This window comes from Saimiri boliviensis, chromosome 12, assembly GCF_048565385.1.
Source record: "Saimiri boliviensis isolate mSaiBol1 chromosome 12, mSaiBol1.pri, whole genome shotgun sequence".
Lineage (NCBI taxonomy): Eukaryota > Metazoa > Chordata > Mammalia > Primates > Cebidae > Saimiri > Saimiri boliviensis.
Genome location: NC_133460.1, coordinates 22,714,876 through 22,859,054, shown reverse-complemented (window position 1 = coordinate 22,859,054; position 144,179 = coordinate 22,714,876). Strand labels below are relative to the sequence as shown.

Sequence of the window (144,179 nt, the reverse complement as noted above, 5' to 3'; positions counted from 1 at the left end):
GGCCAGTCCTTCCCGGCCCCACGGAAGCCAGCTCAGCAGGACCCCACATGGAGGGGCTCCTGTGACCACGAGCAAAGGGGGCCCATCAGGCCATGCCCAGCCCCCAGGACACACACGAGAAGGGTTTCTTTCCAATACCTGCGGCCGGGCTCCTCTGCTCAGCCATACTGTTCACCCTGCTGCAGGGAGCAGGCACCCTGTGGCCTGTCTCCCGCTTCTTGTCCTCACTCTGAGGCCACAGAAACCTGCCCTGTAGCGTCCTCACACTCAACCCTGCCCTGCTGGGAAAACTTAGACCCTCAGCTCAACTCAGGCCCCTGGACACACTCCCCCGGCCACAGCTCCCAATCCTTGCTGCCTGGAAGGCCCTGTCCCATGTTTCACATTTGCTAAGCAGAGTCCCCTCTGAGCTCTGCCCTGTGGGGGGAGCTGGGGGAGGGAGCAGGAAAGTTGAGGAGCAGCATTGCCCCCAGCCCTCCTGGATCCACTTCCCAGAGCGCTCCCTGACCCCACCAGCCGCTTCCACCGACTCCAGTGCAGGCCAGTGACAGCGACTGTGACAGCTCTGGTAATCCTGGGAGAACTCCCAGAAGCAAACACAGCGCTCGGGTTCTGATTGCAGCTGATTACCACATTAGAGAGAATATCTGGATTCTCCCCTAATTTCCTCTCTGAAAATTTTCGGTTAAGAGCCTAACCTTCATGGAAAATGGCTGCTTTCTGGAGTATTCTCAGCAGTGCTGTTTCCTCATTGCTAAGTGCTTTTTCTAGACAGATACAGGCGCTCCATGATTCCAAATAAAATCAGAGCTGAGGAGCTTACCCCAAGAAGGGAGGAGGGCAGAGCAGCAATGGGCTGCGCCCCAGAGCCCTCCCTGCTGCTGGAGACACCCGGTGGGTGGAGGGTCTCTTGGGCCCTTCCAGCCTGCAGAGCTGCTGAGAGCCAGGCCCGGCCGCCAACAAAGCAGCTGAAGTCTTGAGAAAACTTCCTGATTGCATTAGCGAGGTCGCACCACCAGGACATAATCAAATCTCCCAGGAGGACGTGGCTTCCGGAAGGGCTGCCGCGCCGGGTGGCAGAACCAGGGCAACCAGGGTCAGACGCGGCGGAAGGAGGGAAGTCCCAGGGCTGAGCACGGGCAGGCGTCAGAGGGGTGTAGGCCACGCCATCTGGGTGCAGGGGCTGGCGGACAGTGTGGGACCACCCAGCCCAGGGCCAAACTTTCCCAGTGGTCACGTACAGACACCTGGCACATGTCATGGGGCAGCGGTCCCACATCATAGGCTCTCCTGGTGTTAGCAGTCAGGAGGGTGCCTAGAAAAGCCCCACGGCCACAGGGACAGCAGCATCTGAGCCCGCCCTCCACACCGGGAGGCTGCCCAGGGACAGCAGCATCTGAGCCCGCCCTCCACGCCAGGAGGCTGCCCAGCACCTTAGGCAGGGCCCAGGCACCCTGCTCAGGAAGGAGCTCTGGTTCCAGCTTGGCCTTCCTACTTCTACCCCATCTGTGCCTCCGTCGACCAGGAAGATGGTTGTGAGGACCACAGAAAACCCCCACACAGAGCTGGCACAAAGGAGTTAAGCCCGTGGGAGCTTCGGCATCCTCAGGCCAGGCGGGCCTTGGCTCTTTCACCTTCTGGCTGGAGGACCTTGAGGCACCTACTTGAGCCTCTCAGGGGCTCAGCATCCTCATCTGTGGGATGGGGATAATAATAGGGTTGTTTTGAGAGTCAAAGCACAAAACACAGAGCCTGGCTGGAGGAAGCGCAGGTAGCCTGGTCAGCCGAGGCTGAGTTAAGTGTTGTTCTTAAAAAAGCCACCAGACCATTCCCCGAAGGCGTCAGTGCTGGCAGGAGGGAACCTGCACTCTGCAGTCTCAACACCTCCTGCACTCTGCAGTCTCAACACCGAAGAACACAATTCCTGCTAACCTGACCCGCAAAAGGCAAAGAGATGCACCCAAGACCCGGGACCAGCGTCCCACAACAATGCCTCCTGGTTTCTTCTCTAAGAATACTTCTTAAAAGTTCCGGAGAAAACTCACTCATATTCCCAATGAATGGCCCACGGAAGGAAGGTGTGCTCAACAAATGTGTAAATGCAGGGATGAATGAAGACACCCAAAGTCACAAAACAGCTCAGTCACCTCCGACATGCTCGGGGGCTACATCCACCTCCAACCTCTGCCCAGTTCACTCTCCTCCACCAGGATTCCCCTCTTGCCCTGGCGCTCTAGAAATTGTTTGCTGTCCAGGAGGCTTCCTCTCTCTGCTCCACAGCCCCCGAGCCTGGTGCCTCTCTGCATGTGTGTCCACCTTGGCCGCTAAGTTCCAGGAGCAAGCATCTGTCCTGCTCATCCTGACTCAGCAGAGAGGGCCGAGCTCTGGAGCCTGAGAGGACCCAGTCCTGCCCCATGGCCTCCGTGTCCTCCTCACCCTCGACTCACCGAGGAGCCCTGCGGACATGAGAACTGGAACATGCCTGGGACTCACGTCAGGACCTGGCACACACCAAGCACCCAGTGAATGCTCAATGACTGAGGACAGTATCGTTTCTTCAAAAAGGAGCGTCGCCGGGCGCGGTGGCTCAAGCCTGTAATCCCAGCACTTTGGGAGGCCGAGGCGGGTGGATCACGAGGTCGAGAGATCGAGACCATCCTGGTCAACATGGTGAAACCCCGTCTCTACTAAAAATACAAAAAATTAGCTGGGCATGGTGGCGCGTGCCTGTAATCCCAGCTACTCAGGAGGCTGAGGCAGGAGAATTGCCTGAACCCAGGAGGCAGAGGTTGCGGTGAGCCGAGATCGAGCCATTGCACTCCAGCCTGGGTAACAAGAGCGAAACTCCGTCTCAAAAAAAAAAAAAAAAAAAGGAGCGTCAACCAGAGACGATTTTTAAAAGATGGGTTTTGATGGAGGCCTGAAGGATGAGCCAGGATGGGCAAGGTGAGGGCAGACTCAAACTGCAGCGCTGAGAAGGCTCTAGGTGCATGTGTGCCTGTGCACGTGGATGTGCCTGTGCATGTGTGTGTGTGCATGCGCCTTGCAGCCTTACATGTGTGTGTGCATATGTCTGTTTGTGTTCATATGAGCATGCGTTTGTGTGGGGGCAGATAATTTCAGACTCTGCCCTGAATCTGAAATCAGTGGGACAGATGACCTTGAACAAGCCCTTGTGGTTCATTTAGTGTGAGCCAGACTCTATAGAGACAGTGACGGCAGGACCCTTGTGGGGGTCCACCTTCCCAGAGCTGGAGCCCGAATAGCTCCAGGACTTCAAGGGAAGCCCAGGGGCTCAGAGTCCCAAGTGGACCATCCATATGATAGACCCAAAGAGACTTCAGTGGCTTCTCTGTTAAGATTTGAAGGGAAGTGGGCCCAGGGGCAGGGCTGGCTGGGTGCAGGATGGAGACAGTGACATCCTTGGTCTTGGGTAGCCCCTGCTGGCCCCAGTGAATCCTCAGCAGATGGGGTGACAATGGTGACACTACCTCTGGTGCGAGGCCCAAGGGAAATTCACATAACACACTTGACTGGGATTGGTGTGTGGAAAGCTCCCCACTGACGTGAGCAGTGGTGGTGAGGATAGAGGGAAGGTGAAGATGAAGGCGACAGCGTGGGCAGAGCAAGAGCATGGCTGTGGCAGGGAGGCCCGTGGCCAGCCTCAGCGCAGGACCGAATGTGGACCAATTAACTACCTGTTCACAAGCCTTTTCTTTATTTTATTTTTGCCTTTTTTCCTTAAATTTAAAGTGTGAGTCCATCTGGACCTTATTTTAAAGCATAATATGAGGACTGACATTGACCTGTTTTTTACATGGAATAACTAGTCCCAATGCTGCTTGTGGGTAACCCCGCTCTGTTTCAAGAGCACCCCCACTGTCATGCACCCACGGGCCCATACCCCTGGGCTCTCCATCTCAACACTCTCCTGTCTGTGGCACCTCGTTCCCAAGGGCCAGCTTCACCCAGGGCCCAGCTGCCCCCTCAGTGGCCAGTGCGTTCCTTTCGTGATGTCTCAGATTTCCCTCATTCTCCAGCACTCTCTTCAAATTCCTGACCTCGCTCGGCTCCTCCCCTGAGGCGCAGCCCCCAGCTTCCTCACTCCAAGAGCCTCGGGCCCCAGAAACAGGAACCCCAAGGTGCATCTGGATGGTGGCTTCTCTCCTGGCCAACAAATGCCTGTCACTGGCTGCCCTGCCAGCATCTCCCCTCAACTCCTCGGCTCCACCCTGGGCCTTAACACACACGTGCACAGTACACACACGTACACACACATGTACACACAGACATGCACACAAATGCACATATAGACCTACACAGACACATACATGTGCATTCACAGATGTGTACACACACACATGTGCACACTCATGTGTTATGCTAAAAAAATCTATTTTGTGTAGAAGACCTCAGGCTCAATATGTGTCCAAAGTCACACAGCTACGGAGCAGCAGAACTCAGGTCTGTGTGCACACGGCCCCTGACTTACTGCAGTTTCACGTAATAGTTTCCAACTTCATGACAGTGCAAAAGCCATCTACAGTCAGCAGAAACCCGTGTTTGAGTCCCACACGGCCACTCGGTTTTTTCCTTTCAGTACAGTAGTCAATGATTACACGAAGTGTCCAACACTTGACTACAAAACAGGCTTCGTGTTGATGTTTCTGCCCACCGGAGGCTCAGGGCAGCGTTCCCAGAGGGCCAAGGTCGGGCCTGCACCGTGCTGTTCGGTATTCAGGTGGACTCAGTCATTTTCCACTCGCAGTGGCCTCATCGGGCGGCAGCCAGGGGTAAGTTGAGCAGCGTCTGTACTTTTAGCCACTCTGGGTATTTTTAAGTAGCAGATTAAAAAAAAAAAAAATACAAGGTTCCAAATAGCAGGGAAATAAAAGGAGAGAATCCATGTTGCGGTGACCATGCCTGGGAGCATAAGCACTACGGGGGCACCAGCAGGCACGATTGGCAGTCGTTCCTGCTCTCCCTGCCAGCAGCGGCCTGGGCCTGAGACCGGCCGCCCTGGCCACAGCCCGAGGGGAGGCTGCGGGGACCCCGGAGTGGCTCCGCGTTCGCGTGTCTGCGGCGCCACCTCGTGGCCGCTGCAGGGAACGCCGCGTGCTGCGGGCGGGGAAGGCCGCGGGTCTCCAAGAGCGGGAGCAGGCGCATGAGCACAGCGGCGCTCGCCCCAGGGGGCTGGCCCTCCAAACTCCCAGGGCCGTGCGAGGAAGGCGGTCCCCAGCCTCCTGAGAGCTGCGCTGTCCTCTCAGCACACACACGCGCACTCACACCTGCATATGTGCATCCTCGGGCACGCTGACGCGTTCACTTATGCACACACGTGTGCACACGCACCGTCTTTCACGCTCGTGTGCACACGCACACAGTCCCTCCTCTTGGAGCCTGGAAGCCTCGCTGGGCTCATAGCAGGTGGAAACCGCTACCGTGGCAGAGACCAAGGGCCGGGCCAGGATGCACGCGTTTATTTCAGACGCGAAAACCCGAGGCCGGAAAGAGATAGTTGGTGTCCAAATCACGCATCTGCTGACCGCATCTCCTGTGTGCAGCCGGGCCGGGTGTGAGAGCAGCGGGCCACCATGTGCCTGGCCCGCCCCTGGGCCTTGAGCCGCTGCCTCAGGAGCCCCTGGCAGCCGCAGCGAGGGCGCACCCAGCGCCCCAGGGTCCCGTGGAGCCAGGCGTCCGGCACACAGGCGCGGTGGAGTCTCGGAGTGGGCATACGCCCCGCGAGCTCGCGGGGGCCGGGCACTGCGGGTCCTCGGGTGGGGACTCTGGAGTTGAGTCTTGAAGGGGGAAGTCACTGAGGATCAGGGAACCAGGAGGACAGGGAGGGTGAGGAGGAGTGCCTAGACCTGGAGAGAGAAGCGTGTGAAAGGCCCCTAAGAGGGCTGGGGGTGAACAAGCGCTTGGCTGGCCTCTCCTAGCAGACTGCGCTGGCGTCCCGGAGCCTCCCTTCTCCAAGACCCCACCGACACCCTCAGAAAGGTGACGCCCTCACCATGCTGAGCTCTGAGAACTTCCAGAGCCATGTGCCAAGGCACACACGCTCCACGTGTTACACGCAGGGCTGAGGCACCCCCTCAAGCTCACAGGACTTCATGGCAGGTTCTGAAAAGATTTTTTTCAAAATGTTTAATTGTGAAAATATACCTAACGTAAAATGGACCATTGTAAGCATTTTTGAGTGTAGGGTTAGCTGGCATTAAGTACACTCACATTGTCACACATCCCTTACCACCGTCAGTCTCCAGAACCTTTTCATCTTCCCATGAACACCACTGACCACTGACCATCAACTCCCTCCTTCTGGTAACTACTGCCCTTTCTGTCTCTGTGAATTTGCCCATTCTGGGTCCCTCATTTAAGTAAAACCACAACCTATTTGTCCTTTTGTGGCTGCTTATTCCACCTAGCACAATGTCCTCGAGGCTCATGCGTGCTGGCACACATCTCAGACTTTCCTTCCTGGCTGGGCACAGTGGCTCACACCTATAATCCCGACTCTTAGGGAGGCAGAGGTAAGAGGATAGCTTGAACCTAGGAGTTCAAGACCTGCCTGGGCAATATAGTGAGACCCTGTTCTCCACAAAAAAGAAGAAAAAAATTCCTTCCTGGTAGCGATCAGTAACAGTGTACTGTACGCATAACCACATTTTGCTTACCCATGCACCCACACGTAGACCCCTAGAATGCTTCTGCCTTTTGACTCTTGTGAATCATGCTGCATTCAACGTGGGTGTGCACATCTTTGTGAGAGTTCCTGCTCTCAAAAATATCCACATTCTTGGCACCGTGAAGAATAACCTTGCACAGACACCAGGGAAGGGCAGGTCTGTCTGAGAGCAGAGGGTGAGGAGGGGAATGTGGGGCTGCAGGCCACAGTGGGAGGAGGAAAGCCCACTGAGGTGTTCCCATGTGTGGGAGAAGAGAGATGCCCTCTAGTGAAGGAACTCTTACAGCAGCCAGCTCCATTCCTGCTTGGCCCACAGAGAGCTCAGGAGCCCAGGCCAGGCAGAAGCCAGATGACCAGCAAGATCTAACAGGGAGCAGAAGTGGGTGGTGTCTCAGCTGCAACCACGAACAGAGGTAGGACCAGTCACCACCCACCACACAACTATCACCACTGTGCTCGTAACACTCTCACAGACAGGCACGGGAGGTCCTGGCAAGGCACAACGAGGTCAGGTGACAGTTTGCCAGTCCTGGGCAAGCAGACACCTGTCTTCTCTCCAGTACCCCCTCCCACCAGCCTGCAAGGGCAGAGAAACATCCTGCATAAATTAAAAGATTAACCGGATCATCAAAAGATCTGAGCAAACAAAACAAATGAGACAAAGCAAAATACAAAAACCACCACCAACCGAAGAACACTCATTTTCACAGACAGATTGGAGCTCATCCCAACAGAGTGCATGTGCTTTCCAAGCTCATGGACAGCATTTGAGAAAATTAACTGTGCTAGGGGAGCAGGAAGCTTCAGCCCTTTTCCCAGAATTGCTGTTACACAAATCGCATTCTCTCACCAGGGTGCAACAAAATGAGAAACATGCAATAACAAAGACCACGTGAAAAGTGAATCCTTGGGCCGGGCATGGTGGCTCATACCTGTAATCCTAGCACTTTGACAGCCAGAGGCACGTAGATCACCTGAGGTCAGGAGATCAAGACCAGCCTGGACAACATGGCGAAACCCTGTCTTTACTAAAAATGCAAAAAATTAGCAGGGTATAGTGGCACACGGCTACTGGGGAGGCTAAGGCAACAGAATCACTTAAACTTGGGAGGCGGAGGCTGCAGTGAGCTGAGATCGCATCACCGCACTCCAGCCTGGGTAACAGAACGAGACTCTCTCTCATAAAAAAAGAAAAAGTGACTTTTGGAAACAAAGTTTTCACAGTAAAAATTATAAAATGAGACTGGGCACGGTGGCTTATGCCTGTAATCCTAGCACTTTGGGAGGCTGAGGTGGGCAGATCACAAGGTTAGGGGTTTGAGAACAGTCTGGTCAACGTGGCAAAACCCTGTCTCTACTGAAAATACAAAAATTAGCCAGGCATGGTGGTGGGGGCCTGTAATCCTGGCTACTTGAGAGGCTGAAGCAGGAGAATTGCTTGAACCCTGGAGGCGGAGGTTGCAGTGTGCCGAGACAGTGCCATTTCACTCTAGCCCACGTGACAGTGTGAGACTCCATCTCAAAAAATAAAAAGCCTGGAACTCAATAGCAATAGGGTATAATATATTAAAATTCTGAAATTCAACAAAATTGACATTGAGGGAGAGATTTGTATCCTCAAATTAATTTGTCATAAACAGGATAAAAGGAGAAAGCGAAAGATAATTTGAATAAAAAGGAAAATAAAAACTAAAATGAAAAACTTTTCAGAAACAAAATACAATTAGAGTATGACTCATCAAAATCGTTGGATATGTCCAAAACAGTTCTCAGGGGAAATTTTACAGCTGCAAGGGTTTGAACAAACACTTGAACAAAAGACATATAAAGTTATACAAACTAAGTAAACACACAAGAAGCTTTTTAAAGAGAAACAAGAAATAAATGTATTTAATTTAAAAACAGACATAATAAAAGTAGACTTGATAAATAAAACCCAGAACAACTTCTTTGAAAAGACTGTTAAAATGAAAAAACCTCTGGGAAGTCAAGCAAAAGAGAAAGAAAAGGAACAAATTTCAAAACGTCAGATTTAGAAAAAAGGCGTAATATCCAATGTGGAGAAGCTGATTCAGATCAGATCAAGGAGATGGGAGGCCAGCTTCATTCCAGTAGGTTCTGTTTTACCCGGATGACATGGAAGATTTTCTTGGAATATATACATTGGCTTAGCAAGAGGCAGGAAACCTGAATAAACAGAACAATGAACAGAACAAACAGAAATGGTAAGCAGAGGTGCTCGGGGCCTCCATCAGCCTCCAGGGACGGGCTGCTGTGTTAGGGAGGGCCAGAGCACAGGGGAAGCGGAGCACAATTCTGTAAGACTAGCCAGCTGAACTTGAATCTCACACGCGCACACACACTACAGTGACATGGAAAGAACCCCCAGGACATTTCTGAGAGGTAAAAATAGAAAGTTTCTGCACAAAACAACTGTGTGTTTTTTAAAAGATACCACATGGCAGAAAATAGTGGTCTATGAATGCCAGTGTCAGAAAGAGACCCGGAAGGCGCACACCAGACCGCTGGGTTGGCTAGGGAGGATACGAGGGGGTGGGAGGAGCTAAGGAGGGCACGGACCCTTTTAACCCCGTTCCCGTGTTGCCGGGACATTTACAAACTGAAGATATATATTTTTCATTAATTTATTTTTTAAATTTCACTTTAAGTTCCGGGATACATGCGCAGAACCTGCAGGTTTATTACATAGATATACATGTGCCATTGTGGTTTGCTGCACCTAGCAAACTTTCATCTAGGCTTTAAGCCCTGCACGCATTAGTTCTTTGTCCTCTCCTTCCCCTTGCCCTCCACCCCCTGATAGACCCTGTTGTGTGATGTTCCCCTCCCTGTGTCCATGCGTTCTCATTGATCAGCTACCACTTATGAGTGAGAACTGAAGATATTTATACAACACTTTAAAGTAATTAAATTAAACTCAACTAAATGTGAGCCCATCGCTACATGTAAATAAATAAAACCAATAATAAGAGAAAAGTAATTAATACTTTAATAATTAATAATTTATTTCTCAGCTAAAAATTGAAAATTTAGAAAATGTGGAAATACGTTTTAAAATAGGGGGATATTTTAAATGGAAGGGCACTTCTGTAATCAAAGAGGTAGGAAAGACTCACCCAAATAAGGCACAACCTCAAAACCAAAAGGAAAACTGCCAGATTTCATTATATGGATATTTAAAACCTTCAAATAAAGAAAAGCCTCATGGACACAGCAAAAGGCAAGCATCATACCAGGGAAAAGTCTGTATAACATTTATAAGCAGCTACAGGATTTATATGCAGAATATATAAAGAGCTTTTACAAAATCAATATGTGAAAGGCAACCATCCTAACAGAAAAATGGGCAGAGAATTAGCACAAATCACAGGAGATATGAGAATGGCCAATAAACACTTGAAGAGATGCTGAAACCCTCCTGGTGTCTAATAAAAATGCAAATGTAACGATAATGAAATGTGCCCTGTGCTCACCAGACTGGCAAGATGAAAAGCCCTGCACCCTTTCACCAGCAGTGGAGTCGGGAAATGGGCACTTCCTGCCCTGCGGGAGGAAATGGGATCTCGTACAACAGTTTAGGAGCACAAAATGACTCGAAAATGCAGAGGAGAAAGCCGGGCGCGGTGGCTCAAGCCTGTAATCCCAGCACTTTGGGAGGCTGAGGCGGGTGAATCACGAGGTCAAGAGATCAAGACCAACCTGGTCAACATGGTGAAACCCCGTCTCTACTAAAAATACAAAAAATTAGCTGGGCATGGTGGCACGTGCCTGTAATCCCAGCTACTCAGGAGGCTGAGGCAGGAGAATTGCCTGAACCCAGGAGGCGGAGATTGTGGTGAGCCGAGATCGCGCCATTGCACTCCAGCCTGGGTAACAAGAGCGAAACTCCGTCTAAAAAAAAAAAAAAAAAAAAAATGCAGAGGAGAAATGTACCTACTCCCTGACCATCAATTTCAATTCTACTTCAAATAATCTACTCCAGAAAAGTGGTCACCAGTGTGTGCTGGGATGTGCCCCCTGAAACAGTGAAGGGTTTTAGGTTCATCAGCACTGTGAAGATTAGCAAGGCTGGGAAACTTTAAATACCTGGCCCAAGTCACAGGACTGGCAAATACAGTCGCCCCTTGGATTCTGTAGGGTATTGGTTCCAGGACTCCTGAAGATATGCAAATCCGCAGATGCTCAAGTCCCTGTGCATGACATGGTATCTGTATGTAACCTGCGCACATCCTCCCCTGTCGTTGAAACCATCTCTAGATTACCTGTAATACCTAGTATACTGTAAACACTATGGAAACAGGTGTTATATTGTTTAGGGAATAACAGCAAGGAAAAGAGTCTGTACATGTTCAGTACAGACACAACCATTTACTTCATTTTCTGAATATTTTCAACCACAGTTGGTTGAATCCATGGATTGGAACCCATAGGTAGGGAGGGCCCCCGGTAATACGAACACATTTTGAGTTTAAGCAGTTGGACTCCCTTGCTCAACCTCTACATTGCACAAATGCCATTGCCACTGGGAATGGGGTAAAAGTGAAAACAACCAAAACACACCCCTTAAATAAATTATGGTCTAAGCACTCCGTGGAATTTTTGCAGCTATTAAAACTGATAACACAGTGACATGCAGGGGTCTCTGAAGCATATTTTTACCAAAGGACATTAAAGAAAAAAGTTAGAATTAAGTTTATCTGAAAGAATAAGCACAAAAGAGCAGGCAGAAGAAAAGATGAATAGAAATTTGCCCAGTCAACATTAAAATGCCACATACACCAAATCATGCAAACACAACATCAAAATACAGCTTGGTGGAGGTGGAGGAACAGATGGGAAGGAGTGGAGTGTGAAAAGGCTGAAAAACAGTCCCAAAAAGACACAAGGCTTCATGTGGCACTTTTTTTTTTTCCTGAGACAGGGTCTTGCTCTGTCACCCATGCTGGAGTGCAGTGGCGTGATCTCAGCTCACTACAACCTCCATCTCCCCGGCACAAGAGATTCTCTTGCCTCAGCACCCCCAGTAGCTGAGACTATAGCCATATGCCACCATGCTTGGTTAATTTTTGTATTTTTAGTAGAGGCAGGGTTTCACCATGCTGGTCAGGCTTGTCTCAAACTCCTGAGCTCAAGTGATCTGCCCACTTTGGTCTCCCAAAATGCTGGGATTATAGACACCTTCCACCATGCCCAGATAATTTTTGTATTTTTAGTAGAGACAGGGTTTCACCAGGTTGGCCAGGCTGGTCTCGATCTCCTGTCCTCAGGTGATCCACCTGCCTCTGCTTCCCAAAGTGCTGGGTTTACAGTGTGAGCCACAGAGCCAGGCCAGAACACATTTCCTTTTAATGGAAAAAATAATTCTCTGTAGCCACCTAGCCAGCCCACATTCCCTGGCCAGGTCACCATCACTTCCAATGGAGCTGGACTGTGCAGCACACACATAGGCATTGCTTACTTAGATGGCGGTGAACCATCCACGCTGGGGAAGCACTCTTCTCCCCAGACCTGGAAGCTCCTCCTGGGTTCCTTTTCCTTGCTGAAATATTTCTCTAAGAGTGTTTTTGGGGTTGACTCTCAGGGGGCTGACAGGTCTGAAGATGGTTCCTGAGCACCCGTATTTCATGGCGTTGAGCAGAATACAGCCCTGCCTGGGCTCCAGGGTCCTTCCCTCTGGTGTCTGAAGCTGTCGCTCCCTTGCTTCTTGCATCCATTGTCTGTGCCACAATTCTAATGTCAGCACCCCTCCCATTCCCGTGCGGGTTGCCGACTTTTCCTCTTTGGAAGTTTTTAGAAATTTTGACTCAAAATGTAGATGTTTTTCTTTGAAATTATACATAACATTTTAACTTTCAAATGTACGTGTTTCTTTCTGTTTTCTCCTGTTTAACACTCTACAGGCCCTTTTGGTTTGAGGATGCATGCTTTTTCTTATTTGGGGGAAAGTTCCTAGTCATTTTTCAAAAACTCCTCTTATCTATTCATTTTTCCTCTTCTAAGCACTTCTCCTCCCTCAACCTCTGTCTACTCAACCCCTTCAGGTTCTTCTAGAAGAGCTAGAGCCTGACCTACCTTACTCATTCATTTTCTGCTCTCCAACCTTCCCATCAAGTTCATCACTTCAGCTCCCATGTGTTCCAGGCCAGTATCCCCGGCTGCTGCTTCTGCGTAACTGCTGATTCCAGCCACTCACACTCCCTGCGTCCTGAGGGTATGTGATGAATTTGCTAATCTGCTCCCTCCGGTACAAGACCTTGGCGGTTTTCCCTCCTGCAGTTCACTCTCCTCACTGTCTTGTTTCCTCAGGCCACTTTCTTTCCCTGATGATGATCAGCTGCCTTGGTCTTAGGCCCCAGTTGACACCTTCCTGGTGGGTTTCAGGGTGGTGGGCAGGGGCTCCTCAGGGCAGAGTCTCTGGCGGCATAACTGGGGGCCTCTTTGCTCACCCCTAGGGGCTGTCCTGGTCTGCAGGGAATGCCCCCGTCCTTCTAGCCGGTGTTGTCTGTCCAGGGCTGCCCTCCTGTGCTATAATTGACTGTCCTTAGGCTGGGGAGGAGGGTTTCCCAGGGACCACCAGCCAGCCTGCCCAGGCATCATGGCCCTTATTCCAGGAGGCTCTTGAGGTGCTCTAGCCGTGCCTGGATGCCTGGGGCTGGTAGGGGTGGGATCTTCTACAGGAAAGCAGGTCTGGGCAGATGGCAGCCCCAGGTGGGCCCCAGAGCAGAGAGCTGCAGCCTGGCCAGGGCTGTGCCATGGGGCCACCTCCATTGAGAGTGTGCTCCCCGTCCCGCCCCAGACTCCACGCACCCCTGCCCGGCCTCAGGGTTTCCTCTTAAGTTCTGGGCTCCATCAACTGTCATTCCTTCGGTGGCATCTCCAAGGTTTGGACTCATAGGATGGAGCTAGCAGCTTGTATTAATTAATCACCTTAAAGGAACCAAAAGGCAAATTTACAAACAAAAATTATGACATCGGATGTTGTCGGGGTAGAAGAAATGGAGATGTAAAAATGCTGCTGGGAGTCGCCTGAGGACCCGTGGTCACACGTCCACATGCTTGGAGAGTGGACGCTGGCATTCTGTGACAAGGTGGCATCTGCCCTCTAAATACAACTAGACACGCTGGAAATAATCCAACAGACATAAGAGGACTCTGGGAGGTGGAGAGGACCGAAGGCTGTCCAGGAACCTCAGGGCTTTGGGGGTGACTCTGTACCAGACCCTGAGTTTTCTTTTTCTCTCACATATCCTGGATGGGCCCAGAGAAATCTGCAACCTGCAACTGCCAAAACATGTATGGGGAAAAAAGAAAAGAAAAAGAAGAGCCTGTTCTCTCTGGTGAAAGGACTGAGAAGGGCATCCCACTGGAGACCCAGCAAGGAGAGTCCCACCGATCCACGTCCCAGCAGGTCTGGCTGGGCCTGGCCCTCAGCATCACACCCCGCTCAAAGCAGCTTCTGCTGACTGAGGCTCAGAGACCACACCCAGCACCCAGTACTTCCTTTAGCTACCCCCGCTGCACAGGGCAGCCCCAGCAACACTCAACAGGGATTGAACCGGAGCCCCAGCAGATCCAGAAGAACAAACCAGACCAGAAGAGCACTGAGAGGGCTTTGAAAACTAAATTGTCATTGACTCTACATTTCCCCAAAGAAGGCTGGGCTTATATGGTAGACCAGATAAGGGTACCACAGGTGAACTGGAATGTTCATGTAGTCTCAAAAGTTTCCTTACATAATGAGCAAAATTTCCAGAGTATATTTGAAATTACTTGTCATATCAGGAAACATATAAAACAACTTGAAGCTGGGTGCAGGGGCTCACACCTATAATCCCAGCACTTTGGAAGGTCAATCAGGAGGATGGCTTGAGCTCAGGAGTTTGAGATCAGCCTGAGCAACACAACATAACCCTGTCTCTACAAAAAATTTCAAAATTAGCCAGCTGTGGTGGCACACACCTGTGGTGCCAGCTACTTGGGAGGCTGAATCAGGAGATCACTTGAGCCTGGCAGTTTGAGGCTGCAATGAGCTGAGATTGTGCCACTGAACTCCAGTCTGAGTGACAGAGTAAGACTCTGTCTCAAAAACAGAAACAAAACAAAAGACAACTTGAATAACAAAATAAGATTAACCAAGATAAATCAGATGTGGGAAATTTAAAGCAGCCATCATAAAAACGATTCAAAAAACAATGGTGAATTTTCTTGGAATAAGAACAAAATGAAAATCACACAACTGAAAAATACAATAACTGAACTAAAAAAATGTGCAGTTGGGTTCAATAGCAGAGTGGAGACGACGGAGAACGGAGTCTGTTGATTCAGTGACAATTAATAGAGCTGACCCGTAGGAATGATGGAGACACAGGAGACTGAGCAAACGAACGTCTCGGGGAAAGGCCAGGGCAGTGACAAAAGGCCCAGCATTCCTGTCACCAGAGTCCCACGAGCAAAGGAAGGAACATCTGGTGAAAACATATTCAAAGGCACAATGGTTGAAAACTTCCAAAATTTGGTTAAAGAAATAAACCTGCAGACTCAAGAATCTGAGCAAACCCCACATCATAATGGAACTTCAGGAAAGGAAAGACAAAGAAAAACATCTTTAAGACCACCAGGAAAAAACGATGCATTAAGGGACACTGGTTCTGAGGATGGTGGGCTTCTCTCAACCACGAGGCAGAGGGGGCAGCACCCCATCGCCAGGTGCTGAGAAAAACTGCCCAAAACCCTGTTCGGTGATGAGGAGGAAATAAAGACATTCTAAGAGGAGGGACAACTAAGACAATTTGTTACCAGAAAATCTACCCTTAATAAATGGCTAAAGGAAGCTCTCCTAACAAAAAGGAAATAAGGAAATCAGAAATAGCAACAACAGAAGGGGTAATCATACAGTAAATATAATAGACTACCATGAGTTTCTTAAATTATATTTTATGGTTGAAGTGAAACATAATAACATCATCTGCTGTGGTGCTCTACATCTGAAGAGGAAATATTTATGATAATTACATGTTTAAGTGGGGGAGAAAAAGGGGAAGTAAACAAAAGTAAGGTTTTGATATTTCTCATGAAGTGGTGAAACATCGATGCCAGCAGGTTGTGATAAGTTACTTGTGTATATTATAATGCCTAGAGCAGCCACTTACAAAATGATACAAAGCAATGCAACCAAAAGTATAAATAATTCAAAATCAAATGCTAAAAACTGTTCAACTAAATCCACAACAAGTTAAACAAAACAGGATAAAGGAAACATAAGAAACATGCAGAAAGCAAATAAAAATGGCACATTTGAGTCCTAAATATAATTTTTGTGTGGTAAAGAATTTGGCCTAGCCCAAAGAGGGCTAGTCTCTGTCCTGGCTCCTGGTAAGTGGTCCTGAAGCCCATGTGACAGGAGGGGCTTTGTTACTCATGGTGGGCCCCTCAGACCATACCTGAAGTTTATGCTACCAGCTGGCTCACGGTGGGCCCTCCCTGGAATGTGCTGTCAGCCCTAGCTTCCAGGAAAGGAAGGGATGTATGCAGAGTTCTAACCAACACACCAGTCTCCAACAGACCAGTCAGTCATGGCTGCACAATGCAGCTCCAGGAAACACTCTGGACACCAAGGCTTGGGTGAGGTTCCTAGGTTGGCATTGCTTCATGGTATTGTCACATGTGGATGCTGGCAAGCTAATGCACCTGAGGACAACAGAGCCTTCACGGACCCTCCTATGCCTGCCTTCTGTGCAGGTTCTGATTTTGTATCCTTTCCTGCAGTAAACAGTAACCATGTCTATAGCAGTTTTTAGTGAGTTCTTCCAGCAAATGACTGAAACTTAGGGTGCTTTAGAAACCTCTAAAACTTGCCATTGGTGTCAGGAATGAGGAAAATTTTAGGAACTGTGCCCTCAGATTTTGCAATTTGGTTAAATCTGGGAAAAACACAGAAATAGACAGAGTAAATGCAAAAATATGACCCATTACATGATGTCCATAAGAAATTCAGTTCTAATATCATGGCATAGGTATTTAATAGATTGAAAGTGAAAGAACAGAAAAAGATATTTCATGCAAACAAACCGGAATTTTTTGTTAAAAGCAGGAGTTGCTATAATAATATCAGATAAAGCAGAGTTCACAGAAAAAATAATTTCTAGGACAAAAGAGGAATATTACATAATAACAAAAGAGCAAGAATATTTCTTGATCCTAAATGTATATGCACCAAACAACACAGCTTCAAAACACAAGAAGCAAAACCTGATAGAGCTTTAAAAAGAAACAGAAAAATCCATGATTATAATTGGGATATGTCAACATCTCACTTTCAGACTTTGTAGAATTACTAAACCAAAAAAATCAGCAAGACTATGGGATAACTCAACACCATTATTAGCCAATAGGGAATAATTTAACATTTATGGAAAACTTTATTCATCAACAGCAATATCCATGTTATTTTCAAGCTCTTATAGAACATATCCTAGATCTTAAAACAAACCTTAACAAATATTTAAAAACTGAAATCACACAAAGTATGTCCTCTAATAACAATAGAATCAAACTAGAAATACATTGCAGAAAGACAACAGGAAACTTTGCAAACACTTGGAAATTCAGTGGTAAACATTTATATAAAACGTGGACATGAGGAAGGTCTTAAAGGAAATTTTTAAAAAGCAAATAACAAAATGAAAATATGGCATATAAAAATTTGTAGATGTGGCTGGGTACACTGGCTTACACCTGTAATTTCAGCACTGTGGGAGGCTGAGGTGGGTGGATTGCTTGGGTTTAGGAGTTCAAGTCTGGCCTGGACGACATGGTGAAACCCCTATCTCTACAAAAACTTAGCCAGGTGTGGTGGCATGAACCTATAGCCTCAGCTACTTGGGAGGCTGAGATGGGAGGCTTTCTTGAGCCCAGGAGGTTGAGGTTGCAGTGAGTGGAGGCTGTGCCACTGCGCTCCAGCCTTGGTGATCAGAATGAGACTCTGTCTTAAAAAAAAAAAAAAAAAAAAAAAAAAATGTGTGATTCAACTATGGCAGAGCTGAGAGAGAAATTTATAGCACCAAATCCCTATATTAGTAATAGGGAAAGTTCTCAAATGAATAGTCAAAGAAACTAAAAGAGGAATAGTAAAACAAAGTTAAGGCAAATAGGACAGAAATAATAAAGTTAAGAGCAGAAATTGATGAAATTAAAGACAGGAAAGCAATACAGAACATGAAAGAAACAGAAAACACGTTCTTCAAAAAAGGAGGAAATATCACAAAAGATGCTGCATCCAAGAAAAATGCTATAAAAATTTTATGCTCATAAATTTGACAACCTAGGAAAAAATGGATAAATTCCTTGAAAATCACAAATTACCACAATGCAGAAAAGATGAACTATATAACCTGAATAGTCATATACCTATTGTATAAATTGGATTTGTAACTAAAAACTCCTGAACACAACATATCCAGATGCAAATGGTTTCACTGGAGAATTTACCAAATATTTAAAAGAATCAACACCAGTTTTACAGAATCTCTTCCAGAAAATAGAAGAGAAAGGAACATGATACCATTATCCTGATATCAAAACAAAACAAAGACAGCACAAAGGAAAGAAGGAAGGGAGGGAGGAGGTAGGGACAGAGAGAGAACACTGCAGCCTGATTTTGCTCATAAGTTTTGATGCAGAAATCCTCAAGACAATCAAATTTAGCAATGCATAAAAGGAATAACAGATCACAATCAAGAGAAATTTTGCTTAAATTATCCAAGACTGTTTTAATATTTGAAAAACCGATCAACATATTCCACCTTGTTAACTGAAGAAGAAAAATCATATGATCTTATCAATTGACTTAGGAAAAGGTTTTGACAAAGTTCAAAACCGATTTATGATATAAACTCTTAGCAAACTTGGAATAGAGGGTAATTTCCTCTATCTTAATAAAGAGCAGTTACAAAAACCTACAGTTAGCATCATACTTAATGGTGAAAGAATGAATGCTTTCCCCTTAAGAGCAGGAACAAGGCAAGAATGTTCCCTTTCACCATTTTAATTCAAGATAGTACTAGTTCTAGCCAGTGTAATATGACAAGAAAAGGAAATAAAAAGTACCTAGATTGAAAAGAAAGAAAGAAAACTATCACTACTTGCACGTGGCATAATCATCTACATAAACAGTCCCATGGAATAAACAAAACATCCTTGATACAAAGAGCAAGAGTATCAAGGCTGCAATAAAGAAGATAACACACACACACAAATCGCATCTCTCTATGGTAACAATAAACAATAGAAACCAAAACACAGATTGCAATACCATTTACAACTGCTCCAAATACATGAAGCATTAACATATAGATATAAATCTAACACAACATATACGGGAGAGTATAGTGTGAATTATAAAATTCTGCTGAAAAAAAATGAAAGATCCAGATAAATGGAGAGACATGCCATACTCAGGGATGGGAAGTCTCAACATAAATGCCAGCTTTCCCCAAATTGCAGGTTTAACACAATTCTAAATCTTGGCATTGTGTGTTTTGTACAATATGCCAACTTATTATAAACTTTATATTAAAAGGGAATGGCCCTAGGTTAGCTAAAACAATTTTGAAAAAGAACAATTAAATGGAAGAAATCACAGTACCAAATATTAAAGCTCACTCTACGAATACAGTAATCAACTCAGTATGGTGCTGGTGGAGGGATAGACACTTTAATAACTGATGCAGAACAGAGAACCCCCAAATACCCACAGAAGTATGCTTAATTAATTTTTGGGAAAGATGCAATGGCAGTTTAGTAGAGGAATGGCAGCCCTTTCAACAAGTGCTGCAAGAACAAGCAGACATCCATAGGCAAAAGAGATGAGCCTTGGCCCAACCTTCACGTTTTTTACAAAACATAACTCAAGGATCAGAGGCTTAAATGTAAAACAGTAATACTTTTAGGAAAACAAAAACATAGAAGAAAATCTTCAGGACCAGGGACTAGGCAGAGCTCTTAGACTTTACATCAAAATACAATTCAGAAAAGAAAAAATTGGGAAATTAGATCTCATCAAAATTAAAATTTTTTTGCTCTGCCAAAGACTCATTAGGATGATGGAAAGACAAATTACAGAATGAGAGAAAATATTTGCAAATCACATATCTGAAAAAGAACTTGTGTCAAGAATAAAGAACTCTCAGAAATCAACATTAAATAAGTAATCAAATTTAAAATGTGCAAATGACATGAACAGATATTGACCAAATAAAATATTCTTTGTACCTAAAAGGATGGTCAGCAACATTAGCCATTAGGAAAGTTCAAATTAAAACCACAATGAGATTTCACTACCATTAGAATGGCTTTTTAAAAAGTTATTAATGCTAGGCTAATTACAGGCAGTGACTCATTCCTATAATTCCAGAATTTTGGGAGGCTGAGGCAAGTAGATCATTTGAGTTCAGGAGTTCGAGACCAGCATGCCAACAGGGTGAAAATCCATCTCTATTAAAAATACAAAAATTAGGCCGGGCGCGGTGGCTCAAGCCTGTAATCCCAGCACTTTGGGAGGCGGAGGCGGGTGGATCACAAGGTCGAGAGATCGAGACCAACCTGGTCAACATGGTGAAACCCCGTCTCTACTAAAAATACAAAAAATTAGCTGGGCATGGTGGCGTGTGCCTATAATCCCACCTACTTGGGAGGCTGAGGCAGGAGAATTGCCTGAACCCAGGAGGCGGAGGTTGCGGTGAGCCGAGATCGCGCCATTGCACTCCAGCCTGGGTAACAAGAGCGAAACTCCGTCTCAAAAAAAAAAAAAAAAAAAAAAATACAAAAATTGGACCGGGTGCGGTGGCTCACGCCTGTAATCGCAGCACTTTGGGAGGCCGAGGCGGGTGGATCACGAGGTCAAGAGATCGAGACTATCCTGGTCAACATGGTGAAACCCCGTCTCTACTAAAAATACAAAAAAACTTAGCTGGGCATGGTGGCGTGTGCCTGTAATCCCAGCTACTCAGGAGGCTGAGGCAGGAGAATTGCCTGAGCCCAGGAGGCGGAGGTTGCAGTGAGCCGAGATCGCACCATTGCACTCCAGCCTGGGTAACAAGAGCGAAACTCCGTCTCAAAAAAAAAAAAAAAAATACAAAAATTAGTCAGGCATGGACACAGGGAGGCTGAGACAGGTGAATTGCTTGAACCAGGAGGCAAAGGTTGCTGTGAGCCGAGATCACACCACAGCACTCCAGCCTGGGTGATGAAGACTCCAACTCGAAAAAAAAAGAAGTGAATAATAGCAAATCCTGGCAAAGAAACCAGAGCAGCCACACTTGCTGGTGAAATGTAAAATGGTACAGCCACTCTGGAAAAAGTGGCAGTTCTTATAAAACCGAAAATGGACTTACCATAGGACCAAGGAAATGCAACCATGGGCATTAATAATGCAGAAATAAAAACTTGTTTTTAGACAGAATTTTATAAACAAATGTCAATAGCAGCTTTATTTGTAATAACCCCAAACTGAAAACTACCCAGATGTTCTTTAATGGTGATAGTTAGATACATTGTGGCACATTCCTATTATGGAATACTACCCAGCATCACAAAGAACAAACTACTAATACATGTAACAACTTGTATGAACCTCAAATAAATTATCAATCTTGAAAAGTGAATCAATCTTAAAAAGATACACACTATAAGATTCCACGTACATAACATTTGTGAAATAACATAATGAAGAGAAACGAAGAGAAGATTGATAGTTGCCAGAGGTTAGGGATGGGGTGAAGAACACGTGGTGGACGTGTGAGTCTAAAGTGGTATCACAAGGAAGCCTGTGGTGCAGAGGTATGCGTCCTGATTGTGGTGCTAGGCACAAGTACATGCTTGATAATATAGAGTGAGGACTGTTAAATATGGGAAAGCCAAATGGACCCTCTATAACAGCCTCTACCTAGGAAAATAGCAAACCAAAAGCAAAACCGCATTCCCGGAGGGATCTGAGAGATGACACCATCAGTGACTCGAAAGACACAGGGGTGGTGATTCCCACATCTAAATCTTCCACATCCTCCTTCAACTCGCCTGTTTGGCCCATGCAGACAGATGGATCTTGGAGAATGACAATGGACACTCATAAGTTTAACCCAAGAATAACTTCAATGGCAGCTGCTGCACCAAATGTGGTAATTGTTTGAGCAAATTAACATATCCCCTGGTACTAGGATGCAGCTATTGGGCTGTGAATAAGAAGCAGTTTGCTTTCAGCTGGCAAAGCCAGCAGCTCCACCCTCAGTGCCCAACCTCTGCCTCTGGTGCCCTCCCTCAGGGGTCTACTGATGCTCCAGCCCGTCATCATGTCGTTCTCACAGATCTTGATTGCCTTTCCCTTCCACGGGACAGCACGGGGGTCCGTTGCGTTGATGACATCATTCTGACTAGACCCAGCGAGCAAGAAGTAGAAACTCTAAAATTACTGGTAAGACATATGTGCATCAGAGGATGGAAAATAAATTTGGCAAAAGTAGGTCAGGCACAGTGGCTCACATCTATAATCCCAGCATTTCAGGAGACTGAGGCAGGAGTATTATTTGAGGCCGGGAGTTCAAGACCAGCCTGGGCAACGTAGAAAGACCCCATCATTTCTTTGTTGTTGTTGTTGTTGTTGTTTTGTTTGAGACAGAGTCTTGCTCTGTAGCCCAGGCTGGAGTGCAGTGGTGCGATCTCAGCTCACTGCAACCTCTGCCTCCTGGGTCCTGGTTCAAGCAATTCTTCTGCCTCAGCCTCCTGAGTAGCCAGGATTACAGGAATGCAAAGACCCCATTTCTACAAAACAAAACAAAATAAAATAGTTGGGCACAGTGGTGTGCACCTGTGGTCCCAGCTGCTTGGGAGGCAGAGGCAGAATTCCTTGAGCCCAGGAGTTCGAGGCTGTAGTAAGCTACGATTGTACCACTGCACTCTAGCCTGGGCAACAGAGTGAGACCCTGTCTCTCAAAAAGAAGAAATTGGCAAAAACTCAGGGACCTTGCCTCAGTGAAGTTCCTAGGAGTCCAGCAGTGTGGGCCTGCTGAAACATACCTTTGAAGAGGAAAGGGTGAGTTGTTGCATCTGGCTCCTCCTACAACCAAGAAAGAGACACAGCGCCTAGTGAGCCTATTGGAAGTTTTGAGGAAGCACATTCCTCATTTGTGTGTGTTGCTCCAGCTCATGTAACAAGTAACCTGAAAGGCTGCTGGTGTTGAGTGGGGCCCAGAGCAAGAGAAGGCCGTGCGGCAGGTCCAGGTGGCCGTGCATGCTGCTCTGCCACAGGGGCCATGTGACCCAGAAGATCCAATGGTGCGCAGAGCATCAGTGGCAGATTAAATTTGGAGCCTTTGGCAGGCCCCTATAGGTGAGTCGCAGCACAGGCCCTTAAGATTTTGGTGCACAGCCCTGCCATCCTCTGTAGATGACTATTTTCCTTTTGAGAAACATCTCTGCATCTGCACCTGGGCTGAACACTTAACTGGGGATCCTGAAGTTCCCGTGTGACCTGAGCTGCCCAGCGTGAACTGAGTTTTGTCTGACCCACCAAGCATAAGCCGGACATCCATGGCAGGACTCCATCATCAGAAGAAAGAGGCCTGCATAAGCAGACCCCAGCAGGCCCTGAAGGCACAAGTCACTTACATGAAGAAGTGGCCCAAATGCCCATGGTCCCCACTCCTAGTACACTGCCTTCTGTCTCCCAGCCTGCACTGACGGCCTCATGGGGAGTTCCCTAGGATCAGATGACAGAGGAAGAGAAGGTTCAGGCCTGGATTACAGATGGTTCTGTGTGATACCCAGGTACCACCTGAAAGCAAACAGCTGCAGTGTAACGGCTTCCTTCTAGGACATCCTAAAAGGACAAAGGTGAAGGGTAACCCTCCCTGTGGGCAGAGCTCAGGGCAGTGCACGTGATTGTGCACTTTGCTTGGAAGGAGAAATGGCCAGACGTGAGACTAATTCATGGACTGTGGCCAATAATTTGGCCGGCTGGTTAGGGACTTGCTGGGAACATGATAGGCCATGGGTGACAGGGAAGCCTGGGGAAGAGGTATGTGGGTAGACCTCACTGAAGGGCAGAAAATGTATGTCCTGTGTGAATGGTCACTGAAGGGTGACCTCAGCAGATCAGGACATTAGTAACAGGGAGATAAGACGACCCATTCTGTAGATGTCGGTCTCTCCCCAGCCACCCCTGTCATCACCTCAGGGTCTCAGAAACAAAGTGGCCATAATCATATGGATGAGGTTATGCATGGGCTCAGGATCGTGGACTCACACTCACCGAGGCCAACCTCTCTGCGGCCACCACTGTGTCCAGTCTACCAACATCAGGGACCAACACTGAGTCCCCAGTATGACACCATCCCCCAGAGTGACCAGCCAGCCACCCAGTGTCAGGTTGATCACCTAGGACCTTTTCCATCATGGAAGGGGCAGTATTTGTTCTAAGTGGAATACACACTTTGCGTATGGATTTGCCCTCCCTGAGTGCAGTGCTTCTGCTGACACTACCACCTGTGGGTTTATGGAATGTCTTCTCCACTGTCATGGAATCCACGCAGCATTTCTTCCGGCTAAATAACTCACATCACAGCAAAAGAAACGCCGCGATGGCCCAATGCTCATGGAATTCGCTGGCCTTCTAGGCGCCCACTGTCCTGAGGCAGCTGGCTTGAGAGATGGTGGAATAATGGCCTTTGGAGGAGTCAGTGACAGTGCAGCTCTGTGGCAGTGCCTTTCAGGGCTGGGACAAGGCTCTCAGAAGGCTGGATGTGCTCAGAACCAGTGTCCAATACATGGTGCTATTTCTCCCATAGCCAAGACTCACAGGTCCAGGAATGATGGAGTGGAAACCAGCGTAGCAGTACTCACCATCACCCCTAGTGGCCCACTAGCAAAAGTTTTGCTCCTTGTCCCCACAACCTTATGCTCTGCTGGCCTAGAGGTCTTAGTTCCGGAAGCAGGAATGCTGCCTCCAGGAGACACAGCGATGATGCATGGCACTGGAAGTTTAGGCTGCCACCTGGTGGCGCCAAGCTCCTCATTCCTCTGGATCAACAGGTAAAGAAGGAGTCATTACGCTGGTGGGAGTGGCTGACCCAGACCGCCAAACAGAAACAGCACTGCTGCTTCACAGTAGGCTGGGGAAGAGCAAGTCTGGGATACAGGAGGGCCCTTGGGGCATGCGCTGTGATTAAGATCAATGGAAAAGCACAGCAACCCAACCGAGGTAGGATTAGTAATGGTCCAGAGCCTTCAGGAATGAAGGTTCCCCACCAGGTGAAAAACCACAACCAGCAGAGGCTTCCTGAAGGCAAAGGGAATACAGACTGCAGAGTGGAAGAAGGTAGTTATAGGACTACGTGACCACTTACAGAAACCGGGACTGGAATTGTCATCAATGTTTCCTCCTTATTTGGTACGTGTGTGTGTGTGTGTGTGTGTGTGTGTGTGTGTGTGAAGTTTTGGAAGAAAACATAGGAAGAAATCTTCATAACTTAAGATTAGGGAAAGAGTTCTCAGACATGACGCCAAATGCATGTAAAAGCAAAAATCCATTAATTAGACTTGATCAAAATAAAAAATATAGCAAAAGACACTGAAACGACAACTATAGACTGGGAGAGAATATCTGCAAACTACATATTCAACAAAGAAAGTATTCGACATATATAAAGAACTCTGGAAATCAAGAGTTAGAGAACTATCCAAATAAAAGTGGGTAAAAGACTTGGACCCTCACCAAAGAGGACGCTCTGTGTGGAAGACAGTAAGCCTATGAGAGACGGTCAGCACTAGTCATTAGGGAAATGCAAATCAAAACCATAGTGTGGTGCCCCTGGAAAGCAGTTTGACAGCTCTGTTAAATCACATGGCCCAGCAGTCCCACAGCTATTTTCCCTGGAGTAAGAAAAAATTGTGTTCACACAAAACCTCTACACAAATGTTTATAGCGACTTGATCCATAATCACCCAAATTTGGACACAACCACACAACCTCCCATGGATGAAGGAGTAAACCACTTGTGTCTCCTTGTGCAGGTAACACCATTCCACAATCAAAAGGAACACACCACTGACACATAGAGCAATGGGGATGGGTCTCAAACACATGATTCTTAGTGAAAGCAGCCAGTTAGTTATAAAGATGCCATGTTGCGTGTCTCCAGTCAAGATAACAGTGTGACAGGGATGAAAGGCTCATCACCAGTCAGCAGGGTTGGGTGGGGAGGGCTGGACTCCAGCAAGAGGAGTGCTGCTCCTCTACAACCTGACTGTGGAAACTCACACTTGTGAGAATTCTCAGACGTAAACACCTCTTTAAAATGGGACCAGATGGAGAAATAAAATTTACATTTTTTGTCATCTGTTTCATATCAGTCACCACATGTACAGTTGTGACCTTTGAACAACACAACTCTGAACTACATGGGTCAGCCTATATACAGATTTTTTTTCTTTTTCTTTTTCCTTATTTATTTATTTATTTATTTATTTGAGTCAAAGTCTTACTCTGCTGCCCAGGCTGCAGTGTGATGGTGTGATCTCTCTGCCTCCCGAGTTGAAGCAATTCTCCTGCCTCAGCCTCCAGAGTAGCTGAGATTACAGGTGCTTGCCACCACTCCCTGCTATTTTTTTTTTTTTTTTTGTATGTTTAGTAGAGACGGGGTTTTGCCATGTTAACCAGGCTGGTCTCAAACTCCTGACCTTAGGTGACCCACCTTGGCCTCCCAAAGTGCTGGGATTACAGGAATGAGCCACCATGCCCAGCTGATTTTTTTCTTAAAAATATTTTTAATGAAATCTTCTTAGATAGACACAGGGTCTCACTATGTTATTCAAGCTGGTCTCGAGCTCCGGGACTGAAGTAATCCTCCCACCTTGGTCTCCCAAATTGCTGGGATCACAGGCATGAACCACCACACCTGGCCCAGGTTGTTTTCAATAAATAGAACATTTTTTGGAGATTTGCAACCATTTGAAGAAACTTGCAGGTGAACCTTGTAGCCTAGAAATATTGAAAACATTAAGAAAAAGATATGTCATGAATGCATAAAATATATGTAGATACTAGCCTATTTTTATCATTTACTACCATAAAATATACATAAATCTATTATAAACAGTTAAAATTTATCAAAAGCTATGCACACCAACATAGTATATGGTGCCATCAGTCAAAAGAAACATCAATGTAAAGATGCAGTATTGGCCGGGTGCGGTGGCTCAAGCCTGTAATCCCAGCACTTTGGGAGGCCGACGCGGGTGGATCACGAGGTCAGGAGATCGAGACCATCCTGGTCAACATGGTGAAACCCTGTCTCTACTAAAAATACAAAAAATTAGCTGGACATGGTGGCGTGTGCCTGTAATCCCAGCTACTCAGGAGGCTGAGGCAGGAGAATTGCCTGAACCCAGGAGGCGGAGGTTGCGGTGAGCCGAGATCGCGCCATTGCACTCCAGCCTGGGTAACAAGAGTGAAACTCCGCCTCAAAAAAAAAAAGATGCAGTATTAAGTCATAACTGCACAGATTAATGGGAGCACACTGTACTACTGGAGTAATTCTGCCGCCACTCCTGCTACGATTGCAGTGAGCTCGTGTCGAGAGTGTCCACTTCAAATGCCATGTGACACTAGCCATCTCTGCGTGAGCACCTGTCTCTCCTGTAGAGTGTGTATCACAGTGAAAAGTGATCTCTCATGGTTCTCATGTATTGTTCATGTTTAGTGCAATACCGTAAACCTGAGGAACACAATGGGATGCACACGAAGTGCCACTGGTGATGCCGGAAGTGCTCCCAAGAAGCGCAGAAAAGTCTTGGCAGTACAAGCAAACGGCAGATTGACTGACATGTGCTGTAGACGGAGGCCTGCAGCTGCAGTTGCCCACCATTTCAAGATAAATGATCCAGCCTAAGGACCATTGTAAAAAAAAGAAAAGGAAATTCTCAATGTCATCACTGCAGCCAGGCCAGCAGACGTGAAACCTTGCTCTTTTTGCCAAATACCTTTTCATCTTGCTTTGAAAATGCAGCTTTTGTTTGGATGTAGTAGCTCATACCTGTAATCCCAGCACTTTGGGAGGCCAAGGCAGGAGGATCACTTGAGCTCAGGAGGCAAAGGTTGCAATAAGCTAAGATTGCACCACTGCACTCTAGCTGGGAATGAGGCCTTGTCTGAAAAAAAAGAAAGGCAAAAAAGAAGAAGAAAGAAGGAAGAAAAGAGACAGAGAAAATGCAGCTTTTATGTGGGTGCAGGATATCTATAAGGAAAACGTATCTATTGACACTAATATGATTCAAGAAAAACTGATGTCATTATATGACAACTTAAAGCGAAAGGATGGTGGAGGATGATGACTTAAAATTATGAGATTTACAATTTTGGAGAGGCTACAGTACAGTGGCACAATCAGGACTTGCTGCAGCCTCGACCTCCAGGGCTCAAGCGATCCCCAACCTCAGCTTCCCAAGTAGCTGGAACTGCAGGTGTGTGCCACTGTGCCTGGGTAATTTTCAAACTTGTTTTGTAGAGACAGGGGTCCCACTATGTCGCCCAGCTGGCCTCAAACTCTTGAGCTCAAGCAGTTCTTCCACCTCGACAATCTAAGGTGCTGAGATTACAAGAATGAGCCACTGTGCCAGGCCAGGAGTCTTATTTTATTTTATTTGTATTCAGTTATTTATTTAGGCAGAGGCTAGCTCTGTCATCCAGGCTGCAGTGCGGTGGTGCAATCTCAGTTCACTGAAACCTCTGCCCCCCAGATTTAAGTGATTTTTCTGCCTCAGACACCTGATTAGCTGGGACCACAGGCACATGCCAGTGCAGCTGGCTAATTTTTGTATTTTTAGTAGAGATTGGGTTTTGCCTTAGTGGCCAGGCTGGGCTCAAATTCCTGGTCCCAATTGATCCACCTGCCTCAGCCTCCCAAAAAATCACCGATCTTTTGTAAAGCGCGCGGTTTTGTGCGCACCGGCTCCCGCCCGTCAGCTTGCGGTGCAGGGTCACGCCCAGCCCGGGACGCTGCCTGGGCTTCTCTCTGGGTCCCGCCTCCTGTGCGTCTCCGGGCGCGGCGCGACAGTCCGGGGTCCTGCATGGCGTGGGGAGCCAAGCTGGGGGCGCCTCCGGAGGACGCGGATCTCCAGCCCTTCCCGTGCCTAAGCAGGACCGAGGCTGAGTTTCTTCCCGTGGGTGGAAACTAAAGTTGGGCGGGGACTGGCGCCAGCCGTGGGTGCGGGTCCCGGGGCGCAGGCACAGCGCGGGGTTGTGGGGCGCAGGGCCGGGAGCGCGGATCCCAGGCGCCCTCACAGCACTGGGTGATGGAGGTGCGTAGCAGAGGCAGGAAGCGTTCCAGAGGGCACACATAGAGCAAAACAGCACGCCGTGAATAGTAAAGATAGCGTATTTGTCAATTACACCTTCATAAACCTGAGGCAAAGAGAAGAAAATGAACCATAACAACAAAAAATAAAGCCGAGAAACATTTAAGAGATTTATTACTTTGTTTTAAAATAACAGAAGCAAGCCTATTACATGATAATATAAGCCGCATGTTTTTGTGAGAAATATTTTACAAAGCAAAAAACAAAAACAAAAACAAAAACAGAAACAAAAAACCGTGGGAAAGTGGCGGTGCTTCAGTGGTGTAAGCTGTCAAGTCTGACACAGCCGCATCCTCCCCTGCAAGGCACTCCCGCTTCCAGCGAAAAGAGGTCAATAGGGTCTCCCTATTGTGAGGAAACACACTTGACTCAACCTCACTCAGCCGCTGACAGGGTCGTGAAAATCCCAAGGGGGCACAATTGAGTTTACTGGAGAAGAGGGTGGAGGCGTACAGGGGAGTTAGGAACGGGTCCAGGGCAGGCCACACTGACCAGTGGTCTCGGGGGCCACCGTCAGAAGAAGCAGGGGCACCAGGTGGAGGCCAGGAGGGGAACATGGGAGCTGCCACATTCCAGGCAGAGGGAACTGCAAGTGCTGAGGCCCCAGGCAAGTACACTGAGGGCTTAAGGGCCACTGTGGTCAGAGCCGGAGGCAGCAGAAGGGAGGCCCTAGAGGAAGGTAGAGGCCAGAGCAGCAGCGAGGCCAGACAAGTGCTGCGGCCCAGAAGCAAAGGGCAGCTACGGAAGAGCTTGGGAGAGTGACATCAAATTTGCACGTTAAAACACCACCCTCGAGAAGTTCAGTCAATCATTAGAGACAAGTGTCAGCCAAAAGATCACATAAATAACATATTTTTAAAAAACTAAACAGTAATTTGGTGACTTCTTGACTATGACACCAAAACCACAGGCAACAAAAGAAAAAATAAATCGGACTTCATCAAAATTTAAAAACCTTCGTGCATCAAAGGACAGTCAGAGTGAAAAAATAACCCAAAGAATGAGAGAAAATATTTGTGAATGGTTTATGTGATAAGGTTTTAACATCCAGAATATAAAAAGAACTCCTACAATTTGACAACAACAACAAACCCGATTCAAAGGACTTGAATAGACATTTCTCCAAACGATGTCTATGGATGGCCACTAAGCACAGAGGAGGATGCTCAGCGTCGGTAGTCATCACTGACAGGCAGATCACAACGAGATGTAACTTCACACGCACTAGGGTGCCTGTTTTTTAAAAAAAACAACCAACCAACAACAACAACAACAACAACAACAGAATAACGAGAGTAGTCCAGGCTGTGGAGAAATTGGAAACCTGGTACATATTGCTAGAAGGAATGTTAAGATGCGCAGCAGCTGTGGAAACAGTATGGCAGTTCCTCCGCAAACACAGAATGACATTTGACCCAGCAATTCCACTTTTAGGTATACACACAGAACTGAAAGCAGGGACTCACAGAGGTATTTACACACCAGTGTCCACAGCAGCATTATTCCCAACAGCCCAAACGTCCATAGCAGATGTATAGATAAGCAACATGTGGTAAAGACATTCACTGGGAAGATTATTCAGTCTTAAAAGGGAAGTTCTGACCCATGCTGCACTGGATGCACCTTGAAGGCAATAGGCTAAGTGAAATAAACAAGACACAAAAAGGCAAATGTACCATTCCATTTACAAAAGTGTCTAGAGTAGTGAAATTCAGACAGAAAATAAAAGAGTGGGTGAACGGGCTGGAGGAAGGAAGGAATGAGGAGATGTTGTCTAATGGTTACAAAGTTTCAGTTTGGGATGATGGAAAGGCTCTAAAAATGGCCGCAGAGCACTGTGAAGGCAATTAATGCCACTGAACCATACCATTAAAAATTGTTAAAATGAGGCCAGGTGCAGTGGCTCACGCCTGTAATCCCAGCACTGTGGGAGGCTGAGGTGGGCGGATCACCTGAGGTCAGGAGTTTGAGACCAGCCTAACCAACATGGTGAAACCCCATCTCTACTAAAAACACGAAATTAGCGGGGAGAGGTGGCACATGCCTGTAATCTCAGCTACTTGGGAGGATGAGGCAGGAGAATTGCTTGAACCCAGAAGGGAGAGGTTGCAGTGAGCCAAGAGTGTGTCATTGCACTGCAGCCTGGGCAACAAGAGCAAAACTCTGTCTCAAAAAATAAAAACGGTTAAAATGATGTTTTATTATGTATATTTTCTCACACAAAAAATGGGAAAAAACCAACACACAACAAAACTAGATCTTCCACCCCCCTCACAAAAAAGTTACAGACCATTTGGTGTAAATGTATGAAATATCCTTCCCTCTACCTGCCAGTTGACAACCTTATTTTAGAATGTCCATACTTTGCTTAAGGCAAGATTTAAAAGATTTCTTCAAATACCCACCCAATCAACCTGATATTCAATAATAAGGTACCATCCCCATATATGAAATGCTAAGTCTCATAATAAAACACCTTTGGCATTTAAATGTCCAACATCTTAATCTTTTGTCTTATTAAATGATTACAAAAATGTACCATGAAATAAACTAGGTACAATTAAGGAGACACAATAAAAATACAATGTCCTTGCTGAAGACTCTGAATAATGACCTTAAGAAATATCTGAGTCTGGCAAAATACTAGATACGAGGAGTCAGTGCCAAGGGCAACTAAGCTGATGCACTTTCCCATTAGTGGGGTAAGCTCTGAAGCCTCCAGAGAGCTGAATCAGGCCCCATGTCTTTCTTCTTTGCTCAAACGTTAATTTCTGACATGGCGGCCGTGTCACCAAATGATACTTAAATAACGCAAGTTCACGTGTTTTGTTAAAAAAAAAAAAATCCAGTACATCCACAAATAGGAAACCACACACACCTGAACACATCAATGATGAAATAAGAATATTTAAAAAAAAAAAAAAGAAATAAGAATATTTAATGGCACGGAATGATATGTACACTCGAGGTTCAATGTTTTCAAAACATATCCAGCACTTACGGCTGCCTGTGTAGAGTAAAAAGATAGAAAGGTGTAACAGAGAATAATTTTTACAATTTAGAAAGTTTAATGCAATTGAGAAAGGTTTTTATAAAAATTGTTAAAATATTTTAGAGGGCAAACACTTACTTTGCATAGCAATGCCTCAGTTACCTCGAATGCCCTCTCTACTTTCTTCCAAGCACATTTTACGAAGCTCAGTGGCTCTGCTCCACGTGCCAACAAGGTGAACAACTCAGTTTTTCCTCTTATGGAACCACATTCTGGTGGAATTTATTTTTGCCACATACTTGCTGACAATATCAAATGAATAATCCATTAGTATTGAAAAGTAATTTCACACTCTCCAGTCTGGTCCTCATTTTGATATATGTCTTCCTATGAGATGGATGCAAACTCACAGCAAAAACTATGCCTGTACATGCAGCCACACGCTGCAAGATGTTCAGTCAATGATGGACCACATATATGGCGGTGGTTCCACAATATCGTGTTTTTGCTACGCCTTTTCCATGTTTAGATACATAAATGTTTACCACTGTGTTACAAATGCCTACAGTAGTCAGTAAAGTCACATGTTGGGGGAAGCAGCAATGGAGGAAGGGTTTAACAGTGTGCCTACATAAACTGGTTATAAGTAATGTATAAAAGAAATCAGGAACAGTGAACTGTGGAAAACCGCAGGAGGCCTAGGGGAGGCAGGCCTCTCTATTGCCAGCATGTTTCCAAGTACAGAGTGACCTAAGCTCTGATATTTTAAACATAGTGCCCAAGGACGTAACACCCCCTTGAAGCACTGGAATGTAACCAGACACGTAGGCTCCTTGCTAAGCCTGTTCCCACCAGATGCATTATCTATGGATAAGCATATGCTTTTAGTTCTTGAGAAACTCACATAAACTGCCACTGCTATCCATCTTACATTTGGCGCACAGCCTCCCTTTCACTGATTCACCCCACCATCTGCTCTATAGATAAAAGTGACTGTATTCAATATCGTGGAAACCAGAGCTTGGGGCCTTTGCAGCCTCCTGTTCGCTCTGGCCCCCTGGTCCCACTTTATGCATTCTTAACCTTTTTCTCATTCCTTTTTTGCCACCGAAATAGGGGTATCCACGGGTGCCGTGTGGGGGCTGGTACCCTACAGTTACATGCTGTCCAGGTTTGTAGCCTAGGAGCAATAGGCCATACCATAGAGCCCAGGTGTACAGTAGGCTGAACCGTCTAGGTTTGTGTGTCACTCTATAATGTTTACACAGTGACAAATTTGCCTGTTGATACATTTCTCAGAATGTATCCCCATCCTTAACTGATGCATGACTGTATTTTACTAACCTGGCCATCTGGGACTTTCACCAATAAAAATTGTACATGGAAAATGCTATTTATTGTTTCTTTCAGACATTAGAGATTCCTTAACTTTACTTTTAAATAATCTTGATATACAAACTTTTTTCTCTTGTTCTCCAAATATGATAAACCAAGATTTTTAATATTAGCAGGTAGACTTCCACCTACATATTGTCTTCCACCTACGTATATCTGCAACTGTGCTTAAACATTCTTTTATTTCCCCATTGCTAAAGGATTTCACTCTTCCGGCTAAAATATAAAACTATACAATTATAAATACTTATATGCAATGCCTCTCTTTGAACAAATTTGCTTGTTGTATAAGATACTTGCTGATCACCTTGTAAACTACTTAACTGTAAAACATGGTATGACTTGTCAATTTTAGTTGTAATTTTACATTTTAAAATGTATCAATTATGCTATGTAACAAATTAGTTTTAAATTATTTTATAATTTTGATGGGCTATGTGTCAGTCCCCAGGCCTATCAGCATACGAGATGATGAAATTCGTAATAGCTCTTGAGGAATAGAGAAACATTTACACCTAGAGTTGCTCAGAAAGTTCCAGGCACGTTCCAGTTGTCACTTCCCAGGTGGAATCAGCCCTGACGGGATCCTCACATCCCTTTCCCTTCTTATGAGACACGACGCTGAGCACCTGCCCACTGACAGGTTTAGGCTTTTAGAAAGCCTCTCAGACTAGGCCAGCTTCTCACAATCCTGCCAACCCTCTTTGGCCCCTGTGATACTGCAAAGGCAATGTGGTACTCATCTCAGCAGCACACATACTAAAACTGGAACAACACAGAGGTCAGCATAGACCCGCGCACAGATGGCACACAAATTCATGAAGTGTTCCACATATGTGTATGTATATTTTTTGAAACAGGGTCTTGCCCTGCCACCCAGGCTGGAGTGCGGCATGCTATCATGGCTCGTTACAGCCTCAACCTCCCAAGCTCAAATGATTCTCCTACCTCAGCCTCCCAAGTAGCTGGAAATTCAGGTGCACAGCACCACACCTGTCGAATTTTTGCATTTTTTGTAGAGATGAAGTTTCGCCACATTGCCTAAGCTGGTCTCAAATTCCTGGGTTCAAGTGATTCCTCCTGCCTCGGTGTCCCAAAGTGCTGGGAATACAGGCGTGAGTCACTGTACCCAGCCGTGTTCCATATTTCTACACACACCTGCACACATGGAGGAGTATATGTTGGGGAAAGTTAAGCTGGGGAAATGTGAATAAAATCAGTGGGCTGTATTGATGTAATATCCTGAGTGTGGTATGTGTGAAATGTTACCACTGAGAGAAACTGGGCAAAGTATACAATGTATGTGACTCTATGACTACATCATATAGAATTTGATTGCATATAACTATATCAACATATAATCATGAAATATATACATAACCTATATAATAGTATGATTACATCAATATAATGTTTAATTTTAAAAAGAGTAATGTAGCTAGGCAGGTATAATGCATGAGCATAATACAGGAAGCCTCCCTCACTGATACATACAATTTCCTTGGTCTCTGCACCTGAGACAACAATCTCCTGGTCTAAAGCTTCAAAAGAGTACTTATTGTTACCTCATCACTATACTAATGTGCAAAATATATGAAATAAGATAGGAAATGTCCACGACGGCCAGTGATCAAAGGAAATAACAGACAAACAAAACCCAAAAAACAAAAACACTACACACCCGTCTCTAAAATTTTACATGAGAGCTGAGGGTTCAAGTGAGTATTTCTTTCCCTTCTGGAAGACGCCTGATGAAGGTGGTAGAATAAATAATTATCCACAAAGAATTGTCAGGCATTCATCCCTAGTGAAAACTACTAAGTCACAACTAACAAAAAAAATATTTTAATGATATTTTTATAGTACAAATAATTAAACTGAGGCAGGCAGAGGGAAGTAGGAGAATCCACATAACCACAGCGATACCACTTTACATCTTGACAGCCCCAAGTGCTGAGAATGAACCCGATCCCAGCAGCCCAGGCTTCTCTATTCCTCCTCTCACAGGCACAGCCTGGGTAAAGACATCTCTTGGGCTCTTGCCCGGACTTGTCATTCACAAGCATTCCACCAGTGATGTTTGAAACTGTCTACCTTCACAGATCCAGGGACAGTCCCTCCAGTCCAAAGGCTCACTGCAATTGCCCCTCAGCCCCCTTCAAACTGGACTTCTGGTTTCTTCTTTCCTTCTGCCCCTGAATTCGGAAAAGCTTCTTCCTGAGGTCCTTCTGCCGCTTCAGCTTCTCCTCTTCCTCCTTCTGCTTGGCTCTGAAGTGCTCTTTATTGTGCAGGTGCCGCTGCTCCTTAGCCTTCTTCATCTTCTGACTATGCACGGTACTCAGAGCATCCAGCAGCGCGAGGATCTAACAAGGACAAAAGCCAGTGAGCATCAAAATGCTCTCTCAGCCACCACACACTCACATCCTAAGCTCTAAGACTAGGGGCAACCCACGATCCAAATGAATATTAACTGCATGAAAATGCATCCTGCGCTAGGAAGTCATTGTTGGCATGGAGACACAGGTGTGATTGCATTTTACCTTTAACACCACTGTTCATCATTCTGTGGACACTGTACAGCTAACCAAGACAGAAGGGTCCCCCAGCCGTGTGTCTGTTATCCCCCATTCAAAAGCACAGGCAGGGCAGGACCAGGCAAAGGAAGGGAAATGGACTCCTGTTCTTCCTCTGACTTTAGTTTCGATGCCCTGAATAACTGAGACTGCAGTAGAAACATGAAGTGTGCTGCTAAGAGTGTTCTCTTCCAATCTAAATGCAGCATGCAGTATGGCATGGGTGACGGTACCTTTCTTTCATGAGGCTCGCGTATGACGGCTGGTCTCCGCCTGTCCTTCGGCACCTTGCCTGCCTTTGCTTGAGTCTTGGGCTTGTTCTTAAATGGCAGGGCCTTCTGCAAGGCTTTTGGAATGTGCAGTGAATTAAAATGTTTCTTTTGCCTCAGGATTGGCTGAAAAGAAAAATAAAGACTGTGACATATTCAAATTATGTTCAATGTGCACTTAAAACTTCTGCATAAAATCTCATTGGGTTGACTTTTCCACAAGATCAGTAAATAGAATCCACTGGCCCTGAGAAATCAGGACTCAACTATCCGCCCAACACGGACTGTCTCAGTGGACACCCACAATTCTCAGTAAACAGAGGAACAGAGAGCTTATACTTACAACTCTCCCCCAAAACCCACTGTGTCCATTTCTATGGTATGTAGGGAACTATGGGGTTTTAACAGAGCAGATGAATAGGCCCAAGGTTTCTTTTAATGAAAATTTCAGGCCTTGTCTTTTGGCCACTCCAGGTAACGGAGTCTCACCCTGTTACCCAGGCTGGAGTGCAGTGGCATGATCTCAACTCACTGCAACCTTCACCTCCCGAGTTCAAGTGAGTCTCCTGTCTCAGCCTCCCGAGTAGCTGGGACTACAGGCACACCCCACCACGCCCGGCTAATTTTTGTATTTGCAGTAGAGATATGGTTTCACTGTGTTGGTCAGGCTGGTCTCGAACTGCTAACCTCAGGTGATTCACCCACCTTGGCCTCCCAAAGTGCTGGGATTACAGGCATGAGCCACCATGCCCCGCCTACTCTGGATTTAAGGACAGTTCTTCCTCAATCAGCAGCCAAAGTGTCCTGATGCCTGATTCTAATTAAGAAGTTTAACTTTATTTTATTTCTGATGGAAGGCTGGCTGAAAGAAGGGAGACTCAAATGACAGATGAAGGCAAAATACTCTACTGAATTTTCAAGGTAATCTTAACTTCTGTTTAATCGAGCTGACCCAAATTCTTAACTGCCTCATAAACACTGTTAATAAATTGAAAGTTTTGCCCTAGGCTTTCATTAAAGTCAACTATATAGAAAAAGTTTCTCCTATGTCTTGAAATTTATTATTAAAGACATCATCTTAATAATCTTCCATATTCTCTGCTTAGGAACCCAAATTGTTTTCAAATTCAAGAATTCAGGGAAATCCTACTTCTTACAAAAGAGTAGAATGAACAAGGAGCACCAAAGTGTATTTTAATAAAAATTCATGTAAGATAGTTCAAAATTTCATTAACTATTTTACATAAAATAAAAGCCTAGGAGAGACTTCTTTTTCTAGCAGAGTAGCAGACTGATGCCTTGAACAACTCTCTTATTACAAAACTAAATACTCCACAAAAAAGAACAAATCTTTTTAAATGCATTGTTAAGCTTTGAGAAGAATAATGAAAGTTCTAAGAAACCAACATTTAAATAAAAACAGAAGTCCAGACAGGCAATGAAAACCTAAAATAAAATTTAAAAAACCTGAACAAGCCAGCTGTCAGCAAGCATGCGCAACAGCAGGAACTCTTTAAGCTGCTGGTGGTGGTGGAGGTCAAGCCATTGCGCCCCCAGAACACGACACAAAAACCTCAGCACTGAAGCAGAGCACAGGTGCCCTGGAGCCTCCACCCCACCCAGGAAGCCTCCAGCAGAAGTGTGTGTGCCCCTGAACACCTGCAAGTCCCATATCCAGACCTTAGTGTTCAGGGCCATGGGACGACGACCAAAAATGGGAAACCATTTTACCCACCAATGAATAAATGGTGACACAATCATATAATGGAACTCAACAATGACAATAAATGAATGTTTGCCATAGACAAGAACATGGATGTGGCTTATAATATTGAATCAAAGAAGCTAGGCTCAATATAATGTGCTGTGTTTTATAAAAGTCAAAACCAGGCAGAACAAATCCATGTCAGGAACTGGGAAAGTGGCTATTTTGGGGGGGCAGGACGACACTGCTTGGGAGAGGCCACAGGGCGAGGCTACTGCTTGGTCCAGGGTGTGGCAGCTTGGTGTGCCACACAGTTCATCTAGCTGCACACTTAGGATTTGGGCACTCTTCTGTATGTACATTAACATTTCAATAAAAAGCTTATTGAAACATTCAAACTTCCATAAAAACCCACATTGCTTCAACAGAAACCTAGCTGACAAAGAAATCAAGAAAACAACCTAGCCGGGCGCGGTGGCTCAAGCCTGTAATCCCAGCACTTTGGGAGGCTGAGGCAGGTGGATCACAAGGTCAAGAGATCGAGACCATCCTGGTCAACATGGTGAAACCCCGTCTCTACTAAAAAAAATACAAAAAATTAGCTGGGCATGGTGGCATGTGCCTGTAATCCCAGCTACTCAGGAGGTTGAGGCAAGAGAATTGCCTGAACCCAGGAGGCGGAGGATGCGGTGAGCCGAGATCGTGCCATTGCACTCCAGCCTGGGTAACAAGAGCGAAACTCCGTCTCACAAAAAAAAAAAAAAAAAAAAAAAAAAAAGAAAACAACCTTATTTATAATAGCATCAAAGAAAAACAAAAACTTAGGAATAAATTTAACCAAGAAGGTGAAATTTAACCAAGAAGGCCAGCCTGGACAACATAGAGAAACCCCGTGTCTACTAAAAATACAAAACTTGGCCAGGCATGGTGGTGGCATGTGCCTGTATTCCCAGCTACTTAGGAGACTGAGACTGCAGTGAGTCAAGATGATGCCACTGTACTCCAGCTTGGGTGACAAAGAGACTTCATCTCAAAAAAACAAAAACAACACACACAGACAAACCCCAAAACAAACAATCCTGAAACTCACATGGAACCACAGAAAACCCCAAACAGCCAACAGATTACTGTGAAAGAAAAAGTTGGATCCATCACACCTCCTGATTTAAAACTGTATTACAAAGCTATAGTTAACAAAACAGTATGGTACTGGCATAAAAACAAACAAACAAACAAACAAAACCGGACCAATGGAACGGAACAGAGACCTTTGAAATAAATCCAAACATATACTGTCAACTAATTTTTGACAAGGGCAAACAAGACAACACAATGGAAAAAAAGAGAGTCTCTTCAATAATAGTGCTGGGAAAACTGGATTTTCACAAGCAAAAGAATAAAATTAGATCCTGATCATACACCATACACAAAAATCATCTCAAAACAGATAAAAGACCCAAACAAGACCCCAAACCATAAAACTCCTAGAAGAGAACAAAAGGGGAAAGCCTCTTGACAGTGGACTTAGTCATAATTTTTTGGATTTCCCACCACAAGCAAAGCTACAAATGCAAACATTTGAAACAAGGAGGACTGCACCAAACTAAAAAGCTTCCGCACAGCAAAGGAAACAACCAACAAAATGAAAAGGGAATCTACAGACTGGAAGAAATATTTGCAAACCACATATCTGATAAAGTATTAATATCCAAAAACTGGTAAAGAACTCTTATAACTTAATAGCAGACAAATGAGCCAGTTGAAAAAATGGGCCAAATAAGAAATGACCAGTAGAAACTGGGAGATGTACAATAAAAGGTACAAAGCAGCAGACATGTAGGATGAACAAGTTAGAGATCTAATGTACATCATGAGGGCTATAGTTAATAAAAATGCAGTCTTTGGGATTTTTGTTAAATAAGTAGATTTTAGCTGTTCCTGTCACACAACAAAATGTAACTATGTGAGATGGCAGACACATTAATTTGCTTCACTACAGTAACCAGTTTACTATCTATATGTATCTTTTAAGATCATGTGGTCAACCTCAAATATACAAAATAATTTTTTTTTTTAAGATGGTGTTTTGCTCTTGTTGCCCAGGCTGGAGTGCAATGGCGCGATCTCAGCTCACTGCAACCACCGCCTCCCAGGTTCAAGCAATTCTCCTGCCTCAGCCTCCCAAGCAGCTGGGACTACAGGCACGTGCCACCACGCCCAGCTAATTTTTTTGTATTTTTAGTAGTGACGAGGTTTCACTGTGTTAGCCAGGATGGTCTAGATCTCCTGGCCTCATGATCTACCTTGGCCTCCCAAAGTGCTGGGATTACAGGCATGAGCCACCGTGCTGGGCTATAAAATTTATTTTAAAAAAGAAAAGTTTGTCTTCGATCCAGAAAGAAACACTATTACCACTTTTTTGGTGTTCTGTTCCAAAATATTCCATGAATATACAACTGTTCAATCAAATTCAATGTTAGACTTTAAACTAGGACATTCAACGCATGTAAGACATTATAGAAAAGTGTCTATGTGACTCCCTGTCTACAGAGCACAGGTTGCATCTGCACTAACACACACGCGACTGCTACCTTATATAGAGAGTCCTTGTTCGCCTTTAGTCTGATGCCGTGGGCGAGCCTAAGTTGACCTGTGGTCCGCATTCCTGACCAGGTGTCCTTTTCACCCACTGGTTTCAACAAAGATGTTACTGGGTTATAGAAGGCTGGGATTGAAACCGGATACCAAGTTCGCATGAAGACAATATCTGAAAAGAGAGGTACTATACTTTAACATTTTCAAAAGAAGAATCACATCCATATTGGAAAGAAACAAAGAACAAAACCTGCACTCTGAACTTCTTTACCCGGTGGCAAAGTATGTGAAGAGAAAGCTCGTTAAGAAAACTACTCTCATAGATCACAGAACTGTTACTGGGTATGACCAGCGGGGTTGCAGACACAAGGTGCATGGGCACACCGCATACAACTGGGAGATCGGATACTGGAGCTGCTCAAATCTCTAGAGACCTGACCCTAGCCTCTGGTCACACTGGCTAGAAGTCAGGCATGAATGGTAACACCCTTCCCTGAACACCACACTAGACACTCACCGCTCATCAGCAGCTTATCCTCAAAGCTGGCCCGGAAAGCTCCTTCTGGAGCCCGGAGCGCTTTCTTGATCTGCCCCCTTATTCCACTGACAGTTCGAATCATAGCACCTTCAAATTTGGCCACTTCCAAGGCAGAGTTAAACATTCCCTACAGGTATAGCAAGATAAAAACATACACACACACTTATACTTTATGCTTTATATGTTTATATGCTCATATACTTTATGCTTTACTTCTTATCTGAAACATACATCACTGGTTAAAGAACAAAAACGATGCACTGACAGGTGATAAAATAATCAAACTGTACTTGCCCCTGAAAGTTGAATTACTACCTCAAACATAATACAACTCTTTCATTTTTCCCAGAATAATCATGTGGGTTTATGGGCATGCTCATCACTGCTGTCTGTGTGGAAGAGAAGATCAAAGAGGGATTTACTGAACTGAACTGGCCTAGGCAGCCTTTGCTGACATCTCTCAGACGGGACCGCAGCCCAGATCCCTTTACTCAGGTGCATGCACTTAGAACATGAAAACAGTAAGATAAATGCCAGTGGTATTATTACTTTATGTTGCAAGAACATTTTATGATCTTCCTAACTCTGTGTTTTTAATGAAAACATCCCCACTAAGGAAATTGTCAATAAATGCTGCTCAAACTACCCTCCCCAGATACTGGAAACAGTACATCCATTTCTCTGTACCCTTGCCAAGTTGTCTGCAAATGCTTTGTCTATTTTTCTACTGAATGGTTAGACAAACTTGTGATTTTTTTCCCCCTTTCTTAACACAAATCCAAAAAGTAGGAAATAAAACCCAGTGGTTAAAATGACGTATTTTCAATATGAGTTCTGTAGCAGTCTCACAGGGAAGTCATGAGTAACAGCCTCAATTCCTAAACAGCTGTTACTACTGCTTTTTTGAGCATAAGTAACACAGAATATAGAGAGCAAACAAAGAAGATATGAGGCTGATAAAAAATTTCAAACACTTTTCTAACAACATGAGGCCCATATTTTAGTATTTCATTCCTTTTCTCAAACAATGTGAACATTTATAAATATGAGAATATTTAGATATACAGACCTTAATAAATGAAGTGTTCTTGAAAATTTTATATGGAAAACCAGTTAGCTTTAATTTCTTCACAATTTTTATGGATTTATCCAGATCAAGGACAACTCCTGTGGCAGCTATCCGGAAATCAGGCTAACAGGAACCCCAAAATTTGAAAATAGGAATAATATCAGCAAGAGAAAGCTTCAATTCTATGTGACACAATAAATTACCAAAGTGAATTTTACTTACAATAGCTAAGAAAAACAAGAAAGACTATCTGAACTTACAACCCAGTGGTTTGACAAAAGTAATGCAAAACTTTAAAATTGGTAGGCCAAACTAACAGGGACGACTTAAGACTGGGTGTGATGGCTCACGCCTATAATCCCAACACTTTTTGGGAGGCTGAGGTGGGTGGATCACCAGAGGTCAGGAGTTCAAGACCAGCCTGGCCAAAATATGGCAAAACCGCATTTCTACTAAAATACAAAAATTAGCTGGGCATGGTAGCGTGCAACTGTAATCCCAGCTACTTGGAAGGAAGGCTGAGTCAGAAGAATTGCTTGAACCCAGGAGATGGAGGTTGTGGTCAGCCGAGATCGCACCACTGTACTCCAGCTGAGACAACAGAGTGAGACTCTGTCTCAAAAAAAACAAAACAACAACAACAAAAAAAGTGTTACTTGAGTACTTTCCTGAGACTGATTTCAGAGGAACATAATTTCACTATAATAATCTATTTGGAATGAAATGGCAAAGAAAAACGCAGTTGCAATGTTTAGGAAATTAAACTTTGGATCTTCAGGGCAGATTCCATCTGCTCATTATTCTGCTTTCTTCTCTATTAAATAGGACCAATAAACCTTGCCTTGCCTGACTGTTCAAATGAAAATGGAATGAACAGACTGCTATTCCAGCGTGGCTGCAGGGAGCCTCATGTCTGGCTGGTCTCTGATGGCTCTTCACAACCTCATAGAGTGCTCAGCACATGGCGAGCACTGCTTAAGTGCTTGCTTAGATAAATACATCCAAAAAATGCACATAAATGGAAAATGTCTTCAGTACCATAATCCTTCCACCTCCCCTCCTATACTCCCACAGCCTACTGAAAAGGATGTAGGAAGATTAAAAGAAAGGGAAATTTACTTTATATTACAAACAATGAGTAATTTAATTTTCAACTTAAAGTCTCATGTACCTAATAACCCACAATCACGATATATTTCTCAAACCAATCTGTAAAAGAAATTATCCAAAATAGTTACCATTATGCCACTGACAGACTGTATTGCCAAGAAACCAGTTCCCTGTGGAGTGATAGGGCCTTAAAGGAAAAGGAAAAAAAGAAATACAGCAAACCATTAATTTTAGATTCTAGGCTTACATATTGGATATGAACATTTACATCTGGATACAAATTTACCTATATACTCCAAACTACCTTCCCTCTCCCAGAAAAGAGAAAAATCTTAGGAGTGGAATTTTATGAAAGGAAAAGCACAAAGCTGTAATGATGCAGCCTGTGGAATAATCTCGGCAACAAGCAACTTATTGTAATCATATTTTACCCCAAAAGGTTGCTCCGCAATGCATGTGCTGTGGCGTGTACTTTAGAAGCCTTTGTCTTCCATTGTGGTCTTCGATATAATAGAGTGGGATGGTCTGAAACCTCCTCCACCCTACAGAAAATATGATTGGATCTCGGGACTTGAGGATTTTCTTATACCAGCGATGTTTCTTCAGACGCATCTGAGGGGACAAAAGGGTAAGATGACTGACGGAGGGGAAATCCACAGAGCCTCAGGCACCAAATACGCAGCAAAGGGACCCACCTGCACGTATCCAACATTGCCCTCACTGTTGCCCAAGCCACCCAAAATAATGGGGTAATGGGGGTCAAAGTTCTGCACAAATTCACAGGGAACATTTTCAATCTCAACGCGGACGTACATCCCAGGTCGAAAACCCTCATACTGAACTCTGGCTTCATCATCTTGATCCTCAAATTCTGCACGGTTCAGCTATACATGACAGGAAAAAGAAAAAAAAAACCCATATGCCATTATCTGTAATAAACATAAGATTAACATGAACAAATTAGCAACTTCTAAGTAAAGAACTGTGGACAGAATTATGTAGGCTTTATCCTATTAAAAATACTACACATTTGGCTGGGCACAGTGGCTGACGCCTATAATCTCGGCACTTTGGGAGGCAGAGGTGGGTGGATCACTTGAGGTCAGGAGTTTGAGACCAGACTGGCTACCATAGTGAAACCCTATCGTTACTAAAAATACGAAAATTAGCTGGGCGTGGTGGTATGTGCTTGTATTCCCAGCTACTCAGGAGGCAGAAGTGAGAGAATCACTTGAACCCAGGAGACAGAAGTTGCAGTGAGATGAGATCATGCCATTGCACCCCAGCCTGGGCAACAAAGCAAGAGTCCATCTAAAAAACAAACAAACAAATAAACAAACAACTACTACACATTTTACCTCTACAGTCTGCTCAGAATGAGTCAACTGTTTCCTTCCCTGCTGCTCCAAGGGACAGCAAATGCAGACAACTCTGTGGAGTCCTGCATGCCCAAACCCTGGAAACGTCCCCAGTCCACACCTTCATTCCTTCTCTACAAGCGATTCTTTCACACCTTTCCCCGTCTTCAAACACCCAACACCTTCCTCACCTTCACTTCTCTGATGGCTGTTTGCTGATTCATCCAAACCCAAAAGAACCTCCACAGTCAACCCTCTACCAGCATTTCCTCCTGTATCCAGCCTTATCAGAGCTCTGACTTAGCCCATAGGAGAGCTTGTGTGGCTATTTAAATTAAAATTAATTACAATTACATAATATTTAAAATACAGTTCCTCAGTCACACTAGTCACACTGCAAGTGGTCCTTATCAACCTGTGGCTAGGGTTACAATATTGGGAAGCAGAAACGTGCGTCTCCATGATAACGGAGTTCTACGGGCAGCTCAGGCACAGATGATCTGTCCATGCCTCCACTCAGGGCCGCACATCACTTGCTCACTAGTTACCATCCACTCTTCCTGGACTTTATTCCAACGGCTCTTCTCTGTTATTTCTCTTATCGCAAAACCTTTTGATTCCACTTCTTCCACCAACAACTGCTCCATTTCTCTGCTTCTCTCCACAGCAAAAGCCCACAAAAGTTTTCTGCAGTTACAGCCTCCAGTTCCTCTGCTCCATTCTCCTACATCCATGAAGAGCGGTGCTTGCCAAGATTCCTGAAGGCCTCCACGCCTCTCCTCCAGTGGCCAACTCTGCCTTGACCACAGTTACCATGGCAGTGGGATCTGAACAATATGTCACCTCAGTGTACAGCTGGCCTCCTGTGTGCCTGCATGCTCACACTGCTTCTCCCTCCTGGGCACTGCTCAAGCCTCACTGCCGCAGTCACCCCCTCTCACCCAGGCTAGTCCTGCTCCTCCCACTCACTCTGCACTAACTCCCTGGTCACCTCACAGCTTTATGTGGCATCTACATGCTGAGAGCTGTTCATCTAAGACCCTAGCCAGTCCTCTCTTTCTAGACCTGACACTCCGTTTGTCTGAATGACACCCAGCTGACCCAAACATCATCCTCCCAAAGCTGCATCCATAGAGCGTTTCCTATCTTACAACAATCCACCCTTCCGGGAACTTCCAGTGTCAACCTTATTTCTTCTCACACACCCCACATTCAGTCCACCAGGAAATCCTACTGACTCAGCTTCCAAATAAAGTATATTTGGTTTGATTCTTTGTCTCATCTCCACTGCCAGCCCTCTGGTTTGTGCCACTTGAATGATCTCTTGGCAGAGTGATCCGACTATCTGAATGTCTCTCCTCTGCTCAAAACCCTCCAAAGACTCCCATTTCAGAGTGAAAAATTCAGTCTTTTACAACGGCCCACAGGCTCTAGGTCATTTTAAATTGTAAATGGTGTGAAGCAAAGACTTCAGAGTTAGCTTATTCATGTCTGTCAAAGGTCAACACAGACTTGTAACCACTAAGCTAATACCTAATCAGGAGACAGTTCTTTGATTAGATGAAGCCCTAGGCTGAGCAAGCCTTTCAACTCCCTTTCACAAATTGTGTACTTAATCTGTTCCAGCTTACAGACGTACTCCTGGCCCCACTAACAAGGCACAACTCAGATGCTCGCCATCAAGTGTACACACATTTGTGTCTGTCTCCTTCAGAATGAGATCACCACCTCCAACAGCCTGCTCAGTACCCCCAGGCAGGAACGCCACACCACCTCCCTTTATCTCCACATCTGACCTTACACTCCACATGTCCTTCTGAACTCTGACCAGGGTGAGTTTTCAGAGCACTCCTCCTGGGAACTCTGGTATGTCCATAAGCCACAAGGGCCACTGATTGCCTGCCATTAAAATCAGGGAGCAAGTGATCGGAATAGGCAGCCAATGCTTGCACTAAAGCAAACACTGTCTCAGATCACTACACTGTGAAAGTCTCAAAAGCAGAGACCATGTCTCAGTCATTTCTGTTTCCTAATTCTTGGTACAAAATAGGTATGGATATTTTTCCGGTGATCTACTTACTGCAAAACCAATGAGCTCACTGTATGAATAAACACACTCACATCACCTCTACCCAGAGTCCAAATGAAAGGCAGAGAAGCAAGATAGGAAGCAGAGACCCAAACGAAGTCAGATTCCTGTGCTATGACAGTCTTGATGGCTGAGAGGAACTGAGGTTTCTCACCTGTGCTTGTTTCTGCATTTCTCCTTTAAGATCATCAAAATATGTGCTTTCTCCTTCATCGTACTCTGCATCAAACATCTCCTTCAATTTTCTCTTCTTATCCAAATGCTTTTTCTTGGCACTTTCCTCTTCATTGGGGTCAATTTCTTCCTTAACTTCTTTCTCTACATCTTCATTCTTAAATTCCCAGAAGAAAAAATTTTGTATACATTTATGAAGGTCTTTTCTTTAAACATTAGATTTTTTAAAGTTTTATTTGAACAAAAATTTTAGCAAAAATCTGTTATCATTATCAATAAAACAAAACAAAACACAACCTTTGTCTCTGAATAACATGGTACTGCTACAGGAAATGGTTACATCTGCATTACAATTAGCTTCCATTCCTTAAGCTGGCTGGGAACATAAACTGGAATAAAAATAACAAGACATGTCCCTCACCCAGATGCCCCCAGACCCTGTTTTAAAGAAATATTAGGGAGAACAGGGACTTTGTTCTTTTAAATTTAAATTTAAAGAAGAGGACAATTAAATTTAAGAAGAGGACAATGATGGCAATGGTGGAATGTAACTCCAAGGAGCTAAGACTTCCATGAATGAAAAATCACAGCAGACTTGGCAAATGACTGACAAGAAGCAGTAGTATGTGTCATCCAAAACTTAATAAGTAAACAAGAAAGCTTCTCTCTGGTCCCCACATCCTGACCTTTTAGGAAGGAATCCATTCATCCAATCTGCAATCATCACACATCACAAGTCAGATATGCATTTCTCAATGTGGGCCTCTCTCAGAACACAATGACCAAGAACAGCCAGCCACAGCAAAATCATACCTGAGTAATGGGGCCTGATTTTCCCTTGTGCACGTCCCCAGTTTCCAAGTCTTCAAAGTCACCATAGAGCTCCTCTGGAAAAGAACACCCAAAGGCTGCTCTGTGAGCCCAGCATGCATGTGCCTCTGGTCCCACCTGCCACAGGCCCACAGTGTGCTCCATGTTCCAAGCCTCATTTTCACTGTTCCCATCATTACACACACAGGCAGAACTCTGCACTTGGAAATGCTTGGTAAAAGTTAGTATTTCATCATCTGTTTATGTAAACTAAATGGACCTGAGCCACAGTTCCACACTTCACATCAAAATGCCAATCTCAGTTTTTCCAGTATAAATAATGGACATTCTTTTTTTGTTTTTGTTTGTTTTGATGTGGAGTCTTGATCTGTCACCCAAGATGGAGTGCAGTGGTACAGTCTCAGCTTATTGCAATCTCCACCCCTCGGGTTCAAGCAATTCTCCTGCCTCAGCCTCCAAGTAGCTGGGATTACAGATGCCCACCACTGGGACTGGCTAATGTTTGTATTTTTAGTAGAGATGGGATTTCACCATATTGGCGAGGCTGGTCTCGAACTCCTGACCTCAAACCACCCACCTTGGCCTCCCAAAGTACTGGGATTACAGGCGTGAGCAACTGGGCCTGGCCAATGGATACTCTTGATGAGAGATACAGGTCTGTGTCTCCTCAAATGAATAGTTCAAAGAGTGAATAGAAAAGCCCCTGCTGATACCAGCATATGTGAAAAAGAGTCTCAGTGTAAGTTCAACACGACACAATCGTGTAACGCACCTAGGGGAAATCTTAGATTATATAAAACATAGCATTTAGATCAAGAGTACAGCCCCAAACTACACCAAATCCATGGGAAGAGCTCATTCACTCATTCATTTCTTCATTTGTTTTTGGAGCTCTGAGCTCAATTATAGGTTCCACTCTTAAAAGAAATTGACAAGCAAGGCTGGGTGCAGTGGCTCATGCCTATAAACTCAGCACTTTGGGAGCCCAGGAGGTGGAGTTTGCAGTGAGCCATAATTGCATCACTGAACTTCAGCCTGGGTGACAGAGTGAGACCCTGTCTCAAAAAAAGAAAAGAAAAGAAATAAAATAAATACACAAGTTAAAACTCATTTAGGAGGCAACATTTTAAAGGCTACTAAAACATTTTCACATAAGAGCCAAAGAACCAGGTAGAAGATATAACAGATAGGAAGCTCCTATTTGTAACAAAAGCAAAAAAGGATAAAATAGGAATAAACCTAACAAGAAATATGCCAGAACTTTAGTTTTTTAAAAAAGAAGAAAAGCTTTAATAAGCTACCAAAGGACAAAAGGAATAGCATCACCACCAACACTTGTTAAGTGCTCTCCACACCAGGTACTGAGTTAAGTACTCTCCTTGTCTTAACCACACTCTTCAACCCAAGGAAGTAGGTGTTATAAATATTATCTACGGAATAATGATATGCCCTTATTTGAAAATAAAGACACGATATCACCAATATGCCAATTCTTCCTTTAGCAGTTACAACCCAGAACCACCTCTAAGGACTTCTGGTCTAGAGAAGACAACACATTATTCCTTCCTGACTAAGAAGTGTAACCTCAACTCTAGAAACAGTAGACGAGAGATGATCAATGGAGAATTCTGAAAGGTGGACAGAAAAAGGCTGCCGAGGGACTCTAGCACTGGGGAATGTATAGCGGCCAGGTGTCTCCCTGGACCCCATCCAACAAGAGGGTGACCCAGGCCCAGTGTTTCCCAACTCGCAACCTAGCAACAGAAGGCAACGCAGGCAGGCTCAATCCTTCCCAGGACAAAGGCGATCTTCCCCACAAGAAAACCAGCTCCACACACCAAGACAACCACCATCCCCCAACCACCTAGCTGCAGCAGGTGGCCCAGCCTGGGGCAGCTCCCCTGTTCCCTCAGGTGGGCACCAGCAGGGACCAGTGGGAGAGTCCCAGTGATACCAGATAAGCCAAACAGACCAAAATGGCACCATGAAGGCTCTGAAATTGTCAGAATCACAGCCCACAAAGTAGATCAGGACCTACATACTAAACCTAAACAGGAGAACTGCCTGCAAAAATAAAAAAATTACATACGTCTTCCAGCAGAATAACCAAAATGTGCAGGAATCAAGAGAACATCACCTGTCATACCACTGAGAAAATAGTAATTTTAATGTGAAAGGACAACTGAAGACACCAACACTGAAATGAGTCTGATGCTGGAACCATCTGACTCATCGCTTTTAACAGCCAGTATAAAAATGCTTCAACAAGCAACAACAAATCCCATGGCAACAAACAAAAAACTGAAAACTTCAGCAAAGAGAATGAAGAAGCAAATGGAAATTAGAAATATAAAATACAGTAACATAAATTATAAAATAAATCTCTCAGGATGGGCTCTATTGAGTAAAAGTGGAGATGACACAGGAGAGAATCAGAGAACATAAAGCCTGATTGGCAGAATTCACCCAGTCTAAACAATAGAGAGAAAATAACCTGAAAACAAATGAACAAAAGTTGCACAGACCTCTGGGACGATAACAAAAAACCCCGCATTTATGTTATCTGAGTCTCACAGGAGACCAGAGCTGCGAGAGCACGTAAAGAACTAATGCCAGAAACTTACAGATTCAAGAAGCTGAGCAAATCTCAAAGTATACCAAAGAAAGCAACACCAATTAAACTTTCAAAACTAAAAACAAAGACCAAAAATGGCAGAATGCCTGTAGAGACATGCCAACTCAAATGTCAGTGTATCTCTCCTCTAAAATCATGGAGGCAAGAGGGAAATGCCGTATTTTCAGCTATACCACCACTTAATATTCAAGCCAGCAATTTACAAAAGCAGAAAAGGTAACCTGGAGAATTACAGCAAATATTTAAAGAATTCATTCCAATTCTATGCAAACTCTTCCAGAAAACAGAATGGGGAACACTTTGCAACTCATTTTGAGGCTACTATTATCCTGATGCCAAAACTAGATGAAGACGGTACCCCCACAAAAAAGAAACAGAAACCAAAAACAAAAGAAAACAAAACCAAAAAACAACCACACAGATCACTCTCTCTCATGAATGCAAAAAGTCCTTGACAAAATCTATCAAATGGAATCCAACAACACATTGTTGCTATTCACTAGGGGTGGTTGGCAAAATATTACAGAAAATATTTAGGGAAAGCTATAGATTATAGTCTCAAACCTTTGAAAGACCAAAAGGTTTTATTAAGGCAGGTTGAAGGCAGCCACCTCGTTAACATTAGCATAGGAAAGAGGTAGAGACTAATCAAAGGCCTTACCCCACACCCATTTATCCCCACTCTGTTTACACAAGTTAATTTTGTGCTGGGTGGCCCTCTCCAGGGAAGATCAAATGGGAATGACCTGTTGCTAGTATTTACTCTGGGCCAGAACCTAATGCTTTTACCAGTCATAAAACCATTCTCTTAACCATGTTAATTATCCACAAGTGTGTTAACTTAGAACCTCTGTTGTAAAATCTTGAGGGAATAAATGTGTGAACAGGGAGTGTTGGTCCATTGGTTGCATTCTGCCCTCTAAAAGCAGCCAAGGGTCATCCCTAGCCCACTTAAAAAACACTGCAATGATGTAAGAGTGCATTCATTCATTTGTCCTTAAGTCAGGGTCTGCAGAGCAGACTTCCACAGGCGGTGACCAACATCTCAACACATAAAAATATTTGTACAAAAATTTTCACCTGGCGATCCTTTCGTAGTTCCTAAGTGTGATGTCTGGATGTTGATGCATATGTGTGGGATATGCCACCCTTGAGCCTTGTTACGACATTAGCACGTTAACCATCTGACATGAAAAGAAAAAAACCATGTTGTATTTTATTTTCATTCATGACCAACCAAGTGAGAGTTATTCCAGGTATAACTCTGTCTGGTTCAACATTCAAAAAAATGAATCAGGCCAGGTGCGGTGGCTCCTGCGGGCTATAAACCTAATACTAAGAGGCCAAAGTGGGAGGATTGTTGAAGCCAGGAGTTCAAGATCAGCTTGGGCAACACAGTAAGACCTGGTTCTACAAAACAAAACAAAACAAAACAAAACAAAAAAATTAGCCACACACTTGTAATCCCAGCTACTTGGGAGGCTGAGGCAGGAGGATCACTGGAGCATAGGAGGTCGAGGCTGCAGTGAGCCATGATAGCACCACTGTACTCCAGTCTGGGTGACAGAAGAAGACCATGTCTCAAAAAATAAAAATAAAAGAATCAACACAATCTATGTGAAAAGAATACAGAATGAAATGCATATCCAGATGATCATATCAACTGACACTGAAAGGCATTAGACAAAATTCAACACCAATCATAATAAATAAATACCAGTGAAAAGATTGGGAACATAGAAAGTCCACTCTTGGCAATCTTACTCCACATTGTAATAAAAGTCCAGTCACTGAATTAAGGCAGAAAATTTTAAAACAGAGGAAGGCCAGGTGTGGTTGCTTACGCCTGTAATCCCAGCACTCTGGGAGGCTGAGGCAGGCAGATAACTGGAGCTCAGGAGTTTGAGACCAGCCTGAGCAACATAGCAAGACCCCATCTCTACCCAAAATAAAGTAATTATCAAAAGAAAAGGAAAAGCCATATAGGTTGAAAAGAAAGAACACTGTCCCTATGTTTTGAACACAACTGTCTGTGCAGACAATCCCGGGCAATCTACAAAAACAAAACAAACCAAAACAAAATAAATCCCTCCTACAACCAGTAAGTGAGTTTAGCAGGATAAAAGATGAACGATGATCAATCAAAATGAAATACTTAGGTATAAACTTATCAAAACATATTCCCAACCAGTATGCTGCAAATCATAATACTGATAAAGAAATAAAAAACTAAATATATTGAATTCATACATTTTAATACTCAAAATAGAAAAAGATTATCTCCCAAAGCAATGTATAGGTTTAATGCAATTCCTATCAAAATCTCAAAGTGTTGTAGACATAAACAAGTTTATTCTAATATTTACATGGAAAGTCACAAGCTCTGGGACAGCTTAACCAACCTTGAAAAAGAAGAATAAAGTAAGAGGAGTCACTCAGCTCAACATTAACACTCGCTATAAAGCTGCAGGGACATAGACAGCAAGGGTGGCCAAGGGATTGACACAGCAAGTCAATGGAATCCAAGAGAACCCAGAAACAGATCCACACAAAGATGCTCAACTAACTTTTTACAAAACTCAAAAGCAATTCAATGGAACAAGTGTTGCTAGAAAAATTATGTATCCACAGGCAAAAATATAAACCTTGACTTACACCTCATATCGGGTAAAATGAAAAAACAGATCATGGGCGTAAAGAGAAAACAAAAAATACTATAAAACTTTTGGAAAGCAACATAGGAGAAAATCTTCAGGATCAAAGAACAAGACATAGTTCCTAGACTTGATACAAATTTCATATTCCCTAAAACAAAACAAAAACAAACAAAAACACTGGTAAATTAGACTTCATCAAAAATAAAAACTTTTGCTATGTGATAGGCCCTGTTAAGAAAATGAAAGCTACAGACTAAGAGAAAATATTTGCAAATCACACATCCAATGATGGAGTTAAATATATAATGAACTCCCAGTACCCAACCCAATCCAATTTTTAAAAGTGCAAAAAAAAAAAAAAAAAAAGACACCCCCAGACATTTTATATCTGTATAGAAGATACAAACATTCACATAAACACATGAAAAAACGCTCACAAGTATTAGCCATCAGGGAAATACAACTTAAAACTACAATGAAATATCACTAATATCTATTAGAATAGCTAAAATAAACAATAGTGAGAACACCACACATTGGCAAGGATGTAAAAAAACTGGATCACTCACATAATTGCTGGTAGAAACATCAAATGGCCCAACTACTCTGGCAGTCTCCTATGAAACTGTGATTGCTATATGACCCATCAACTGCATTATTGGGCATTTATTTCCCAGAAAAAATGGTAAGTGCAAATTTACACAAAAACTTGTGTACAAATGTTCATAGTAGCTCAATTCTAATAGTCAAAAATTGAAAACAGGCCAAGAGTTCAAGACCAGCTTGAGCAACACAGCAAGATCCTATCTCTACCAAAAAAAAAAATACAAGTATTAGCCAGGCGCAGTGATGCATGCCTGTAGTCGCAGCTACTTGAGGGACTGATGTGGGAAGATCACTAGAGCCTAGGAGGTCAAGGCTGCAGTGAGCCAAGATCACACCACTGCATCCTAGAATGGAAATCAGAGCAAGACCATGTCTTAAACAAAACAAAAGAAACTGAAAGCAACCCAGCTCAATCTTGGATGAATAAACAAACCAGTACAGCTATACAATGGAACACTACTCAGCAATAAAAAGAAACGAACTATGGTACATGCACCAACTTGAATGGATCTCCAGGAAATTATGCTGAGTGAAAAAAGCCAGTCACCAAAGGTTATAGACTGTATGATTCTGTTTATTTAATATTCTTGATGATGACAAAATTGTAGAAACAGAAAACATAATATGGTTGACAAGGGAAGGAACTGGGGCTGGGGTATAGCAGGGGTGTGAGTGTGTTTATAAAACAGCAATACAAGCAATCCTTGTGATGGAACTGCTCTGTATCTTAACTGTTGATAGACACAAAAACCTACACACGTGATAAGAGCACAGAAGTGTACACACACACACACACACACACACACACACACACAAACACGCATGCACGTAAAACTGGAGAAAACTATATAGGATCAGCAGATTCTATCAATGTTGGCATCCAGGCTGTGACCTTGTGCTACAGTACACATAGTATACATAGTATATATACACAGAGATAGTGCTGCAGTACAAGATACTGGAGATCTCTCTGTATTTGTTATTACAAGTGCATGTCAACCTATAACTACCTTAAAATTAAAAGTTTAATTAGGAAAAAAACATCACAACATTTTCTTTTGGAATAGAAATGGTGATTCTTAAGTTCACTTGGAAAATAAACAAAAGCAGGACAAAGCAAAAATATTTTCTTTGACTTCTACTCCACACTGTCCTGGAAGTTTAAGCTAGGGCAGTAGGTAAGAAAAATTAAGTCACCCACACAAGAAAGAAAGTAAGTAAAACCACTGGCATCTATCTTAGCCTCTCTGGAGAGAAAGAGGGTTCCTGCTTGGCTCCCAGAACCATCCCACACAGAAACTGGGGGAACCATATGAAATTGGACATGGGTGAAAGTTCAAAGCAGAACTTAAAAGCCCAGGCTTTATTGTACAGAACAGGACAAAAAGCATAAAGAAAAGTATAAAAGAAAAGAATCCCTGGAATAGAAAGAAGTATTTTCTTAGAAAACCATCAACATTGTTTAGTCAAAGTTTACCCCTCCCCTCCAAACACACACTTGGGATCAGGAGTTTAAGATGAGCCTGGCCAACATGGTAAAACCCCATCTCTACTAAAAATACAAACATTAGCTGGGCATGGTGGTGGCTGCCTGTAATCTCAACTACTTGAGAGACTAGGCCCAAGAACTGCTTGAACCTGGGAGGCAGAGGCTGCGGTGAGATGAGATCATGACACTACACTCTAGCCCAAGTGACAGAGGGAGACTCTGTCTCAAAAAAAAAAAAAACAAAACAAAAAATACGAGTAACTTTGCAACATTGCAGGATACAAGATCAATATACAAAAATCAAATGCATTTCTTATATGTTAGTCATACACAAATACAAGTTGATATGCAAATAAATTGCTGACAGTTGTATAAGATCTATGTTCTGAAAACCTTGCTGAGAGAAATTAAAGAACAAGACAGATGGAGAGATACTATGTTGATAGATCAGAAAACTCAATGTGGTTACGATGTCAATTTTCTCAAATTGTTTTACAAGTTCCATGAAATGCCAATCAAGATGGCAGTGGGCTTTTTTGTTGCAATTGACATGCTCATCTTCAAATCTATATGGAAATGCAAAGAACGTAGATTCACCAAAACAACTTTGAAAAGCAGACTGAAGTTTGAAAAACTACCTAAAGTTAAAAACTACCTAATTCCAAGACTGATTAGAAAGCTGTAAGTAACTGAGACATCACTGGTATTGGTATAAAAATAAATATATCAACGGAGCAGAACAGAGAGCCCAGAAATATGCACCCATATATGGCCAACCAATACAGAGCAATTTAATGGGGGAAAAAAATAGTCTTTCAACAGATGGACATCAATATGTCAAAAGGAACCTAAATCCATATCCAACAACATATAAAAAATTAACTCAAAAAGGATTATAGGCCTAAATGTGAAACCTGAAACTGTAAGACTTATAGAATATATTAGACAATTTGTGACACTGGGTTAGGCAAACATTTCTTACATACAATATCAAAAGCATAGTCCATAAAATAAAATTTGGGGCAGGGCACAGTGGCTTATGCCTGTAATCCCAGCACTTTGGGAGGCTGAGGTAGGGCGATCATTTGAGGTCAGGAGTTCAAGACCAGCCTGACCAACATGGTGAAACCCTGTCTCTACTAAAAATACAAAAATTAGCTGGGCGGGGTGGTGGGTGCCTATAAACCCAGCTACTCGAAAGGCTGAGGCAGGAGAATGGCTTGAACTCGGGGAGAGGCAGTTGCAGTGAGCTGAAATTGTGTCACACTCTGGTCAACAGAGCGAGACTCCATCTCAAAAATAAAAAAGGAAATTCTGATAAAATTGACCTACACCAAAATTAAATACTTTGCTCTGTGAAAAACAGTATTTAAAAAATGAAAAGATAAGGCACACACTAGGCAAAAATAATTGCATATCACATGTGATACAGAATTTGTATCAAAAACACATAAAATTTCTTAGAATTCAACCAAATTAACGTACAAAAGATCTGGACAGACATTTCAGCAAAGAAGACACAGATGGCAAATAAGCATATGAAAAAATGCTCGATACCTAATTAGTCACTAAAACTACAAGATACCACTCTACACCTAAAAGAAGGCCTACTATTTAAAAAGACTGATACACCATGTACTGGTAAAGATGTAGAGTGAAGCAGCCAAAAGTCGAATAAAGGTACGATGGCAATGGAAAATGGTATGACCACTTTGGGAAACGGTTGAGCAACTTCTTAAAAAATTAAATGTCTACTTATCATAAGACCCATTTAGTACACTCTGAACTACTTATTTATCCAAAAGAAATAAAAGCAGTCATTCATATAAATATTCTTTTTTTTTTTGGAGATACCCTTGTTGCCCAGGTTGGAGTACAATGGCATGGTCTTGGATCACCGCCACTTCTGCCTCCAGGGTTCAAGCAATTCTCCTGCCTCAGGCTCCAGAGTAGCTGGGATTACAGGCATGCACCACCATGTACAGTTAAGTTTGGTATTTTTAGTAGAGACGGGGTTTCTCCATGTTGGTCAGGCTGGTCTCGAACTCCTGACCTTAGGTGATTCACCCACCTAGGCCTCCCAAAGTGCTGGGAATACAAGTGGAGCCACTGCGCCTGGCCTCTAAATATAAAGACTTCTACAAAAATGTTCATAGTAGCTTTGCTCATAATAGCCAAAACCTGGAAATAATTGTCTATCAACAGGTTAACAAATAAATAAATAGTTATCCCTCATACAATGGACTACTACTGGCCAAATCAAAAGAAATGAAGATGCAACAGCATGGATAAATCTTGAAATAATCATGCTGAGTAAAAGAAGTTAGACAGAAAAGAGTACATACTGTAGGATCCCGTTTCTATTAAATTCTAAAGGGCACAATCTACTGAATAGTGACACAAGGCAGCTGAATCTGTCTAACGATGGGAGAGAAGGGGGGGGGGTTACAAAGTGGCATGAGACAAACGTGTTGTCACCTGTGAATATTCTTTATTCCAAATGTATTAATTATTTTGATTGTGGTGATGGTATATTCATATTATCAAAGCTTATCAAATTGTACACTTTAAACACTATAATTTACTATCAATTATACCTCACTAAAGCGACTAAAAAAGAAACCCACCACACTTTCTTTTGAAAACAGAAAAGGTGATTCTTAAGTTCCTCTGGAAAAAAACAATAAGCAAGTGAGAATCGTCAGGAGAATCCAAAAAAAAAAAAAAAAAAAAAAAAAAAAAAGCCCCCCAGCAGAACAAAAAGAGAAAGAAACTGCTGAGACAAGTTTTAATAACTGGTGTCTTAATGACATGATAAAGCTACATAGGGTTCTAAATTATAATAATACTAAATGATCCAACAGAGATCAATGCTATAAACTAGTAAGTCCAGAAAAAAATTACATATATATAAAGAATACATTAATATACTACAGACTAGGCACAGTGGCTCATGCCTGTAATCCAGCACTTTGGAAGGCTAAGGCAGGAGGATTGCTTGAGCCCAGGAATCCAAGACCGGCCTAGGCAACATGGCAAGATCCCCATCTGTACAAGAATTTAAACATTAGCCAGGCATGGTGGCTTACATTTGTGGTCCAAGCTACTCAGGAGGCTGAGGCAGGAGGATCTCTTAAGCCTAGGAGTTTGAGACTAGTCTGGTCAACATAAAAAGACTGTACAGAAAAAATTTCAAATTAGCTGGGTGTAGTGATGCATGCCTATAGTCGTAGCTACTCCGGAGGCTTGGATATGCAAGGCTGAGGTTACAGCGAGCTGTGACCACACCAGCACTCCAGCCTGGCCAACAGAGCCAGATCCTGTCTCAAAATGAAACAAAAAGAAAAACCTTCCAAAACCCCATGTGGCAGTTGCAATCCATAAAAATGACTCAATTCTAACACTTAGGAATCTATTTTATAAAAATTAAAAATGTCATCCAAGAATTATTTCAAGGTTGTTCAGTGTGGAGTTCTTTATAAAATGAACAAAGTACAAAGCTACTTAGATGTTGAAAAAATTGTGACTTGAATTATGGTATGATATTTAAATAATAAAAATGAAATCTTTGAACAAATGACAAAAATTACATAAGTACATCACTTAAATCCTCCTGCCAAAATTTATGTAAAGTACAACTAAAAAGGTTTACACACATGATTTTTAAATGACTAGAAAGAAGTACTTCAAGAAGTTAGCAAAGGTTTTTCTATGGTTGGTAGAATTCTGATATGTTATGTACTTTTCATTCTAAATTTTCCATAATGCATGCTACCTTTATCATTAAAAAAATATATAAATGTTATTTGTGTTTATTTTTCACATCACACAAAATCTATTTTTAACAAACACATGATAAAATTTATGGAAAGTGTCTCACTTTTCTTTCAGGTCCATAAGTAGTCAGTTAGCCAACAGGAGAAAATAAGGTAATCATAAAAGGAAAAACCAGAATATTACCTGGTTCATTACTCCTGTCTGAATTCCCAAAAGCATTTAACAAATGACTATTATTTTCAACTTGACTTCTGTCTAAGATACGGAAGAAAATAAAGTGTAGAGAAACCAGTTCTTCTGAAGAAAGCAGCTCTTTACTTACCATCTTCTGCTAAGACCTTGGCTGCATCTTTATCGTCTTCCCACTTTCCAGTCACGAAGCAATCTCTGATACTGTTCATGACCTTGGGCAGAAAAGTCAGCACTTAGGTGAGGTGTTCCAATCACTCAGCAAAACAATTTAAGAAATGGTAATAGGCGACAACTTGCCTTGAAATATTTTCCACGTTCATGGATAGTCTCATTGCAAATGAGCCTAGGAAATAACTTTACCTTTGATGGAGACAGTTTAACCACAGAGATAAAAAACATTAAGCAGCAGATAGGGAAAGTATTAAATACTACTAGTCTACTGACCTCATAAGTAAACAAAAAGATAATTACTAATTCAACTAATTTTCAATTTTATTAAGGTTTCTAAGGGGATGCAATGAGACAGTTTACATACTGGTCTTGTTACTTGTTAATCTAAACATGTCTGTTTGAAAACTTAATTCCTATACAATGGGAGAAGTTATATGCAAATTATATATCTGATAACGGACTTATATCCAGAATATATAAACAATGCATACAACTAAGTAACAATTTTTGAAATGGGCAAACAATATGAAGATATTTTCCAAAGAATATATACAAATAGCCAATAAGCACATGAAAAGCTGTTCAACATCATTATCTATCAGGGAAATACAAGTCAATACTACAATGAGATACCACTTCACCCCCTCTAGGATGGCTATAATCAAAAGACAGATAATAACAAGTGTGATGAAGAAGTGGTGAAGTTGGAACCCACATACAGTGCCAGTGGGTAAGAAAAATGGCACAGTCACTTTTGAAAAGAGAAATGAGAGAGCATATGAGGGAAAAAAAATCTTTAACTGTTTTCAGTAATCGTATTACTCTGACACTGTTTTGTGTGTAATAATAGGATAAAACAAATGAGTAATTATGAGATTCTCTAATTTCATCATCTTCTGATTCAACCAGGGAATAACTGTTTAGTAGAAGAATGAGTAAGATGTAGTCCGGAATTCAAACTGGAAATATCTATATGAACTCACCTGCTTCAGGTCACTGGGAAGCCCTAGAAGTAATGACCAACTCATGGCAGGATGCATTCCTATGCCTAGGCTGTCGTGTTGAAATACCATTTTGTACTAAAAGACATCAGAACTTTTTATGGGTGATTCCAAGTGCTCTCTCACATCAGAGAGCAAGAATTGATTAAGGATGACTAGGATCATCAGATAAGGACTCAGGGGCTGGTGTGCAGAGACTCCCACAGGCCACAGGTGGGATAAAGAGGAGCTTTAATAAGGATAACAGGTGCACCAGCACAAGGCACATCAACTACATTTATATCTATGACATCACAATAATATTTACAAACAAGTATCCCTTGGAGAATCACTCCAAAAACTGATTAAAAAATCAAGCATTTACCCCATATATTTGGAAGCGGATAACCAAATAGTAGAAGAGGAAACGTTTCTCTTTAAAGAAGTATTACAGCTAATAAATAAAGAGAAATAATGAATAGAACATCACCACTCTATGTTCTTAAGAAGTTAATGGTTCTAGGCATTGAGCATCAGCAACTGATAACATTTACCATCATTAAAAACACACAACTGGTCTTTATGCGTCTCCTAATCAGAAAACACCACCACCTCGAAAGCAGTTTTGCTGAAAAATAAAAATCAAATTTAAATCCTATCCAACTGCTAGATGTTTTGTCCATCGGGTAACTAGAACCACATGGCTATTTAAGATAATCTTAACCAAGATTAAATAAAATTTAAAATTTAGTTTTCCAGTCTCACTAGCAGCTCAGTAGCCACAGCTCCCAACTCAGATACACATTCTGCTCATCACACAAGTTCTATCAGTTTTGCTCCCTACCCATTCACAGGAAATACAGGAGGGCCTGAGAAACTGCAGAGGGATGCAAAGCAATCCTCAAATCCAGAATACAAGAAACTCTACAGACCAAAGATTTGGTTTCTTAAATAAAATGGAACCAAAAAAAGACATGAAAAGGAAGATTGTTGACTAAAAAATTTAACAGATAGACTGAAAAAGTCATGAAAAACAGGTAAAAGTAAACTACGATGCTTATGGAAGCATGGAGGAGGAAACCAGGAATTAAAGGAAAGAATCACCATAAGAGGCTGGACCACACCTCCTTCTACAGGGAGAAAGGGGACCCTGGCTGGTGTTGCAATCAAGCAGCAAAGCCTGATTTCGCAGCCTGAGTGCTGAATACAGGGGTATCCGCCTTCTGGCAACCTATTAAGTTAAACAATTGTTTTTATATGGTTTTCTATAGCTGTATTAAATTTCACCATCAAAAATGGTTCAATCATATCTCATAAAGGACATTATTACCTGGTAAATTATATAGGCAGGATGAGAGCAACTGGGCCTCTGTGAGAAGTGTCATCAAGCCAAACTGAATTGACAGAAAAAAAGGTAGCCTTTGGAAGATCAGAACATTCCAAAAGAGAATATGAAGAAAGAGGCCGGCACGATGGCTCACTCCTGTAATCCCAGCACTTTGGGAGCCCAAGACAGGAAGATTACTTGAGCCCAGAATTTGAGACTCTAGCTCAACATGGTGAAACACTGTCTCTACAAAAAAATGCAAAAATTAGCCAGGTCTGGTGGCTCGTGCCTACAATCCCAGCTATTCCAGAGGCTGAGGTGGGAAGATCCCTTGAGCCCAGGAGGTCGAGGCTGCATTGGACCATACACTCGAGCCACTACACTCCACCCAGGACTGCAGACCAAGACTGTATCTCCAAAAAAAAAAAAAAAAAAAAAAGAGACAAGGAAAAGATCTAAGAGTAAGAGGAGGGTAAGCAGCTGTGGCAAGTTTCAGTGTGACTACAAAGTGGTGAGCTACAGGAAGAACATTTATAGGTATCACAGATTTCTGGATGCTTACAAATAGCAGAAACTATAAACGTTAACTCAGGGATGCTACGTATATCCTACTGACGAGATGTAAAATACATCAGATATATGAAAACTTATGTGTGATGCTTCAAAATAAAGATTTGCACTACTGTCCACACTGGAAACTGAACCTGTCCTCTGTGGGCCGTTCACATGGTCTAACTAAACTCAGAACCTGTTATTGCTTAGGATGGATGAAGTACCCACTATAATATCTAGATGACCTGTCATCCTATAAAAATAAGAAGCCAACAACAGGTAAGCAATATTGACATCAGACAATATTATTCTAGAACAATTCTCTAATAAATCAAACGTACTACCCCCTTACCTCCTCTAAATCCCAGTCATGGGGCGCCTCCACAAGAAATCTGGAGCAGTCCAAAGAGTCGGCCTTGTGCTTACACTCTCTGTCAGGCTGGGTGACACGAAATAACCCTCCAAGCTCTTCTCGGGTATCATCATCTTCCTCATTATCTTCTGTCACTAAAGAGGAGACCATGGCAGAAAAGTGAGAACAAAAACTACAGCCCTAGAGGACTCATCGTTTTTTAACTAGTTAGGCCATGAGTCTTTGAACTCAGGAACTGAGGGTCTCTGTCTGTGGAGGGTATGACAATGGCCACATAAGAGTCAGGCACTGAGAAGCCAGGTCAGCCACAAGTGAAGAGAGGCCAGGAAGCTACTGCTTTACATGTGTGGGGGCTCCTGCGCTCCTGCATGGCAGCAGCCAAGCGGTCGAGGAGGACTGAGAATAGTAGGGGTCGAGGAAGGGAAGGGACATTTAAAAGCAGAGCTGTAGATCACTAAAGAAGAGCTCTAAAGAATGTTGAGCCTCTCATCACTGAGAGTACCTAGACAAAATCTGAATGAAAATCAGTACAAAACAACCCTCCCAATTCAGTGTACTGAACCCAAACGTCTCACCATGTGGCCCTGATCTCATCGTGCAGTAACCAGGCACAATATGAAGTTCACCACTATAGATTTATTTTTATATTAATTCTACCATAAAGAACATACAGGTAAGTTTAATAAAGCATAAAATCAGAGAACAAGGGCAAAAGGGAGAACAAAATGTATGATACAGGGTTCTCATTTTCAGAAAGGAACAAATAAATATTTTTATGGGCAGAAATATTTTTCTGGCATTAAGTTCTACAAAAAATACCTCATAAAGGACTTTTAAAAAGAGGACATCACATGATGCAATAGACAGTATTTGCATCAAGTTTTACAGCAAATCTATAAGTGTACTACACAAGACCAATGTGTGGTCCTTGTAAGCTGATGATTAAAGACATCTGCCAAATAGGAAATGTGACGGCCAGCAATTATGGATGTCAACAATACCAGCCCAATCATCCAACAAATTCCCTCATCTCCTTTTCAGAAAATAATCAGAGAAACTGAAACGTTTCCAGCTCTGAACCAGAATTCTTTACCTGTCCCATAAATAAGCTTTCGGAGGTTTGGAGCTGCTTGCTGCTGCCTCAGAAAGGCCTCAGCTGCCTTTCTGGAAAGGTCTTCCTTCCACTTGAGGGCACCTGAAATGACCAATGCCAACCTCCAGTTAGACTTGTTTACGTGTCTCCCCTCCCCCGAGATCCATCCACAATGCGGCATTTCAACAGTTACCAAAATCTCAAAATCAGCAGACCCTCAAATGTAGACATTCCTTTGGGTACCATTTTGAGAGTCAAATTCATAGTAGCAACCAACTAAATTTAAGCTTACCTGAGGTTTCTGTGGGATCATTCTTTTCTTCCTTGTAATCTTCTTCCTCTTTGAGTAAATCTTCTATATCACTGGTCTCATCAATCAAGTTCCTTGACCCCCGTTTCTGACCACTGCCCACCTGAGAAGGCTTTGAAAGCTTTTTCCTAAGAGCCTCTTGATTCTCTGAGTCCTCTTCCTCTGTACTGAGCGAGGAGCTTTCTTCAGATTCATCTTCAGATGCAAATGCCTCTTCAGCTGTGCAATGGCCAGAATCGGAAGTGGTGAGGGCTGCTTTCTTCATCGGCAAAGACTTCTCCAGATTCACACGGTCACTCTGGTGATTAGCCGGCGACAGCTCTGCTTTACTACCTTCTCCAACAGCCTTTGATCCTGAAATGCCCCTCTCTCCTGCAGAGCAGTCCTCTCCTTCACTGCTTTCATCAGCTTCCTCCACTTCCCCTTCTTCTCCTGAGCTCCTCTCAAGGTCATCATCACTGTCAGCAAATGCTGGCAAATCTACTTCACTGTCTTCTTCTGACTCCTCAAGTTTCCGTCGTTTGATGCCCTTAGCAGTCATACACTCATCAGTCACCTCAGCATTTTCCTCCTCTTCTGCTTCCTCATCACTAGAGCCGTTTTCCAACCCGTCATCTTCAGACATTTCATCATCTTCTTCATCGTCACTATCTCCAGATCCATCTTCATCACCAAAAATGGCTTTCCGACGCATTCGACCAGTTTTCAAGTCCATTTGTTTTTCCTCCTTGGGTATCAACAGCCTATATTATTACCAAGGAAATGCAAAATAATTCAATTCGTACATTAATCAGCTAATCTAGAAATGGCAATATAGTCAATAAAAATACAAATAAACAGAAAATGTCAAGGAATTGTTTAAGATGACATAACATAAGGAAAAAATGATCTGATAAACATTGTAAGAGTTAATAAGCAAACTCAGGCATGGTTCCCTAATACCACACTTCAAAAAAACTTTGAACAGAGAGAATAAAGGAATAACCCTCTTTAAAAAAAAAAAAAAAAATCTAATTTTGGAAAAAAAATTGCTGAAAAGGGATGTTAATATTTTGTAGATCTTTTGGAAAGCTGATTTATTTCTAAGCTAAAAACACGTGATCCTTAAGAGAAATGGCTGAGTATGGGCCCAAAGCAGAAAGAGGGCAAAATGAGCCTGGATCCTCTTTTTCTGTCAGAAAGTAAGAAACACTCAAAGACTAACACAGACAGTTGAAAGGACATAGGAGGCAGGCTGAAGGCTCCCGCGGCTGAATCTGGGACAGCTTAGGCATCGGAAAGAATCATGATAGTGAAGGAAAATAACCCATGGAATAAAACGCAAGTGCATTAGTCAGCAGTGATACTAAAATAAAGGAGAGAAGTGAAAGCTCTTTGTTAAAAATGCCAGCTAACAAATGTAGGATGAGTGACAGAGGAAGAAAATCCATTTTAAGTCACCAGTGCCACAACTGACAGAGAAGAATCATCAGGAGGCTAAAATCACAGAATGAAAGAAAACTGTATGAAGCTGTTTAACGTAGCATGATATATAAAATTATGAAACATAAATTAGAAAAAACTAAAAATCATACCATAAGAGATGGATAAGTTAGAATACAGCAATAATAGGCCAGGCACAGTGGCTCACATCTGTAATCAATCCCAGGACTTTGGGAGGCCAAGGCAGGAGGACAGCTTGAGCCCAGGAGTTCTAGACCAGCCTGGGCAAAATAGTGAGACCTCTTCTCTAGAAAACAATAAAAAAATTAGCCAGGAGTGGTTGAAAGAACACAGGAGACAGGCTGAAGGCTCCCGCACTCCTGTAGTCCCAGCTACTTGGGGAACTGAAGCGGGAGGATCACTTGGGCCTGGGAGTTCAAGGTTGCAGTGAGCCAAGATCATGCTACTGCACTGCAGCCTGGGAGACAAAGTGAGACCTTATCTCCAAAACGAACAAACAAAAAGAATACACCAATAATAACAAAATGATGACTACATAAAGACTGTATAGAAAAAGGAAATGCTTGGAATACAGAAATAAAACTATGTATTTTAACTGTAACTACATTAGAAGGGAGTATTCTTAAAGACAAGGATGACTAGAAGGATACACAAAAATGAAAATAGCTAATAACACTCACTACAAAAGAGTGATCTTTTGGTGAGCACTTCGTATCCGTCAGGCATTGCGCTAGGTAGTTTATGCACATTGCAACAAATTTTCAGATAAATTTTACTCGGACTCATAAATCAATACAACAAAATCAATGTTTTACAAACATCCACTATGTATAAAGGCACACAAATTCCCAACCTAGACTGAAAAATAATTTACATAAGCCACACATCAGTGGAAACCTACCCACTGGAGATAATACAACATAATCTAAACAAAACTTTCAGAGACAAGGCACACGGCTTCTGGGCAGCCACAAACTCCCTGACTCTGCTGTAGTGTTGTGGCCACCAAAAGAAAGCCCAGTGGCCTCAGGTCTCTTAAAAACAAAAAGCAACCTATGGAAGATGGTGTGGCATTTGAGGAATATTTAGGGTCTGTTGAAAAACGCATCCTGTATTTTATTTCAAAAAAATACTTCCTTGTTGAATGCCAGGTATGTGAAGAGCCCTCAGAGATACACGCACACACAAAGAAAAACAAAACAACCTGTAATTAATCCCACCAAAATGTGTTCTGATGGCAGAACTATGCATCTTCTGTAATACAGCCTTTTATTAAAAATAGAAAAAATGCAGACTTACCCTTGATTATCTATATCCTCTGACCCCAGCGCCTTGGAATCAGAAAACAGCATCACTCGACTTGAAGCCATCTTGGCATCAATGGTGGAATGGGTGGAGATAAGACTCTGGACCAGCTCATGGGTAGACCCCACCTCGTCCTGTCAAGACCACCAAGAAAGGGGACGTGAGGAAAGCACAAAGATCCTGGAGAGACACTGGTTTCACTCAGTTTCTCAAAATTACCTTAGACACATTTCCTGAGAACCTTTCTTAATGCCTCAAAAAGCAGAGAAGAAAATCTTCACAACAAAGCCTGAAATGGATCCCCATCTCCACTAAACTTTTCCAAAGTTCAGGGAGTATAAAAACCTAAACTCCTAGCTAGAAAAACCTCAGTTCCAATACTACAACCACAATGCTAGCTTTTCTAACATTTTAAAATAACCCTGATTTTAACCCCATACAATTCATCTTCAGAACTAAGAAATAAGCATTTGAGCACTTTGGAGGCCAAGGCGGGCGGATCACCTGAGGTCAGGAGTTCAAGACCAGCCTGACCAACATGGTGAAACCCTGTCTTAAAAAAAAAAAAAAAGAAATAAACATTTGAAAGCCACTTTAAGATACAGAGGAGACCACTGGGAATGAGAAAAAGAAAAAGACCAATGAGAGTTGGAAAGCACACTGATTTTGTAGAAACGAGGATGGGCTGTGCAGGCACCACACTGGCAGCAGTGCCTGCGCTGGGGCCATGCATCAAGGAAGCACGGAGTACAAGACTCTTCTTGGTATAATGAAAAAAAAGTTTTCTTTTTATGCTATATATTTACAATATGCATTTAGACCTTTATTATAAGTACAGGAGAAAAGTCTTCAATAAATAAAAGCTGAGTACATTACTTTTGTGATTAAAAAATAGATAAGGAAAGAAGAATGAGAGTTCAGAACAATGACTTGTGTCTCACCAATGCCTGAAAACCGTGGCTGCCACCGAGGTCAACATAGACAGCATCTTTGTCATACAGCACACCCCCAACTCCAGAAAGAGGCGCATAAACCAGCTTCTCCTTCTCATTTAAACAGCGCTTCTTCTGTTGTTCAGGAAGAGCACAAGGGTCTGGGAGGAAACTGACGTCACTCACGGTGAAATCTCCTACGCCTAGAAGACAGGTCCCTTTTAAAAAGCCAGCTTCAGCTGACAAGAAGTCAGTAAGTACCTACTGTTCAATGTGGGGGTAAAAATGATCCACAGTCCAAGGGCTTAAACCATGACACTAAAGAAGGGCATTGTACCACACTGGAACAGTCCCCCTCTCACTACAGGACAAGAGGTCAGAGAGGAGGGCATTCGATACCATTGCAGGCCTACACATAGTTGGGTTTAAAACCTCCAGCAAGGCCATCTTCCCTTGTTTGGTCATTTTTCAGTTTTCCTGAGAAATGAAGCAATCTCGAGAATCCTATGTGTAATTCTAGCATGTTCTAACAAGACAATACCTGGCATGTGAATCTGGCTTTTATTTTTCAAGTGCGCTCCTCTTAAATAACCATAAAGCGACACTTTCCGGTCACATTTGATGTTTCTTCGGATGTCCTCTGGGTTTGTCAAATCTTCCATCCTAGAAAAATAAACTCAGCCATACAGCAGAAATGAATGCCAGAACTTCCTCTCCCTTCTTTCATGTGTCAGTGACTCATCACACTCTTGTCTGCTAAGCACGTTGTTTAGAAAACTAGAAAGTGCAGAAACAAGGAAGCAGTGTTCACCATCTACCAGAGGAAAAGGGACAGACACACAACTGTGTCTCTAGGCTGAAAGTGACATTCATTCCATAAGAAACCAGACAGGGAGATGATGTCCACCTGGGGTCAGGGAAGAGTGAAGAACATATTCAGAAAATCCCTTTCTGGAAGAGGGTGAGCCTGTACTCTGGGAATTTTACTGTCATGTGGATTCTGGCAGGTGAAAAAAGGGTATTCCAGGCTGAGAAAACTATGTGAGGAAGAGCACAAAGGAAGGAAAATGAAGGCACACAAGACGAACTCAAGCACACAGGTACAAGGCAGCATCACTGAAAACTGAGGCTGAACATAGAATGAGGCCACATCCTGTAGCCTTAAATGCTTCCAAATCCACCCATTTTCCTAAACATCTCATCATTAATTTACTCCCAAAGGCACAGCAACTTAGAGCAATAAGTAGACATTTTCCATCAACTGCACTTCTACCCCCCACTATTCAAATAGGCACAAAATAAATCATATCACTGTTCTTTTCTTTTTCTAGCCTTTTTAACTTTGAAATATATGGCCCAGAAAGAAAAAGTTTACAATCACTTTTTACCTGTCTGCCAGGATATAAGGGTGAGAAGTTTGCCATGTGAGAGGCCTAAACTTCATAACTGTAATAAAACGGCCCAGATTGTGGATTTCTTGGTTTTGATATTCTCCATGCACCATTCCAGAAAGGTAGAACAGCTTTGCACCCTAAACATTAAAGGAAAATTAAAACTTAAATTTCAATTAAATTCTCATTAATACTGCTGCAAAATAAGAACTCTAAACAAGAAGCAATTGTAAGAAGGGAGACTTCCAGCAAACCACTGTCCTGAGGCTTCCAGAGCCTTGCTGGCTTCTTGCAGGACTTTAGAACCCCACAGAGGGAGACTGCTTTGCAGCCAAGCAGAAGTGTCTAAGAATGGTGAGGAGAAGGAGGTGAGCCCTCTGAACACAGAAATGGTTCTGTGGCCAATGAACCAGAGCAGTATGCAAAAGAAGGGGCAGTGCCTGGTCCTATAACTGTGAGAAACTCCTGATATACTCTATTTATAAAGTCCCAATCCCAAAACAGCCAGACACTGCCTGGTGCAGCAGGTACAATAGACCAGTGAGATACACCAAGAGGCTCAGAATGAGCAGTCTCTTGAGGGAAATCTTCCAGAGACTATGAACACACACACAAAGGAAATTCGGGAGGTGAATGCTATAGAGATGTTTACTAATATCTCTTCAGTCTTTTTTTTTTTTTTAGATGGAATCTCACTCTGTCACCCAGGCTGGAGTGCAATGACACGATCTCAGCTCACTGTACCCTCTGCCTCCCAGGTTCAAGCAATTCTTATGTCTCATCCTCACAAGTAGCTGGAATTGCAGGCGCACGCCACCACACTGGCTAATTTTTGCATTTCTATTACAGATAGGTTTGGCCATGTTGCCCTGAGCTCGAAACTCCTGGCCTCAAGTGATCTGCCCACCTCTGCCTCCCAAAGTGCTGTTATTACAGGCGTGAGCCACTGCACTTGGTCTCTTCAGTCTACTTTAAAAGGATTATACTGTTAGTACCAAACAATTATTTCTCTTCCTACCGGGTAAACTTCTGTCCAGAACCTGTGTTTTAATCGCTTCTTTGTCTTCTTCAGTTGCTTATTATGCTTGAAGGAGTCGAGGTGGGTGAGAACTCCCATAATTTTAGGAAAGCCGTGTACTTGACAGATGTTTAGAAACTCAAACGTTTCCATTTCAAACCCAAAGCTGGCATCTATAAGCATCAGTACCTAAAAGCAGAACACATCATTTCTCAAAGAAACTACCAAAACAGACCACCTACACTAGGGGTTGGCAACTGGCCCACGGGCCAAATCCAGCCCAACTCCTGTTTTTGTAACTAAACTTTAATTGGGACATAGCCATGTAATTCATTTACATATTGTCTATGGCTGCCTGTGCACTACAACTGCAGAGCTAAGTAGCTGCAAGAGATATGATCCATGAAGCCAAAAATATTTACTATCTGGCCTTTGACAGAAAAGTCCCAATCCAGACTAAATCAAATGACTAATAGGCATCACCCTATTAGTGAGAAACCACCACTCCTCTGACTTGCTCTAAAAGGCAACCATAAGACAATGGCCACTAGGATATAAACTTTCATTTTAAGAATTTTAATGTATGAGAATTACTCAGAAAAGGCTGGGTCTAACCTGGACCTTACCTAAAAAATCCTAATTTAAAGAAGTGAAGTTTTCTGTAAGGTATTTTTAAGCCAAATAACAGGTCTCTTGACACCCAAATAATGGGAAGAAAATGGTAATCAATGAAATATTAAATATGTCTTAATCTCCTCATAGGAAAAAAAGATCTGTTTTTTGCTGGGAAGTATGCAGTGGAAACCTTTATCTTATATGTTGATTTGTATAACTCAATTGCTCAGAATTTTTTTTTTTTAAGTCAAAATATAGTACGATTATGATGAATAGTAGTCTACAAGAAAATTTAAGCAGGTAAGACCAATTTTTAAAATTTAAGACACTTCAAAGATGCAAAATAATTTCAGAATTGATTCCTGGAAACTTCTAGTTTTAATATTAAAGACACTTCTGTTCTTATCTTTCCTTAGATAACTAAAAATAACAAAAAAATGGAAACAGAAATGCCCATCTTTGATTAAACTGAGAAACATTCAAAATCCGAAACCACAGAATATATGGAGCTGGGCTTCTAAGAAAGCACAGCTCCCACTGCAGACTGAGGCAGCAAGCCCTCCAGCAACACTGGACCAGCTCAAAGGACAGGTGGACTATCGTCACACCACATCTGATGCCACAGAGTGCCAAGGGGCAAGCAGCTGGCTGTAGGGTCAGGAAGAACAGAGGGCAAACTGTATCTCAGCTGCCAGTCTTTGTCATCTAAGCCACTGTTACTCCCCTAATGCACACAAACATGTATGCACCTAAATTTACATATTGTGTGTGTCTCTGCGTACTCAGGAGGCTTTGACAAACCAGAGCAGAGCAAGCAACATAAGGTAGGGTAAATAAATTATGGTGCATCCATAGAATGAATTAAAAAGGAGGCAGAACTACAATACTTACTGATTACATACCTCCAAGATATATGACATGAAAAAAGCAAAACACAGAACAGTGTGTCAAATAAGCTACATTTGTGTTTTTAAAGGGTGGTGTGTGTGTTTATACGCATCCGGAAGAATACTGCTCTGCAGGGATCTGAGAGACCAGCAGTTAGAGCAGGGAAAAAGAAAATGTGCATTGTGTGGACCCTGCATTACAGTCAGAGTACTTTACCTTGTGTGTGTTCCTTTTGAAAATGTTAAAAAGATTTACATAATAGGCATCTCTTTCAATGATGGTTAAGAGGCTGGGAAGGGTAGCAGGGAGGGAGGGACAAAGAGGGAAAGGTTAACAGGTAAAAAAAATACACTTCAGCCGGGCGCGGTGGCTCACGCCTGTAATCCCAGCACTTTGGGAGGCTGAGGCAGGTGGATCACGAGGTCGAGAGATTGAGACCATCCTGGTCAACATGGTGAAACCCCGTCTCTACTTAAAATACAAAAAATTAGCTGGGCATGGTGGCACGTGCCTGCAATCCCACCTACTCAGGAGGCTGAGGCAGGAGAATTGCCTGAACCCAGGAGGCAGGGGTTGCGGTGAGCTGAGATCGCGCCATTGCACTCCAGCCTGAGTAACAAGAGCAAAAACTCCGTCTCAAAAAAATAAAAAATAAAAAATACACTTCAATAAAATAAATTCTAGTGTCCAACAGCACGATAGGGTGGCTATAATTTTAATTTAGAATAACTAAAAGAATGAAATTGAAATGTTCCTAACACAAAGAAATGATAAATGTTTGAGGTGATAGATATCCTAATTACCCTGATTTGATCATCACACATTGTATACTTCTAACAAAATATCACATGTATCCCATAAATATGTACAACCATTATGTATTCATAATTAAAAATAAAAATGTAATGACATCTCTTAATATGTATGTCTTCAAAATTAGAAACTTGCTACATTTTAAATAAAAGAGAAACAAATGACTTCTTTGATCTATCCCAATCATTTCAAGTATACAAGATTTAGTAAGCTTACACTACATTAATAACAACACTTACTTTTATTAACGAAAGCATTACATGTTCAAAATTTGAATGTTATTTAGCTTCCTGACATTACAAGGACACAACTTAAAAATCTGTATTACTTTTTACTTTGTAATTTAGGAGTTTCCTGGGCAAAAGACAAAATGTGTAGCTCTTTGTTACCACACCAAAGAGCTGTCTAGAAAAAACTAAATAAAAATGAAAAAACCAAGGTATCTGTCACCCCACACTTCCTAATCAATATGTTTTGTTTTTTTACTAATTTGTATTTTAGTTTTGCTAATTTAAAAGACAGTTAATAGAATATCGGAAAATAGGAACCTTACCATTTCCATAAATGCAAACGCGTGTACGTTTTCTATACACTGAGTACTGTATAGATTTTCTACTGATAAACTCTGACCACTTCCTGAGGGCAATTCATGTACTTACTGATCATTATCATTAAGGAGGAAGGTTCTGGAACCATCGGGAACAAGGGTCCCACCTTCACACAAGTTACTTAACTGCTGGGAGTCTCCATTTCATCTTATGGAAACAACAGATAATACCGACTCACCTCAACAGTGTATCAAGGGTTTATGTAAGATAAATTTGTAGAAAGCAGTTAGCACAGTGCCAGAAAGGGTCCAGGAAGAAATGGTACTTACTATAATATATTTGAATGTATGTATATGTGTGCATGCGTGTGTGTACTGTACCTGTCTGTAGAGTGTACGTACACACACACACACACACACATACATACGTTCATTATACAACTCATTAACCTGTATGTGTGTATGTATATATGAGTTAATGAGTTCTTATTAGCTGTGTTCATTAAAGGTTTTTCTCCATCTTGTGATTTGCTTTTAGATTATGGAATATGTTTCATTGTGCACATTCCATTTTTATTATTAATATAACAACATTTATTACTATCATCATCAATTCAATCACATGTACTGTATCCCTGATGAAGACCATGTTTCCTCTAACAATCATAAAACTCTCTTCCCTTCATCATGGGGTAAATAACCCACCACAATGCTGTAAATCTCCATCAGCACCCCAGGCTGCCCCTGCTGACTTACCAGATCTGCTACTTTAGCCAGATCAATCATCATGTTAATGTCACATCCACATTCAATAATGGTGAGTCTGCGCTTTTTACCTATAAGTGAAAAGATAAAAAGTTCACTTTAAAAAGACTAAAAAAACTCTAAGCATCAACTCTAATTTTCATGTTTTAATTGTATCCAGTAAAACACCATATATGTTTACAGGAGTGTATTAGAAGTTCGTTTTTATAGGCAGAAACTGGTAACATAAAATAAATTTCATCTTGTTTTTCTTGCTGTGTTCTAAGCTGAAATAATATCAGAAGTCTTCCCAGATGAATAAAAGCATTCACACAGAGAAAATCCTCACTGCACAGGCTCCGTGATAACCACGATCCTGCTGTTCAGCTGCAGGCCGATGTCTTCACCTTTATCAAGACTTCCTGTATGCCAACTATAGCTAAAAACATCATCAAACATAATGCAATAGAATATTCATAACAATAATTATTTCTAAATTAAGGTAAAAAGAAAATGGTCAAGAAAATATGGGTTGGGCACAGTGGTTCACACCTTTAGTCCCAAAACCTTGGGAGGCCAATGCAGGCAGATCCCTTGAGCCAGGGAGTTTTGACACCAGCCTGGGTCACATGGGGAAACCCCATCTCTACAGGAAAAGGGAAAAAAAAAAAAAAAGGAAAAATTAGCCAGGCATGGTGGCATACACTACTCAGAAGGCTAAGGTAGGGGGATTGCTTGAGCCTCGGAGGTTGAGGCTACAGTGAGCTGTAATCACCCCACTACACTCCAGCCTGTGCCACAGAGTTAAGACTTCTGTCTCAAAAAAAGAAAAAGAAAATATGGATTCTCCAAAGATTAAAAAAAGCCTCAGTCCAAGTGTATTATTGCAATAACAAAAGATTTCAGACTGTACATTGCAATTCTACCACTGGAAGCTTGTTTCATTTTCCCTCAAACTTGGAAAGGTCACCATCTCCCAAAGCAGACAAATTATCATAGGAAAAAGAGAAAACTCACTTCCATCAGAATGTGGCTTCATAAGGGCAAGCATGTGCACCTGGCACATATGAAGCGTGTGCTATCTGTTAAATGATGTGTTCACGAGGTGACCAGGCCTCCTAGGCCCTTCCACGGAACATACCTGGCAAAGCCATAGGGCAGTCACGATAAGACATGTATCACATTCTTATCTCTGAGAACTTACCCTTCTCTGAAGCTATAGCCAACTTAGTAAAAGCATAAGAGAGGTTAACATGATATGACAATCTTTAGTATGTTCCACTCAAGGAAACAACAAATACATGCATATTCCTTAGATGACACCAGCCATGCCAACTGTGTCTGTGGCAGCATCTCCTACCTGACACGATTGTCACTGGGCCTCTGATCTCCGTCAACTTCTGCCGGGTGAAGTTCCGAATGAGGCATTGTATCAAAGTGCTCTTTCCAACTTTTGGAGGCCCCATCACTACCACCACTATTGGTGGGGGCTCTAGTGGAGTTCGATCAACCACTGGAATATGATGCTTTTTTGTCTTCAAATCCTGAGTTCTATTCATGAAAACCAAAAATAGTAATTCATTTTCAAAATGGAGTAAAAGGTATCAATCTTGTAAGTAGGCTTTTTTAAAGTATACTTACAGAGAGCACTTTAGTGTTTTGGAGAGTACAACAGACAATATATAAATATATTAACTTGTTTATTATTGGCTTGTTAATTTCTGGCCCCCATCCAAATAATTGCTATTCGATAACATGTAACAAGACGACTTCAATAGTATATAGAGTTGAAAATTAAACACCCCTTAAATCTGACTGGGTTTTATGAGTGACTTTAATAGTAAAAGGTAACTACTGAGGCAGTGCATCATAATAGACAAGAGCAAAAGCTCTAGAGTTAAATTTGGCTCTCCTATTTACTGGTTATATGATTGGAGGGAACTTGTTTTCTTGACCTCAGTTTTCTTAGCCCCAAAACGAGGGCAGCCTTACTCTGGTAAGGCTGCTGGAAACATTTAGTTGAAAAATGTTTAAAGTACATTGCTAGGCATATCACAAGGACTCACTAAACAAAGCTATGTTAGTATTAAATACCGTAATTTTTGTATTTTATATTACAACTATGTAAAACATATCCAGAGGGAAAAAGTACATTTATCACCACAGAAACAGTTTAAAGTTTAGGAACAAACAAATTCTATGAATTCTTTTATCTTGGGCAAGAAACACCAACCAGTGTGCAGATGCTGAAGGCAAGACAGCTTCTATGGGAAAGATTTCTCATGTTTTAGTGAAAGCCACAGAGCATGCATCTCCATGTCCTCTGGAGCTGGACTACACTAGTGAATCCAAATGTCACCTGTGAGAGGCTCCTACTATTTAAAATGCATCAACGGAAGAACCACCAGACTGCAGCCAAACATACCTGTGAAAGGATCGAGCCATCCTCACAGCAGACTGAACTGCAAAGGCTTTGGGATTTCTCTTCCGGGCATCTTCTTCATCTCCTAGCTGGAGATCCTGCAGATGCCGCTTCTTTTTCTTTTCAGCTTTGGGCCCACTGTTTTTCTTTCTGTGTTTCTTCTGGTCCTTAGCCTCCATAGTGGCTATTTACCAATAACAAGTAACTCTAATCTACAAGGAAGAAGGTTGGGGTAAGGATGTGGGAGAAGCATTTTACAATCCAGGCAATACCCAGGGAAAAAACAGTAAATTTCACTTATTTCTTTATGAAGAGATAATGTATTTGTTCACTGAACAAGGGTAGAAACTGCTTAACCATCCCCAATCTCATTTCTGTTATGCTATAAATTAGATGAGTTACCTCTGCTAAGGTTACATTTTATGGTTAAGTTACTTTTTAATCATCTTAAGTGTCAATATCAAAAGTATTTATTTCTGCAAGGATGGAAATATTCTATATCTGTGCTTTTCAGCCATTTAGCCATTCGCCACATGTGGTTACTTAAAATGTACTTAGGGAAACTGAAAAAATCAATTTTTAATTGATTACACTCTATAAATGGTCACATGTGGCTACCATACTGGACAGCTCAGACTTAGATATCAACGGGACTAATGAAGTGATTTCCTAACTTAAACTAAAACTTACATTTCAATAAAAAATATAAAAACTTTTTTTTTTTTTGAGGCAGGGTTTTGCTCTTGTCGCCCAGGCTGGAGAGCAATGGCAAAATCTTGGCTCACTGAAACCTCCGTCTCCCAGGTTCAAAGTGATTCTCCTGCCTCAGCCTCCCAAGTAGCTGGGATTACAGGCATGCACCACCACACCCCGCTAATTTTGTGCTTTTAGTAGAGACGGGGTTTCACCATGTTGGCCAGGCTGGTTTTGAACTCCCAACCTCAGGTGATCCACCTGCCTCGGCCTCCCAAAGTCCTGGGATTACAGGTGTGAGCCACTGTGCCAGGCCTAAAAACATTTTTATGAACCTCCAATATAATCGCAGTATTACTTTTAGTACCTGTTGACTCTGCAAAACTTCTAAATTACAACTCATCTACATACATTTGAAAAACAGCAGTTATCTGTATGTGTGAGAAATGACTGGTTCTAGATGATGCCTGGAGACTCCACGGACTTAACAGAGACCCTTCCAGTGATTTCTGAGCTACCTGGCAATCTGTAGCCAATAAATTGGTAATCACTGAATTAGTGAGCTTTTAGGAAATCGGGGTACATAAAATCTGACAGTTTGTTTTTAAAAAGGTGGGGCAGGGTGCCACTTTATTCAATTAAGGTACTGTATTAATTCCGTTTAATAAATATTTGTGTCTGTCTATGATGTGCTAGGCGCTGTGCCAGTAAATAGGTACAGCTATGATCTGATTTGCAGAGGTAAATCCAAAATAGAATCTTCCATGTCATGCAATGAGGGATACATTCGAAGACTGCACTGGAGCATGGAGGTAAGTCAAAGGCTTCCCACAGGTACATACACCAGTGTGGAAAAAGAAAGTTGTTTTTTTTTTTTTTTTTTTTTTAGACAAGAGTCTCGCTCTGTCGCCAGGCTGGAATGCAGTGGCGCCATCTCAGCTAACTGCAACCTATGCCTTCCGGGTTCAAGAGATTTTTCTGCCTCCACCTCCACAGAGTAGCTGGGACTACAGGTACGCGCCACCATGCCCAGCTAATTTTTTTTTTTTTTTTTTTTTTGCATTTTTAGTGGAGACGGGTTTCACCACGTTGGCCAGAATGGTCTCGACCTGTTGACTTCGCGATCCGCACACCCCGGCCTTTCACTGGGATTACTGGCGTAAGCCACCCCGCCGGGCCCATTAAGTCTTTATATATCAACAGAAATTCAAGGAACGCTGGTCGGAAGTTAGGAGAGCTGGGCACTAGGAGCGCTCTGAAACTGAACAGCTGTGTGATTTCAGAGACTATGTTTCTTCTCTACTATATTTTAGTTCCGAACTTGTACTAATGTTTTACTCTCCATGTCTTTCTTCTTGGTGGGAAAAGCACAATTTGGGGTCAACAGATCCGACTCAGGTCTAAGTCGCCTGCCAGGACCCCATCTCCGGGAAACGATGTCTCTGTGCTACCTTGCCTCCCCGTCCCGTCACTCCTCCAACGACCCCGGCACACCTCCCACAGATGCGAAATATGCCGATTCTCCAAAGCAAAGATGACTCGGAGGACCGGGGAACGACCTTCCCACCTGCACGACTGGGGAGCCTCCCAGTGCCCAAGACCCAGGGGGTCTTACCGCCACCTACCACAGCCAGACACTGAATCGGATCACAAGTCGCCACTTCTCAAGTCCGCATGGAAACCACCGGAAACGGAAATTCACCATCGCACCGACTCGCCGGAGGGAAACACGAAGGCGGAAAAAAGAAACCGGCCGGGGGGGACGACTTTCAGTGGGGAGCCGGAAGAACGAGTTGTGAACAGCTGAGTGTACGCGCAGGCGCCGTCCACGCAGTGCGGGCGGGAGGGTCCGCGTCGCTCCTGACTCCGCCCCTCCCGCCCTCGGAATCGGCAGCCTCCGCTCCGGCGGTGGGACTCCCCGGCAGCGCGCACCGCGCTCCCCGGAATCCTCCCGGAAGGCAAGGGCGGCTGTGCGACCTGGCGCAGGTAACTTGGTGTGTTTCAAAAGCCGGAAGGAGACACGTTTGGTCCTGGCCGCCCAGGGGTCACCGTGCCGGGGAGGAATGGACTGTCGCTCGATTGGGATTCCACTTCCTCCTCTATAAAGATGACAGATGAGGGACATTCGCGTTCCCGGGTGCCCTAAAGCCCTCTTTTGGCCGGGCGCGGTGGCTCACGCCTGTAATCCCAGCACTTTGGGAGACCAAGGCGGGAGGATCACTTGAGCCCAGGAGTTCAAGACCAGCCTGGGCAACATAGGGAGACCCCTTCTCGCGGTTGAGGGGCGGGGGGAAGGGGAAACGAGCGGGCGTCGTGGCTGGCGCCTGTAGTCCCAGCTACTCTGGAGGCTGAGGCGGGAGGATCGCTTGAGCCCGGGAGGCGGAGGGTACAGTGAGCTGCGATTGAGCCACTGCACTCCAGCCTGGGCGGGAGAGCAAGACACTATTTCAAAGAAAAATGAATAAAATAAGGCCCTCTTTTGCCAGGACCAACAGACTCTGAGGACAGGGACAAAGTGACCCAGCCTAATGCCTTGCCTTCCGTGCTCCTGGGAAGGGGACTTCCCCTGAGGGATCACCTTTGATGGCCAGGAGATGAGCGTGCGGTGCAGACAAGGCAGCGCGTGCAGCATCCGCCACACCAACTCGTACAGCCCCGTCATAGTCTTGTGGCGCTAGGGCACCCTCTCTCCCTCCCGCCCACTTCCGCGCCGTGACGGCTTTTTATCCACCCCTGCGGCAGGAGCGGGCCACCGCCCCGCGGCCAAACCACTTTCCACTGCCAACAGTTCACCTCGCCCCCGCTGCCATCTTCCTCCTCCTGACTGAACACTTATTTAGGGCTTTTCTACTTGTTTATTTTTAATGTTTATAATGACGCGATCTCACTCTGTTACCCTGGCTGCAGTCCAATTGTGCAGTCATAACTCCCTGCAGCCTCCATGTCGTAAACTCAAGTGATTCTACCACGTCAGCCTCTTGAGTAGCTGGGACTACAGGTGCATGCCACCATGCCCAGTTAAATCTTTTATGTCTTATTTTGCAGACATAGAGTCTTGCTACGTTGTCCAGGTTGGTCTCAAACTCCTGGGCTCAAGTAATCCTCCCACCTCGGCTTCCCACAGTTCTGGATTAGAGGCATGAACCACAGTGCCCTGTCTATTTATTTGTAACTCTGAAAGTTCTCAGAAGTATAAGAATGGCCCAACAGTGTGCAAACATAGGAGGAATGGCTAGAAAGCATTCAAAGAGAGATCAAAGGGAGACTCTCTGATTATGGGACGAACAGAGGACTTCGAAGAAAGAAACTAGAAAAAAAAAAAGAAAGAAACAGGAAATGGAAGGGGTCCTAGTAGGACAAAGACATTTCCTAAGGCCAACACAGCATCCATGCTCCCTAGCATGGATGTTTTCTTTTTGATGATTTCTAAGTCTTTTTTAAAAAATATATTTTGAATAGTAGTCCTTTATCTAATATGTCTTTTGCAAATATTTTCTGTCTGTCTGTGGCTCATCTTCTTATTCTTTTGACAGTGTCTTAAAGCATAAATTTTTAATTTTGATATATTACAGCTTATTCATTTCATAAAAAAATGGATTATGCCTTTAGTGCTGCCTCCAAAAAGTCTTCTCCAAACCCAAGATTATCTAGATTTTCTTCTCTGTTATCATCTGGAAGTTTCATAGTTCTGTATCTTACTTTTAGGTCTGTGATTCATTTTGATTAACTTTTATATAGAATGTAATGTATCTAAATTCATTATTTTTGCACATAGCTATTAAATTGCTTCAGCACTATTTGTTGAAAAGACCACTTTTTCTTTACTGCATCACTTTAGCATAGATCTTTTACATTTCAAAATAACCCAATAAATAGAGAAACTAAATTAACAACAAAAACAAAATTATATTACAACATTTAACCAAATGAAATGACAAGATATGATCATACAAAAATTATTTTGCTGGACCAAACTGTCAAGTGCAACAACATTTGCATGCTATAAAAATAAAGGTCTGGAATAAAAAAGAGGACAAAGTGATTTCAGAAGGCGCTGAGAGCCAGGCATTTCTAAAATTGCTAGCAAGATTAAAAATTACAATAAACAAGAAAACATTTTTATAAACAACAAAGTTAAGTGATGATATGCATACAAAACAGGTGAAAGCTATAATCTAGTATTTCAAATATAGTTAACAGTAACTAAGACCATTTAGAGTTCTTCTCCAAGAAAACACCAAATGGCAGATGATGCCAGTGCAGTAGGTGGGGGGAGGGGTTGGGTAGGTCCCAGGGACCCTGGGATGGGGGGGCATATTGGTGTCCATGAACGGTTTGGCAGTGGCATTGGGAGCCAGGGTCATGGCCATGGACAAGGCCCTAGAGCTCTCAGAGTCAAGGCCAAGGATAAGGAGTGGATGCCTGTCACCAAGCTGGGCTGCCTGGTGAAGGACATGAAGATCAAGTGCCTTGAGGAGATCTATCTCTTCTCCCTGCTCATCAAGGAACCTGAGATCATTGACTTTTTCCTGGGGGCCTCTCTCAAGGATGAGGTTTTGAAGAGTATGCTGGTGCAAAAGCAGACCTGTGCTGGCCAGTGCACCAGGTTCAAGGCGTTTGTTGCAATTGGGGACAACAATGGCCACGTCTGTCTCGGTGTTAACTGCCCCAAGGAGGTGGCCACTGCCATCAGCATGGCTTTCATCCTGTCCAAGCTCTCCATTGTCCCCTTTCATGGAGGCTACTGGGGGAACAAGATCGACAAGCCCCACAACATCCCTTGCAAGCCAAGGCGAACTTTGATGGCATCTCTAAGAGCTACAGCTACCTGACCCTCGAACTCTGGAAGGAGACTGTATTCACCAAGTCTCCCTGTCGGGAATTCACTGACCACCATGTCAAGACGCACACCAGAGTCTTGTACAGAGGACCCAGGCTCCAAATATGGCTAAAGCATAGGCTTTTTATACAAGAGAAATAAAGTAAATGAAGCCTGGTGGTGGGGAAGAATATTTAGGAAACCAATAAAAGCTATTAAAGAGTAGTATATTGATGAATTAGGAAGAGATAGAAATGATTAGACAACAGAAAACTACAAATTTTTGTGACTGGCTTCTTTCACTTAGCATTTTTTCTTTCACTTAGGTTAATCAGTGTTGAAGCATGCATCAGTATGCAAGCAATTTATTTTTATGTTGAATATGAATATACATACAGTAACATTTGTTTCTTATTTGATAGGCATTTGAGTTGTTTTCACTTTTGGCTATTACAAATAATGTTGCTGTAAATATTTACATACAAGTTTTTGTAGGTCCACCTTTTCACGTCTCTTGGGAGAATATGCCTGGGAGTGGAATAGCTGGGTGATGTAGCAGCTCTGTGCTTCCCGTGTTGAGGAACTGCCAGACTGTTTTCCAAAATGGTTGCCCCATTTACAATCCCACTAAATTGCTCCATTTGAAGGGTCTCCGGTTTCCTTATAGAACCACTCAATCATGGTGTCAATACAACCAGCAGTAAAAGTATGTCATACAACTGAGGATCCTTTTTCTCTCACCGCATTGACTAAAGTGAAGTCATTCTAGCACAGCCTTTGTAAACCTAAGCCAAGTGTTCTCTGAGTTTCCTTCCAGTTTTCAAATCTAAACTTTCACCATCACTATTTCAACTTCAGCATCACAGCCTTGGTGCCACGTTGACCTGCTTGAAGCCCTTCCTGTAAAGGCTCTTTCGGTTCCTAAATCCATGTTACACCAAAAGTGAAGCATTTCTTCCTGCATCATTATTGAGCATTCCACACTGAAGCTCTGGCCCCCTGCCCTGTCCCACTTGGCCTGTGTAGTGCTAGCCATAAATATAGACACCACGTGACTTATGGACCTTGCTTCAAATTCCAAGTGAAGAAAACGAGAGAAATGGTGAAATCAGTAATAAAAATTATCAGTCTCTTTTCCTTAAATGTATTATACGATATAGGTAATTACTTAGAGTGTCAACTAAAGAGGCAGACTTGCCTAACACTTCTAGGACATCTCTGTTCCTACTTTAAGAGACTAATAATTTGGACTCTTTTCATAGTCTTTGTAAACGGTTTTGTTTTTGTAACTGAAGTTCATGACATCATATGACATACAGATAACAGAGCTAATAATTCTTTGGCCTGCTTTCTCACCCACATACTCCTTATAATTTATTTGATTTTCAATGATTCAAGTAATAGGATCCTACCACTTCCTATTGGTAGCAGTTTTTACAGTTTGGTGGTCCTAAAGGTTAGTTTTTCATGCCTAATATGCAGTTGTAGTAGGTTTTTTTTTTCCCTTTAAGTTCTGGGGTACACATGCAGAACATGCAGGTTTGTACATGGGTATGCACATGCCATAGTGGTTTGCTGTACACATCAACCCAACATCTACATTAGGTATTTCTCCTAAGGCTAGCCCTCCCCTACCACCCAACAGGCCCCAGTGTGTCCTGTGACCATGTATTCTCATTGTTCGACTCCCATTTATGAGTGAGAACGCACAGTGTTTGGTTTTCTGTTCTTGTGTTAGTTTGCTGAGGATGATGGTTTCCAGCTTCATCCATGTCCCTGGAAAGGATATGAACTCATCCTTTTTTATGCTGTATAGTATTCCATGGCATATGGTGTATATGTGCCACATTTTCTTTATCCAATCTGTCACTGATGGGCATTTGGGTTGGTTCTAAGTCTTCACTATTGTGAACAGTACCACAATAAACATACACGTAACATACACGTGCATGTGTCTTTATAGCCGAATGATTTATAATCCTTTGGGTATATACCCAGTAATGGGATTCCTGGGTCAAATGGTATTTCTAGTTCTAGATCCTTGAGGAATCACCACACTGTCTTCCACAAAGGTTGAGCTAAATTACACTCCCACCAACAGTGTAAAAGCATTCCTATTTCTCCACATCCTCTCTAGCATGTTGTTTCATGACTTTTTAATGATTGCCATGCTAACTGGCGTGAGATGGTATCTCATTATGGTTTTGATTTGCATTTCTCTAATGACCAGTGATGATGAGCTTCTTTTCATGTTAGTTGGCTGCATAAATGTTTTCTTTTGAGAAGTGTCTGTTCATATCCTTCACCCACTTTTTGATGGGCTTGTCTTTTTCTTGTAAATTTAAGTTCTTTGTAGATTCTGGATATTAGCCCTTTGTCAGATGAATAGATTGCAAAAATGTTCTCCCATTCTGTAGCTTGCCTGTTCACTCTGATGATGTTTCTTTTGCTGTGCAGAAGCTTTTTAGTTTAACTAGATCTCACTTGTCAATTTTGGCTTTTGTTGCCATTGCTTTTAGTGTTTTAGTCACGAAGTCTTTGCCCATGCCTAGGTCCTGGCTAAAATCTATATAATATAGATGAGATTATAAATCTGAAGTTTTAACACTAACAAAAAGAAACCCAGGTCATCTTGCTAAGTCTTGTTTCTATTTTGTTCCTGACAGTCAGTAGAAAGGCAGTTGTATTTGGTTATGTTAGTCCCATCTATTTTTGTTAATTTTATTATTTGCAAAAATATTTTGTAGGTATTCTATTTATAGAAAGATAATGATGTAACATTTTTTGTTAAATATGGATATTTATGATAAAATGAATTTTTGTTTCTTTGTTCCCAATTAAAGTACATCAATTTTAAAATACATTAAAGCAATAGCAAAGAAAATAAAGAAATGCCATAGAAGTCTCTTTTCATGTTTACATGTAGAGATACACTTCTTCCTAAGGATCTATAAGGAAAGATGTGGATTTTAATTCTAAAATCATAGTTTTCAGATGTACCTAAAATTTAAGCAGCAAAAATTTTATTAATCATTAAACTCAAGCAAATTCCAATCACAGAAGCAGAACGAATTAAAGCATGTTTTAATTGAATATGCTTCCTAGGTTTCTCCTGGCAAACCTGTTGTTTCGTGATCCACTTGAAGAAATGAAGATACATGAAAAAACAGTCATTGCCCAAGATTGCCTTCCATTTTATAAATGCTCGAATTATGCTGAAACAATCTGAATAGAAATGGTGCTTTTTTATGCATCTGCTTGGAGGACAGAAACCCCCAAAACTTTCCTATTCACCTGTTGAATCCACAACTTGCTGTTGAGCTCCAAATCCACATCAGGAAGCTCAGGCACAAACTGAGAGTTGGCTTCTCCCTAGTAATCTAGGCAGGTGCTTAGTGAGCCTCAGATGCATTTTCATACCACCCTCTGCTGATTGCTGCTTTGGCAAAATAAAGATTAGCCACCAGTCTACCAAGCGCTTGGTATGTCAGCATTCTCCATCATATTCTGAGACATGAGTATGTGGGAGACATGACTCTGTAATTAGGAGCTTAGTGTTTCAGGGAGACCACATTAAATCTATTGAGAAGTGAATTAGCAATATATGAGAGCATGTAATTTCATGTCAAAGCAGGCGCTATGAACTTTGTTACATTAGTATGGTAAGGCAGCTGGGAAAGGCAGACTGGAAAATACAGCTGTTAAGCTAAGTTCTGAGAAAAGAGCAACTGCACCTTCCGCCTTCCACGTGCAGGACTCTCCTCAGCACATCTTCCCCATGCTTTCCCATTGCTCATTTTCCTTCAGTGGAAAGGAGGAAAAGAGCAAAGTCCACATGCTGAAGCAAAGGGACTGGTTGACTTAGAAAGGTGGACAAATAGGTGGGCCCAGGATAATATTGGTGAGAATGCTGCTTTTTGTCCCTTTAGTTACAGAGCTCTTGAGCTTCTGGCCATAAGCACAGACTTGGGAGCCAGCTGATTGGGAATTTAAGTCCCAACTTCACCTTTTATGAGCTCTGTGATCCTGGACACTCCACCTCTTACTATTCAGTTTTCTCATCTGGGAAAAGCAGGTAACAGGACTTAAATCTTAGGATTCAGAAGCGTTAAAGGATTAACTCACGTTAAGGTAAGTGAAACAAGGGAGAGGCAACTGTGCAGACAAGGAATAAAAGGAAATTGACAGAACCAGAATTTCAATTTGAATCATTCAGGGTGTCTGCCAACTTTATATTCCAGGCCTTGGTCCCAAAAATGGAGATTCATTAGTTATGGGACCCAAGATGCTGTTTTATAAAAAGAAACTTACAAAAAGTCACAAAAATAACACAGTGTTTCTGTATGCCCTTACCAGTTCCCCACTAATGTGAACATCTTGTATTGACATGGTACATTTGTAAAAACTAAAGTCAGTATTGGCACATGACTCCTAACTCCAGACTTCATCAGATTTTCCACTCATGCTCTTTATCTGTCCCAGGATCAAATCCAGGATGCCACACTGCATTTAGAGAAGCTGCATTTTTCACAAGGTCTTCTAGCTGATGAGAGGGAGGTGGGTGGGGATCACATCTTCAAAAACACTGGGACATTTAGAGGCCCGAACCAAAACTGCTGCATTCCCAAGTTGGGGAGGTGAACTGCAATTCTGAAGAGGAGAATTGGTGGAGGAGATGAATATAGCAGACTGATTTTAGAATTAAAGATGGAATCCTCTCCATTAGAGGAGAGGGAGTTACTTTCAGAACAAGGCATAAATGCCAGGGAAAATAGGTTTTGGAAGGAAGGGGTACAACCTCATCCTCAGGCTAGATTGAGAATACATAACTAAGGCTGCGAGTAGGTCAGAATCAGCAAGTGCAGTCAATTGGGAACAGGTGTTTCAGAGAACACACACACAGGGCTCACATAAAGGAAATTACAAGGGGTCAGTTAGCCTGCAAGCTATATACAACCTGCATGTTCTGGAACCTGGTGCTAATGCTTTGGCAGTGGGTCACAATGAAAAACATCAAGCACTGCCAGTACAAAGTAGCAGAAAGGATAAGGGTGAGGCTGGGAAGATATTGTTTAAGGAGCGTTCTGAGGGTCTTGGGTGAAGCAGGGGCTGGAAAGGGAGGTGGATAAAGCACTTGAAGCTCTGTGATCAGTTGTCACACTGAGGAGACACAGAGTCCCCAGCTCAGGTGACAGGTAAAGGTTTGTAGAGTTGAGAAGGTGAGGATAAAGCAATATATATTTTTAAGAAGCCAGCAGCCTCTTTTTGGAATCCGTGGAGGTTTTTTGAAGGAGATACCACCCGTATTTTACTAAAGACCTTAGGTTCTAGGCCTATCACTGAGTTTTCCTAATCACAGTCCAATTGCTCAGCTTCCTTACAGCAGTTATAAGAGTCACCTAACCTGTTCCTTCTTAAAGAATGTTAACCATTTTTCACTGGACTCAAGATTCTTATAATGTCTATACCACCTTTCTTTCCCACTTAGTTGTTCTTTACCCTAGAAATCCTAAGCCACAAACTGATATTCTTTAAATTTCACATTAAGTACATGTTCTGTCACTTATCAAATGTGTTTGAAAAAGTTCAACAGAAATTGCTGGAGAGGATGTGGAGAAACAGGAATGCTGTTACACTGTTGGTGGGAGTTCAACCATTGTGGAAGGCAGGGTGGCAATTCCTCAAGGATCTAGAAATAGAAATTCCATTTGACCCATCAATCCCATATACCCAAAGGATTATAAATCATTCTGTTATAAAGACACATGCACATGTACGTTCATTGTGGCACTGTTTACAATAGCGAAGACTTGGAACCAACCCAAATGCCCATCAATGATAGACTGGATAAAGAAAATGTGGCACATATATATCATGGAATACTACGGAGCCATAAAAAAGGGGGAGTTGTGTCCTTTGCAGGGACACGGATGAAGCTGGAAACCATCATTCTCAGCAAACTGACACAAGAACAGAAAACCAAACACCACATATTCTCACTCGTAAATGAGTATTGAACAATGAGAACACATGGATACAGGGAGGGGAACACACACTGGGGTCTGTTGGGGGGTCAGGAGCTAGCAGAAGGACAGCAGGGGGTAGGGAGATTGGGGAGGGATAACATTAGGAGAAATACCTAATGAAGGTGATGGGGGAGGGATGGATGCAGCAAACCACTGTTGCATGTGTATACCTATGTAACAATCCTACAAGTTCTGCACAGAACTTAAAGTACAATAAAAACAGAGAGAAAGAAAAAAGAAAAAGAAAGAAAAAAAGAAAGAAAGGAGGGAGGGAGGGAAGGAAGGAAAGAAAAAGAAAGAGAAAGAAAGAAAGAAAAAGAAAAGAAAGAAGAAAGAAGGAAATTGCCTTAGCAAACTGTGTCCTAGGAGACAGGCTTCACTCAAGGCCTCCTAGATATTTTGCTTTGCTCGCTGGCACGATGTTGGGCCCAAGAAGGTAAGTAAGTGTCTGACCATTAAACTTAAGGTCATTTAATCATTAACTTGATAGATTCTGGGTGTTTTCTACAAATTTGCACAGAAACTGGGAGATTTCTCTGCCAGCTGTCAAAGGATTTTCCAAGTAGTTCCATACTCAAGGATGCTGTGTGGTGGAAAAATGAAGCCACAGAAATCTTAAATGTGTTAGGAAAAGGGCTGAGTGATGAAAGATACTAGCAAATCTGCACACTGCAGCAAAGTGTTTCCAGAAACACTGCATAACCTAACTACAGAATCAAGAGTAATTTGGGTTTTGGTTAAAATTGGCTTTGGCATGTTTTTTTTAAGACCAAGGAATAGTGTATTTAGAAATGTGGGAAAACTACATCAAAAAATTGAACCTTGAGTTGTAATAAAATCAGACTTAGTGTTGCTGGATTTCAGGAATGTATGGGCATTAGGTTACATTAAGAGAACATATGTGAATAAAACACCAGGATAAAATTTCTCTAGAAACTTTGAGCTTTAACATTACATAGTTAATCTCAGAATAAACTATATAGAACTGCCAATAGGCAACAGCTTTTATGCTACAAAAATGGACATTTCATTTGCTTCAAATACATATTTCAGATCTTTGTCTTTTCTTTGTAATGAGGATGTAAATGTTTTAGTTCACACTAAATCATAGTTAAAATTTCACTGGTGTCTGTATTACAAATGTTAATATAATCGTAAAAATGAAAGTAAATTTGAGCTTTGGTAGTCAATCTTTTTCATAGTCTTATGTTAGAGAACTATCTTTCCCAGGTATCAAACTCTATGAAAACTGCCATAGTTATCACCTACTACCAACCTAGTTTCCATGCCCCATAACAGTTGTCAGAGAACCTACTGACTTTCAGTGACACTTACATTCTTATTCTAATTTGACCCAATTTCTCATTTATCAAAATAACTCTATTGCCTTCTGGAATTCAAGCCAAAGGAAAGAACGATGTTACAGGTCCCTATTCTACTGACTATTTTTGTAACCTAGGCTGGAGTGCAGGCATGATCATGCCTCACTGCAACCTCTGCTTCCCAGGCTCGAGTGATTCCTGTGCCTCAGTCTCCCAAGGAGCTAGGACTGTAGGCAACTGCCACCATGCTGAGCTAATTTTTGTGTTTTTAGTAGAGAAGAGGTTTTGCCATGTTGGCCAGGCTGGTCTTGAACTGCTGGGTTCAAATGATCTGCCTGCTTCAGCCTCTCAAAGTGCTGGGATTACAGGCATGAGCCACTGCACCCAGCCCTTACTCTTGAAGTCAAGGATTTATGTCCAGTGTCCCTTTGCCAAACTGGTTTTTTAAACATTTGACCACTCATATATGTCACAACTTGTAGTTAATGTCATATTAATGAGGTGCAAACCATCTTATAAATAAGGATTCATCATTGACTTTTTCTTCTAAGTTACATCAGATCATTGATTCTAGTCTGCAGTTTATCAAGATGTTGAAGATTTTACCTTAATTCTAAGGAATTTTTATAAAATGAAAAATTTAAAGTGAATAAAAATATACCAATATTATCAGGATTTAGTGAGAATCACTGAAACTGAGTGGCCAGATTCTTAGTTCTTAAAAAAAAACACAGTAATTTATTTTTAACTAAAATGTAAGCTTAAGTCATCCTCTGTATAGAAACTTTAATTCTACTTTCTGTACTTACATTTTTTTTCCTGTTAACTGTTTGAAAACCTCCAACACTCTTCTAATTCTATGGTATTCCTGGAAATCCTTTCTTTTTGGTACTTTTAGTTTTATATTCTAATGTGTTTTTCCTCTCAGACACAATAATCAACTATTCAAAGATGCCATCTAGTGCACTATACTACTAAGTATTGTGGCCAGAGAGTGATTTTAAGTGTAATAAATTATCTTAAAACTGAAGAGCTTAAGCAAACAAAAACAAATATATCTTAAATACAGGCATAAATTAAACCAACTTGTGAATAGTCAAGGCAACTTACAAAAATGCTTTAAGACATATCAAGTAGGAGTAGGAAGGAAGAGCCCTTCAATCCCTGACAATGCTGCATCTGTTCCTATTGGCTTTAGGAGTTGTTAGAGTCCCACGCTGTTTTTCTTTTCAGAAAAAGTCTCCCTCTGTCGCCAGGCTGGAATGAAGTGGCATGATTTCAAATCACTGCAACCTCCACCTTCCTGGTTTAAGCGATTCTCCTGCCTCAGCCTCCTGAGTAGCTAGGACTACAGGCACATGCCATCACACCCAGCTAATTTTTGGATTTTTAGTAGAGACAGGGTTTTACCATGCTGGCCAGGATAGTCTTGATTTCTTGACCTTGTGATCTGCCCATCTCAGCCTCCCAAAGTGCTGGGATTACAGGCTTGAGCCACCATGCCCAGCTGAGTCCCATGTTTTAATAGTAATACTGCATTGATTCCAAATGCATGTGCAGCAATATTGGGAGAAAAAATATGAAAAAAACAGAAAAGTTATCTCTAAAATTTAAAAAGCTTTTATTGTTTTAAAAGCCTTACATAATTCGCAGCTATCAGCCCACACACTAAGGAAGTCTCTGTGCACAGGCAGAAGGAGCCTTCACTTTGAAGTGGTGTCTATAACTGTGTTTACATTAAAAAGGACAGAAGAGTGTAAGAGTGTGTTATTGCCCTGACAAGATCTTAGTTGTCCTTGAGTTAACTTGAATTGAGGTGTTTCTTCTTTTGAAAATATTAAGTTTTCTAGTTCTGTAGCAGGAGAGGTGGTATTTTCCTGTCTTTTTTGATGAGGGGTTCAGATGTTACATTACCCCTCATTTCTTCCTTCAGGAGAGGATGGCCTTAGCGCGCTGAAGATTAATTAAATCATCAGCACTCAAAGACCTGTTCTTGGCAGCACTATATACGTCTCCGTCTTTTCCCATCCTTGAAAAAGCCTAAGAATGTCAAACAGAAAAGAGGTACAATTTTAAAAAGGGTTCCATCTTTTTAACAATCACCACTGATAAGCCACACATGCAGCCTTCTTTAGATAGTTCAGTTACAGCTACTTAGGCTGAGGTTTACACTGCCAACTTCTGTCAACTCGCTAAGGTAATCTCAGGGCTAGAATTAGATTGTTGGAGCAAAGGGGGCTTGTTTTATTAAGTTACTTAAAGATTAAGTTCCCAAAGATGTCACAGTATTGTGACAGGCTTCTAACAGCAGTATCATCTGTTACCTGTGCACTTGTTCCTTAAATGTAATGAACACAAACTTTTGCAAAAAGTTAAGTTTACTAATCTATTCAAATTCTACCCAATCTGTAGTAATTATATACTCAAAGCAAATTTTAATGAGGCAGGCATGTGCTGGATTGTATTGGAATGTCAATGAAGTCTAATGACTAAAGCATCAAAAGGCACTACTTCACTTGCACATTAATTATGATAAAAAAAGGATCACTTAAAAATACTTCCAGGGTACTACAGAGCATGCCTATTTTAAATGTTCAACCTTGTCAGCTGTAATTTTACTGTGTACTTACCAAGTCACAAACCATAAATAGTACTTTGTCCCATGAAAGTTATAAACATTATTATTTCCTGTGAAATCCCATGTACTTCCTGCATCTAGTACTTGAGACACGCAAACCTCATACAGTCTAAGTGCAAGTCTCTTGGCTTAGGCACTAATGCTTTGTCTAACGAACCCATGGGACTGACTGCACTGTAGTATACACAGTAGAAAATGCCATAAATTTGCAAACTGCGTAATAAAAAAGTCAAGAGTGGTAAGTGCATTATGTATGTGGACATCGTTAGGAATACAATGGCAAGAAATCATTTCTGTATGATTATCTGAAAGGGCAAAGGTTCAAAAGCAAAACATTGAGAATGAATTAAATTTGATTAAAACATATATATTTTTTTCAGATGGAGTCTCATTCTGTTGCTCAGGCTGGAGTGCAGTAGCGTGGCCTTGGCTTACTGCAACCTCTACCTCCCAGATTCAAGTGATTGTCCTGCCTCAGTCACCCAAGTAGCTGGGACTACAGGCGTGCACCACCATGCCCATCTAATTTTTGTATTTTTAGTAGATACAGGGTTACACCATATTGGCCAGACTGGTCTCGAACTTGTGACTTCATGATCCACCTGCCTTGGCCTCCTGAAGTGCTGGGATTACAGGCATGAGCCACCATGCCTGGCCTAAAATATTATTAATTATGGTCATAAAAGAGATAATATCTACAATTTTCAAATAACGTGGATCCTTATAAAACCATAAAAGACAGGAAATTGAATGTCAAAAGGATAGTAAGCTCTTCAGTGTATTAGTTAATTTTGAAAATTTCCGGTTTTTTTACTTTATCTTTTTTATTTCATTCCTGCTACTCAGGCTAAACTGCAATAGCGCAATCTCAGCTCACCGGAACTTCCACCTCTAGGGTTCAAGCAATTCTCTGGCCTCAGCCTCCTGAGCAACTGGGCTTACAGGCATGTGTCACCACACCCAGCTAATTTTGTATTTTTAGTAGAGACAGTATTTCTTCATGTTGGTCAGCCTAGTCTCGAACTTCCGACCTCAGGTGATCCACCCGCCTCATCCTCCCAAAGTGCTGGGATTACATGTGTGAGCCACTGCACTGGGCTGAAACTTTCCATTTTTCTAATCACAACTTAATATGACTTAGTCACAGATGCTGAAACTGCTGGCTGCAAATCCACTTAGTAACTTCATAGTCTTACCTCCAGCTTCCATGCTCTTTCTTTGTCAAGAAGATAAACAGGCAAACATAGGCCATGGTCATGTGCCAAAGTGCGAAGATCAAAGTAGTATTTTGTGTAAATGCTGCCAGGAACTTTGATATTATAATTAATTAGCTTCAAGAATTGCCTTTCCAACTCATTTCTGGGGAAGGAGAAACACAACAAAACCAGTACAGGACCATGTTAGTTCACTGGGCTATCTTCAAAAACATTATTCTCATGTAAGAAATGTAGTAAAGCCATCCCGTGCTCTAGTTTATTAGAACACATGAAAGAACTCACACTGGACAGAACCCTATCAATTGAAGAAATACAAGAAGCATGCAACCTTCCCAGCTCTCTTTGAAAATAGAAAAAACTTGTATTGGAAAAAAACATGGATATAAAAATGTGTTAATACACTTGATTTTCCTGTGTCATTTCAAAGACATATTCGAATTTAACATGGAGAAAAATGACATAATCTTAGGTAACAGGGTAAAGCCTTCAGCTGCTTCATTTCTTTGAAAACATGAAAAGATTCCATGGAGAAAACCCTTATTACATACAAACATGTGGTAAGGTCTTCAGTTGTTCCAGTTCCACATGAAGATAAAAACTCATTCTGAAATAAAACCTATGAATGTACAGAATGTAGAAATGCCTTCATTTACATGATATTTACTCCAACACCCATGATAACAACTGTAGATAGACCTTATAAATACAAGGACAATGGATTGGAACCCCAGTAGATTATCAAAAGAGAAAAGTTTTCAGTTTTAACAATTTAACATTTATGTGAAAACTTGCCCTAGGGGGAAATCCTCTCAGCATTCCTAAATTGGAAAGCCTGATGCAAATGGATTATGGTATAATCTTCAAAAATGTATATAAGTATTATACTACTTACGTTTCTTAGTGATTCTTTATTTGAAAGGGTCTCTGTACTTACTTCCTATTCTTTTGCAAGAAAGCATTGAGGTTAAAATTTTGTAGATACTCCTTGAACAATACTAAATGAATTTAATAGCCAGTTTAAAAAAAATCAGTTCATAAAATTTTTCTCTATTTATTTAAAAATAGTAACATTCAGCTACTAGAATGGCTCCAAATGCTGTTTTGAAACAAATACAGGCTATGCAGGTGGGTTCCTATGCTAATGTCCAAAGAGGGCACAGCTGTTTGCAGTCCATTCTGCATCCAGCACCCCAAGTTTGAGATGAGGAGAAAGGCGACGGCCTCTTCTGCACTCATGCAGCTGACTTGGAGCTCATTCTTGAGGGTTCCATTGCACAAATCAGACTTCATGCTCACTCCCAAAGCACCGCAATAGTGATCCAATGACAGAAACAATGGATGCCGTTTATTAGCTGTCACTACTACAGGGCAAGAATACTCTTTACATTTCGAATGGTAGAAAGATCAGAGAGAGACATCTTGGCTAGACTAAACCCATTTTGTGAGATGCCTTCTGGTAGGGTGCCAGCCTTACACGTGTTTCTCCTGAGTTTGGTTAGAAATGAAACTCCAAGGTGTTTGGCATCGGCCACCCCTGGCCAGAACAGACTGTGGGGATGAGTTAAATGCACTGAGAAGAGAACAGGCTGGGAGCAGGCCTCTGCCACATGATTATTTAGCTGTCCTGAACAAAAAAAAATATTTTTGAGACAGAGTCTTGCTTTGTCACCCAGGCTAAAGTACAGTGGCATGATCCTACCTCACAGCAAAGTCAACCTCCCAGGCTCAAGTGACCCATCCACCTAAGCCTTTCAAGTAGCTGGGACTACAGGCTCATGCCACATAGCTGGGCTATTTTTTAAAAATTCTTTTTGTAGAGAGAGTATCTCACTTTTTGCCCAGGCTGGTAAAACTCCTGTGATCAAGTGATACTCCTACCTTGGCCTCCCAAAGTGCTGTATTATAGACATGAGCCACTGTCTCCAGCACTTTGTCAAATGTTTAAATAAATATAAAACTAGAGTAACTGTACCACTTTCACAGTAATCTCTGTAAAAACTTAATTGTATAAAAACAATACCTCAACAACATATTTGTGTTTCTTGGTTTTAAAGTTTTGGGTTTTATCCACTGGCTAAGTCAACGAATGCTTGATGTTTTTCAGTATGGAAAGCAGTTAGGATATAAGCAGATATGTGGGTTTCTCATTTGTTTAACTGAAAACCCAGCTGAAACTACTTCCAACATTAATTTCCTATTCATATAGCCATAAGGATATAGGAATGTAAATCAGATAATGTTTTAATAATCAGTTAATCAGTAATTTATTTTAGGAATATATGCACTTCATAACCTTTTATGTTTTTCCATAAACATAAACATATTCTAACTATGCCTACAGGATATGTATCTCCCTATTTTTTTTTTTAATGGTTGAATAGCATACCCTTTACAGGCACAGCAAATTTTCTGAATAGAAGCTGCTCAGTTTAACTTACGTGTGTGTGTGTGTGTGTGTGTGTGTGTGTGTGTATGTGTGTGTGTGTAAAATCCTCATAGCTTAGTTCCCACCTATAAGTGAGAACTCATGATACTTGGTTTTCCATTCCTGAGTTACTTCACTTACAATAATAGCCTCCAGCTCCATTCAAGTTGCTGTCAAGGCCATTATTTCATTCTGTGTTATGGCTCGGCAGTATTCCATGGTGTACATATTCCACATTTTCTTTATCTACCAATTAATTGATGGACATTGAGGCTGGTTCCATATTTTTGCAATTGCAAATTGTGCTGCTATCAACATGCATGTGCATGTGTCTTTTTCACATGACTTCCTTTCCTTTGGGTAGATACCCAGTGTGAGATTGCTGGATTGAATGGCAGTACTGTTTTCCATAGAGCTTATACTAGTTTACATCCCCATCAGCAGTGTAAGTGTTCTCTTTTCACCAAATCCATATCAACATGTATGATTTTTTGATTTTTTTTCATGCCCATTCTTGCAGGAATAAGGTGGTATCACACTGTGGTTTTCATTTGCATTTCCCTGATAATTAGTGATGTTTCTGAAGGAAAATACATTCTAACATGACAAACAGATGTTGGAAAATTTGAAGAAAAATCTGATAGACACTAATTATTAAATGGTTCAATTTACAGTCAGAAAGAGACGATTATAAATAATCAACAGCAGAGGGACAAGATAAATGTCCATTAAACACTTTGTTGTAATGTTTTTCAATTTCCAAAGATCACAAACATAGCTCCTGCTCAGAACATAGCTCCTGGTGCTACTGTGTTCACAAACACCATTGTGTAGAACTGGAGCTGGCCTCTTGTCACCACTGCTTCTGGAGCTCACATCCATGGAAACGTGCACATTTCCCTGCGTATTCTCCGACCTTGTAACTAGAACTAGAGCCCCACCAGATTAGCTGCAGGTTTTGAGAACAATTTGGCTGCCATTATAATGGAACTATATGTTCAGAATGACAAATTTTGCTCCCTTCAAGAAACCAGTTTAAAGACTGTTAACAGTAGAGATTAAAGACATTTTAGCTTCTGCAACTTTCAAAGTACTTCTATTTGTATCAAATTCATTTTCTGTTACATCCTTTGCTAAAATGGCTACTAGCAATATCACCATGACAACACAGTTTCCACTATTAGCAAAGTGGTAATTTAGCAGCCCTTTTCAAAAGCAATCAACCATCACTAGTCAGTTTCTTTTTAGTCATAAGAATCCTCAATTCAGCTATAAATATACAGTGTGGTAATTCTGAATGAAAATCTTTAAAAAGGTTTTTGGGGGTATATTATAGGTGTATATATTTATGTGGCATATAAAATATTTTGATACAGGCCTACAATGTGTAATAATTTCATCAGGGTAAATGAAGTATCCATCATATCTCAAGCATCTATCCTTAAAACAAACAATTATACTCTTTTAGTTACTGTAAAATGTACAATTAAATAATTCTTGACTGTTGTCACCCTGTTGTGCTATCAAATACTAGATCTTATTTATTCTTTCTAACACTTATGTGTGCACCTGTTAACCATTACCCCTTACTCCTCATCCCCCATACTACTTTTACCAGCCTTTGCTTAACAGTTCTCCTACTCTGTATCTTCATGAGTTAAATTGTTTCAATTTTTAGCTCCCGCAAATAAATGAGAATATGTGACTTTTGTCTTTCTGTGTTTGGCTTTTTTCACTCAACATTTCCATCCACATTGTTGCAGATAACAGGATCTCATTCTCCTTTATGGTTGAATAGTGCTCCACTGTGTATATGTACCATTTTCTTTAGCCACTGATCTGTTGAACACCCGGAATGCTTCCAAATCTTGGCTGTTGTGAATAGTGCTGCAACACACGAGTGCAGGTATCTCTAATATGGAGTGTGTGTGTGTATAAAATCCTCATAGCTTAATTCCCACCTATAAGTAAGAACTTCTTTTTGTGTATATACCCAGCAGGAGGACTGCTGGATCATATGGTAGCTCTGTTTTTAGTCTGAGGACCTCCAAACTGTTCTCGATAGTGGTTATACTTAAATGACATTCCCACTAACAGTGTACAAGGTTTATCTTTACTCTATGTCCTTGCCAGCATTTGTTATTCAATGTCTTTTAAATAGAAGCTATTTTAAGTGGCGTGAGATGATCTCTAATTGTAATTTCGATTTGCATTTCTCTGAATATCAATGATACTGACGCTGGGTATCTTTTCATATACCTATCTGTTATTTGTATTCCCTTCTTAGTTTTGAAACAGGGTCTCACTTTATCACTCAAGTTGGAGTGCAGTGGCACAATTGCAGCTCACTCCAGCTTTGACCTCCCAGGCTCAGGTAATTTTCACACCTAAACTTCCCAAATAACTGAAACTGCAAGCACGTGTCACAATGCCTGGCTAATGTGTCCTCTTTTAAGAAATATCTATTCAGATATTTTGCCCATTTTAAAATTCAGATTATGAGTTTTTTTTTTCCTATGGAGTTATCTGAGCTCCTTAAAATATTCTGTAATTAATCCCTTGTCAGATAGTTTTCAAATACCACTCAAATGTCAGATAGTTTTTAACCCACTCTGTGGGTTGTCTCCTCACTTTGTTGATTGTTTCCTTTGCTGTGCAGCTTTTTAACGTGATGTGACCTAAGCTGTCCATTTTTGCTTTGGCTGCCTGTGCTTATAAAATATTCAAGAAACATTTGCTGAGTCCAGTATCCCAGAGAGTTTTCCCACTGTTTTATTTGTTTCATATTTTAAGTCTTAGATTTAAATTAAGAAAAATTAATTATAAAAATAGAGACAGAATCTCACTGCATTGCCCAGGCTGGTATCAAACTAGTGGGCTTAAGAGATTCTTCTATCTCAGCCTCCCAAAGTGCTGGGATTACAGTCATGAGCCACTGCGCCCAGCTGAAATTTAAATCTTCAATCCATTTTGATTTGATTTTTGTGAGAAATAGAGGCCTAGTTTCGTCTGCATATGGATATCCAGTTTTCTCAGCACCACTTAATAACTGTCATTTCCCCATTGTATATGCTTGGCACCTTTGTTGAAAATAAGTTCACTGCAGACGTACGGATTGCTTTCTAGGTTTTCTACTTCCATTACACTGGCTTATGTGTCTGTTCTTATGCCAATGTCATGATGTTCTGGTTACTGTAGCTGTAAGGTATAATTTGAAATCAGATAATGTGATTCCTCAAGGTTTGTTTGTTTTTGCTCAGGATAGCTTTGGATATTCTGAGGCTTTTTTAGTTGCCTATAAATTTTAGGATTCCTTTTTCATTTCTATTTCTGTGAAGAATGTCATTGTTTTTGCAGACTTGTGGAGGTACCACATTGGTGGTCTCAGATAAGACCTGGAAGAATTCTCTGCATTAGCAGACGGCTCCCTTCTTTCCTTACTTTCCCACAAACGAAGTCTGTCTCTCTGTGCCAGGCTGCCTGGAGCTGGAAGAGGAGCCATACAAGCACCCCTGTGGCCACGACCTCTGGAACAGCACTAAGTCTGTCCAGACGGCACTAGGTCTTAAGTCAGCACAGCATTGTGACTGCACAAGGCCCACTGTAACATCTACCTGATGCCACCTATGTCACTCAAGGCCCCGGGGCTCTACAATTAGCAGGTAGTGAAGCCAGCCAGGCTTCCGTCCTTCCCTTAAGTGCAGTAAGTTCCCCTGGTCCCTATGTGATAACCTGATTTTTGTTGGCTTAAATTGACTCTCTCTTTCTTAGCTGAGAGCTGTTCAGGCTTTATGTTAGCTGCTTGAGCCAGACAGACTCCACCTTAGTGTCTTCATTTTAGTTATTCCCCGCATTAAGTATGTAAATGCAGTATGTAGCTGGGGCAGGATGACACCGGGCACATCCCGGAGTGCATTTGCTGATAAGAGGCTGAGTTAAGCAGTTCCAGCAGAGCCTGGGAATGCAGGTGCTGTCGAGTACCCAAAGCCCCCATATGTATAAACTGGATGTCTTTTTATGACAGCTCTAGCCCTTGCACCTGGTAATGTTTTATTTCTCATGTACCAGCTTATCTTTTAACTTTTTTGCTTACTCTGCTTCTGTGAAAAAATTGCTTCAGCTAGGTTCCCCCCTCCCTTTTCAAACTAGGCTATAAGAAACCCCTTAACTCTTTCTCCTGGGCCGAGAGAATTTTGGGTGCTAGCCACCTCTCGGTCACTGGCTAAAATAAAGGACTCATAATTCAACCTCAGAGTGTGGCTCATTCCTTGACTCACTTGGGTATAACACCTGGATGGGTTCCAAGGTGCTGCCTGGGAGCCTGGGCTGCAGTCCTAAACCTTAGACATCTACCTGGTGTTCTGTTCTACCATGGCTGAGCTGGCACTGAATCCACCAGGCAAATCCCTTCCCGCTCTTCCCTCCTTTTTCCCTAGGCAGCGTAGTCGGTCCCCACACACATCATTGCAGTCCCTTGGGGATTAGTGCCAGGTCACCTCGGGTGTTCACTTAATACCCCAAGGGCTCTCAGTCAGCTTGTGAGTGCTGCCTGCCCTGGAACTCATTCTTCAGGGCTGTGGGCTCCCCTCTGGCCCAGGGTAGGTCCAGAGATGCCATCCAAGAGCCAAGGCCTGAATCGTGGGCTCCCACAGCTCACCTGGTGCTCTTCTCACTGTAGCTGAGCTGGTATCTAAGCTTAAGAAAACTCCTCTTTACTTTTCCCTCAGCATTTATCAAGCAGAGGGAGTCTCTCCTTGTAGCCACCACAGCTGAGAATGTGCTGGGTCACACCTGAAGCCAGCACATCTCTGTCTCACTCCAGGCCCATGTCATGTACCACCTAGTCACCACTGAAGATTCTTAAGGGCCCAAGGGCTCTTTCATCAGAAAGTGATGAATCCTGCCATTACTGAGTCCTAGCAGGCTCCCTGCTGACCCAGAGTTTGTCTAGAGATGCTATCCCAAAGCTGGGACCTGAAATGGGGGTTTTGTGACTCTGACCAGTGCCCTCTCCTGCTGTGGCTGAGCCAGGATCCGAGTTGCAAGACAAAGTCCTCTTTCCTCTCCTCAAGCGGAAGAAACAGGTCTTTGTCAGAGCTGCGAGCTGCACTGTCAAGGGTTGAAGGAGGGGTGGGCAAATACTCCCTAGCTGCCCCAGCTGCTGTCTCCCTGGGTCACATGCCCCCAGACACACTGGTTCCAAGTGCAGCACGGCACTCGGACTTGCCTAAGAGTTGCAGTCCCTGTGACCTAGACAGGCTTTCAGGTTTATTAAGGACCCCAGAGTATTTTATCCCACAGCAGCCAGGCTTTCACAACTCAAGTTCCATCCACTGGGATGAACAACTCCCCTATGGCTGGGACTAGTCTAAATGTTTTTTCTGTGGGTGGGCATTGGGTGAGTTCAGCCTTGTTTTGCTTTCTGCTACGACAAGGCAGCACTGGGTTCTGGAAAAGTCCCACAGCTGCTGTGCTCTCCCTGCCCCAAGCATGTAGCCGCTCTCCTTGCCACAGGTTCACAGGGTGGCATCAGCAATTCAAGACTGTCTTTTCTATACTGTTCAGTGCCTCTTTCAGTGATATGAAGTTAAACCCAAGTAGTATGATCACTTACCTGATTTCTAGTTCTTATGGAGGTGCTTTTTTATTTAGATAGTTGCTAAATTTGTTATTTCTGTGGGGAGCACAATTGGCAGAGACTTCTATTCAGCCATCAGGCTCCACCTCTGCGACTGCATACATTCTGAATGACAGTCTTATCTGGAGTAATAGGCAAATGTGAAAAAAAAAGAAAACCAAAAAGCCAAAACCTCTTGCTGGTGCCTGTCATAATCTTGATCTTCATATGCTGTTAAATGTCATGAAGAGGTGGTTTTTCAGATTTTTCTAAGTGTCGCCCACAAAGCCATTCTCTCTGTCTAGTGGACACTGTGAAAGCCTCTGCTGGAAATGCCTCCCTGGCTCACAGTGACAACCAGCTCCAAGGCCCTTCCCTTTACAGCACTCAGGAGGCCAGAGTGGAAGAAAGACCCATGAAGCTCTTGTTTCAGTGTCATGTTGGTGCCATCTGGTGCCAACCCCATGACTCAGCAAGATTTCTTACACTCTCATGGGTAACTACTCGCCCCCCCCCCCCCTCAAGTGCTGCTGTGGTTGCATGAGTGCCCGGGAACCTCCTGAGTGTGACGAGCATTGGGTGATGCTCCAGCAATGTTTCTCAGACTTCCTAGGGGAACACTGGAACTTCTAACTCATCAGCCCAATGATGCAACACTCTGAAGAGGGAGGGGACAGGGACACAGGGATCTGTGGCCATTCTGTATCTCAAGGTTTCTATAAAACAGATCTTCAGATAAAAGCAGAGATAACACCAGCAAAGGCAAGTACACAATGTGTAAGTCAGGGTGAAGCTATACATTTTCCCCAGTCCACAGGCCCCAGACCTGTCAATGGCCAAACAATTATTTCAAAGGCCAGACATGTGCTCCTTACAAAGAGACTGGAACTTGCAGACAGCTTGTAAAAAGCCATAAGGATATTTACTGTACTATTATTTTCTGGTAGTACACTGGTAAAATGTTTGTCAAAAATATCCACAGAAAAATATTTTTCAATTTATGAGCAGATTATTACAATAGCAATTTACCAAGACCTACCAATGAACAATGAAAATATGAACAGTTGTTCTAAAATGTGATGTTTATGCCCATTTCCATTATCTGTACAATGTAAACTTTTAAAATATTTCTTAAAGTGTTACGTTTATGGGACCAAAAAGTATTGAAAAATGGTTAGAAAGTTCACAAAGACAGCTGGACATACTTGCTCACACCTGTAATCCCAGCACTTTCGGAGGCCAAGGCAGGCGGATCACCTGAGTTTGAGACCAGCCTGGCTAACATGGTTAGACCCTGTCTCTACTAAAAATACAAAAAAATTAGCTGGATGTGGTGGTGGTTGCCTGTAATCCCAGCTACTCGGGAGGTTTAACTGCTTGAATCTGGGAGGCAGGAGAATCACTTGAATCTGGGAGGCAGAGGTTGCAGTGAGCCGAGATCATGCCACTGCACTACAGCCTGGACAAGAGTGAAACTCCATCTTAAAAAAACGAAAGAAAGGAAAGAAAGTTCACAAAAACCATACAAACTCACATGTCTTCAACTGTAACACTGTCAAAGAGCCTGCAGTAGTCCTCATTCAACATAGGTTCATCACTCCAAGCCTTGGAGGCAGTAAGAATGGCTCCCAAGACAATCCTCCTCCAGTTGGTTGGACAAATGTCGACATAAACATAACTTACAAGTCTTTCTATGTAAATCTGCAAAACATAGCAAACACTGGCCTTTTATTTAGCTCCATTTAAGTGCTGTGATAAGAACTCTTATGAATGACTGATTCCTTGTGGTCTTGACCAGAAAGTAAGTGCCTTTTATTCTTATGTTCTACAGAGACTTGACTTGATCAGGCCAGGCAAGCGGCCATATCACAATCATAGGTCAGATACTTCTGCTACCTACTCTGCCCATAGAAATTTACAGCCCAATTTTGGTCACAAGAATGACTATCCATCTCAGCCAAGGGCATCATAAAAAGAGGCAGTGTTGTCACCTTCGCACTCATAAGAGGCAGCACACACACATGCCTAGTGTGGATTAAAGCTGATCAATAAATCCTGAAGTGCCTACCACATATAATATCTCACATCTAGCTGGTAAGCAGATGAGAATTTTACAAGTATGTCAAATTTGAATGTGTAAAACCTATGTGATAGCAAATATTAACCTCCTTATCACAAAAACTCACCCTTCTGGGGCACTAGCTTAAAAAATTGCTGGTCAAGAGAGCCTCCCAGTGGCTGCTGTGCAGAGCAGCATGGCGGACACAAGTCTGCGGGGTTGTAAAACATTCCACATATGCAGTTACTCATTTGGTAAGAAACACACATGTGTAAAGGAGAATCCTTCTCACAGCCCCTCTTTTTCACATCTTCATGATCACTTCATACAAATTTATTATGTCATACATCATCTGCAACTTAAACAATTCTGTTGGTTTTAAAGTGGAAAAAGCTGCCAATCTCTGTATCCATGGGATTCCTCTAAACCTGCTGCCCAGCAGTTTGTGAGACAATTTCATGAATTACTTTACATCTATCAAACACTGGTCCCACAAAGAATTGGGCAAAGTGAACAGCTGAGTAAAGATTAAAAGTGAGCTGTGAGGTGTTGTTACCTCAGAGGGTGCTCTACAGAACAGTATGTCCGTAAGCTACTTGAACTCTTTACATCTTAACAAAGGGATGAAACTTTATTTTTTATCAAAAAAAGGTGAGTTTATTTCTTGTATGCAGGTTATCCGATTGGAAAACGTTGCCAGATCTGAGCTGCCAAACTCAAGTATGTTTTCAAAAACAAATGGCTACTGAACATGACATGTTTTAAAGATTCTGCTCCCTTTCTCCCGAACTGCGCTCTAAAGTATTTCAAGAATGAATCTCCCTCCCTGGGTTCAACTGCATAGGAATCAGAGAGCACTGTAACATGGCAAGGCTTCAACTTCCCATCCCCTTTCCTGCTAAGCCGCTGATCTGCTGACACTCATCCATGCCACATGCCCTTTTGGTGAGTTTGAGAAAAATTCTTTATTCCCACTGATGTCAACTCTTCCCTCAGTGCAGTTGACCCCATCTCACTTTTGCAGAATACTGTTTCCACAGTCACCTTTCTGAAGATTTTCTTACTCTCTACCAAAGATTTCTCCCAAATTGTGTTTCTTTATCCCCTTCCCACTCCTCACTGCTCTCCAACCACGTCCTCTCACTGGTGCACACAACAAACACCATAACCTCATGCCAGTTCATCTTCCATCTCTCCTTCACCTATGCTGCCTGCCCCTGACATGACTCTCCCAAGGTTCCCTTTGCCAATAGACACTTATTTCTGGTGCCTTCACGCTGACAAATTGGACCTCCTCATACATTTCCATTTGCCTAGATGCTGGGGCCAAATACGTGCATTTCACTTCCCCTGCTCCAATCTGTGTGCAATGCCTGTTATGTCTACCTTCCCTGGTAGTCTGCCTGGTTTCATGGTGAACCACAGTCGGTCAATGCTCATCTGTACTACCCTAGAGGTTTCTTAATTCTCTTCTCTGCCTTCACTCTGCCTCCCAGCTATGGCCTACTCTCCCCAAAGCAGCCAGCATAGCCTCTTCATTTAGAGCATGGGACTCCCCTGCCTAAGATGTACCACGGGTTTCCCATCAAACTGGTGCAAAACCTTAACTTCTTCTTACGGCCTGCAAGCCAAAAGGCCCTGTGAGCTATGGCACTGCCCGTGGGGCCTCCTCTCTACTGTTTCCCTCATTCTTCACTCTGACCATGCTGGTCATCTTGCTGCTTGTTCCTCAAACACACATGAAACATGTTTCTGTCTGTCTTGGCAGTCATCCTGCTTCCTGTAATGTCAGCACTCTTTCCCGTCATTCCTTTAGTTGGGTCTATACAAATGTCAGCTCTCTAGAGAGGCTCTTCTTATCACTCTACCTCAAATAGCCCCCAATCACTCTGTGTCCCTTTATCCTGCTTTCTCTTCCTGCTGTTTCATACTACCTAAAAAAATACTTAAGTTCAATCCACCTAGAACACAAGCTCATAAAAAAAAAAGAACTGTGTTCCACCTCTCCTCTCCTCTACTCCAGCACTTAGAAGAGCAGCACAGAGTCAGCATCCAGTGAGTATTCACGAATTAAGCAGCATTCAGCACTGTGACTATAGCCTCTCCTATCTTGAACTCTTTCTCCTTTCATTATCCTCTTCTGCTTTTCCTCTTCCCACTCTAGTAGCCATTCTTCCGGGGGCTTGTCCCTTAAATGATAACAGTCCTTACTGACCTATTTTCTGTCCACTTCATCTGTTTTTGAGAGAGTCTCACTCTGTTGCCCAGGCTGGAGTCCAGTGGCATAAATACAGGTCACTGCAGCCTCCACCTCCTGGGGTCAAGTGATTTTCCTGCCTCAGCCTGCCATGGACCTGAGGCCACAGGCATGTGCTACCATGTCCAGCTAATTTCTTGATTTTTTTTTTTTTTTTTTTTTTTTTTTTTTTTTTTGTAGAAATGGGTCTCGCTTTACTGCCCAGTCTGGTCTTGAACTACCACGGTCGAGCAATTCTTTCAACTTGGCCTCCCAAAATGCTGGGATTACAGGCATAAGATACTGTACCTGGCCGTATTTTTTCTTTTCTTAAAATACAGGGTCTCATCCTCTGGCCAAGGCTGGACTTAAACTGCTGGGCTAAAGTAATTCCCCCACCTCAGCCTCCCAAATAGCTAGGACTAAAGGCATGAAACCACCGGGCCTGGCTTGTCCAATTTCATTCCACACACTTTCTTGGTATTTAAACAGCCACTGTTGCTCTTCATTCTGTAGCTCTACATCAGATTCATGCTCTAGTCCTGTATATCCAAATGATGACTAGCCTCTGCCACTCTGTTCTCTCAAAGGTACATTGAGCTTAGCCCATGTACAAAACTCTCCCTTTTACAATCCAGCTTTCCTTCCTACATTACCTATCTCTCTGTATCTGGAAGAACCACTCCTGCTTCCCTCCAGCACATGCCAAGAGTTCCAAATGATTTGCAGCTCCTCTAGAAGGCCTTTATTTGGTCCAGTGCCCAAGTGTACAGCAGGAGCCTTCTCCCCTAGACTCTAACTAGATGCTAAAGAAGTACTGATCTAAGTATTTTTTTCCTTCCTGGCCATGAAGTTGACGTTACTCTATAGGTTTGCTGTGGGGAGGAATAAGACTAATTTTAACAATTTGAACAGAACTTATTATTTAAAATAATATTTTCATCAAAAAAATTCTGTAGGGATGATGCAAATGTAACGACACAGCTATGACTTGGTAAAAGGAACTATAAATTTAGGGCAGTAGTTTGCAATCACAACATGCATCAGAACTGCCTGGGGAAATAGCCTCAGACTCAGCTTAGATTTATACTGGCATCTATTCCTGCCCATCTATTCCATCAGCTGGATGGTTTTGTTACTACTCCCCATTCCAAGTCCTCCACATGCCTTGGATGTGTGTGCACTGTGTGTGCATGTGTGCATTGAAGTTGGGGGGAAAAATCAGAAATCCCTCCTGCTGTCTTTAACAGCAACTGTTCTGCTATTAGAAAAGCAATGGAGACATTTTAAGCCAAAATGATGATTCAACTCAATGTGTATATTTGCTTTCATAAGTTTCTCTTAACATTCTGAGATAATTTCAGAAACTTACTGTTACTTAAAAACACGACCATACCACCCTGTTTACAAGACCCATTGCTAATGATGCTTTATAAATAGAAAATATCTTACCAGACTCACGATTGCAAATTCAGCTGTTAGCCCTGCAGCTTTAAACAGAGTATTAACAAATCTGAAAATAACTTTGTGTTCAGGATCATATAGCAAGTATTCCTCTGGAAGCTGTTCTTGCTGAAAGAAGAAAGGACACAATATAAGTATCCATTGAAGAAAAAATCTGAAGTGCTCTTAAGACAACAGTGTTCACATTTGTGCCCGTGTATTACTTAAACAATAATTTTGATTGGTGAGATGTCTTTTAGTTTTTATAATATGAGCAGTAGGATCTTAAAATACCATAATGATTTAGTACTCATCAACATTCACTTAAAAATAATATGAGCTTAAGCTCAGAAAACGTTTGTTCTTTTTTGCTGTTTCCCCCACATAATTCTATCCAAATGTAAGCTACTCTTAGGTGTTAATGTCTTACTGACCATCTGCCATTCTTCTCTGCAATAAACTTTGAGAAAATAGTTTCCTGTAACCAGGAGGCTCTAAGCCTATGCTGTTAAATACAATAATTACTAGCCACATGTGGCTATAATGTACCTGAGGAAGTGCATTTAAAAATTTTTACACCATATAAAATTTATTAAAACTTAAGTTTAACTCTCTTCATAAAAATGCTTCTGTGTTAAAAGTATTTACATATTCTTATATTGCTTGACACTACGGACAATTATCTTTTTAAAAGATAGATTTTGTGTTACTTGGATAGTATATTTACTCACACTAGCTCACTAATTAAACAGAGCTGCAGATCAGATCTTATTCCAGCATGTTCTTTTTATAACAATTTTGAAATAAGATGACTAGATATAACATGAAATGGTGATCGAGACTTCAAGAAAGATGACTTTGACTTTGGCATGAAACAGTCTCTGACGAAAATACAACTTCAACAAAAGTGATACTTGCTGGGCCAGGCACAGTGGCTCATGCCTGTAATCCTAGCACTTTGGGAGGCCGAGGTCCGGAATTTGAAACCAGTCTGTCCAACAGGGTGAAACCCCATCTCTACCCAAAATACAAAATTAGTCAGGCATGGTGGCCGGCACCTGTAATCCCAGCTACCTGGGAGTCTGATGCAGGGGAATTGCTTGAACCTGGGAGGCAGAGGCTGCAGTAAGCCAAGATGGCACCATCACACTCCAGCGCAGACAAGAGCAAAACTCTGTCTCAAAAAAATAAAAAATTTTAAAAAAGTGACACTTACTGTAAATGGATGTAACTCTTCATCAAATATGCCCAAAGATCTATCTGCATCTCTATAAAATAGAAATGTGCATTACTTCAAAAACTATTAGTATCTTAGTATAATACCTGTTTTGTAAAATAATGCCTCCTATGTGCTTTGGTGGTTACTGCACCAAAGCAAACAGTTTTTACAAATTATTCTCCTGGATCCTGATCTGCAGAGTTTTTCCTGACCTCTTCTTACTCAGCACATCATGTCCTATACTGGAAAGTCTTTTATGTGATAACCAGTCAGAAGTGCCTATTAAGAACGGACCCTCCCTAACAGGCAACGGTAATAAACCAAACATATTTTCACTCTTCTAACCACACACTGAAACACAAGAACATTTTACGAAGCAGTGGCGGTGGCAATAAACTCCTTAGAACTTTAATAAATGTAAATGTGATTCCGATTTCTAGCTTTCTTTCTCTTTAGTTCTCTTTAGTATACTCTCATTATATATTTATTTATTTTCAGTAGTTTGAATTAAAAACTCATCTGCCCTTTTATTTTAAAAGAAGCCAGTCTTTGATGACTTTAAACTTCATAAAACTAATACATTGTGCCTGTGTGATAAACCAGTGGTTCACCAAATGTGTTCCATGGACCTCTGGGGATCCCCAGGAATCCTTTTCCAGAAGGCCTAAGAGGTCAACACTGTTCTGATAACCATACTAATTCAACCAGAAAAAGCTGATTTAAAAAAAGTGAAAACATTTTTAAAAATTGTAAAGATACTGCCTGCTTTTTCATAGACACTTGCCGTAATTGTATAAAAGCAAAACTGGGTAAAACTGCTGGTTTCTCAGCATAAATCAAAGAAATGGTACAAAATTACACCAGTAGGTGTTCTATTCTTTACTTTTCCTTACATTTAAAAAAGATAGGCTGAATTACTTAAGAATGTCTTTAATGAAGCAGTAAAAATGGTGTTATTAAATCTTGACATTTCTCTTTAGTATTCTGAGTAAGTAGAAAGTTAACAAGAAGCATTTCTGTTGACTGCAGTATGGTTGTGTTAAAAAAAAATTCATGATTTAATTGTGAACTGAACAATCACTTTTTTCATAGAACATCAGTTTTGTGTAAAAGTACAACTGGGCCAGTGCAGTGGCTCATGCCTGTAAAATCCCAGCACTTTGGAAGTTTAGCACTGCAGCTAAACTCCTTCAGGAAGGAGTTCAAGAGCAGCCTGGGCAACATGGCAAAACCCTGTCTCTACCAAAGTCACACACACAAAAAATAGCCAGATGTGGTGCCATACACTTGTGGTTCCAGCTACTCAGGAGCCTGAGGTGAGAGGACTCCTTGTGCTGAGATTATGCCAATCCATTCCAGCCAAGTGACAGAGTGACATTAGGTCTTTAAAAAAGTACAACTATCATTCTCAAAAATAAATGAAGTGAGGGTGCTCTCATTCACAAGGAAATGTGTCACTCATGTCACAGGAAAGTATTTGTTCCCAGTGATAAGATTTAAGCTTTCCTGAGGACTACGAAAAACTTGTTCCTTCTACCATAATATAAAATATTGACACCCTCTCAATATTTTAAAATGTTTTAAAATAAGATTGGTGGTTAAACTAAAAAAGTGATTTTTGATACAATAAAACATAAACCAGTATTTTCCAAATAATTAATGCATAATATTATAAATGCAAATATGGGTGGAAATATCCATTTACTGTTTAAGAAAGATCGATGAGTGCTGATGGAATAAATTAATATGTAAAATGCCACTTTAAGAAACTAGCACTTGTGAAGTTTTGATTTTATATTAAAGAATACCCACAGCTGTCTGAAAGCTTTAAAAATACACCTTTTACCAACTACGTATTTTCATAAGACTAGGTTATCTTATTGCTTTTTTAAAGCAATCTGCAAAAAAATGAGCTAGAGAATCCAGCTATCTTTCATTAAGCCCAACATTAGAGATTTTCAATAATATAAATACATGACACACTTTTACTGAAGATTTTGTTGTAGAAGAGTTATTTTTTCATCAAAAAATTTATGTTAACAATAGTGTTCTCAGGAATATTTTCTGCTGTCACAACCTGGGTCATGGATTACTACTGGTAGAGGTCATCAATGCTGCTAAACTTTCTGCAATGCACAGGATGGTCCTCAGGACAAAGCATTATCTAGCTCATGATATCAACAGTGGTAAAGCTGTGAAATCTAAACTAAAAATAGATTTTGAAAAAAAACTCAATTTTATATTTCTATCACATTAAATATCATAATCAATATAAAAACATACTCAGGATTCTCAATCATTTAAGAATCAAAAGAGGCTTAAGGATCAAAGAAAACACAAATAATTTGCTTCAATATTTTAGTAGGCACAATATAGCTTACGATGCCTAGAGCTGTGACCTAACGCTGAGCTTGATAGCTTGCAAGGTAGTTAGCCAGAATAACAAGACAGGATTTTAAAAACTCACCTTTGCTTGATATGATAATATATCGCTAAGGTCACACTGTGGAAGAAAAAAAAAATCATAACAATAGATGTTATCATTTGTTAGGCCTGAAGACATTTTTTAAAAAAGGTGCAGAGGAAACTCTCCTAGGGGCCCTGAAATTAACATCTTCTAGTTCAGAACAGTACCATAAGGGCACTTTCTTGTTTTCATTTCTTGGCTTTTAGCAAAATGCAAGGCAGTGTGCTCTTAGAAGACACATTTCTGTTGATGATGATAATATATAAATAACATATTTCCCTGTTACATGCCCTTCTACCTACAAAACCTTTTGTCCCATGCACTTTATTTTATATATTTATTTTTTTTTTACCTAGAGTCTTTCTCTGTTGCCCAGACTGGAGTGCAATGGCTCATTCTTGGCTTACCACAACCTCCGCCTCCTGAATACAGGCAATTCTCATGCCTCAGCGTCCCAAGTAGTTGGAACTACAGGTTTGCACCACTACGCCCAGCTAATTTTTAGTAGGGATGGGATTTTGCCATGATGGTCAGGTCAGGTTGGTCTCAAACTACTGGCCTCAAGTGATCTACCTGCCTCAGCCTCCCAAAGTGCCGGGATTACAGGCATGAGCCACCGCATTCAGCCTCATGCAATTTATGTCTACATGACCATATGTTTAAATTTAACCCATACAGTAGTGGTTTCTTTTTTAAGATGTTTGGCCCAGGATGGGTGAGGTGGCTCATGCCTGTAATCCTAGCACTTTGCGAGGTCAAGGTGGGCAGGTCATGAGGTCACGAGTTCGAGACCAGCCTGGCCAACATAGTGAAACTGTCTCTACTAAAAATACAAAAAAATTAGCTGGGCATGGTGGTAGGTGCCTGTAATCCCAGCTACTCAGGAGACTGAGGCAGAAGAATTGCTTGAACCCAGGAGGTGGAGGTTGCAGTGAGCTGAGATCATGCCATTGCACTCCAGCCTGGGTGAGACTCTGTTTCAAAAAAAAAAAAAAATATGTTAACATCTATCTCCTACCCACCCAATTTGTATTATTTCCCTAAAAATACATAATGAAAGTGCTTTATAAAAAATAAAATTATTTGAAATCACTTTTGCATAATTATTAAAAGAAATATTAGTAAACATAAGCACACAGGAAATCAATGATAAGGACAGTGATCCTAAAATAAGCAGTGCTAACAAGGCAGTGTAACATGACACAGTGTAACATGAATGGCAGGTACCTTCAATTAGTTTAACTGAAATATTTATGAACAGATATAGCTCTTCAGATATACGTAACTGTATTCCTAAGTTACCCACTGATGCTGTGTATCAGAAAACAAGAGGTTCTCTTATGTAAGTTATGTGCTTTCATTTACCCTTCACATCTAGAATGAGGCTCAAAATAACTGAGGGAAGACAAATCTCAATTTTAGTAATAGGTCTGTACAATATTAGCACTTTTCAAAAAGCCTGTAACATTATCACTTAAGATGGATATGTCTATAGTCCTTCAAGTCGTTTTCATCTCTGAAATCACTGTAAAATCACAGAATTTGAAGGTATATACTGGAAAGGACCAATGACCTTACATCACATTTAATCCAATATTCATTTTACAGATCAGGAAAACAAACCTTAAAACTGACTTGCCCAAGGTCCTACCAAATAGGAGCAGTTTCTTGTCCTAAACTCAAATTAAGCGGTGGCTCTCAAACTTTGCTGCACATTAAAATCACCTGAGGAGCTTTAATAACTGCCTCATTTTCAACATAAAACATTTTAATTTAAATCAGCATTGGGGATGACTTTGGGCATCAAAGCTGTTGTTAAGTTTCCCAGGTGATTTCAATTGTGCAGCAAAGTTTGGAATAATTGAGTTGGGGTGAAAATCAGAATCTTCTGGGATGCTTTTCTTCACATAAATAAGACTCACAGCCATCCCTATTTTTCAGCTGTGAATCCATCTGTTTCTGGGCTTTATTTGGTTGGTGGCTATTAATTACTGACTCAATTTTAGAACTTGTTACTGGTCTATTCAGGGATTCGACTTTTTCCTGGTTTATTTTTAGGAGAATGCATGTGTCTAAAAATTTATCCATTTCTTCTAGATTTTCAAGTTTATTTGCGTAGAGGTGTTTATAGTATTCTCTGATCATAGCTTGCATTATGTGGGATTAGTGGCGATATCCCCTTTTGCATTTTTTAGTGTATCTATTTGATTCTTCGCTCTTTTCTCCTTTATCAGTCTGGCTAGTGGTCTATTTTGTTAATCTTTTCCAAAAACTAGTTCCTGGATTCACTGATTTTTTGAAGGTTTTTCGTGTCTCCATCTCCTTTAGTTCTTCCCTGATCTTAGTTGTTTCTTGCCTTCTGCTAGCTTTTGAATTTGTTTGCTCTTGCATCTCTAGTTGTTTTAATGGTAATCTTAGGGTGTCGATTTTAGATCTTTCCCACTTTCTGATCTGGGCATTTAATGCTACAAATTTCCCTCGAAACACTGCTTTAGCTGTGTCCCGGAGATTCGGGTACATTGTGTCTTTGTTTCCATTGGTTTCTAAGAACTTATTTATTTCTGCCTTAATTTTGTTATTTACCAAGCAGTCGTTCAGGAACCAAGTAATTCAGTTTCTGTGTAGTTGTGTGGTTTTGAGTTTCTTTTTTTTTTTTTCTATTTTTTCACATAGCACTTATTCTAAAATGGACAACATAATTGGAAGTAAAACACTCCTCAGCAAATGCAAAAGAACAGACTGAGAGACTGTTATGATTTCCATTCTTTTGCATTTGCTGAGGAGTGTTTTACTTCCAATTACGTGGTGCTGAAAAGAAGGTATGTTCTGTTGACTCGGGGTGGAGAGTTCTGTAGATGTCTATTAGGTCTGCTTGGTCCAGAGCTAGTTCAAGTCATGAATATCCTTGTTAATTTTCTGTCTCGTTGATCTAATATTGACAGTGGGGTGTTAAAGTCTACCACAATTATTGTATGGAAGTCTCAATCTCTTTATAGGTCTCCAAGAACTTGCTTTACGAATCTGGTTGCTTCAGTATTAGGTGCATATATATTTAGGACAGTTAGCTCTTCTTGTTGCACTGATCCCTTTGCCATTATGTAATGCCCTTGGTCTTTTTTATCTCTGTTGGTTTAAAGTCTGTTTTATCAGCGAGAATTACAAACCCTGCTTTTTTTGCTTTCCATTTGCTAGGTAAATATTCCTTCATTCCTTTATTTTGAGCCTATATGTGTCTCTGCACATGAGATGGGTCTCCTAAATACAGCACACCAATGGGTCTTGACTCTTTATCCAGTTTGTCAGTCTGTGTCTTTTAACTGGGGCATTTAGCCCATTTAAATTTAAGGTTAATATTGTTATGTGCAAATATAATGCTGTCATTAAGATGCTAGCTGGTTATTTAGCAAATTAGTTGATGCAGTTTCTCATAGTGTCATTTGTCTTTGTATTTTGCTGTTTTTGCAGTGGCTGGTACTGATTTTTTCTTTCAATATTTAGTGCTTCCTTCAGTAACTCTTGTAAGGCAGCCTAGTCATGACAAAATCCCTCAGCATTTGTCTGTCTGTAAAGGATTTTATTTCTCCTTCACTTATGAAGCTAAGTTTGGCTGGAGATGAAATTCTGGGTTGAAAATTCTTTTCTTTAAGATAATTTTGAGGCAGAAGCACCCATTCCATTTCCAGCTTGCTCAGTAGCTGGTGATTGGAAGGTACTCTACAACAGTGTAAAAAAGAAAAAGAAAAAAAGAATGCTGAATATTCACCCCCAGTCTCTTCTGGCTTGTAGAGTTTCTGCAGAGAAATCTGCTGTTAAGTCTGATGGACTACCCTTTGTAGGAAACCTGACCTTTGTCTCTGGCAGCCCTTAACATTTTTTCCTTGGTTTCAACCTTGGTGAATCTTATGTGTCTTGGGGTTGCTCTTCTCAAAGAGTATCTTAGTGGTGTTCTCTTTATTTCCTGAATTTGAATGTTGGCCTATCTTGCTAGGTTGGGGAAGTTCTCCTGGGTATCATCCTGAAATGTGTTTTCCAACTTGGTTCCATTCTCCCCATCATTCTCAGGTATACCAATCAAACATAGGTTTGCTCTTTTTACACAGTCCCATATTTCTTGGATGCTGTGTTTGTTCCTTTTCGTTCTTTTTTCCCTAATCTTGTCTTTACACTTTATTTCATTAGAATAGTCTTCAATCTCTGATATCATTTCTTCTGCTTGATTCCATTATTGATGCTTCACGAAGTTCTCATGCTATGTCTTTCTGCTCCATCAAGTCATTTATACTCTTCTCTAAACTGGTTATTCTGGTCCAGTTCTTGTAGCCTTTTACCAAGGTTCTTAGCTTCCTTGCACTGGGTTAAAACATGCTCCTTTTGCTCGGAGGAGTTCGTTATTATCCACCTTCTGAAGCCTACTTCTTTCATTCATCAAATTCATTCTCTCTCCATTCATTGGAGCCTGGAGAAGAGGCATTCTAGATTTTGGAATTTTCAGTATTTTTGCACTGGCTTTTCCTCATCTTCGTGGATTTATCCACCTTTGATCTTTGATGCCGATGACCTTTGGATGGGGTTTTTGTATGGGTGTCCTTTTTGTTGATGTTGATGTTTTGCTTTGTGTTTGTTAGTTTTCCTTTCAACAGTCAGATGCCTTTTCTGCAGGTCTGCTGGAGTTTTCTGGAGGTCCACTCCAGACCCTGTTTGCCTGGGTATTACCAGCAGAGGCTGCAGAACAGCAAAGATTGCTGCCTGGTCCTTCTTCTTGAAGCTTCATCCCAGAGGAGCACCCACCAGATGCCGGCTCTCCTGTATGAGATGTCTGTCAACCCCTGCTGGGAGGTGTCTCCCAGTCAGAAGCCAGCCACCATTTTTAATTCAAGTAAAAGTTACTGACAATTGAATTAGCTAAAAAGGCTAGTCCATTTAAAATAAAATTGTTTATAAGCTACTTACATTTATTCAATGAAAAGTAAAATTAAAGATAAAAATATTAATATTCTAAATTAGCACATTCCAAGCTGTGTTCTAAAAATCAGCACTCATGACCCAAGGAGATGACAAAGATGTACACTGGACAGCCCCAATGGAGCTGGTGGTGGTGTTGGTTGTTGCTCCTTTTAAAATAAACTTCATCTTAGGGTGCTCTCAAAGTGCATCTTTGTGGCCCATGAGGTGCTCATGCACAACGGGAGAAATTCAAATGCAGATACACTGTGGTGCCAGAAGAGAAAAAGCTGCTCCATCCTCCAAGACTAATGTCCAAAGTGGTACACACTGATTTAGGCCTGCAATGCATTGAAAAACTAATTTTTCACACACAAAAAAATCCAATAAAGAGTCCTTTTTATTGCAGTCAACATTGTCTTAAGTCATAAAGGCACCAAAAAAATAGCCATACTTTTCTTGGATTGCTTATTTGCTAACTGATTTTTCCTTCTAGGATGACATCTAAGATTTTTTAAAAGAGAAATTGATACTTAATATTTAGAATCTGTATATAAATATATAGTTGACTTCAATTTCTTAAAATGACTGCTGAAGAGGACAACCAAATGGCTGAAATAATTTTAGAATAAAGGAATCTGTCCCTTGGCACTATGGTTGTACTCACGACTTTAGTGTCATTCTAAGATGAGGCTGACTGGCTGTGCTGTCATCAAGGAAAATGACTGAACAAGAACTATATTGCCGAGTAGATACCTGAAAGGGAAGGGAAGTGTAAGTTAAACTTATCAAGGTGTAGTTTTTTAATTGGTTAAAATGTCAAATGACAAAGCACTAGGATATTTTTTACACTCCATGAATTGCCTGAGTGTGGTATCATGTGCACTCTGAGAACTCATTGAAGGCTCTTAACTTCCAGAGATAATGTTTCAGATATAGGTTATAAAATGTTCCCTTAATATGGTACCTGTCATCAAACCTAACAAGGATTTTATGAATTCCCTTTATAAATAATGAGAAAAGTTTAAAATAAGATTTTATTGTATTTTTCTATAGTGCTATAAAATAGCTGAGAATTTCTATTTCTATTATTTATTTACTACAGTAAAATGTAATGTATTAAATAATATAGTAGAAGAGCATTTTATTGCAGTGAATACCAGACTAATACATTTACTAAATTACTAATCCTAAATGTATTATTTCAGGTGACAAAACAAGTGTTTCAGATTCAGAGACTCTGTGCGTCAGGTTTCTCTAGTCCTGTTTTCTTATGTGGAGTATAAAATTAGTAACAATTTAATATTCCCTCACACCCTGAAAACAGATGCCAACTTAAAAAAATTGACTTTCACTTCATGTTTAAATAAGACGGCCATAACATGACTCAAATGAGACTCTCAGAGAATACCTGCCATTAATTTCAAAACTTAATTTTATTCTATAGATCATTTGATCTGTACCCTAGGCATTTTGTCAAATGCTTTTCTGCACCTATTGAGATTATCATGTGATTTTTTTTCAATTCTGTTTCTGTGATATATCACATTTATTGACTTGCATATGTTAAACCATCCCTGTATCCCTGGTATGAAGCCTACTTCAACATGGTAGATTATCTTTTTAATATGCCAATGGGAACTATAAAACATTGCTGAATAAAAGCATGGACAGCACAAACAAATAGAAAGACATCCCACACTCATGAATGGCTTAAATAAATATTGTAAAAATGACCATACTGCCAAAGGCAATCTACAAATTCAATGTAATTCCTAACAAAATGCCATTATCATTCTTCATAGAACTAAAAAAAAAAAAAGAATCCTAAAATTCATATGGAACAAACCAAGACCCCACTTAGTCAAAACAATACTAAGCAAAGTCAACAAATCTAGAGCCATCATTTTACATCATTTCAAACTATACTATAAGGCCATACTCACCAAAACAGCATGGTACTCGTATAAAAATAGGCAAATACACCAGTGGAACAGAATAAAGAACCTAGAAATAAACCCAAATACCTACAGCCAACTGATCTTCAACAAAGCCAACTAAAACATAATGTGAAGAAATTAAACCCTATATGGTTTAATGCCTAGAATAATTGGCAAGCTACATGCAGGAAAATAAAACTGGATCCTCAATTCTCACCTTATACAAAAATCAACTCAAGATGGATCAAGGATATAAATCTACAACCAGAAACCATAAAAATTCTAGAAGATAACATTTTATAAACCCTTCTAGGCACTGGCTTAGGCAGACTTCATAACCAAGAACCCAAAAGCAAATGCAACAAAAACAAATATTAAGCAGGTAAGACTTAACTAAAAGGCTGCTGTACAGAAAAAGGAACAATCAGCAGAGTAAGCAGACAACCACAGAATGGGAGAAAATCTTCACAATCTCTACATCTGACGAAGGACTAATACACAGAATCTACAAGGAAATCAAACAAATTGACAAGAGAAAAAAACAATCCCATCAAAAAGTAGGCGAAGGACATAAATAGACAATTCTCAAAAGAAGATATACCAATGGCCAACTAACATATGAAAACATGCTCAACATCATGAATGATCAGGAAAATGAAAATCAAAACCACAATGTCACACTACCTTACTCTTGCAAGAATGGCCATAACCAAAAATTATAAAAATAATAGATGTTGGTGTGGATGCAGTGAAAAAAAAAAACAACAACAGCACTTCTCTATACTGCTGGTAACCATGGAAACTAGTACAACCACTATGGAAAGCAGTGTGGAGATTCCTTAAACAATTAAAAGTAGAACCACCATGCAATCCTGCAATCCTGCTACTGGATATCTACAGAGGAAAAAAAGGCATTATACAAAAACAATACTTGCACATGTATGTTTGCAGCAATACAATTTGCAATTATAAAAATATGGAAGCAGCCCAAATGCCCATCAATCAATGAGTGGATAAATCATATACATACATATATGTGTATATATATATATATATATATATATATATATATATATATATATACACACACACATATGTGATAGAACACCACTCAGCCATAATAAGGAATAAATTAATTAGTGGCATTCCCAGCAACCTGGATGGAATTGGAGACATTATTCTAAGTGAAGCAACTCAGGAATGGGAAACTAAACATCGTATGTTTTCATTCATACCTGGGAGCTAAGCTATGAAGATGCAAAGGCAGAAGAATGATACAATGGACTTTGGGGACACGGCAGAAAGAATGGCAGTGGAATGAAGGATAAAAGACTACAAATTGGGTTCAGTGGATACTGCTCAAGTGATGGGTACATCAAAATCTCACAAATCACCACTAAAGAATTTACTCATATAACCACCTGTTCCCCTCAAAACCTACAGAATAAAAATATATAAATAAATCAACTACAGCATTTTTTGCCAGCAAACATAAAATAAAATGAAAACTAAAGTTTATGTGTTTCTCTCTCCTTTTTGGCAGGACAAATTTTAGATATGTTTTTAAAGAATACCGTTTTTCCTTTTTCTGAGTCAGGGTCTCACTTTGTTGCCCAGGCTGGAGGGCGGTGGTGCCATGATAGTTAGCTGCAGTCTCAAACTCCTGAGCTGAAGCAATCCTCTACCTTAGCCTCCTGAGCAAGTAAAACTGAAGGCACAAGCCACCATGCCTGGCTAATTTGTTATTTCACCTTTTTGTCGAGATGAGGTCCTGCTATGTTGACCAGGCTAAAAATAAATAAATCTTAATTAACTTAAATATTTCTAACACTTTTGGCATTCTTGAAAAAAACTCCATTTATAATAATAAGGTAAACTGAAAAATAGAAGGGGAAAAATTAAAAACCAATGCAGGTATACTGGTCTAAGCTGCCTACTGTATGAATAACAAGACTATCAGAAAAAAAGTAACAGAGAAAGTAAGACAAATTATCAAGCACAGATAGTCTGCAGACTTAGTAGCCTCAATAAAATGTAGAGTTCCACTAAGCTGTTATTAGGAAATTTCAGAATCTCAGACAGACAGAAGCTCCTAAAAAGTTCCTACAGATATATAAAAGCCAGTTACAAATAATGTATCACACAATGGCAACAGATTTAAGAACGACATTGTAAAGAGAGCACAATTGTAGAATATCCTCAGAATCATAAAATTTAGACTCAACCTAGAGGTTTACTCTCTATAAAAAAGGAGGGATTTTAAGACTGGGCAGATCTCTAAACATCTCTGCCCAGGATAACAGGACAGAAGGAAACATAGAATCTAGGACATAGAATCTAGGACACAGATGATCCCACACAAAACAGCAGTTATGTGAGATCCCAAAAGACTTCAAGGAGATAGCACAAAAAGAATCAGAAAAGCAAACATTGAGCGTATCGAGGGAAAGTCACTCTATATTGAATTAGGATGACAAAAGGCCAAAGTAAGTTGTTGCCCCACCCCCGCAACAAAGAAAAAATGGAACAGATATGTTTTAGCAGATGGAAAATAGTTTGGAAAGGCATGTGACAGATGCTGCAACACTTGGGGGCGGGGGGGAACAGCTGTTAGAAAACAGGCAATCGAAGAATCAGAAAATTAGCTTTATGCTAGGATTAAAGCAAACAGACCAGCCAGGGGCTACTTACTGCATTTGGCTGGGTAAAGTAACACAGGCTAGGAAAGAGATGATCCAGAAGAAGTGCAGAAGTGATCAGATTTCAGAACTGTTTCAGAGAAAAAATAAAGGAATATGTAATGCAGAGGCACAATGAAAACACCATATGACTTAGCAGGGAATATCTGCATAGTCCTAATCATGTAAATATTAGATTTAATAAAAAAGTGTGCTACAATTGGAAGAAACAGAGGGAGAAAAATAAGGTCATGGTGCAGTGAGGGAGCTATGCTTGCACCTGCTATGGCAGAAAGTCAATAGCCAGTGCTGACAATTGACTAAAAGACAGTGCTGACAATTAACTTAGCTAAATTAAAAATACGACTAAATATTTAAGGCAGATCTTTATACCACAATCAGACTATTGAAATTTAACTTAAATGTCAGACATTCTTAAAAGGTGGACACACTAAGCTGAAGACTTTTCTGAATACATTTGATACTTAGGAAAATGTAACCGGTTTAGAAAATCCACAAAAAGAAGTCCATGCTATCAGCATGGGGCCCTCATTATAATTTAAATTAAGAGAGACATACTTTAATGTTAAACTATCAATTTTTTAACTTTTTGACTGTTTACTTACATGGTTTGTATAGTTGCTTTTTCTTATTTCTTCTACTAAGAAAGAAAAAAGAACAAACAAACTGGTCACTTCTAATACAAATACCATAAAATAAAAGTAGTTTTTCACGTCTTACTTATTACTTCTAAGTAAAATGAGAACAAATTCAATTTTAAAAAATCATTTCAACAACCTATATTTAAATTATCTGGCATGATAAATCTCATAAAGTAAAATCTAAAAACTTAGTTTTACTTTTTGAACTAGTTTACTTTTTGTTTCTATTACATACACATGAAAGAAACCTTGTATACAAAAGCAAAGGGCAAAAAAAATGAGGCCAGATGAAAAAATTAGCTAATAAAAAAGTTTAACTGTTGCATATATGAGGCATGATCCATTAGCATTTTCTCATTCTGCATTTACACATAGTTTACTTTTTTATCAGAATTTAAGAGCTAACAGCTCTAAGAACTACTTCCTGGCCAGGCACCTATCTCTAGATGCACCAGAACCCCAGTAAGCATTTTGAACCACGCTTAGTGGTCACCTACTAATATGTCACTAAAAAAAAAACAAAACAAAACAAGAGCCTTTACACGACAGGAAAGTAACCTCTTGTTTAAATTTTAAAATGAGCATATAAACCTCATTGAACATGGTGTCCACAGCCCAATAAATCATTTTTTTTTTCCTAAAAAAAGGCCAGAATAACAAAAGCTCCAAGAGCGACCTAGGCCATACTTTGTTTCCTACACTGCTTCTGCCTTTAATGCTGCAAGGGCCTTGTAGGCAAACATTGCTATCACTGAAGAGTGAGGGACATGGAATAGCTTTTTTTTTTTTTTTTTTTTTTTTTTTTTTTTAAAACTCCTTCCATGCTCTCTCTGTGCGAGAAGCCCATGGCTCTGGAAGAAACTGAGAAAACAATTCTGATGCGGTTTGGATATTCCCCCCTCCAAATCTCATGTTAAAACGTGACCCTGAATGTTGGAGACAAGGCCTAGTGGGAGGCATTCGGGTAATGGTGAATTCCTTGTGAAAGGCTTGGTGCCAACCCCATGGTAATAAGCAAATTCTCATTCTGGTAGTTTAAAAGAGTGTGGCACCTTCACCCTACCCACCACCCCACCCTCTCACAGTGTGGAACCACCTGCTTCCCCTTTGCCTTCCATCATGATTGTAAGCTTGCAGAGGCCCTCACCAGAAGCAAATGCTGACGCCATGCTTGTACAGCCTGAAGATCTATGCGCCAATTAAACCGCTTTTTGTTATAAAAGACCCAACCTTAGGTATCTCTTTATAGTAATGCATAAATGAACACAAATTCCAGGCAGAAATAACTGACTCAAGACAGGCAAAGTCTACTCAAATTACAAAAAACAAAGGTTACAAACTCCCATATTTTACTGTGCTGCATCGCTTCACATAGGATTATAGATCCTCACTTTATTCTTGCTGCTTATATCAACAGGAAAACCTGGCTGTGTATGGCTTTTTAGCAAACAAACAAGGATTTAACATGACACTGAGGAAAATAAGCAGGAGTAGGGCATGTTTAAATTTACATTACATCAAATTAAAAGGTTAATAAAAGTTTTGATTAGCATAAACTTGGATGTGATAAATGCATGTGGTCAGAGGACTGCGGAAGAGGAAGCCAAAATCACAGATTCAATCCTTGTTGATGAACAGCTATTTTTTTTTTTTTTCATTTGTTTAAATGGAAACCAAGGTGAAGCCTAAGTTCTATCATTCAACTTTAAAATGTACTCTCTGGAGCAAGGGAAAAGGGACAAAAAATTATACATAAAGATAAATCTACAACTCCTCCATCACATGACAAATTGTGTTGATAAAAAGATGGTAAATTGTACAAATAAAAAGTTTACATGTTTTCACTAACACAATAACAATTAAAGGAAAGTATATCACATGTTAAAATAAGACAAGTGAATATGCAAAAAACTGAAAAATTTTAACCAATATGAGTTTTTCTAAGTACTTTCTATAATACATTTGATCAAACAAGAAGAGTTTTCACTCTTTTTCTTGATGGAAAAAACAATGGTGTCTCACCATCTGTTTTAGATTTTCTTAGGAATATTGTGCTTGTCTCTGGATTGTCACAAGGGTTGGACTCCAAAGCCATATCTATAGAGAGAGAAAAGAAAAAAGATGTGATCACTTTTAACAGTTTATCAACTCGTTTCTTCGACTGCTGTATTTAGGCCATTTCACTACCTCTACTTTTATTCTTATCCACTGAAATGAATGTATAGACATAAGATGGAGCCAGGCAAGATGGTGCATGTCTGTAGTCCCAGCTACTCAGAGGGCTGAGATGGGAAAATCCCTTAAGGCTAGGTCAGGAATTTGAGGTCAGCATGAGTAACACAGTGAGACCCTCCTAAATAAAGAAAGAAAGAAAGAGGTAAATGTTGCCTTTGAGTTGTATAAAATCAACTGCATACAATAAAACAAGATAGCAGTACATTTAAAAAGACAGGTCTATTTTACAGGCAAAATGTATTATTTATTTTGCAGCTCAAAAATTTTTAAAAAGTAAATTTAGCATATCTCTCGATTCCATGTCATTCTGAGGACATAGAACCTTAGTTTCATTGAGTAGCTATCTTCCACAGTCAGGTAAGATCTGTAAGTCTTCATTTCTTTATTTGCAATATGTAAGGAGAACATACACAGGCCTTTGGATTGGAAAGGGACAAATGAGACATACATAAACTGTGTTGCAATCCTCAAGAATGACGATAAAGAGCCTTTTCTGGGCTCTCATCCAACACTACCCATCTATGAACTGGTGTGTAAAGTCACTCACAGGCTTTCCTTACACCAGCAACCAGAGTATAAGTTTACACAAGTACTTACATGTTTTGTGTGTAAAAATATAATCAACTCACATATTTGTTTATTCTAAATTCTTAAACATCTTGAAAAGTGAGTATAGTACTCCAAGTTACAAAGTCACACTCATCATGAGTCTTTTTTTTTTTTTTTTTTGAGACTGAGTTTCGCTCTTGTTACCCAGGCTGGAGTGCAATGGCGCGATCTCAGCTCACCGCAACCTCCACCTCCTGGGTTCAAGCAATTCTCCTGCCTCAGCCTCCCAAGTAGCTGGGACTACAGGCACGCGCCACCATGCCCAGCTAATTTTTTGTATTTTGAGTAGAGACAGGGTTTCACCATGTTGACCAGCATAGTCTTGATCTCTTGACCTCGTGATCCACCCGCCTCGGCCTCCCAAAGTGCTGGGATTACAGGCGTGAGCCACCGCGCCCGGCCTTGATCATGAGTCTTAATTATTCTACCCCTGAAAAAAACTAAGAGCCCAACTAAAGTTTTTTTTTGTTTGTTTTTAAGTTCTGAGAAACATGTGTAGAACATGCAGGTTTGTTACATACATATACATGTGCCATGGTGGTTTGCTGCACCTATAAACACATCATCGAAGTTTTAAATCCCACATGCTCATGCATGTGGGTATTTGTCCTAATGCTCTCTGTCCCCACCCCGTGAAGAGCCCCAGTATGTGATGTTTCCCTCCCTGTGTCCATGTGATCTCAACTCCTACTTATGAGAGAGAATATGCAGTGTTTAGTTTTTGTTCCTGTGTTAAGTTTGCTGAGGATGATGGCTTCCAGCTTCTTAAGCTTTAGTTTCTTATCTTTGAACAAGACGCTATTGTCAGGAGAGGGAAAGACAAAGGGGAAGCCATGGCAACAAACACTCTTACACAGCAAGGTATGGCATTTTAACCTTCAGTCTTTATCTTGCACATTAAAAGTCTACATTTACATTTCATGTCTTTTGAAAGTTTTGACCACGAAGCATCCCCTACCTCTCTTTTAGAACAAGAAGGTAAATAAAGTCTGTTAAGTCGCCAGAATAAATCTAGAGACACATTTTGTGTTGAAGTAAGAATTTTAAAGTAATCAGAGCTTCACAGGTAAAGTACTTTGTTGGGGGGAAAATACCCATTTTTCTGCAGCCCTGGTCATGACATTTCATACCTTTCACAATTATTTTAAGCACCTTCCATTTTCTTTCCTTCTGTGTTCAAATTACAGTTAGAAGAAACTAAGCAGCTACTAAGGTGACTTGAAGCAACCCACTGAGAATACCCTATCATCTCTCCCATGGCAACATTAATTCTGATTTTAAATAAGAAATCCCCAAATATTTCAGTATGAATTGTCCTGCGATTTAGCTACTTTAACGCAGGAAATAATTAGGCATTTACCTGGTTCCTTCACTTAGGTACCATCTGGATAGGTACAAAGAAAGAATGGGATGGGTACTGGAAAGTTGGAATATTTGAGTTTTTATTGAAAAAGGGAAGAGAATATTCCAAAGAAGCCTCAACAAAGTCCCACAGAATAATTAACAGAGCTACAGACAAGAAAAGCCATAAATAAAAGGTCCTACACCAGCCTGAGAGAATGAGATGAGGGAGGAAGAACTGGGTGTTTGGGAGGGGAGGAGAAAAGAAACTGACTGGACTCTGTGAAGAAAGACTAAGCAGTGGGAATGGGAATGCAGGGCACAGCCAGCCTTTGCTCCTGGCCAGCCCTGGAAAAGCTGGCTATAGGGAAAAAGGAGCCTGAGGTGGGGGATGTCCCCCAGATGTCCCCCAGGAAACCTTGGGGACAGCAGCAGCCAGAGGTGTGGCCAGGGCAGGTGGCACCATCACCTCCTTACCTTCAGGCATCTCCCGGTCATGGATGCGGTGCACATGAAGGCCCTCACCAGCTTCAACAATCAATTCAGCAGGCTCTTCAGCAGCAGCCATGGGCGCTGCTGCTATCATGTCCTCAGCTGATACCTCACAGACCTCAGATTGAGAGGGACACCCTGACCCCTCATGCTGTTCCAACTCGGTGTTGACCTTGGGGCACACACAACAGGTCAGTATGCTCCCCATTGGACTGTCTGCTGCCACCTGTGCCTCTGCTCAGTGTTGGCCACGCACTCCCACTGCCCTAGGCCGAGGTTATCCTGCACTTGCAGAGATGGTCTTGCCACTGCTCACGTGCCCAACCCACAGCCCAGCCCCAGCCGGGGCTCGGGCCGAGGCCCGCACCCTGCCGCCTCCCCTGAGTTGACTTGTTTGGGAGGGTGAAGAACAGCCGACTTATTTAATAGGTTGTGAACACAACGAGCACTGACAGACACAACTGCCTGAAGAGAGTACAAAAGGAGTGCCTCCTCCTTCTGCAGTCACCTACAGACTGAAGTCCACTGGCCCAGGTGTGAGCACAAGCATGTGGCTCACAGTGCCCCGCCCAATACCTCACAATGCCCCACCCTGGGGGGTTTGAGTTGCCCCTGCCCACAGCTCAAACTGCTGCTGTCTGGGCTGCCCCACTCTGTGGTTTATGATGCTGCTGCTCTCCTGGCTCCTCGTGCAGTGCCAGTGGGACTAAGGTTTTCATTTATCACCAGCTTCCTGAGCTTTTTAGTCCTAAGAAAAGCACAGAGTGGTTCGTTACTGGAAGCCATCTTACCCTATGAGTTCTATACAAAGTCTCAGTTAGTAGAGTAGGTCCCATTAGCAACCAAGTTGAACAACTTTTATTTGCTAACTGAATGTAGATACAACTGTTCACTGCTTTTGTAATGAAATACTCCTCTCCTGTCTTTCAATGAGTGGTAGTTTTTGTCTGCAATTTGATCACAGCAATACCCAGGGCCCTAGCTCTACTCTCACTAAAGAGTTATGGCTATGTGTCTTGAATGACACCTTGGGACCTATCCTGCCTCCACCTCCTTCTCCATAAAATAGAAACCTAACTTGTCCCTCCAAGCTCTGAAATGCTGAAACTTACCAACTCCCTTTTTACCCCCTGTTTCTTCCTTCCACACAGGGACTTTCAGATTTTCTTTAACTAACAAAGCTCTAAGCATGATTTTGTTATACAAAATCAAGAGCAGTAAAGTGGGGTACCACAGTCCTAATTCAATAAAGATGAATACTCAACATCTGGAAAGCAGTATGTACCTGACAGTGTTCCAAGTGGGCTATGCTCATTTAGCCCTTAGAAACAATCTCACAGATCTTAAAGACATTGAGATGGAGAAGGTAAGTTATCTCCCCAAGGTCACATGACTCTCAGGCTGGGGTCGTTATTTAATCCCAGGTAGTATGAATTCCCCAGTTCCTCAAGTGTGATTATCAGAAAGTGTATTGTTCCATTTTCACACTGCCATAAAGAAATACCCGAAGTTGGGTAATTTATAAAGGAAAGAAGTTTAATTGACTCACATTCCACATGACTGTGGAGGCCTCAGGAAACTTACAATCATAGCAGAAGGGGAAGCAGTTACTTCTTACATGGCAGCAGGCCACAGTGTGTGTGTAAAGGAGCAGCAACTGTCAAACACATATAAAACCATCAGATCTCAGGAGAACTGATTATCACAAGAACAGCATGGGGGAAACTGCCCCCATGATCCAATTACCTCCCACTGAGTCCCTCCCTCAACATGCGGGGATTATGGGGATTACAATTCAAGATGAGATTTGGGTGGGGACATGACCAAACCATATCAGAAAGTACAGGTAGAAGTCAAGCTTGTAGGGGAAGTGACATTATAGGCCGCCATATTTTTTAAAAAAACAACCTTTTTTTGATGTGGATTTTAAAATGCCTCCCCTTCACTCAACATTGATTAAGTCCCTTCTACATGCCAGGCACTGTATCTGTGAAACAGTCCCAAATCTCAATGACTGTAGGCAGATACACAAAGGCTTAAGGAGTTCCCATTTTCTGAGACCAAACTGCTGGACAGTGTATGAACCTGAAATATAAACCCATCTCTATTTGACCCCAAATTTGATGCTAAGGTGATTTCAATTTTATTCTGAAAATTTGAGTCATTGAATCATACAAAGGTGAGGAGATTCTGTCAGATGTGTGTGTAGTGGTTTGTATAATAAGGAAGGAGTGAAGGAAGCAACAAGACCAATTAAGAGACTATCTAAAGGAAGACTAATGCTGAAGGCAGTGGCAGTGACAAAAGTGGGGGGAAAAAGTTGTGATTATTTGGGAGACAGAATAGGAAGTGGTCATAAGATGTGAAAGTGGGGAAGTACAAGGAAAAACAGGGCTGCTCAGGCTCTGCTGGGGAAGACTAGGTGCACAGTTGTACCCTTCTCCTGGCAGAGAAAGTAGGAAGAGAATAGGCAAGGAGAAAAAAATCATTTTTTACTCTCAGTGTCACATTAAAATGGAACTCTCTGGTCATAGTTGAATATAATCTCTGTAGGCTAAGACCATTTGTGACATCCCTACCTATGTTTTCAAAAATAACATACATACTAAATCAAACCATTAAGAGTAACTGGGAAAATGTCCTAATTACATGCTAAGAATGTCATCATTTTCCATTTATTACTTTCATGGAGTAACTTTGAATCTATGGTTATAGCATATGAGGGATCTTACATAAAATAAAGCTAACATTTTAAATTTAAAATTCTATTGTCCTGAGAGAATAGAGAAAGCAACTGAAGCCATGGATGTGGAAGTGATTACCTTGAAAAGTTGTGTATAGTAAGGAGAACTGGAAAGAAAGAAGATCTGGAGAATAGCGTTATTTATACGACATTAAGTAAAGGTTGCAAAAGGGAGCACTCGGAGTCAAGAGACCTACATATGAATCAGGAATGGCTGCTCCTTTGAGTCACTAGAAAGGAGATGATGTCTGATTTCATTTCTGTAACAGCAGCACCTAGCACAGTGCCTGGTCAATAGCTACTCAGTAAGTAATATCCGAATGCACAGAGTCAAATTTTGCTAGGAGGGCATGAAAGCTACAGATCAGCTATGGCAACTTAGTGATTGGGCTTGTGCATGTGAGTGAGTGAGCTGGATGTCAGGCAGTGGGTAAAGTAGTGAACTGGAGGTAAGAAAACAATGACACAAAATAAGGGCTTCTCTTACCAAGTATTCAGCTAAGAAGAGAGATGTAGTAGTAGTTAAAGGGAGATACGTGGTAAAGAAAGCCTTTTATTCCAAAATTTAACCAAAGCGTGAGTATACTTCCATGTTAAAAGGGAAGAGCCAACAGAGAAAACACATTTTTGAGGTTAGAGATTAGCTTTGGAGTCCTACAAAAGCAAGAAGGGAGAAAGGCCCATGTGACTCCAGAGATATTTCTGGTAGAGGAAAGGTTTAGGAAGTGATCTTTTGATGACCTTTATTTTAAAAGACTTTTCAAAGAAAAAAACTGTGGGGAAAAGGATATTATGTATAGAAAAGTCTACACTTCTTGATACACCTAACAACCAAAAAAGGCTTGATACACGAATGGCTTCCCAAAAAGTGGGTAACTTGAAAAGCAATTTGAGCAAAAATCACGGAGTTCATTTATAAATAAGTATATCCAGAAACTAAAAGATGGGCTTAACACTCTTACACAGTTAGTGGGAGTGTAAATTAGTTCAACCATTGTGGAAGACAGTGTGGTGATTTCTCAAGGACCTAGAAATAGAAATTCCATTAGACCCAGCAATCCCACTATTGGGTATATACCCAAAGAAGTATAAATCATTCTATTGTAAAGACACATGCACACGTATGTTCATTGCAGCCCTGTGTACAATAGCAAAGACCTGAAACCAACCCAAATGCCCATCAATGATAGACTGGACAAAGAAAATGTGGTACATATACACCATGGAATACTACACAGCCATAAAAAATGATGAGTTTGTGTCCTTTGTAGGGACATGGATGAATCTGGAAACCATCATTCTCAGCAAATTGACCCAAGAACAGAAAGCCAAGCACCGTATGTTCTCACTCATAGGTGGGTGTTGAACAACGAGAACACGTGGACTCAGGGAGAGGAGCATCACATACAGGGGACAGTTGGTAGGGGTAGGGGAGAGACAATGAGGGGTGGGGAGGGAGGGGAGGGTGGAAAGGGATAACATGAAGAGAAGCCAGATATAGCATGCACCTAAAGTAAAATAAATAAATTAAAAAAAAAAAAAAGAAAAAGTGACCTAGAGAGGAAATAGGAAGTGTGTGGTAACCCTCATGTTGCAAGAGAAAAGGAGGAGGTAGGGAAATAGTCAATTATGTACTGATCTTATGCTCAATAAATCAGCACTTCATTAGATAAGTTGAATAGAGTAGCTACCTGTGGAAATATTTAAACTTTTATCTGTAACTGCTTACAAAGCCAAGGAAAGACAGCTTCTTGCATGACTCAGCTTTCAGTTTACTTTTATTTTCTTTTGGGATAGTAAATTGGAATTCCCAATTTTTTTTTCTTTTATGAGACAGAATCGCCCAGGCTGGAGTGCAGTGGCACAATGTTGGCTCACTGCAACCTCTGCTGCCCAGATTCAAGCACTTCTTCTACCTTAGCCTCCTGAGTAGCTGGGATTACCGGTGCCTGCCACGGGGCATGGCTAGTTTAGTATTTTTAGCAGAGATGGGGTTTCACCATCTTGGCCAGGCTGGTCTTGAACTCCTAAACTGTGATCCACCAGCCTTGGCCTCCCAAAGTGCTGGATTACAGGTGTGGGCCATCACGCCCCACCTGGAGTCCCCAATTTTTATTGTCCTTTCATACAGTGATCAATCCTTAGATCTTATTTTGTTAAGAGTTACAAAATAGTAACATTCTAATGCTATCATTACATCTTCATTTATTAGCCGAAATACTTAAAAAGTAACTGTGCCTGATCTATTATTTAGTTATCCAGTGACACCACCCACACAGGAAATGCAGAATAGATAAATTATTCCTTTTTTCCTTTATCAGCTTTCCAACTAATACGCTGGATCACTGACACCCTTTTTCTTACTTGTAAGCTTACTTATTAATATTAAAATCTATGCATTTATTGTTGTTACTATACTAATTGATGTTCCAAGTGTCCTGTTTTTGGACAGTAGGAGTAGGAGCATTGTATTATCTCCTACACCCTCTGATGTACCCTAGTAATGTTTTGTAGTGTCTTTATTTTATGATATGTCAGGATGATCCAGAATCATCTCATACATTTTATGTCCAGCTCTAAATTCAGGCATTTCTCTAAGAAACTCTAATCTCTTTTTACAAAAATTGTTATTTCCAGAACATAGCCTGGATATGAGAAATGCTGCCTTACTAAGTTGGTCATTCATTCTTGGCTTTTTCTGTGAACGCATACAGGAGTTCTGGGTTCTCTCTTTTTTTCTTTCTTTTGGGTTCTCTCTTTTTTTTCTTTTTTGAAAATAAAAACATATCATGAATTCATGATGACTTGTCCTATACAAATTGAGGACTATAAAGTATTTGGTTTATTCCTTTGTAACTTTATCTGTATCCCCTTTCTTCTATACTAAGAATCCTAGGTCCTCAATGACACAAAGAATGACAGAATTAAAGTATTATAGCTCCTCATCTCCTTCATCCCATAATGCCCATCTATGAATCAAAGATGAACAACACTAACAACAAACAGTTTTGGGGTCCTTGTTTAACAATTCTTTGTTTCCTTAGGATATATTTCCTTTTGGTTGTACAAACTGCAATGTTTTAAAGTGACTCGAAATAGTTACTCTTGGTATGTTTAGACCCTCAACTAGAAAACACATTTATGTTTAGGTATTTTATATTTATTTTTTATTTATTGAATTTTCCTTTATTAAGATTTTATTATGAATAATATCAGTATTGGCTGGGTATGGTAGAATGATTCATTCGGATTGGTTGAGACTTAGTTGCTCGCTTCAGTAGCACATGTACCTAAACTGGTTGGGACTTGGGCCATGCCAGTGTCTAAATATTTCTCTATCCCTCCCTTGATGGGCCCTGCCCTGCCATTAAAAGTTGACTAAAGTAAGCTTAATTCATTAAAATGTGATTTTAATATGCCCACTGCTCTTGCAAGACATTTGCCAAGGTTCTAAACTTCTTTCTGGATAAAAACACGTAATGAATTCTACTATTGCCTCAAGAAATTAATTCCTTGCATTTACAGAAGAATGTTTGACAAAACTTCGTATCCTTCAAATTAAGATGAAGTATGCAGAGAAGAAACAGCTTTTACTTACTTGCACGAAGTACCAAGGGGTGACCTCAATTTCACTTGCTGCTTTATCAGACTAAAAGGCTGAGACATTGTTGGTGCCAAACTCACTACCAAATCTCTCTGGGCTCTGGGTATGCATGAAGCTGGCATTGGTCTCATCACCTCCATGATAAAGATCTTGCTCAGCAAACACTGCAACCAGCTAGAAATGAAACATGAATGTGCATTTATAAATACATTTAAATAACTACCAAAAATTCATATTTATAGACTTTGATGTAAGTCTACAGTGGGAAAATACCAATATGAGTGACCTCAGAATGTTAAGTTTTAAAAAGTAAAACCTCAAAAAGACTGTGTTTCTGTTAATGTTGATGCTTTACTTCTACATTTCTGAAATAAACATTTTATAGTCAAAATTCTATGGCTGAAAAATAATGAGTTTGCTATCACAACATGCTAAGACAGAAGTAAATTTAAATATGTTCTAGAATGTAGGCTATCTTGTTAAGTAAAAAGAAAAATGCAAAAGACGGAGAGATAATGTAGATATATACATGTGCAGTATAAGCTACACGTCATATAATGAAAAGGGGATATTAAAAATTATACACATTATCTACTCATTTGTGCATAAGATATCTAACAAGGATAAAAGGGAATTTAATGAAATGGAAATCTAATAAAAGATAATCTACTCATATAAGCACACAGAAGGAGGTGGGGAAGAATATAACTAGCCTAAGTAACTTTGGAAAATTCTATTTTCATTGTTGAAAGCTAAAGAAGGAAAAAACTGTCCCACAAATACTATCTTCTAATTAGTAAATTTGTTTCTACAAGAAGCACATGGTTTCACAATTCTCAATCTATTACACACACACACACACACACACACACACACACACACACCAGGAACAAACAAAAAGTGAACATAACTTGGAAAATAAAAGCCAATGTTCTCATTGTTAGAAGTTACAAAGAAGGAAAGGTTACAACGAACTTGGTGGTGTTCGAGTGGAATCAAGACAATAGTATGAACTCACAGTTTTCTAAGTAGGTAGGTAGGTACATAGTGAGATAGGTATAGACAAATGTTAATGCATATGTTAGTATACCAACATAGAGTTCCAAGCTCTGTCCATGGAGAAATCACACAGCCAATGACATTCCACAGTACTAATGAGCACACCTAGTACTCAGATCATGGTTTCTATTACCATTCTCCAGTTAGTGAACCAGGTCTCCCAGAAATAGGGTTAATTTCAGGCCTGAGGTCAGGGAAGACACACAATTAGCCTGGAACACTTTGTGATGACATAAATAAGGAAGTATTCAACAATGATGAAGGCACGTCAAAAGGAAACAGGTGGCAACTTGAAGGGGCTCTCAATGGCCAATGTTGAGACAACTTGAAAACAAAATAAATAATGTTAGCATTGGATCATTATCCAAAGAATACACTAAACAGCCACGAGTCCATAATAATATAAATAATTAAAGGAATAAGTGGTGTAAAATGAACAGCTGTTTTCTACTGAAGCATTCCAAATAAATACAGAAGGAATGATGGAAAGAAATTATTAGGCAACCTCCACCTTAACAACTGCTGTAGGTAAAAAGCTACTTGTAGGTGCTAGGATTAATGGCTGAGAGTATGATAACAAATAGGATATCTGTGTATCTCTAAATGTCTCCCCATAGATACATTTCAACTAAAAGGGGGAAAAATACTTGGCAGTCACCAGTGTATAAAGATTAATGTCACCAATAATAAGACACGGCAACATCACGTACCATCTGATAAAAGGCACTGAGAAGTATGTAACTACTTCTGTGGTATTCCTGCCATATGATCCGATCTATTTCATAGACTGGACCTCCATGTGGGTTTGCATGATGTTTTCTCATGATTAGATGGAAGTTATCTTATGAGGAAACATCAGATTAACCCAAATAGAGGTACAGTCTACAAAATATTTACAAACTAAACATGATTCTTAAAAAGTATCAAGGTCATGAAAGTAAAAGAAAGAATAAGGAAATTATGCAAACTGGAGGAGTCTGAGGAAATATGAGAACTACATGCAATGAGGACAGAAAATGGGTACTAGAGGGAGAATTCAGATGCACCTGAAGATTAGTTGAGAGCACTCATTCAGTATGAGTTTCTCACCTTTAATAATTGTTCTATGATTATGTTAAACATTGGCATTAGGGATAAATGAAGGGTATGCGGAAATACTGTTAATATTATTATTTCAATTTTTCTGAAGTATGCAATTATTTCAAATTGAAAAATTTTTAAATAAAAATTGATTCTATTTCTTCTTATAACTAATACAGCTCTTAAAATATTAATCCACTTATTAAACATCCCAAAGGGAATAAAGGTCTAAGGATCTACAAGGACTGTAACCTTGGGATATTCACCCTATGGCTCCATGTCTAGAGCAACTACAATTAGGATTCTAAGGAAACAGCCATGGCTGAAGCCAAAGTCAACCCCTTTTCTGCCTCCAATCAAAGGACTGAAATACTCATGTACAGAATGTGAATAGCACACATAATTAAATCCTCCTTTTATAAATAGCTTTGTCACTTTGGAACAAATGCTATTTCCGTGAATATGTATATTTTACATATCATCAATCTATTTATGAAACAACAAAGAGGCTCATAGAGACAATGTAAACAAACGAGATGCTCAGAATCATACTGAGAAATAATGTAAAATCACCTGATTTGGAATCTGGAAGGAGTGTAAATGGTAAGAAGAAATCAAAAGAGGATGAACAGCTGAGCCCCTCAAAGTTATAGGGAGCGACTGTTTCCTGAAAATGGCAAAATAGTAAACATGTTTTGGAGCTGTGGTCCGCATCATCTGTTTCATACTCTACTCGACCTTTGCAGCATGAGTGCAGCTATAGATGACACATAAACAAGGAAACAGGGGTATGTCTAAACAAAACTTTAAGTATAAAAGCAGTACTGAGAGGATTTTTGCATAGGTTACTTTATGACTTTAATTGCTTAAAGTATTTCCTGGAAACACCAAGTTGTTCATAAATGTTAGTTATTTTTATTTGAGACAGTTTCAAGAGATTGAGGTTATCCACAGAGGTATGTGAAAGACATTGGGCATTAGGCTAAGCCATACAAACTTTATCCTGAAAACCGTGGGGTGTCCTTGAATACCTATGAGTTTAATTTGGATTTATTCCGTCTGAGGTGTAAAGGAGTATGCAGGAGGACTTGGACCGTAAACACTCAGAACTCATTAGTCCAACAGTGAAGAAATCATGAGGGTCTAGACTAATGGAAAGGCAGTGAAAGAATGGTTAAAAATTTTTCAAATGCAGAAGTGAAACATTTAAAAGGACTGTATGTGGTGGGTAGGTGTCACTACAAAGGAGATCGATGAATTTTGGGTGTGTAGATTTGTGGTGCTGGTGGTTAGGCAGGGGAGAAGCACACCGGTAAACAAGGACAAAAGATGATGCATTTTAGTTTGGGGAAAAGTATCACATGCTCAGTATCCAATTCCTTGCAAACACCTGGAGATGGGAGTCTGTTGTGCAAAGGGACTACGAGATTATACACAATTGGGTGATGCTGGCATTCAGGGAGAGTTGAAGCCACGGATTTCATTAAGGACCCCAATCTGAATGTGGACCACACACGGGAATCAGAACCAAAACCTGTTCACAGACCAGACTGCGGGTTTGTCTTGCCTTTCTCTAAACCCACTTTCGGAAGAATTTGAGAACTGATTAAAGAATGTAACTAAACTCCAGGAAACAGGGTTCCACAGAAGCTGGGGAAAGGAAAGTACATGAAGAGAGACAGATCAATAGTACCCGCTCTCACTACAAGGAAGCTCTTCCAAATGTCAATGCGTATTTTCAACAAGTGGGACCCAAAGTGATTTCACACCAGGGCTCTAATACAGCTGACACTTGAACAATCTGCGGGATAAGTAAGGAAGCCAATCCTAACAGTCAAAAATCCGAGTTTAACTCTCTCTGTTTTTTTTTTTTTCTTTGAGACGGGGTCTCGCCCTGTTGCCCAGGCTGGAGTGCAAAGGCACGATCTCGGCTCACTGCAACCTCCGCCACCTGGGTTCAAGCGATTCTCCTGCCTCAGCCTCTCGAGTAGCTGGGATTACAGGCATACACCACCATGCCTGGCTAATTTTTTCTGCATCTTTAGTAGATGTGGGGTTTTGGCATGTTGGCCAGGCTGGTTTGGAACTCCTGACCTCGTGATCCACCCACCTAGGTCTCCTGAAGTGCTGGGATTACAGGCATGAGCCGCTGCGCCCGGCTGAGTTTAACTCTCGACTACCCCAAAACATAACTCCTAGCAGCCTGCCATTGGCCGGAAGTCTTTCTCACTGATAACACAGGAAGTTAAGACCTATTTTCCCTGTTATTTACACTACACACTGAAAATGCTGCTCCCAGCAGAGGCCGAGACTCCTGTCCGAGCGCCCCCTCACAGCCCCCACTCCAGCCTCCCGAGACTCACCCTCCGAGGGCCTACTTTCTCCTCACTTCACTCTGGGACCACATTCTCCCGCCCTGCAGGGCCTGGCAGGAGGCAAAGCGAAGGCGAGGTGGCTATGAAGCCAAAGCTGTCCTCTGCATGCCCAGCAGCCTCCAACTCCAGCGGTCACTGGCTCCCGCCTCTACTCCCACTGTCTGTACCCTAGTTCTGATAGGACGAGAAGGGAACTTTTGGCCAACCCTGATTGGGTCATACTATCCAATCAGAGTTGTTTTACACAGTAGCTCTCATCCAATCTGAACGTGCCTTACTGGAAGCTCGTTTAAATAGGAGCCGATATAAATAGTTTCTCCGTGGGTTTCAGTCATTTCATCCTACTCCAGGTTTCCGCGTCTCTGCTTCTCCGCCCTGGGCAGGAGGAGAAGGAAGAGGATTGGGCGCCGCCTGCCCATACTCTCGCCGGAGGCTGGAGGCTGGAGGCAGCAAGGTGGCAACAGCGTGGCCTCCGCTGTGCCTACTCCCAGAGCCCCCGAAGTCCAGAGTCTGTGGCGTCCAGCGCTGAAAGGAGGAGACGGCGGCCCACCGAAGGGTGAGTCTGGGAGTCTGGGGTGCCGGCGGCAGCGGGTGCCGGGGTAGGAGTCTCGACCCCCGGGGAGCGGCGTGCGGGGAAAGGCAGGAGGGCTCTCGCGGCGCTGGGTGTTGCAGGCCGGGGAGGGAGGCCGCAGCCTGGGAGCCCAGCGGAGCCTTCGGCCCCTCCCGGAGCTGCCATCCCAGCCTGAGCCAGAACCCCTCCGATGCACAGCATCTCCCCTTTTCGTTCCTGAATCCTGGGCTCTGTGCGGCTTGAACCCAACTTCCGGCAGCCTCCTCGCCTTCTCAGAGCCCTTGGGGGTGGCGCTGGAGGAGCCCAGGTTGGAGAGGAGCCTTCGCCTACTCTCCGTGGAATCCCTGGAGCCTCCCTGTGCTCTGGGACTGGGGTCCAGAGCCTCCTACCCGCCCCGGGGTGAGAAAGGGAGCCCGGATCAGGACCCAATGAGAGGGCGCTGGAGCCCGTGAGCGGCAGGAGCCGGGCAGGAGGATGGGGTCCCCCTGGGCCCCGGTTCCCCTACTGCCGGGGCCTCTGTCCCCTCCTGGGTGTCCTGCCCCCTAGGGTCCAGCCCTCTGGGCTGCCTGTGGGTATCCTTTCATCTGGAACTGGAAATAACTAGCTTCAAAGAACGGCTTAGCAAATCTGTATTCGCCCATGAACCCCTTTTACCCCCTATCTCTAGTGTTCTTTTTGTCTTGGGTCATTTGCATTTTTTCTATATTGATGTGAAGCGTTTTTAAAGACACTTTATGGATTAGTCCTTTATTGGTTCATTTCTGTCGGAGGTGTTTCCTAGTGTGGCCTTTATTGTTTAATTTCATTTTTTCTGCTTTCTTGTACAAAGGAATCGAATCGATTTTATACCTTGATCATGCATTCACCAGTAACTTCGCTTAATTCACCCATTAACTGTCATTATTTTAGGGTTGTGGTGAATTTTCCGTGTATGTAATTGTCAGTCGCATGTAATTGTTTGCTGGTTAAATGTTGGACATTATTCTTTATTTATTTTTGTTTTATTTTCCTAATTAAACCTCCGATACAGTGTTAATTCGGGTGGTGTTTTAAGGGAATCTTGTTTAGTTTTGATTCCAGGGGAAAGGTTTTAATAAACATGTATTACTTACGTTGTTTTTAATAAGTTTATTTTAGACTGAATCAAATTAAAGGAGTTGCCCTCTTTAAGATTTGAGAAGTTATGTGTGAGTTCTTATTGAATTTTAATGTGCTTTTTCACATTTATCCTTAATAATTAGGATTTTCTCCCTTTCTTTGGCCAACAATAGGATGTTAGACATGATTTGTTTTTAAGGGTTAACCACTCTTGCATTTTTTAGTGTCTAATCACTATCAGTGAATTAGGTTTTTAATAATGTTAATTCATGTAACAATGTTTTTCTTAGAATATTTGTATCTGTGTGTGTGAAACAGGGCCTCTATTATTTCTGGGTTTTTTTTTCTATTGCCTGGTCAGATGGTGTATTAAGGTAATGCTGGCCTCAGGAGACAAATTGAAAACATTCCTTTCCTTCTCTTTGAGATAGTCTGAACAGTGTTGATATTTTTTTCCCTTAAATATTTGGAAAATTTTCAAAGTCTGCTCCTCGTGTTTTTCCTTGTGGAACGTTGTTTGTTGATTTTTAAAAATAGTTAATTTTGTTTAATATATATAGGGTTGTTCTTACACTAATTTTTGTGTCAGTTTTAGTAAGTTGGGTTTTCAGCATCATCCACTATGATCTCTGTTGTCAGACTTTTTGATCCTATGTATTTCACAAAATTCTCTGATTATCTTGTTATAATACTGCTATGTAGAGCCGGCTGTTGTTTTGATTCTGATATTGGTTGCTTGTGTTTTTGAATCTTTCTTAATCCATTTTGCTTGTGGTTTATTAACTATATTAATATTTATAAAAACAACTTTTAGCCTTGGTTTGTATCTGTTGTATATTTTTTCCGTTTCATTGAGGTTTGTTCTGGTCTTTATTATTGCCTTCATCATTTATTCTTTCAACTTGATTTTTCTTTCTTGATTCTTGAGAAAGAAGTTGAGGTGATAGATTTTCAGTGTTTCTGGACTCCTGCCCTGTATAGATCCTCTCTCACTGTAACCTGTTTCATGTGGCAGAGAATTTAGAAAATGTTTATTGGCCTCTGTACCTTATTCTTTTTTTTCAGGTATTCTTCTTACTTTGTTAACTTTTCTTTAGGGTTTTTTTTCCTCCTCATATTAATTTGAAGGACTTACGTTAAAAATCTGTAAGTTAGCCCTTTATTGGCTCATTTTTGTCATAGGTTCTTGTTTTCTATTTTGATTTCTGTTATTTCATCTCTTTTTTTCGTTTTCATAGTTGTGTATAGCAATCTGGTTGCTAATCTTTTATGTAGTAGCTTTACCTAATTTAGTTATTAATGGTCACACTTTATGTCATGTTAGGCTGTGCTGAGTGCTTCTGGGAGCACCTAGGTCTCCATGAACTCCCCGTTTACTCTAAAGACTTAACAGCCCACTTGTGTGCACGCTGAATAATATCACCTGTGTAGGGCAGTGATGCTGGGGAAGCAGTGACTCTGTCATTCTGTGAATCCACCGCGTTATCACAAATATTAGCATTAAAATAAAATGGACTGTTAGGCGACTGCAAAAGACTGATGCACCTATGTTGCACAAATTTGTCTTTTCACATTCGAAGTACTTGTAAGAGTTTCAGGTTCCTCATACTTAGCCACTAACCTCAGGGGTCTTGGTACACAGCCACACATATACACATGAATGCACACATGGGCACACATATTCATACATACAAGCAGATGTGCACACACAGATCTGGGTGAGAAAGTCAGTTGCATATGAAACAGTTCCTGCTTTGTAAGCTGTCTGGCGGAGTAGGGAGAACGAGGGGAAACAACACACTGGTTACCTTGGAAGAGGAGACGAAGGGAGGGGAGCTGGATATGTCCAGTGGAGAGAAAGCCAGGAGCCACTTCACCTAAGATAGAGGTCTCTGCATGGATGGTACCCACAAAACATAACCACAGGAAGGACTCAGTCACCACCAGGTCAGTGGTGAGTTTCATGAGTGTCAACTAACTGTGGCCATCCGCATTAAAGGCCTGCAGTGGGTTAAGTTAGCAATTGAGTTTTCTGTATGTTACCTTACTTTCTGTATATGTGTTTATTAACTACATGTAATTAAATGGTGATTAACCATTTTCTGAGCCAAAAGCTTTGTATAATTTCAATGTAGTTAAAAAATGTTATGAGTTTAACACTGTAACTGGAGATCTAAAAACAAACAATTGCATAAGAATTGGTCAGATACCTTGTGTTTGAAACATATTGAAGTCTTCAAAATTAATCTGATAGCTCTGCAGTTAGTATGCTACATAAGAGAAAATATTTGGCATGAAGGGAGTAAACACACTACATGTGTGCAAGTAACAATGGAAAGAATGTTAACTCTAGACTTACTGAATAATTACTCTGGAATTCATATGTAGAGAAATTCATTATGAATGTATGTGGTCAGAGTATTAACCACCTTCCCAAAAGCAGAAAGCTCATTGGCAAGAAGACCCATTTAAATGGAATGCTTTGGGAGATGATTTGAAGCGCAACTGTGCATTGACTCAGCATTTATTAAGTCATACACAGCAGGCTGCTGGAGGCCTCGCTGTGGCCTGGGCTGGCATTCAGTGTCCTCCTCCTTCCTTCTCAGTAGACTTCCTTGGCCTTGATAACAATACGTGTTAACAAACACAAATCTCAAAATACACATAACTTTCCTCCCCAACAAGCCAGAGTATCAGCTCTGCAAATCAGATGACCCCAGGGTCAGCGGGGGTGACAGGGAATGCTACCCAACTTTCCTGCTTAGCTTCCATGTTCTGAGGAGCTCTGGGGCCTTCCTTCTGGACAGGAAATGTGTCTGGCTTCCTCAGCCAGGTACAAGAGGCTTTGAGGACCTGTGTCTGTCTCTGGAAAGGAGGAAGGAACCTGTGGCATCTTCCCCAAGCAAAAGCATATCCAGCCCATGGCCCAAAATTCAGAGTGGGGCAAGGGGTCTAGCAGAGCCCCTCCATTTCTGCAGCAGAGCCCAGAATATGCATCTGATGTGGCAGCTGGCTCAAACCTCCAAATGTCATAGGCTTAAAGTATCTTTGTTAACACAGCCATGACCACTGTCCCCATGGGCCATGGCAAGTTTTTATTTTTGGCTTTTGTTATTTGTTTGAGACAAAGTCTCACTTTGTGGCCCAGGCTAGAGTGCAGTGGTGCAAATTCAGCTCATTGCAGCCTTCACTCCCTGGGCTCGAGCAGTCCTCGCACCTTGGCCTCCTAAAGTGCTAGAATTCCAGGCTTGAGCCACCACTCTGCACCTTGTGTAGAAGTATTATACATTATCTTTAAAACATAGTTTGGTGCTAATAATCTAAAACTGGGTTGTTGTTTATTATTAATATGCTCTTTGTGCAGCATCTAATAAAATGCTTTGCTTCATAACCTGAAACAAAAGGTTTCACTATATTTCCTTGATCAGATCAACAGCTGTGGAAGTCTTGGATAATGATATTGTCACTCAAAAGAAAAGCAACAACCCATCTTTAAGGAAACTTTATGTGTTTTATTGGTAGTTGAGAAAGGACAGATTCCTTCAGCAGTGGCAGCAGTCAGATAGGATATGGATTTTTTTTTTTAACTTGCTAAATAATACTGAGGCTCTGTTGAGGAGGAAGCTTCCACAGTAGGACCTAGGAGAGCTGCAGCCACCATGTTCACACTGTGTTAGGCACAAACAGCAAGGTGGTTTCCCAGAGAAAACAACTTAAAACAGTAGATTTGTGATCAAAGTTTGTGAAAAGCTTTACAAATTCTCAGCAAGGCTGGACATGGTGGCTTAAACCAGTAATCCCAGCACTTTGGGAGACTGAGGCGGGCAGATCACCTGAAGTTAGTAGTTCAAGACCATCCTGACCAATATGGAGAAACCCTATCTCTACTAAAAAACAAAAATTAGCCGGGCATTGTGGCTCATGCCCATAAGCCCAGCTACTCAGGAGGCTGAAGCAGGAGAATTGCTTGAACGCAGGAGGCAGAAGTTGCAGTGAGCCAAGATCATGTCATTGCACTGCAGCCTGGACAACAAGAATGAAACTCCATCTCAAAAAAAAAATCCTTCGAAAGATTATTTACTTATAATTTCCTCCTTCCTCAACAAGCAGTCTCAGCATTTCTGCAGTATCCAAGTCTCAGCATCCAGTGAAACAGCTTGCAACATCTGGGAGCTCAGGGTATTGCCATTGTACATGGGGCACTTGGTGGGACTTTGGCAAGGATTTCTTCATTAACACTGAGCAAAACTCTATGAAGACATAGGCATTCTTTTAAAGACTGAAAACAAGGTGGGGCGTGATGGCTCATGCCTATAATCCCAACACTTTGGGAGGCCAAGTGAGGCAGATCACTTGAGCTGAAGAGCTCAACACCATCCTGGGCAACATGGCAAAACCCTTCTCTCCTAAAAATACAAAAATTAGCTGAGTGTGATAGTGTATGCCTGTAATCGCAGCTACTCAGGAGGCTGAGATGGGAGAATCACCTGAACCCAAGAGCAGAGGTAGTAGTGACCTGAGATTGTGCCACTACATTCTTCATTCCAGCCTGGGCAACAGAGAGAGACTCCTTAAAAAAAAAAAAAAGAACAAAAATACTAAAGCTTGAATATACGGAGTTCTTCAATTTCTATAATCTCAGTCTTCTATAGAAGAACATTAAAGATTAGAAAATCATATAGCCAGGTGCGGTGGCTCAGGCCTGTAATTCCAGCACTTTGGGAGGCTGGGGCAGAGGGATCACTCAAGGTCAGGAGTTCGAGACCAGCCTGGCCAACATGGTGAGGCCCCATCTCTACTAAAAACACAAAAAATTAGCCGCGTGTGATGGCAGGTGCCTGTAATGGCAGCTACTAAGGAGGCGGAGGCAGGAGAATCGCTTGAATACAGGCGGAAGTTGCAGTGAGCAGAGATCACGCTATTTCACTCCAGCTTGGTGTTCGTGACAAGACTGCAAGTTACTCAGTTCCATTGTCTTTTTCATCTGTGGCTGTGGTTGAAAGGAATGACCTGAATCATGCACCTCATAACTCACAGAGAGGCTCCAAGCATTCCAGTTTTATTTTTTTCACTTAGATTTTGAATTATCCATGTAGTTTAAGATGTTCTGTTGCTCTTCACAATTCTGTCTGTGGCTAATCTTATGTCCATGGGATTCATTTGAGTATGGAGCATGTCCCAGATGGCAAGATGCAGCATGCCATTGTATTTTCAAAATCTGTGAACATGGTTGTTTGGGAGTTCCTCAGTAAATAAAGATTTGGAGAGTTCAACTCTTTCTTTTATGATGTATGCTCAGGTATTGATAGTGACACTGTTGAATTTTACTCGAGCCCTGAGGCACTAGGAAACAGTGATGTTGAAGAAATGCCCACCTTGTGTTCCTGCCTTACTGCAAAAAACTCCCTTTCCACATTAACTTAGCTAAGATTCATGGATGCCCCTCAAAGGATGTCCCACCTATGACAAGGCCAGACACAGACCCCACAAACGTCTTTGTTTCGTGAAAGTTTAGCTGAACTGCTTGTCCCCATTGATGCATAAGGATAAATGCTAATTAGCTTGGCTTTGATCTGGGCTTTACCATGTCCTTCAAGACCTGCTTATTAGTTAAAGGCATTTTGGACTGCACAACTTCTTCACAACATTTTATTTTGTGCTTAATCATATAGAAATGCAATGGTTTGATAGATGAACCAATGTGGCTTTCCTCCCTGGTTCTCCAGTGGTCCACTATTTCGCTCCCATTTAGGCTAAACGTTGGCATCTTGTCTTTTGAAGGGGACGTTTTAACAAAAGGACAGAGAAAGAAAAGAGTAGACAGTCACATTTTGAGTTTTAATAAACTTGGAAAAAATGATGACACAAAAGCGAGTTTGTCCCATCCCAGAGCAGATGAGGAACTTCTGAATGAAAGTTGGGGAAGGGATGGAGCTGTTGACACTCAATGGTGATTACACTCATGTAGACGGGGATCTTGAGTGGTAGAGGCTAAGGGTACCTAGCACAGCTCCTCAGGCAGACAAGAAGAAGCTTCCAAGTGTAGACACAAGATGAGGAGTCACAGTGAAACTTGTCACAACGTTCAACCTTTATTCAGGCAATATTTCATAACCCTTAACACTGTGCCAGGTACTTTTCTAGGCATTGAATATACTGCAAAGAATAAACCCATAAATAAAAAAATCTGTCCTGGTGGAACTTGCAATTTTGTGCAAAAGCAAATAATTCACAAAAGAAATAAGCATAACTGTAGAATGTTGGAAAATGTCAAAAGTTATGGCACAAAATGAAGGAAAGGGGATAGGCACTGCTGAGGGGTGGACTACAATATGAATTAGAGGGTAGGAGGGGATGGAGTGAGAATCTCCCATTTGATCACAACCTTGACACAGGTGAGAGAGGCAGGAGGTGCGTGTGGGCAAGAGCTACCCAAGCAGCTATAGCAGGCTGGGTCCTGCATTATATAGGGCACATTA

At 41.6% G+C, this 144,179-nt stretch overlaps 2 protein-coding genes, 1 long non-coding RNA gene, 2 other non-coding genes and 1 pseudogene across 6 annotated transcripts in view; 3 read left to right on the top strand and 3 right to left on the bottom strand.

Moving 5' to 3' along the window:
* Positions 1-985, bottom strand: part of LOC104651718 (uncharacterized) — a 2,557-nt gene extending 1,572 nt beyond the window's left edge. The window contains exon 1 of the long non-coding RNA XR_745146.2: positions 824-985. This is a non-coding gene — a long non-coding RNA (uncharacterized LOC104651718). The remainder of the gene's footprint in view (positions 1-823) is intronic.
* A 33,250-nt stretch (positions 986-34,235) lies between these two features.
* LOC120367447 (U6 spliceosomal RNA) lies at positions 34,236-34,338 on the top strand. The gene has a single exon (XR_005581831.1). It is a non-coding gene; the product is annotated as a U6 spliceosomal RNA (small nuclear RNA).
* A 991-nt stretch (positions 34,339-35,329) lies between these two features.
* Positions 35,330-78,505, bottom strand: BMS1 (BMS1 ribosome biogenesis factor). 2 transcript variants are annotated; one of them, XM_010340637.3, is made up of 23 exons: positions 78,410-78,505; positions 76,095-76,303; positions 75,030-75,220; positions 73,682-73,761; positions 70,063-70,251; positions 69,042-69,184; positions 68,195-68,316; positions 67,663-67,856; positions 66,716-66,855; positions 63,956-64,716; positions 63,664-63,765; positions 62,550-62,704; positions 59,298-59,379; positions 47,794-47,867; positions 46,961-47,137; positions 44,055-44,243; positions 43,791-43,971; positions 43,488-43,546; positions 42,250-42,372; positions 41,160-41,307; positions 40,639-40,814; positions 36,307-36,468; positions 35,330-35,863 (listed from the first exon to the last, which is right to left on the bottom strand). In XM_010340637.3, exons 2-23 carry the CDS (start codon positions 76,268-76,270, stop codon positions 35,633-35,635), a joined length of 3,855 nt encoding a protein of 1,284 aa, XP_010338939.1. In that variant the 5' UTR covers positions 76,271-76,303; positions 78,410-78,505; the 3' UTR covers positions 35,330-35,632. The 2 variants fall into 2 exon arrangements, with proteins under 2 accessions (XP_010338939.1, XP_074238183.1); XM_074382082.1 differs by having other exon boundaries at positions 78,400-78,476.
* Positions 51,533-51,636, top strand: LOC120367485 (small nucleolar RNA U13). The gene has a single exon (XR_005581863.1). It is a non-coding gene; the product is annotated as a small nucleolar RNA U13 (small nucleolar RNA).
* Positions 78,506-78,636: 131 nt separating the features above from the next.
* LOC141580559 (small ribosomal subunit protein uS5 pseudogene) lies at positions 78,637-84,317 on the top strand (annotated as a pseudogene).
* A 6,563-nt stretch (positions 84,318-90,880) lies between these two features.
* LOC101034959 (cyclin-Y-like protein 2) lies at positions 90,881-125,378 on the bottom strand. The gene is made up of 10 exons (XM_003930251.3): positions 125,156-125,378; positions 122,516-122,590; positions 120,458-120,492; positions 115,881-115,969; positions 110,273-110,308; positions 107,803-107,854; positions 106,596-106,715; positions 102,383-102,549; positions 92,786-92,948; positions 90,881-90,991 (listed from the first exon to the last, which is right to left on the bottom strand). Exons 1-10 carry the CDS (start codon positions 125,376-125,378, stop codon positions 90,881-90,883), a joined length of 1,071 nt encoding a protein of 356 aa, XP_003930300.1.
* Between the last annotated feature and the right edge of the window lie 18,801 nt (positions 125,379-144,179).

What these genes read in the sequence shown, in the direction of transcription:
- LOC101034959 (XM_003930251.3), bottom strand. Translation starts at nt 125,378, where the DNA reads ATGGGGAGCATACTGACCTGTTGTGTGTGCCCCAAGGTCAACACCGAG. An exon ending in CTTAGAATGACACTAAAGTC is followed by an intron (nt 110,309 to 115,880) that starts GTGAGTACAACC and finishes TTTCTTCCACAG; the next exon opens with TGTGACCTTAGCGATATATT. An exon ending in AATTTGCAATCGTGAGTCTG is followed by an intron (nt 102,550 to 106,595) that starts GTAAGATATTTT and finishes TATGTTTTGCAG; the next exon opens with ATTTACATAGAAAGACTTGT.
- BMS1 (XM_010340637.3), bottom strand. Translation starts at nt 76,270, where the DNA reads ATGGAGGCTAAGGACCAGAAGAAACACAGAAAGAAAAACAGTGGGCCC. An exon ending in GCAATGTTGGATACGTGCAG is followed by an intron (nt 43,972 to 44,054) that starts GTGGGTCCCTTT and finishes TTGTCCCCTCAG; the next exon opens with ATGCGTCTGAAGAAACATCG. An exon ending in AGTCTGTCAGTGGCATAATG is followed by an intron (nt 42,373 to 43,487) that starts GTAACTATTTTG and finishes GGTTCCTGTTAG; the next exon opens with CCTGATTTCCGGATAGCTGC.